At 35.4% G+C, this 144179-nt stretch overlaps 1 protein-coding gene across 1 annotated transcript; it reads right to left on the reverse strand.

Annotated features, from left to right (window-relative positions):
• Window positions 1–4765: 4765 nt before the first annotated feature.
• On the reverse strand, window positions 4766–54047 carry LOC131069696 (purple acid phosphatase 23). The gene is given in 9 exon segments (XM_058005222.2): window positions 4766–5268; window positions 5403–5684; window positions 27754–27944; window positions 28213–28430; window positions 43768–44104; window positions 52877–52972; window positions 52975–53067; window positions 53296–53642; window positions 53761–54047. Coding segments are annotated over 8 exon segments (1626 nt in total). The 5' UTR covers window positions 53549–53642; window positions 53761–54047; the 3' UTR covers window positions 4766–5112.
• Window positions 54048–144179: the final 90132 nt, after the last annotated feature.

The raw sequence follows: 144179 nt of genomic DNA on the forward strand, positions 1-144179 counted from the left end.
TTGATGTTTTGTTGCATCCATGTCCTTTTCCTTTTGCACAATATATCATTGAAGACCACTTTAGGAGATTAAAAAATAATTTGCGGTGATCTTACCAAGGTGTGGGAAAGAAGGGCATTTCACACGTGCAGGCCAATGTCATCAATACCTGTGGGATGTTTAAAGGAAAGTTGCAACCCATATACATATGCAGACAAGTGGGAGAAGGCTTAATACCATGCCAAGTCACCTACCAAGACCTACAAAGTATCTACCACCTAATGACAAACTAGTAATCACCATTTTCTTAGGAGGTTAAAATACACCATCTTTCCATGTGTTCTTAAGACTACAATCACCAAAAAAGTCTTTAGAGGAGAAGACTTTTAAGTCAGAGGAAAAGACTTTTAAGTCCCAGACTCTCATCAATAGCCTTGTTTTCTAGAGCATCTGCACATCCATTGGTTTTTGATGCCTTTGTCTACGTAGCACCCAGATTGTACTATTGACTCTATTTTTTAATTAATTAAATATTAAAATATTATCCGTTGTTGTTTTTCAATTAATTGTTAAATAGAGTCAATGGTACAATTTGGATGCTACGTACACATTGCTTGTTTCGATAGCAACACATAACTTGAAATTCATCAAATAATGTCAGGGGAGAATGAATATCATCTGAAAAATACTTATTCTTCAAAGAAGAGACTGAATTTTGTACCATTGAGTGAATTGTAACCATTGAATCACCCTCAATAAAAAGTTTTTTATAGTAATAATAACAAACCAAACCTGAGAACAGAAAATTTTACAACATTATTAGTATAGAGGGAAGAATCTTACATGTTGCTTTTAAGACCCCCAACCAAAGCATCCCTAAAAATGACTCTAGCCCCTAAAATACCTGGGTTTTCGTGAGATGCTCCATCAAATTTCAGTTTAACCCAGTTCTGAGAATGAAGCAACATAAAATCTTGTTGACTTTAAAATTGACTTTATCTTAAAATAAGAATAAAAAATTACATGAAAAATAAAATTTTAAAAATAGTAACTCTATATCAAATTTATTCCATATAATAATCCAAGGTAAGGTCGATTAATAGGTAATGATCATGGAAATGACTACTTCTAATCTTATCTTTTCCTAAGACATGCTCATATCCTTAATCTTGTTCCCATGAGGGTTGGCGTTAATATATAATGTTTGTATCATGGGAAAAGTTTCCCACCAAAGACTAAAGTTTTCATCTAGAACTTATAATCATCCTTATCATCCTTATAATTGGTTGTAGTAACTTCTTCTCAATAGTTTAAATTAGTTGCAAATTCAGCTAATTTATATAAACATAACAAGCTTCACATGGCTTGGGGTGTGACGAAGTTCCTTTATTGTGCTAATTGTCTTACATGAATCACAACAATTTGAAATCAATATAGCACTTTCAAATAGTACAAATGCAAGTTCGTATAAGAAATATTAAGTTGTTGGTCTCCCCCATAAAATGAATAAATGAACGATTTGAATGATGTCCATGAGACCAAGTAGTCTAAGGCATTGATAACCACAATCCTAAGTTATCTTCAAACTCCTTTCAATGTTGAATCTTCTAATATGGATCTTGACTAAGGAGTCTAGCAATTCATTAATCCTCACTTGTTCAAATATTTCATGCATGGTGTCAATTTTCAAGCTAGTATACTATGCATGAATATCCTCATAAGTTGTGCACTCCATGATAAAGTGTCATTTCATCTCCACTATCACATTACTGTAGAATATGCAAGTTTTGTCTTCTCAAACTTCCTTAGGTACATTCCATCTATTGGTCTCACATCAAATATGGTGCAATCCAATCCTCAACTATGTTCCAGGTTGTGTTAAATTGTTTGACATAGTATGTTTTTTCCACCCGATATGCTTTGTCCACATAGTAATACTGAATTTTTTTGTCACATTTTTTTTATTTCCTCATTAGTATTAGGAAATTCATGCAAATTGATGTCTCACTTGCTCAACCATTTGTTGATATCCTTCTTCCATGTTTTCTTCCTATAGCCTAATTCATCCTCCACCACTATTTTGGGCCAATGATGGGCATCCATGGTTTCAACCTTCTTTAAATAACTTAGTAGTCAAATTATTATTGATTTCTCCAACAGGAAAGTTCTTTCTTAGGCCAAAAGAACCTCATAAGGAATTATGGTTTTGACTTTGAGACAACTCATGATTAGATTCTTTTGGATTCTTTCTAATTTCCTCGTAAAATTTGCCATGCTACTTCCCCAAACTTTGTAGTCATAGAGAACAACCTATGTAACAAGTAAACTTTCCTACATTTTTTTTGAAGTGGGTAAGAAGCTTTTCATCCTCCCTGTATCCATTTTTCTCTATAAGACTCCCAAATGAGCTTGTAGTGAGAATTAATCCCAAGATACTTGTATTCTTTCACTATTTCCAATGGGCTACCTTCAAAGACAAAGTTAATTTGCTCGTTTTTTCTACTTAATGAAAAAGTCATGAATTTGGGCTTGCTAGTGATCACTTGCATCCCAACTCCTTGGGAAAATTGTTCCAAGGCCTTCAAATGCTCTATCAACTTACTAGTTGTTTTTGAAATTAGGATAAGATCATCAATGTATAAGAGTAGCTCCACCACATACCTTGCAAACTAATACCCTCTCATTTGTTTTGCTTAACTAATCTTCCATCTTGTCAATGTATAGTCCAAACAAAGTGGTGGATAGAGGGCATCCCTGTTTGACATAAAAGCCGCTACCAAAACATTTGGAAATTCATTTACTTGTTTTGATTTTAGCTCAAACCTATAGATAAAGTCTATGCTTTGTTGCTCTATACTCATCTAAGATACCTGATTCCTCCATTTTGATTTATGGTTTGTCTCTAGGCACCATGTTAAAGGCCTTTTTAAAGTCAACGAAGAAACAAAAAGCTTCCTCACCTTGCTTGTCCCATATTTTTTCAATCAAGTGTCTGAGGGCGATGTAATGATCAATGGTGAAATGTCTTGGTTTAAAACCTACTTGCCCCTTTGTTGTTTTTCCCTCAATTTCTACCTAGTTGTTGATTATTTGTTGTATCATGCTCCCAAAAATCTTTCCTAGAAGAGGATTGACCACTTTTATAGAGAGGGATGATGACACTAGTCATCCATTTTGTCAAAAAGTCATATTGAGTGATGTCATTGAACATTCTTTTGATGTAAGGGGCAAGGATCTCAACTCCACATTTTAAAATTCAACCTATAGCCCATCTATGTCATATTCTTTACTGCTTGCTAAATTATTTATTCTTTGTTTGATATCTTCCACCAAGAAGAGCTCCATTCATGTGTTAACTATGGGAGGAGAGTCTTTAGGTTGAATCCACTCATAAAGAAGCCTTGCATATTCTAACCATTAGGCATCAATGATATTGTTTTCAATATGTTTTCTCCTTTGTTGAAGTTCATTCCAAAAACCTTTCGGATTATGTTTTCCAAGAGAAATTAGCTCCTCCTTTCTTGCATTTACATACCCCTCTTTTTAATTACACCAAATTCACACATTTCTTCTCATTTTCTTTATTCATTTTGTTATCTTTCAATGATCTCCTGGCAATCTTACATCCTTCATCATACCACAAATCAAAGGAAAAAGTGTTTGCAGCCCCTTTCTTGAGGCAGGATCTTTTGCAAGCACTTAAGGCCTTGTGAATTACAAGAATCAACAAATTGTTGCAATAACCACCACTCACCTCATTGGTTGCCTTGTTCCCTGTTTTATTCTTTATAACACTAAAATGTTTCTCATGAGATACACTAAAGATTCCTCTATTTTCTTGATTCATGAAGATTTTACCTGTGAGAATGGTTTTATTTTGTATGTGGTGGGTTTGCTTGCCATGTTAATTGTTTCGGACAATGCCAAGCTTAATAGTTAGAGGTGCATGATCAAATTTCAACTCAATAGGGCATCCAATAATGAAATCCATCAATCTACAAATAAAATTCTGAGAGCAAATTACACAATCCACTACAATTTGGCTATTATAAGTTTAGCAAGTGATATTGAGCACTACAAGCTACAAAGCCCTAATAATTCTACCCCAAAGTGTGTCATACTCCCATTTCCACCTTGTGATGCTTTTTCCCAAGGTTAACCTTCTCCTTCTTCCAACCATAAAGGATTTTTATCCCCTCTTTCTTCAGTGCTCAACAAGAAAGATTGATTGCTAGCTATCCTTGCATTAAAGTCACCCATTGAAACTATTTCCCCCAACGTGTTGAACATATAAATGTTTTTCTTTAATAAGACATATGGGTCTTCACTATCCAAATTTTTTCTCTTAGATCTTTGAATTTTTCGAAGCAAAATAGCTAGCAGTCTATCTGAACATTACATCATTTTTTGTTATTTGCAGCCATATATATTGGTTATTTAGGTACACTTTTTCAACTTTTATGATTCTATAAAGATAAAGATATTACAATTTGGACAAAATCCATGAATTTCCAAATATCAATCAATTAAAAAAAAAATTGTAAGAGAAAAAATCAACCTAACCATGTGGACAAAGCAACTTGGAAGGAAGTAAAAATACTTCATTGTTGAAATGATGAGAAGAGAAAATGTCTACTTTAACCTCATGTGGTAGAGACATTTAAGCAAACTAATTGGACAGTCTATAGAGGATTTTAATGTCTACCCAGCTTTAAAGAAACAAAAATTGATAAAAAGAAACCCCTATTCAGAATTAACAATGACGATCAACCTCAGAGAATCGAACTCAAACTTCAACCTCCTTAATCTCCTCTTTCAACAATTTCTTCTTCAACAATCCTTTGTATTATTGGATCCCCATAAGATTGTTTTGGTCGAGGGAAAATTACTAAAATCTGTCTAACCATGCAACAAAAATGCGCTTTCCCATTGTAACTTCAGAAATCAATTACAAGAATGAATAATTGATTTGTTCATCCGCATTAAGAATATACAATGAACCATGATATTCACGGTTAGCGTTTACAGTTTATTGTTATGGTAATGATATTATTGAGGTATAAAGGAAACATATTCAAAGAAATGTGCCACAAAGTAGATGATAAGGTTGTAATATAAAATATTATTGGTGAGCTATTTGTCTCGTCTTCTTTGGATATTCAAATTCTGATGAGGCTGGCAGATTTCGGGCTGTCTCACAATGAATATTTGATCTCCAACAGCACCATCATTTTCGTATGCATCCTGATTTCTATGCCACGTCCACAAGGCATGTGTAGAATTAAACACCTACAAACACATGAGATCACCATGATAAAAAAAAATCTAATCAACACACAAAGCATAGTTTGAATTCCAAAAATATGGTCAAAGCTGCATGCATAAACAATTGTCAAATTTCACAGACAAGTTATATGACATACCTCAAGTATGCCATGTCCAAAGCTACTCTCTCTATATGCGCTCCATTCTGGTTGTTTGTCCCAACAGAATTTACCTTCTGCAGGACCCGAAGTGAAATTTATGTGGCATACACCTCCAAATTCAGGTTTGTTGTCCTCTTGGTTGGGGCACTTGCCTCGATCATCTGCAAAGTCTGTGTCAATACCCTCGATGTTCCCACCATCTCCTACTATGATATACAAGGGAGCACATGGATCCAAAGTATAGTTGTAGACTCTATTCATCCTTTCATATGCATGCACCTGCCACAATGGTGTCAGACTGCTCAAAACATGATAGCACATCAACAAAGACTATAGATCACATATCGATGTACCTAATTTTTTATCATTTTTTATTATATGCTTGAACATTAATTTCCATCATTCCCACATCTTGAGACACCATGTCCTGCTGTAGACCTGTAAGAATTAAAGCTGATAGAAATTCCACTATATTTGTGTGGCACGCTTTGCACAGAAATCATTCATTCTACTTGTGGGAACATTAAAAATACATAAATCTCTTAACACTGGATACATTCTATATGAGAGCAAATCATCTACCACTCTCCAAACAACCTGCACGGAGATGAACCACGTTAACTGCCAGAAATATTTACCTATATTTCTTCCAGTTTTCAGATAGGATTCAAAAGTAAAATTACAGAGTTCCAAGATGGTAGGAGTGTGAGGTGAGGCTCAAAGCGTGAGAATCAGCGAGAATGCCTATGGAATGAGGTAAGAGTAGGCAAGCTGGGGTAGGATATTTCACAGGCTAATTGAAACAGATTGAGACTGTAAATTTACTCCTACAAGTACAGAATGAGACTTCACCATTAATGAACCACAGTTTGCATGCTAATTATCTCCTTCCTGTGTAATGCGCTACATTTGTTCCGATCATGCCACATATTCTACTCATGGGATGACAAGGAACATAACCTCTCTCAAACAAATTATAAATTGTCGCAGTGAAAAAGTCTTGTAGTCACTATCAAAGGTGATCAAATTTAGCTCTGAAATGTATCAATTATATTTTCTCATCAAAAACCAGTTACATGCCCAGGTTACAGTTTCAAAACCTACCAGTATAAATGGAGTATTTACAGTTTGTCTCGTTACTGGTTGTGAACTATAAGTTGAGCTTCCATAGACTATTTAATGGCCTTCTATCTATTACACTGTTTATGGCTTAAAAGTTAAAACTGATAAAATAACAAAGCCAGATTTCATTAAATTTATAACATACTTAAGCACATCTTGCTTACATAATAGGGAATTGCATTTAATATCCTTTTTAAAATCAGAATTTTAACATAAAATACATATTCTATATATGCCTTAACATTGACACATAAAAATAAGGGTATTTTGTCTCCTTCTTCTTCTAAGAGAGCCCTCTTCACTCATCGGGCTTTATAGATGTCATTCATCCACTTTTTCCCAACGCATTTCCTTCACAATGCCTCATCAGACATTTAGCAAGATTATGGTCTGATTTGACAAAATCGTGATCTTATAGTCCAAGTCTTCAGATATGAATGAGGTACTTGAAACCAGTATTCCACAGGGATGCATCCCTCCCCGCTTCAAAAAAAGACCTCATGTTTCCACAAGGGGACGTCTCCAAGACATGGGAACTTGAGGGAGACGTCCCCCCGCAACCAATGTCATTGTCTCAAAAATGCCGTAGGGCTGCTAGGGGCGTCAAAACATCCTCAAGATGTCCAGGAACTCGTATGAGTCTCCTAACTGTCTCAAGTATGCCCAAGCATCTACCATGGCCAGACAACCAAAAGCATTTCAAAATAAAAAATCAAAGTTTTCTTTGAAATCCATACCCAAGGCCAAACCCTAATGGCCCCACTCAAACCCCACAAGCTCTATAAAACTACTTCCTATTCCTAATTAAAATCACAAAAACAAATCAACAAGCAGCTAATAGTGTGAGTGTGAGAGTAAGAGCTGCAAGTGTAAGGTGAAAGAGTGCAAGTGAAGAGCAAGAGGATTGAGGAAGAGCAAGAAGAGGAGTGATGCCAAGTTAATGTTTAGTTCAAAATTCAAATGTTTGAAACTAGTTTGTCAAATTTTCATTTGTAATTCTTATACATCTTGTTATAACTATATATTTCAGGTACTATATGTATTTCAGCATTGCTCCCCACTCCCCACCCCCAACTGCCGTCCCCAAACTTAGGCCCTAAGTCCCTGCATCCCAAAAACCCATCCTTGCATCCCATTGTTGGGAAACTCCATGGAACTATGCTTTAAACTCTACCATTGTTTCAATCTAGATCACAAAAGAAAAAATCACAAGCATGTTCTTTCAATGATAAAACAAAGAACATGTCGTGAGTTCTCAAGTGCACTCTAGTGCAAGGTGGTAATGCAAGAGTCCATTTGCAATTCACTTGTCTTTTTTTCTAAGAGTTTAAATAGCCAACAACATATTATTGCCAGCTTCTTGTATTTTCCCAACCTCAATGAGTATCAATTTGATTTCATTCTTAGAAGTACACAATCCCCAATTGCAGACTTTTATTTGGCAAATTCCCAGGCAATCTTTGGCTTAGAAACCATATACAAGGGGTATCTCGTGTCCAAGTCACCCAAAATCACACCTGGCCTTGTCCATCCAGGTACACATTATAGTTTGTTGGACGTGGCATTTTACCCAATTTCTACATTTATCATATCTACTGGGGTTAGACTGCATGGATCCACTGAGAGCCAATTTGCTTTAACCACTCAAGTCCATCACATTCAACAAACATTACTTCTCTTGCTATTTGCATAATAAATTTGGTAACAAAAAGATTTTTCCAAATTATTGAACTTCAGCCTTGTAAATAAAATATTGTTTTTAAAAAATTCCATGAAGCCCCACAATGTATTTTATGACAAGTATAAAATGGTTTGCCTCAGCCAGCTTCTTCACCACAACCACGATGCCATCACGTTTCCTCATTATCTTGGCAAAATGGTCATGGAAAGTTTATTATTTTAGAATTTTAACTTACTGAAGTAAAACAACACATCAAATAATTTTCTGTTAATCTATGACCAAAAGAAACACTTCATTCAAGGTTGAATGTTACTTTTGACAACCAAGATAGGGTATGAGTTGAGGTACAGATATGAGTAACAGGCTACAACCTATGCCTTCTAATCATGCAAATTTAAAAACTCAAGGAGAAATTTCGGACAAGATCAACTCTCAAATTGAATCTAGTAAATAATAGGGCAAATCGATATGGTTGTGGATGTATCTTATACAAAGCTGGAAATGGTGTGTGCTAGTATGTACCTTATTTGCAGTTGTCTACCTAGAGTGGATTTATCTAGTAAAAGAGGTCAACGAGATAAAGGCTAAATTAGGTCTTGATGACCAAAGAAAATCTATTAGGGAGACAGAAAGCTAAAGATTCATAATAACCAGGGGATGCTTGAAAGCTTAAGCAAATGACCAAACAAGCACCTTGTAAACCAAAGATGCAGCTGTATCCAAGTGAACACAATAAATAACTTGTCAGGTTGCTTGGAAAGAGATGAAGAAAAGAGATAGAAAGAAGCTGGGAGACACTTACGGCCAAGATTATTTGTTAAGGGGAAAGATGAAAAACGAAGAGAAGTGAGAGCACCACCAAGGTGAAGTTCTTTATCAGAAGCAAGACAGCCTAATAAATTCCTCAGTACTAGGAATTTTTTACATCTAGACAAAGAACTAGACTTTGCTAGTTAGTAATGTTTGTAATTATGTCCCATGATGGCCATAGAAGAGTGAAGACATGAAAAGGGTAAAAATGCCCACCAATCTAATGAAGAAGATAGAAAAAATGATGTTATCAAATCAATGTTATTTGTTGTGCATCAAATTGCTGTCCAAAGAGGAGATTGTTCTCTATTGGTACCAATATAGGCACCCTGTTGATGTGTTTTTTAGGCACATGCGAACACAGAATAAAATACCCAAAAGTATCTTATCCTCTTTTGAACAAAGTCTCTCAAATGCTATGCTTCGTGATCAAATGAGACAACTCCAAGGTTCCTGATACGTCGGGTCTCGACTTGTGGATAAGCACAGTTGGTTGTTGTGAATGTTGTTTCTTCAAGTGGCCTTACACTGAATAATTGAATGCTTGAATTGCTGGAACTTTGACTCTATCTACTTGCGAGGAGAATAAAAAAGGGCAAAAGGCATAGGGTTTAGGAAGACTACGCTACTCCTAAGAATGCAAGAGACAATGAACGATTAGACGAAATTCAACCAAGCTTTGCTTTGCTACCAATGAACTCCACGAAGCTAGTGCGATCTCCTGAGGTAGGCATGTGATGTTTAAATCAATGAAGCAATAGTCTACAAAAACCCGATTAATCCTGAACCTTGGAGGTAGCCGTTTTATTCCCCGAAAATATCCCGATTCATGAAAAAATCGTTGACCAAGCATTGACCCAATTTTCAAATATTTTTTGCACTTAAATCACGTTAAAATCATGTTAAAAACCCAAAAAATGGCAAAAAAGTGAAAAAAATCATTGTAAAAATTTGCAAAACCCTAGAAAAACGTGTGAAATTACTGAATTGCTTAGAAATAGGGTTGGTTTGAGACAAAATCAGAGTCAAAGTGGAATCAACATTGAAAAAGTTTGTTATTTTGTCCATTTTCAGGGGGTTCATCATTCCCCACACTTCACTTGTTCAAACCCACGAGCTCAATGACCCAACAAAGGTAGAAAGCCCACGAGCTCAATGGCCCAATAGGGGTTTGAACCTTGATGGCTACCTCACCAATGGATTTTTTCTACCACAACACTAAACATTCAAAGACATATTTAATATATGTAGATATAGATATATGATTTTTAATTTATAATTGATGGAGTTAATTTTTGCTCAAACAAAGACATACAATTCATTATGTGAGCAATATATCTAAAGTGCTCCACGAAATAAACCCGAATGACAACAAACAAGCTTACATAGTTGTAATAAAAGAGCCTCCAACACAATCATTATAACTCGTCTCTACGTAAAATAGTAGTTGCAAGCTAGGTATTGCCAAAACTAGTGGCTTGCTAATCTTTTACTTCAGCTAAACAAATGCCTTTTTGTTGAATACTACCCCATATTAAAGACTTAACAATTGCCATTAGGGAATATAAAGCATTGCAACTATGGAATATGATTTGATAATCTTTCTCAATATTGAACTACCCCTAGAAAACTCCTTGCCACAATCACAATGAAAGTCTTAGATCACTTCAAAATGGCTTCCACTTTTACTAAATTCCTAACGATTGTTGGATCTCTGTCTAATAAATTTTGATCTCAGCTACTTCATAGACTTAGCTAATCTTTGATCTCAAACTTAGACAACTATTTGGTGTATTTGGTGACTGCCCTTTTAAAAAGTTGAATGAATATTTGCCTATGTAATCAGCAATATGAATATAAACAACAAAAATCTATTTTCTACAATTCATGGGTTAAACTCCTTGTTTCAATCACAATGAAAGTCTTGGATCACTTCAAAATGGCTTCCACTTTTACTAAATTCCTAACAATAGATGGATCTTTGTCTGATAAATTTTGATCTCAGCTACTTCATAGACTTAGCTAATACCCCTAGAAAAATCCTTGCCTCAATCACAATGAAAGTCTTGAACCACCTCAAAATGGCTTCCACTTTTAATAAATTCCTAACAATAGTTGGCTCTCAGTCTGATAAATTTTGATCTTAGCTACTTCATAGACTTGGCTAATCTTTGATCTCAGACTTAGACAACTATTTAGTGTATTTGGTGACTGCCCTTTTAAAAAGTTAAATGAATATTTGCCTATGTAATCAGCAACATGAATATAAACAAAATCTTTTTTCTACAATTCATGGGTTAAACTCTATTTTATTTACTCTCTATATCTCTATGCTATGGAAATGCCCTTAAGTTTTAAATAAAAAAGTAGTTTGTGTCTATTTTTCTACAAATTTTTACAATTTTTTAAAATCCAATTACTTACCCATTTTTTTTTTAAATATTATACTTTTGGTTTGCCGATTTTTTCCCCAAGTGATTTTTGTTACTATGATATAAAGCACTGCAATTGTGGAACATGATTTGATAAGCTTTCTAAAATATTGAATTAACCCTACAAAACTTCTTGCCTCAATCACAATGAAATTCTTGGATCACTTCAAAATGGTTTTCACTTTTACTATTTGTCTGTTAACTTTTGATCTTCGTTACTTCATAGACTTGGTTAATATTTGATCCGACTTAGACAACTATTTGATGTATTTGGTAACTGCCCTTTTAAAAACTTAACTGATTATTTGCCCATGCAATCAGTAATATGAATATAAAGAAAAAAATATTTTCTGCAATTCACAGGTTAAACTCTATTTTATTTGCTCTTTATATCTCTATGCTATGGAATGCCCTGAAGTTATTTAAAAAAATAGTTTTTGTCTCTTTTTCTACAATTTTTTATGTTTTTTTTTTTTAAATCCGATTTTTCCCTAAACGATTTTTGCTACTATGGTTTAAATTACTATCAACAACAAAGAAATCATCAAGGCAATGCATATCCAAGTGTGAATAGCAATTGAAGTTAAGCTCATTGAGAATTCCAGTTGACCATGCAAGACGCACTTACAATCAGTAAGGGGCTAGTGGTGTGGATAAATGAATTTCATCATTAATTATTCACAACTCCTTTCATTCATCTAATTACTCATCATCTAACATGAAGATCCAACAAGAAACCATGCACTTGTAAAGAAACAACACATTCCACCATAACTTCAATGAAAAGGAAGTTTATTTACAACTTTGGCAACAATTTCTTCCTCTCCTCCTAGTCTACTCTAGCTGCTATTTGCTACTAAACTATTCTTGAACTGCTAACTATTTCTAAACTATCAACTATTAACTATTAACCTTTACAAATGAAGAGCTTGAGCTTTATATAGAGAGCTCATTACAATGAGTGGTCAGGATCAAACCCCATCAAAGGCCAAGATTTTACAATGAAACCCTAACTAGGTTTTGTTACAACAAACCTTATTCTGGCCAATGAGAAAATTGCATTTAGGTTTAATGCTAAATGTGAGCCAATAGAAAATGGGGGTAGGTACATTGGAGTTTGTGCCCTCATGGATGAGTCAAGTACATTGCATCTAGACATGCTAATGTGGAACCTTCTGATTGTTGGAATGGTGACAAGGATGCCACCTCAATTCGCACTTGTAGTTGGTAGATCATCATGAAGGGATGTTGAGCGATATCTCTTGATACTCAACATTAGTCACTTGCTCAAAGCTTGGTGTGATCATCAAGTTTGACCTTCTACGCTTGCTTGCCTATCTCGCCTTGAGGTGATTGTATGACCTCTCTTTTTATGAAAGCTTTTGAATATCCTGAATTCCTTTTAGCGCCAATCCTATTGATGTGTTTTTTAGACATAATCTAAAATAGACTAAAATACCCAAAAGTATCTTATCCTCTCTTGATCAAAATCTCTAAAATGTTGAAGATTCACACAAGAATCACTTGAGATAACTCCAAGGTTCTTACATACTTCTCAAGGGATGGATGCTAAACTTTCAAGGAATGGTTTTCAAATGATATGCAATGAAGTTCACTTACTACTACTACTAGATGTTTATCAAAAAAATTGCAAAAGATGACGGTTGAGAGAAACTAAGCTATGCCTAAGAATGCAAGAATGAAGGGTGACTTTAGTGAAACTCAACTGGTCTTAGTATTGCCATACAAGAACAACTCCACCAAGGCTAATGCAATCTTCTAAGGGTATTAGATGATTTTCAAACCATTACCAAACAAAGACACCATGAATCAAATGCATATCAATGATTGGGTAACAATTGAACTGAAGCGCTTTCAGTTCAATTAACCTTTACAAATGAAGAGCTTGAGCTTGAGCTTTATATAGAGAGCTCATTACAATGAGTGGTCAAGATCAAACCCCATCAAAGGCCAAGATTTTACAATGAAACCCTAACTAGGTATTGTTATAACAAACTTTATTCTGGCCAATGAGAAAATTGCATTTAGGTTTAATATGCTTCCTTTGTTAGATAAATTTGCTGTATTTATGATTGAATTCTCTGCTCATATGACTAGGTTCGCTTTCCTTATGATGAAATTTGCTGCTGATGTTGATCTGATTCGCTGCTTTGCCTTTTGTAGAGAAGAAATTCACTTTGAATTGAATGATCTAATGAACATTTTGAAAGCCCTTATATAGGTGCTTAAGGTAAAGGTTGTGCCTTAAACTAGGTTTTGCATGTCATGTTATTAAAAGTCAACTGAATTCCTTCCTCTCAAGTTGTAAAATTTTCTTGTCTTGGTCTAGTTTTTCAAATATCATTCTTGCAGGTTGTTCAAATTGAATCATGTCGAGCAAATGGCAAAGTAGTAGTGGAAGCTTGAATCTAAGACAAGGTTAACAAATAGCTAAATGATTACTTTGGCACTTGTTGATGTGTTTTTATGCACATGCAAACACAGAATAAAATACCAAGGTATCTTATCCTCTCTTGAACAAAGTCTCTCAAATGCTATGCTTCACAATCAAATGAGACAACTCCAAGGTTACGAAATGTCAAGTCTTGACGTGTGGATAAGTTCAATGGTTTGATGTGATAATGCTGGAATCACAAGGGGACTTACGTTGTAAATGAATAATCAATCTTATCATGGATTAGGATAGGTATGCCGATGACTTAGGATTTTGAACTGAAGTTCTTGATTCAATTCTAACAAGGATTTTTAAAAAAAAGGACAAAAAGAATAAGGTTTAGGAATTCTATTCTTTAGAATAGAATGCAAGAAATGATGAACAAATCCAATGGAATCCTACTAGGCACAAGGTCTCACCATCAAGTCGAACAATTTGACACAAGCTTAGTGCAATCATCTAAGGTATATTTCAAAGATCATTACCATCAAAAATTGATACCATTCAAGTTAATGCACAACAATGGACGTCTAACAATTGAAGTTATGCTCATAAAATTCTAGTTGACCACGCAGGGCGCATTTACAATCAGCAAGAGGCTAGTGGTATGGATAAATGGATTCCACACAAATACATTCACCAAATTTCTTCATTCAATCTAACCATACTTGAAAGCAAATTCTAATCTAATTTTCTAATCTAACTTGGAGGAATTGAGAACCTTGAATGCAAGACAACACTTCAACAAAAATCACCATCAATTCGAACAACGATTTGTATTCAAATCTACAACATATACCAACAATTCTCAAAAATATCTCTTACAAATTAGAGGCAATGGGGTATATATAGAGCCTCAAAAGGAATGAATTGCTCAGATTGATTCAAGATCAACGGCCAAGATTACAAGATAAACCCTAATTAGGGTTTGTTACAACCACCATTACATTGGCCAATGAGAAACGAGGGTAAGTAAAATAATATTTGATGTAGTGCCACATGTCACTTGTTCCCTCCTTGAATGAATGTTGACTTGGTACCCTTTGATTGAACAAATGGTGACTAGGATGCCACTTAAGCTTGCCTTATAGACTTGATCAATTTGCCTTGTACATTCTTCATCTTCATAATGTTTGGAATTCCTTATGATACTTTGCATTCTATCCTTACGTTAAGGAAATTCAATGAACTGTTCCCTCCTTATGTTTCAAAAATTTTCCCAATCTTGGAATCCTGAAATATTTCCTTCCTTGCCGCTCTTTGATACCGAAATCCCTTGATGTAGTTCCTCATTTCTTGATGTGGAATCTTTTGTTCTCATCTTTTGAACTTGCTTTACTTCATTTGTTCATCATCAAGGTGAAGTCTTCTTCATGATTGATCTAGTCCGCATCTTCACCTTCGGAAATCCCTGTCCCGAAATCCTCTTCCAATCTTTTAAGTGTTGATCTTCCTCATAATAGCCTTGCAAAACAAACAAGCATTGAATCAAACACCTATGGGATAAACTTGATTTCAACTTTGGTGGGAAATCCATCCACATACGGACGGATCAGTTCTCAAAACATCCACATTATCCCTATCCATTCTTTCACTTGGTAGAAATTTGATGCCTATCTGGACAAATTTGAATTGATTCATCCCTTGCGTTGTAATTTTGCCCTCAAATGGAAATCCGACCCTCATCCAGACTCATTGTCCTTGAAAATTTTGTGTTGATTTCATCATCATTTGATGGAGTGGAAATTAGAACCTCATAGGGACTTTGTTCCCAACATTTGTCCCAACTTGTCCAGATAATTCCGATTAGAAAATTGTAACACCAATTCTGGAAAATGTTAAGGTTTGGATGGAAATCTGGAAAATTTTCCTCAAGAAAACCTAACTTTCAGACTTAGGATAAGTCTGATTGCAATAAATAAGTCTGAAGACACCCCTGTAAACTCAGAAAATCAAGTATTTGGAGCCCAAAAATGAATGTCTGGGTCTGGAAATGTCACTTGGAGGTCTGAAAACAATCAGAAAGTGACCGATTTTTTATATCAAAGTTGTAATAAAAGTCTGATTTTCTGAGGACTGAGTCTGAATACGCCCTCCAATGTCTGAAAATACTCATAACATGGTCGAAGTCTGATTTTCTAATGTTGAAGTCTGAATACACCCTCTGAAAGTCTGAAAATGGCTCCAAAATGTTTGAAGACACTTTGAAAATGATCCAAATCAATGGATGGAAGTGGTTACAGCCATATCACATGCTTGCACTTGAATTATTTTGCCCCTCAAAACTCAGAAGTGGTCACATCTGGGCACAACTATGTGGCTGAGAAAGAAGTTTCAGTCTGAAGAAAACCTAGTATACTCAGAAAAATATCAAAATTAGTGCTAGGAAGTATACCACAATTCTGAAAATGCTTGGAAAAGGGTGTGGAAAAGTCCATTTTTTAGTTCTTGAAGTCTAAAGACACCCTTCCAAGGTCCAACAATGGCTGCCCAATGTCTGAAGACAACCTGCAACTTCAATAAATCAGTCATTTAAACTTGTCGCAATCATAGGAAACACATGTATTTGATGGGTTTTACCTTCCCAAAGTGAAGATAGTCAAATCTAGGCACAAACAAAGGGCTGGTAATGAATATCTAAGTCTAAAGACAAATCTGAAAGTGAAGTTTCAGACTTAGATCAGCAATGGAAGCTTCACCAAATGCCCAAAAAACTCATAAGGATGATGCACAAAAGAAATTTCCCAAGTGTAGAGGTGGCTGGAAATGAAGAATAAGTCTGAAGACAACCTCAAACTTCACACAAGCAATGGTGTACTCAAAAAATGCCTCCAAACCACTCTAAAATGACTTCCAAACAATATCGCCCAAGTGTGAAGATGGCTGGGAGTGAAAAGTTAAATCTGGAAATGCACACTTCAGCCAACAATGGTGCCCAGGTAAGTTCCAGCAATGGTGAAAAGCTCATGTCTAAGTGTAATGGCAGCCCCTTAGCATCAATAAAGCTCATAACTATCACCAAAAATCACCCCCAAAGTGAAGCAACCAGCTTCCCAAACAAAATAGTAGCTCCTCCAATGGTGGCACCACCTATCAAAATCACCCAATGTGGTATGAATAGCCACAAAACTTGTTGTGACCTCTTTCCAATGGCATCGCCCAGGTGTGTAAACCTTCCAATCTGCAACTCCAACTCAAAAAATGGTGTCAAAATGACACTTAGGCAAAATCACCTAGCTGGGAAACTTCCAAGCAGCCACTAAAATGTCTTCAATCTGCCACTTAGCTGTCACAATCAGCACTTACATTATTATTTTAATGTTGGGTAGGCATACTTATTCATGTTTTTACCTTGCAACTTCACCACACAAGCTATCTGGGATAAAACTTTGCCTTTATAGCCTGCCTGGGAAAATCGATTTGCATTAGACAAATAATTAATTATTAAATGATCATTGCAAATCATTCAATAATTGTTTTAAATAATTACATAATCATTCGAATGCAAAAACAATTAAATTTGGCCACTTGCATTAAACATATTTCAAATTTCGTTCAAATTTGGCTAGCTAGGGGAAAAACGTCCCATGTGTGGATAAAAATCCAAGTTGAAAATCATCACAAGGCATCACAATTGCCTTTTGGGGAAAAACAACCCCTATTTGGATAAAAATCCATATCATCATTTATCATAAATCATATTTGGGGAAATTCGCCATTCATCAGGGCAATCATCCTCATAAAAATCCATTAAAATTGATCAAATTTCATCCACATTAAAGTCATCTGCATTTGCAAGGGAAAAACATGGGCCATCAGGACAGATTTCCAATACTTAATCAAAATTTTGCCTTCCTGGTGGAAAATCGCCCTCCATCAGGAACTTGAATGGGGGAAAAATAGGGTCCATCAAAAATCTAGTGGAAATTCATATCCCATCAGGATTTCGAGTGGGGGAAAATCATGGGTCATCGGAAATGTGGGGGGAAAAGCACCTCCCATCAGGAATTTTGACTTTTTGACCCTTAGAACATGGATTTTCATTAGGAATTTAATGAATTTTCCACTCAAAATCACCTAGACACTTCAAATTTCATTAAAATGCATCGGGACTTAACCAAATTTATCAAAACTTGAGCGAGAAGATAAGGATTTCATTAGGAAAAAGTGCACATTTGACTTGAATAACTTCCTAGGAGCAAGAAAGTAACTCTTGAAAGACCTCTTTGACGTTCACGCACCAAATATCACTAACTTAGACATATCTAAACTCATTCACGCTCAAAAGTCTACGCACAAGGCAAATCAAGGATAAATCTTGGAAGAACTCATCTTCAAAATGGAAAAGAACTTGTTCAATTCTGCCAAGAAGGAAATCAAGCTGAAAATTCAAATTAAGCACAAGTTATAAATAGTAATACCACAAAGAAGCTAGGTTCCTAAGGCGGCAAGAGGAATGAAAATATGCCACAACTAAACTCACGCTACGTCACACTTTTCCAATGGTTGTGCTAGCACAAGATTGCAATGAGGATGGTGAAGATAGTGTAAACGCGCAACAAAAAGAAAATATATTCAACTTAGTAAGAAAGTCATACTTTGTAGCTAGATTCTCTTATATATATTCAACACAAGCAATCGCATTGGTCAAGCAATACGGAGCATGGTTTTATCCAGTTCCCCAGATTCTCTTATTCGAGAATTTTTGGATTCGAAGGCTCCCCATACAGGCTGCCCAAGTATCCCTCAGATAAGCTAATCCTCTTAGAGGTGAACAGATAAGTGGGCGTGGCAACGAAGGCACGGTGAGATAGAAAGGTTGCAGGGGTCTCTTATTTGATGATGATCGGACAAAGGGATGTTTACATGCAAACCTCTACCCAAGCAGAAAAGTCAGCAGATGAGTTACCCTGATATGGTGTGCAACAACCCACAAGCAAAAAAGGTTATGATCCTACTAGATTGGAATAAAGGGCATGCATGAGGCAATACAGGAATAAAGCTAATATAGAAGACTATTGGGCCTATTGCAATGATGAATTTGATGTTCGAAGAAGAGAATGCTCCTGATTGAGTCTTAATCAAACAAGGATATATGAATTTTCTTGGGCGCTTGATCAAGTTGATGATGATGAGAATTGCTTGCAACACCATGTGTATGAATCCGTCAAAGATCGGTCGCCAACCTCAATCGATTAGTCATAGGATCTTGTCACTAGCTTGGATGTGATAATGATGGGACCCAAGAAGCATACAAATGCATGGATACGTCAACGGACAGAAAGGATAATGCATGAAGGAATAAGACTTACGTATGACTTAATGGGAGACCTTGAATCGCATTCTTCAAAGAGCAATGAAGAAGCAAAGACTACAGCTCAAGAGGATGAAGGAGACGAGGACAGTGATGAAGAACTCCCATTGAGAAGGAAAAAGAAGAAAGTTGTGATAGAACGAAGACCCATAAAGAAGTCCAAGAAAAGGAAGGCCCCATCACCCGATGGTCATACTCATAAGAAGCTAAAGATAAGGACTTCAATTGCAACCACATCCCAAGAAGATTCTCTTGTTATCAAAAATACAATTAATAGAGAGTGTATGCCCACTCCTCCCATGCAGCAAATGGAAATAGTTTTCATAGAGGCAACCAATTCAAAAGAGTCGAATCTCCAACAAGAGGAAGTGCAAATTGTGGATCTAGAGGACCTTGCTAATGAGACCGAGGAAGGAGAAATCCCACCTGTAGGATGAAATAATAGAGGGGAAGAGATAAATAAAGAGACAAAGCAGCAAGAAACCAAGATGCACCGAGGGCTATTGAACACAGACGGTGAAAGTTTAACTGGAGAAAAAGATTAGTACACTGCCGAAAATCAGCCTTTCTCCATGGATAGCAAAGAGAATATAGACGCAGGATCAATTGCAGTCTCCTAGGAGCAAGGAAAAGAGATTCTGGTTACTACCAGACAATCTGCACACCTTACTTGGTTGTAGACCCAAATCAAAGAAAAAACAGTGGAAGGGATATCATCCCTGAGCCTTGATGCCTTGTTCATGAGGGTAGGACAACCCAAGACTAAAGAGAGAGAAACCCAAAACATATTCGCGAATAACCAGGGATGCAGAACAAAATTGGATTGTACACATAGCTGTTCCACATAGAGATAAGTCAGCTGAAGAGGTCACCCCTGCAGATTACAAAGTAGTATCATTTGGCATGGGGAAGGCAACAAGCGAACAATACTCAAGAGATTAAAGAAAGAAATGGAAGAAAAAGAGACGTACAAGGCCCGAGTTGAACAAGCTAAGAGAGATACATAGAACAAATGCTTAGGCCATTACAACAAGCAGAAGAATCCTACGTTCGTCCTGCCATACTTGCACAACAAACGACATCTGAATTTGAAAAGATGAGATCCAATGCCAAGGTAACAAAATCATAGTTCGAAAAATTAACTGCAAAAGGGAACAATGTGCTCAAAGGATTGATGGTACTGCAACTAGGAATGGATCAACACCTCCAGTCAATAAAAAAGTTTCAGAGATCATCTTGCCAACATCAACAAATCAATCAGCGGTGCACTTCCCCTTTTGACTGCTTTGGTTAAGACCTTCACAAGGATTCCTACTGGAAATTAGATTATAGAGCTGTATGAACTCAACACCATCAACGAATGGTATTAGGCATTAACATTTAAAAGAGACATTGTTGTTACTATTGACAACGAATGGGAAGGATGTGATGATGCCATTGAGTATGTTAAAGAAAGTTGTTCCATACTCTTGGAGAGTGATTGGTGATAGGAATCCAGAGACGAGCATTGACACACTGAGAACTGTCTGCAGTAATCAGTTGTTGCACAAAAGGGTCCCATTCTCTGAAGATGACATGGAAACTGCCAGTAGACTGTATTGCAATGCATGCATATGATACCAATAAAATAGATTGGAATAAGCAGATAATGAAGGTGGACAACAGAATAGAAGCAAATCGATACAAGTTAAACACCACTTCCGTACCTCCTAAGCAAGAACTGAGGGCAATTCTACTAAAGTTCCAGGAATATGTGCAGGCAAAGATATATGGAAAGATTATTTAAAAAATGAAGAAGAATTTTTATTGTAAAAAGAAATATCAATTTTTGGCTAAAATAAGATAAAAAATACAGAGCACAAGTTTAGTTATTTCTTTAGCTAGAAATTTTGTCTTTTTGTGTCTTAAGCCCAGTGAACTTTGTCTTTTAGTGGGTTTAGTTGGAAAGTAGTTGGAAGGTGGTTAGGGTTTGATGTAAATTCTTAAATGAAGTTGTTGCAGTCTCTAAGGGATGAATCTAGGCCATTGAAAAAGGGTTAATCTTGATCATTCACCCAAAACCTAAAAGCAATAAAATGGCATGCCCTCCTTCATTTTTGGCAAGAATTTTTAAGAAATTGTTGCAGAAACTCTAGTGAAATTGATACATAAGTCATTGAAGTGGTGATCTATGTGTTATTCTCTGTGAGCACATGGTTCATACTTCTTCAAGTTAATTATTTTTTATTTCAAAGCAAATTAGAATGAAATAATTTCTGAATCAATATTTGATGAAACCTTGTTCATACCATTGGGGATTAGCTGGCTGTTAATTTTTGTGCATGGTTAGTCTAAACGTTTTTTAAGCTTCAATTCAATTACCGAATGTATGTATTGTATTGCATTGTATTTTGGGTTCAATATATATATTGGTATTTTGGGTTCTATTTACTCCATTGAAGATTGCATCTATTGTTTTAGGAATTGTTTCATTTATATTAGATTAGCTTTATAAACCCGTCTTTTGATACTTCTTTTAAAATCAATCTCAGAAGTTGTTTATAAAGCATCGTGCATCTTGAAAATCAGATGTTTAAAAGGTCCTAAACCCAGAGAATTCGTCAATAGTTGCAATTGTAAAAAAACTTATCTAAAAGAAGACACATAGGTCCCCTCGTGATTAGAAAAAAATCACATAATCACTGAGGCTAGAAACCTTGAAGTTATCTTGTTTGGACAGTCAAAAGGCATACAAGAGTTCCTTATTCAAGAGATAATAGGATATACTCTATGTATTTTATTCGGTGTTTTTAGAAGTGCAAACTTCCCCATCAACAAGACATATCCTCCATGTTGTGATTGCATCATCGAGGTTGTGATGCCCTTCTCCTTGTTGAGTTCTTTTCATCAATCTTGAAAAAGAAAACACATTGAATCATGGTTGTGAAAGGAACCCTATTGATGCAGAGGAAGGACCTTTATAAAGACATCAACTCACAAATGACAATGTGTTTCTACAACTTCAACATAATTTGACTCATGGGCTTCCCAATAGGCCCTTGTCTTGGGAATCACTTTAGGACGCTTGGGCATTACTATACTTGACCTTTTCCCATGTCATGAACAAACTTTGAAATGTAGCCTAAGGGACAATGAACAACTTCACTGTGAAGACTTTCAGCAATACACCAACATTTAGGATTTACACCTATATTTGATTGCAACTAGGGATGACAACTTTTATGGAATTAGACCAAACCAAAAGACAAAATGTTTCAACCCTCAACCAATGACTTAAGGAGCCTTACACATCATATTTAAGTGATTTCATGGAGTATATGGTGGTGACACACAACAAACTATTGACTGGTCACTGGCTGGTCATCACTGTCCACACAGTCCTTTTACAACAGTCTTTATATTTTGACATATGGTTGCCACCCACGGCCACCCACACTTTGAGCATGTCTGTAGGACCTTCACACACACTCCCAACACCTTCTCTAATCACAAGAAGCCCAAACTATGCACTATTACATTCAAATCTGGCCTTCTCTGTCTTGACAGTCTGATATACTAGGAAAATCAGACAATCTGTCAATTGGAAGCACATGCAATCTTCATCATGGAAACCTGCAAACTTGGAGCATGATAGAATACATAATTACAGACCTCTCCACCTATTTTGAGGATTTTTCAACGGTGGAGAGTGAAGATATACATTTATTTTACTCACTAGTTACCCTAGCTAGGGTTTCGAGCAGTTTTTACAAAAAAATTGAATAACTTTCACAAATCTCAATGAAAATTAATGAGACCAGAAGCAAATGAAAGCAGATTCACATGCCAACCAAGCCCAATTGGTTTCAGATCATAATATGGACCGTACAGTCCGTACAAGAGGAAAGAGCAGTCAAAAACGTGAGAAATGCACTGAAAATGAGGTTTTCATTCATCAAACTTACAAAATCCAACTTCTCCAACCCCAAATGCGAGTTGGAGGGCTACATTTATAATTTGCCATCATACCAAAGCTGCTTGACAACTTTTGCAAAATAGGAGATATTTTCCACAGCAAGTCGAATTGTGATATTGCTATCAGGATTCAACTATGTAGTTTTTGAGTCAAACTCATTGACCCATGATTCATGAGCATTGGTTCACAAGAACCCATCTCTCATGAGAATGAATGGAACACTTAGCACTCATTGCATCTAGGTGATGCTCACAGAGGTGAAGGATTGGCTTAACCTTGGAGGAAACTCCATGGTTAAGCACGCTTGAGTTGGAGTAATACTAGGATGGGTAACCTCCCGAGAACTCCCAATGCTTCACCTCTGTGAGCATAACCTAGATGCAATGAGTGCAAAGTGTTCCATTCATTCTCATGAGAGATGGGTTCTTGTGAACCACTACTCATGAATCATGGGTCAATGATTTTGACTCAAAAACTACAAAGTTGAATCCTAATAGCAATATCACAACTTTTTGCAACTTTTACAATTTTTGACCAATGAACCTATAACTTTCCAAAATGGATCAACATGATCCCAAATGGTCATAAATGACCTTATTAGACTCAAAAACACCTATCCAACCTGCAAACCAAAAAGTGACAACAAAGCATGTTATGAGGCTCCCGATGCCCCTGCATCACCTATGTAAGTGCAAGAAGACCATAATAAAATGAGAATTCAAGATATTGCATTATTAATTCATGCTTGACGAATTATGAAAGAATTTTCATGACAATCAAGGTTATGAAACAGATTTAATCTTAAAATAACACAAGAATTCATTAAAAAATGTTTCATAAACCCTTCACAAATCTGGGAATGATGTCTCAGATCTGGAAAATGCTTGTAAATCAATGATTTTTCTTCAAAATCACTCTCGTTCTGCTCACAATAGCAACACTTCTTTTCTTGTTCTTTTAAAACATCAAGAACGTCCCTCCTCCACTCAATTATTGGTTTGAAATCTGACTTTTTTGCATTGAATTCACACAAATGTTATATGTTAAGGTTATATAATGTATAACTATATATACATAGATGAAACATGCATATATACATTATATTAATATGAAAACATAGATAAAGCATGTATATATAAATTATATAACCTTAACATATAACATGTGTGTTTAACTGATGCCCTTGTTTGACCACCAATATTGATAGTATTGATTAGTCTACACTAGCCGTTCCCATTGATGTTCATTTCCAGCCCAAGCATGTGAGTTGTGTGCCCCAATACAGGTTGTACCTCTTGCAGATCTCGCATGATCTGTGGGGTATGATTCCCTGCATTTCTCGGCCCCTTAGTTGCTGTTTGATGGTGTTGGTGGTGTATGTTGCTGCTGAGTAATGTTGGTAGGTGTTCTTTGATGTTTTGGGAAGGTGTTTGATGAATTTTGTAGCTGTTTTGACCTGCAATTAAGTTTGAGCTTTGCACAATGATTTCTAGACTTGACATTGATCACTCCAGCACTTGTTTGCAAGTAGTTCATTGTTTCTTTTTGGTTGGAGGATATTTTATTAGTATTCTATTACTGTTATGAACTACAACCGCTTCTTTATGCACTACCAGGTTCTGGGTGTTTGTAAAATCAATTACCAGGCTATTGTTCATATTTCTAAGTGCTTTTGGCTATTATTCAGACCTGTTTACCCTTCATATCAGTGAAGGGTCCAATGTTGCAGACCTGCAAACACTTTTTTACACACTACCAAGTTCTGAGTGTTTGTGAAATTTATTAACAGGCTTTTGTTCATTATTTGTAAGTGTTTTTGGCAGTGATTCAGACATGTTTATCACTCATATCAGTGAAAAGCCCAGCATTGTAGACCTATAATTGCTTTCATATGCATTACCAAGTTTCGGGTGTTTGTGAAATTGAGTTGTGCTTGCAGCACCTATCCTAGCATTTTCCAGACTCTGTTGTAGTTAGAACTGACATGTAGTTAAAATGTTAATTAAATTTATCAAACACTTATGCACTATTGCTGAGGTGTGGGGGCTCCAAAAAGAAATTAAAAAAATTGTTTTTTCAAAGCATTTGAGTCTTTTTTTATTTTTAAATGTGTTGGGAAAGCCATCCCTTGGACAGTTAGGGGACATCACAGGTGTCCCCAACTATCCCGGGGATGAGGGGATGGTCCCTCTAAGAATTGTTGTTGTCCCTGAATTTTCAAGATGTTTCCTAGAGAAACGCATTTTTTGGGTACGCGGGTGGTGATGTCCCTTGGTCGTCCCCATGTCTTCAAAATCTACCTGGGATGGGGATGGTGGATTTAAGCCTGGGGACATGTCCCCAAGTGACGTAGCATTGTACATTTTCACGTTTTCCTTTTCAGATGTTATAAATCTCCATAAAATTCCATTGTTATGCCTAACAAAATTTGACTCTATATGCTTTATGCAGTTTGTCCTAAGAGATCTTATCTACAAATACATCCTAAAACAATAAATAGCCACCCCTCTCAACATGGCTAGCAATGACTGCAACCAATGGATTCATCGTTCTACCCATTTGTGGCCCAAATGATGACAAGTGTCCTACACTGCCACACATCTTCAAAACCATCATTGATAACTTTTAGCAACTTTTGTCTCTCTAAATTTGGACTTGTTAGAGTGCCCATGAGTTTTGGCCTTGTATTATTTTTCTTGTGGACCTAAATTACAAAACTTATGTTATGACCCTCCTTTTCTCTTGAACATTTATTAATGTCTCATCACCATCAAACAAGTTTAGATCCTCAACCTGTCCTTTAACTTGGCAATTCATATGCTTCTCTGCTCACCATCAAGTTTCTGTCTTTGACGACTTCAATTTGTCTAGCCAGCTGCCAAAAAGTTCTTAGTAGAGCTTTGTCAATTTGTAGACTTTCAATGTGCTGAATGTTACTTTCATAGACAAATCTCCTTCTCTTGTGAGGAAGTCATTAGGCTCCATGTGGAGACAAACTTCGCTCCTAAGAAGGAGGCTTAGTCAACTCTTAGTTAGATTCTTCTATGACATCCTTCAACACCACCTAGTTGGCAAGATCCACACTTCCTCTGAAAAAGGTGATTGTCATGCAATCTCTATTTACCCCACATTCCTAAGGGGCATACACTTCAGTAGTTCTAACTAAACCTTTCCTTGGTGTGGACTCTAGTTCCAAGTTCTACTAATGTGCCAGCCTCAACTTTCACTTTACTTCGAAAAGAACTTTTAGAATTGGCCGCTGCTCAGAACCCTCAGTATTCCCTTCTTATTGCTCCACCAATACAAAAGACTGTCTGATTTCTAGGCAAACTTCCTAAAAGCATTGTCTTGTTTGGTGCTAGCTTCCAAATATTTCCTCTTCTTGCCAATAGCACATTTTCTCACAATGCCGAAAAATCATTTTTAATTGTGCTTTTCAGTGGCATTCAGAGTAGAGATATTGAAAGATAATGTACTGCATTACAAGAAGTCGCCTTACGAGGAATCTATACATTTTATTTAATGGTTTATTGAACTCTTCAGTTGCAGCCAAGTTACCCCAAATAGAATCTGCAAAAATTTGGCTTTTCAGATTCTTCTTGGATTCCTCATACAAAGAGATCTTGCAAATAATTGAAGTCTCAAGTCAGCCTCCTCCTTGTTTCTTGGCCTTGACTAGCTCTCGAACTTGTTGACACATTCACTCTTCAATATGGTTCCATCATTGTCATGTGCTGTCAATGATTATTGCTCACCAACTTCTGGTTCCACTTGATGTCTTCCTGATCTAACTTCTTAAAAACAACAATGCCAGAAACGTTGGCAACAATACGCTACTGTACCAAATAACTTTGCAAGCAAAAAGAAAATCACATAACATTAATGTAAACAGAAAAAACTCAAGGGGCAATAACTTTATTACATTAAGTAGTGTAGTTTAAAATGTTTGGCATACAGAGAAAATATTACATCAGCACCCTTACCCTAAAAACTGACTTACTATCGCCAATAGTGGCATGTTGTGATTGTTAAGTTGTTGTGTTGTTGTTCTTGCCATCAAGGTTCAAATCCCACCGGTTCATAGCTCCAGGTTAAAAGCATTTACCTCTTTAAAAAAAACTGACTTACTATCTATGAGACCAAGCAATTCTTTGATAAGACAAAACTGTTGGTCCAACCATCCAAAAATACAGAGTGACAAATTCCCTATTAAAGACAACAAAACAATATTTAACATAACTAAGCCATCTACAAAAACAATAACTTTATTCGGTAACAATGACTGACTCTGGAAACATTATTGAAGATCAGTAATGCGCTCACAATTTGCATTTTCAACCACATTGAGGCACACCATTTAGGAACATTCCATTATGTATATGTGCTTCACTATTTCCAACCTCGCTTGAAAGCAATCAAAAGCATATGGTGTAAGTCAATAAAAAACAACTTATATCTCAAGGCATTGGTTCTTTTCTTTTGAAATTTTCCTTCGTTATTTATTATCTTATAAAATGTAATTTGCTATACATCATAAGTTTTTGATGTTCCAGAGAATACAATACTTATGATCACTTACATGTCCAGAGAATACTATGTCCACACCAAACTCATACAAAAGGTGTTCCATTTCTTGCCTCATACACTCAAACTCTTGGTAATGTGAAGAATAACTATTATACCAAGGTGGATGCCATGATGCAACAAGCCATGGTGTAACTTGTCGATCTACATTTGCCAAATCTTTCTTTAGCCATTTATATTGCATTCCTATTTTCAGAAAAGTACCAAAAACATTAGATCTTTTTAAAATATATAATTTTTCACATCATTTCGACGATTCATACATTATATAGTAAAATAGAGTTCCAAAAATTCCTACAATGATTATTTAATAGTTAAAATTGATATTTTGAAGTTAAAAATTAAATTTTGAATGTTAAGTTGACAAACTTCACATATGTTGAAAACAACTAAAAATGGACTATTCAGCATACCGAGTTTTCCAGAATAATGTTAAAATTGGACATTATTTTACCAGTCTTGTTGTAGTCAACGTATGCTCCTAGCATGATGAAATGTATTCCGCCCATGTTGAAAGAATAATAGAAACTACTGATTGAGCCACATTCCCGAGACGGTACAGAAAATCGGGCCTTGTAAGAGGTAAAATTAGCTCCTTTTGCTTGAGGCTCTATTTCATGATTTCCTTCTATCACCATCATGGGCACCCTTGAGGTCAGTGGCTCCATAAACCTAAGCACGACGAGGCAATTGGTTAATTGGGAGGATAACAAAATCTTCCATTTGTTACAATAATATGATTTTCAATTGGCTCCTCTAAGTGAAATATACATAAAGCACGAGATAGTGAACTTTGTAATCAACATCAAAGGACACAATTAGGGTAGGAAAAAGTGGTCATCCCCCAATGATATTTAAGAAGAGCAGAAAAAGACAATAGAATATGTGAACTCTTACTTGGCTGAGCTGATATACCATCAATTTGTTGATAATATTGAAAATTGAAATATAGAATGTATGCTTTAAGTCTGCACATTCAGAGCTCAAGCATAGCTTGGTAATCACTGAATGAACTACTGTGAGTTTATCTATCAATTATGGGACGGCTAACATAGGCTGGAAATGCAGCTGAGGCAATTCGGGACACCCCTTTGATAGCTGGAACTGATACCATGGTTCATTTAACTCTTCTAAATCTGAATATCATTCAAATCTGCACTTTTTGCACAGTAAACTCTAGCTATAGCAGCAACTCCCCCTAATTCCTCCTCATAATGCCATGGCCCACTCTAAAAACAAAGAAAATTGTATATATATGTAGTGGCTAGGAAGTTAGGGTCTTAAACCTTTCCTTAAATGCATCAACTCCTTCAAACTCCCTTCCTACAGCCTCACGGCCCTATCTCTCCCTCCTGCAAGACCAACCATAATAAACTGTAAACTGCCTTCAACCTTCAATAAACTCTACACACCTTGAGTGCCAATATGTACAGCAAAATTATGTCCTTGGTATGGCCAGCTTGTAGGATTAACATTATAACTCCAAAATGGGCAGTTGGTATAATATAAGCTTGAAATGGAGTGGCCAGCTGAATTCTAACTTATTCCTTCACCAAAATTCTTTATTATTTTCTTTGTGTTGATGTGTTTTTAGGCACAATCAAACACAGAATAAGATACCAAAGTATCTTATCCTCTCTTGATCAAAATCTTCTCAAATGCTAAACTTTATGATCAAGTGGAAGACTCCAAGGTTTCTATCATCGGGTCTCGACTTATGGATAAGGACAATTGGTCGTTGTGATTGTTGTTACTCCAAGGGGCCTTACATACTTCGTAAGCCAGGGATGTCTAATTTTCAAGGAATGCTTCCTGAATAATATGCAATGGAGCTCTCTTACTTACTACTACTTCTAATTGTTTGATAAAGAAAATGCAAAAGATGAGGGTTGAGGAATGCTAAATTATGCCTAGGAATGCAAGAGGGAAATTAGATAATTTTCAAATTATTACCAAACATAGACACCATTAATTGAATGCATATCAATGATTGAATAACAATTGGATTTAAGCACATTCAAAGATTCTAGTTGACCACACAAGGCAAATTTGCAATCAACAAACTGCTAGTGGTATGGATTAGGAGTTTCACCTTAAATCGTACACAACATACTATCATTCAACTTAATGCTTGAACAAAATCTAAAGCTTGAGAAGATGAACAACCATGCAAGTGCTCTAAAGATTGAATAGAAAACACCACACTTCAATGTCTTTATTAATCTTAGCAGCAAAATAGCAACAATTCTTCAAGCCTCTCTCTAACCTTTTACAAATGAAAATGAATGGGTTTATATAGTGTTCCTGATTATGACGAATGGCCAAGATTGAATGGTGATCAAGGGCCAAGATTTTGCCACCTAAACCCCAATTAGGGTTTGATACAATCAAAACCTATCTAGATAAACATTATCCAATACATTAGCCATTTGGCACAAATTACAAGGAGGAAACCTCCAATAAGAAAATGAATCGCCACATAGGATCACAACAAGTTGTCATATAAGATTTTGTTCCCTTTTTAATTTTCTCTTTTGGCAAATTTAATGAACCTAGTCATCATGCATTCAATTTCAGTTGTTGGAGCTGCTGGCAGATTTTTTAAATGTTGTTCCAGATAAATAACTTTTTCAAAGGTTGAGACGAAAATATTTTCCCACCCAGGCTCGTAATCCCTTGTCTTGCTAACAAGTACCATGAGTGCATGTATATCATCTAGCTGCTTTTCTGTTATTGACCCACCAATTCAAAGGAAAATGACTCTTATTCTTTCTTCTCACTTGCTGGTATCTATGTGTGTTTCGGCGTCTATTCCTTTTCAAGAATGATTTGTACTACTTCCACAATCTTGGTAGAATCAGGTGGATTGCTTCATCAACTTGATTGCACCCATTATTGATATCTTCATAAATAACCTTTCTCATGCGAAGCAAGCTTCCCCAATGCAGAAAACCTGGTGACTGTCCATCCTTCAATATCCCTTCCTTCACCAAAATTTGCTTAGGTGTCTTTCTCATTTCTTGCAAGACAAGGATGGTGATGTCCCTAGTGTAGACCAAAGTATCAAATGCTGCCATGAGAGCTTGAGTTCTTCCAAGAACTTTTATAGCTCTATCAAATATCTTCATTCTGTCTCTCATGAATTTGCTAGCCTTCTTGAAGGATTTGTCTATCCAAGCATCCATTAGTTGTGCTGAATTCCTTATTTTCTCCGCATGATCCATTGGTTCTGGAGGAAGCAATGGTGGCGATGTAACCGATGGGTCATGTTGCCTTAATGGCTCCTTGAATTGCTGGAAGTAATTACTCCATGCACTTACTTCTCTTTCCAATTTCTTATTCTTTTGTACTTCCATCCTACGCATGTCGTGAACTATTTTCACTGAATCATTCATATCATCCAATGCTTGCTTAGTGGTAGGCAGACCCAAATCAATAGTTTCCACATCATACTCTTTTGTTGTGATGTCATCTTCAAATTTATCAACCATTGGAGTGGCGATTTGTATTTCCTGAGAGCCTGTATTATTTCTTTAGACATCTTTGTTGCTTTTTTCCTTTCAATGATTTCTCGAGTCCAATTTAGGAGACTATCCAAGTCAGCTAATGGTTCTTCATCCACTGCTATTACTTCTTTGGTGAGGCTCTCTTTAAGCCATGTCGGGATAGAGGATCTTCCTTCTCCTACTTGTGTTTCTTTGGGCGATTGTTCATCTCTAGGAGGGGAAGTTGTCTCATCATTATCTTCTCCTTCATCTTCGTTACTTGCTTGAATGTGGGGAGCGGGATCTTCTTGATCTTGTGATTGTTTTCCTTTGTCTTGCCTCACTTCTATCATTCTGGATTGTAGATTCCATTGCTTCATTCAACCCATGACTCAAAGTCTCCACCAAGTCACGGATTCTCATAACCTCCATCTCGATTCATCTCCACCTCGTGCTTGGAAGAGGTACTAGTGGAAGGATGGTTTGAGCTTGACTTATACCTCTTACGTGATGGTTCTCCTTCTTCATGATTCTCCTTTCTTTTGGAACCTTTGGAGTGGGTTGAACGGGTGGCACTTCCACTTGCACTTGTATCTTTCTCATTATCATCTGATAAGTCTACTTTCCCCAGTAGGTCAAATGTTAGTTGCAAATTTTGTTCTGTCAACTTATGATGCTGAATATCTACCCATTTGTGTGTGTAGGCCAAGACTGGCTTCATCAACTCTTTCAAATCTATGATTTCTAATTCAACCCAATTGACCTTTATTTCCTTGTCCTTCTCTTCTACATATGTAGGCTGGAGACATTGACCACTGTCTTGTGCTTGATCGGCAATATTGAAGATTTCACATCTTTGAATGATGTCAAAGGGCAATCTGGAATGCATTCTTCTTCTTACTTTGAAATCTTCTTGGGCATTCATCCAATAATCCTCCAATTGCCATTTATGTCTACGCTTCTTCCCATTTGCCTTTCTTATATTTCCATAAGGATCAAAATTATCTCTAAAAACATACTATGTAAGTGAGTAAGATGACAATTCTTCTTCGGCCTTGTCAGCTGCTTGTAGAGAGGGGCAAACTTCTATGGAAACTCCAAGTGTAATAGGAAAAGCAATGCCAGTCTTGTGTCTATCACTTTATCATACGCCACCAACTACCTTACCACTTCTAGTAGTATTGTCTTATCCGTAGGATAGCACGGCAACATGTAGGGAGGGGAAGAGCATGCTTGAATCCTTATAAATCGGAACTTCAGAAACTGAATGAACCAAGCACCAAATTTCTTGACTAATTCTTGTGCTTCTAGAGATGATAGTTGATGAATTCCATCTTGTAGGGTTCTTGTGATGTGCATAGTGAAGGCGTCATTGACTCTTCTATAATGTGATTTACTAAGATGTTGCAACTGTGTATATGATTCACGTGCTCTTATTTATCCAGGTCCTCTTCCAACTATAACTCTATACACCAATCCAACATACTCATAATTTATGGCAAGAGAGTATATGACATATGAGCTCATTGTATATCTAGGTTATTGTTGATGATCCTTGCCCAATTGATCATATCCTTCCCATTTGTGATTGTCTCCATGAAGAAGAACATCCAATTCTCGAAGTAGAATGCTTGAGGAGCACCTGTGACTCGGTTGAGCAAAGTGATTAAGTCACCAAATTCCTCCTTAAAATCAACCCTATGTAATCTACCGAGAAGTTTACTTTTGTCGGGTCGACTCTTCAATAGCCAATACTTATTGATGATTCCAAGGCATTTCTTAGGGTCAACTTCATAGAATGCTTTAGCTCCCTCCATGCTCTTGTAAATCATATTATTCGGCTCAGGTATGTGGAATGCTTTGCTAATGGCCGCTTCAAATAGATAGGCTAGCACTCTTCCATGGGGTGCCACTATTGTTCTTGTACGGTCATCATAGTGTTTAGCACACTCAGCCATCAATTCATAACATTGTATGGCCGGAGGAAAACCAGCTGACTTGATAATCCCACTTTCAATCATCTTCTTAGTTGTTCCTGAAGGTTTGCTTGTGCATAGTGAGCCACGAAATCTCCTTACATCAAATCACCCAAGATTAGTGTCTCCCACATTGCTCCAATGAGAAGTGATCTTTGTTTCCAGCATTTCGCCTTTCGAATCTTCTTTGATGAGGGATTGACGTGTGCTTGCTCCAGCCTTTGGTGCTGCCATACTTCACCTAAAAGAATTGTTTAAGTTAGGATTGTGGTGTGAAAAGCACCTAACTTATTAATTCAATGGCTATGAGGCATTAGAAACACCAATGGATGACTATATCATTGAATAAACCATAGTCTAAACTTCAGCAAATCTGAAAGAATTAATTAAATGCTATGAACTCTACACTTATCGGCAACTTCATTAAATTATGATGCTAAGTAAGGTCTAATTTCAATAAAATAATCAAAACTTTAACATGAATCAGACCTGCACCAACTTTTCCTCAATCTGAATATCAAACATACCTCTGAATTTGACGATTTTGACTCTATATAGATGCAACAAATCAAGGGTGATTGACTGGTAACACTCAGAAAATTCGCTATGTGCTGAAGATATATGGGTGAAATTGCTTTATTCTGATCAAATTCGCTGATCTGCTGCTTATGATGAAATTCACTTGCTAATGTTATGATCAAATGACAAGTTTGAATGCCTCTTTATAGGTGTCCAAGTATGAGGTGTGTTCTTTCATCCCTAAGGCCGACTTGATAGAGCTTTGAATAAAATTGTTTCTTAAGGGGCCGACCTGGTTGTATATTTGAACATTTCCTTCACAAATTCAAACCTTGGTGCTAATATTACCTATGATCATATAGAAGAATTTCGGACCTTTTGCCCAGCAAAGGAAATTTTCGTACTTATCAAATGCCACTGGAAGTACATCGGACTTTTTGAGTAGCACTGGAAGTGCATTGGACTTTTTGAGTAGCTTTGGAAGTGCATCGGACTTTTGAAGTGGCAATGGAAATGAAGGATTTCGGACTTCTTGAGTGGCACTGGAAGTGAAGAATTTTGGACTTTTTCAATGCCATTGGAAGTGAATTTGACCTCTTGAAGAGCAATAGAAACTTTGCACTTTTCAAATGCCAAAGGAAATTTCATACTTATTGAATGGCCTAGGAAAATTTCATACTTTTTTAATGCCAATGGAAGTAAGTCGGACTTTCCTAGTGCCAATGGAAGTGAATTTTGGAAACATTTTGCACTTTTTGAAGGGCATTGGAAGTACCATCAGACTTTTTCACCAGCACTGGAAGTCATTTCAAATCGTTATCTCCAGCTTGTTCTCATCAAATATTCATCAATTCAACCTTTGGTTTCAAAATTTTCTTATCAATCATCCATGGCAAGTGACCAAAGGAATAGTTGCATTTGTGGTGAGGCGTAAGAAATGCTCAAGGGTCTTACTTGATTTGCCCAAGCTCATCAATCTATCTTCAAAACAACTCCTTGAATCCAAATCAAACCTCTAAGATGTAAAAATGCACTCTAGGCCAGGTCAATGATTGGAAGACATCATTCAGCAAAGGAAATAACACGTGATCCATGAAGAGCAAAGGCAATATCGAACTTTTCAAGTGCCACTAGAAGTCATTTCGAACTTTCTAGGTGGAAATGGAAGAAAAAGAGACTTTTCCAAGGGCAAAGGAAGTGCAATCATACCTTAGAGAGGGCAAAGGAAGTGCCATTAAACTTTTGAAGTGGCACTAGAAGTTATCCTATACTTAGTCAAATTTCACTCAAGTAACTTACCTCTCATACTCCTTGCCTATCTTATTCAAATTGACACTACTTAACACCTCCTATTCAACCTCTAGCAACCTTAGGTTCTGATCAATTGGACCGATAGCCATCACACTAACCCCAGTCAGTCAAATTGCAAGAGATGAAATGCTAAAAACCTTGAAGCTTGATTGCAAAAAAGGGGGTCCCCATTTTGATGGGGTAATGTTGTGGAATGGTCACAACACTTTGCAAATGTATTTGATGAATTTCTCATGCCTCAACAGGATCTTGGAATGGAATTTTCAAGGATGCTTCACAAACCTCCTAACATTCAACACATCTGTGAATCTTGAATGAATCTACTAACAGATTGGCTAGGAGGATTTCTATCATCAAAACCAATCTTTGCCATAGGGTTTTCGTTTTGGGGGAAAAAGATGAACAATTGCTCAAACTCCAAAGTTAAAGTTTGAGCATAAAATATTAAGAATGAAATTCTTTCTCAAATTCTTGTTTTCATACCCCCTTTCAATATTTGAAATATTGTATTTCATTTCCCTCTCAAGGTGACTTTTGATATTTCTTTTTAATTTAGGTTAGCAGTTGGGCCCCCAAAAAGTCACTTTTTTTAATAAACTATAACTTCTTCTCACCAAGATATTGGATGTTGAAAGGGTAGTGAAACTCATACACAAAGAGGGAAAGACTAAGTGAATGGATTTGTACTCACAATACCTCTTATGTAATTGAAAATGCAAGCTAAATAAATGATTGAATAATGCAATTTTTCACTAAAATGATTGATTAACCAATGAAATGCACTAGAGAAATGATAGATATGATAAATAAATGCTTCTAAATCTGAAAATAGCATGCAAAAACAATCAGAACTGAGCATATAAATCAGAAATTATGCAACCCACAAATCAATTTTATCAAAAAATTTAGGGTTTTTGTGAATTAGACCTTTATTTTTATGTAATTTAAATACATAAATAATGTAATTCAGAAATGATTGCAAATGTAATTGAATTAAGGCTACAAATCAGATCAAAAATGAAAAATCAGAAATAATGCAAGCACTATGTCGAGTTCACCAAAATTAAATATAAGGAAAGTAGGGTTTATATGTTTAGCCATACAAACAAGACCTATTTTCCGTGTGTTACATTAAGGAGGAGATGAAATCAATAGATTCAATCTCCTTTGTGTGAAAAGGGTTGAATGCTGATTGACTGCAAGATCCCAACTGAATCTTTGCCTAATCTGATAGGTTTGGTTTGACTGATTAATCATGACCAATGTGAATTGCTTCAAGTTTTTGGTGTACTTTATGGTTTTGAAGTTGTTATGGTTTTTGCTTGAGAGTTTGCCAATAATGAATAGAACACATGCAATATAGGAAAGAATAATATTCTGAAATGAATTTTCAGATCTCTGATTTTAATAACAGCTACTTGCAAATCTAATTAAATCACAATCTTTGACATTCAAAGCCAGAGATGGCATACCAGGCAACTAAGGCTTGTCCAGATGAACCTCTTTATTTGATTGAAATTGAATGAATGCAGATGGATAATCCTCCACTATGCTTAAGCAGCTCCAATCATCTTTATTATGCCAAGAACGAATAACTAGAATAAATCTGAAGAAAGAGTGCAAGACAAATGCGAATTTGTATGGTGCCAGATGCAATTCTTCCAAATTAGGGTTCCTTTCCCCCAAATGAAACATTCGTTTTACTCTCATATGTGTGCAAACTTCTGAAATGATGATCCAAATGCTGTTATTATATCCTGACAATGATATCTGAACCAAATAGATAAATCAAAACCCTTGTAGTTATTTTTATGATTCCAAGGCAAGAAATGATGGTACGGCCCTGCCTGGAAGGATACGATCTGCAAATTAAGCGGCTAAACTAGCTGGTAATCCTCTGTAAACTGCTCAGAATTACTGTAGCAGACCTGACGTGGCTGAGAGAGGTGTATTTCTGCTGGTTACACCCCTTAATGATCTGATATTGATCATTCAATGCTGTCATAGTACTGTAGACTGCACAAATTCAACCCAAACAATATTTCAATTCCTGATTCGTTGATTCCAGTCTGAGAGCTCCTGAATTTGGCCCTCATGACCAGATTGGAGCAATTTCAGTGCTGCAATCTGTAATGGGATGACTAGGGTTTGGTATGCTGAAATAAAGAAAATTTAACCCACAACTATAGCTGCTGGAAGGGAATTAAATTAGCTTCAATTGGTGTTTGAAGTTTTTTTTCAATTTTCTCTTTCTGCCGCTAAAGTCTTGAGTAATTATTAAATAATTTAGTTCAATAGAAGATGGGGCCCACTTCAGTGCCTACGTAGACTAAGGAGGGAATGCAATAGCTTATTAAGTGGGGCCCATTTCAAGTCCCTTACCAATAATTTATTCAGTGACTTAGTTAATATTTTATTATTTGCTTTTATTTAATTAAATTAATTAATATTAAGTTACATTTTAATATTTCATTTTTTTTTATAACTTAATAAAAAATTAATTTAATTATTGTCACTTAAAAATTGGGAACATTACATTGACCTCTACTCCTCTTTGTCGAGGGGTATTGAATGGGATACCGAAAATATGAAGATGAATGCTAAGTCTAGGGCTAAAGATGGAAAACTAACCTAAATGCATATGAACATGCAATTGCAGATTAGATGTGAAGCTGTAATCATAGATCTGAGAAGAGGAAGATGAATGAACCTGTGACAAGAAATTGGGCCTGAAACTCGAGACAAAGTAGCTCCAAGCGAATCTGTCCTTGGAATGTAAGATGTTGACGAAATAAACTGTTCCGGAACCAAAATCCTGCTCAGAATCTACCCTAGAAGTTTCGCAGGAAATTCGTTTGACACTATAGCTCGGAGCAAATCTGTCCTCTTTTTGTGTCTACGAAAGTTGGATCTCATTTTCTCTGTCTATTGTCTAATTCTAGATTTACAGCTCTTGAACTTATCACCTGCACATAGAAAGAGAAGAAAGATGGTGAGAAGAGGGGTTTGCCTAAGTCAAACCTTGGGTTTGGAATTAACCTTATAATTGAAGTTGATTTGAGGACAGAGGCTAAATCTGAAATGAAATGCTGAAATCAAAATGTTTCACCTTGATAAGTCTTGCTTTGAAGTCTTCATGCAAGGTTGATGATGTCATGTAGGATATAGGATGCCTTCATAGAATCTTGATCATGAATGCTTGAATCTAAATACTTGACCTCTCCTTTAATGTCTTGAAAATGCTTGATTGCTTGCTCACTTGAATTTGAATCTTAGGCTTGAAAAATTGAATTGTGAACTTAGGGAGAGATATGTTCAAATGTGGGGGTGACACTTGCTTTTATACCCCACTAAATCAAACGTGTTTGAGATTTCAAGACAGGCCCACACAGAAGGGAAATTCCCACCCACATTTCATGACCGTTGTTGGGACCAACATTGGGCCCCTTTTGTCAGGACAAGGGTGCCCGAAGCGCCCTTGTCCAACCAATTAGGGTTGCACAAGAGTCCACAAACTAGGATGCAAGGTGATGTCTAGGAATAGAAAATGGTGTGAGCAGAATCAAACATGTTCAAGGCATGAAAGAGGCCAAAACGCTAAAGTGACGCCTAAGTGAGGATGAAAATTGTAAATGGATACAATTTGCAATGCTACACACACACACACATATTGCCATCCCCGAAAAATGGCCCTCAAACTACTATACCAAAAATGCATCCCTTGCCATGTCACCATCCCCATCCCTAAAATGATGTGGGACATAGATTTGCGGATATTCAATTGGTTACTTGCACCTTTTGTGGGTCTACTTCCGAATGATATGGCTCTAATTTTCCCAATTCATGCTATCATATTTCATTTCAAAGAATAGTTGAATGATAGTATGATAATTTCATAGGTTATGCTTGCATTTATGTGGAGGTTGTTATTACCTTTTCTATCCCTAGCAAACAAATTTCAATTGTAAAATGTGTATCCAAAATCCATGATTTTAGATCCAAATATAAGTACTAACAATCAAAACAGCAAAGCTTGATTAATTTTTTGTTTGGTACCAAAATATTGAAATTTGAAATGTCCCACCCCTTTTTACTTTTTTTTTGTGTGTTTTCTAAACATTTGCTTTTTTTTTGTATTTTTTGGAATGACTGAAATGAAATGCAGGAAACATAGGAGAAATACTGATAACAACTCCAAATACTAATAAATATTCAACTCCACAAAGCCAAGCAAGATGTAGGAATGATGGAAAAAGTATGGCTGCTAAATTAATTTTGTCCGGCCAGGACTGGGTCTGCAAAATCTGTAAATTACTGTCACTGCTTTGCTAGGAAACCCTTATCAAAATCTGCCCTTCAAATGCCCCAAAAATCTCACGCTAGACCCTCTAAAATAGTAGAGCCTGTACTAGAAATGGTACAGCTGGAGAAATGAATGGTGCTGCCTGCAATCTATGACTACGATCGCCTCAAATCTGCAACCATTCATTACTTTCAAAATCTGCTCTCAATTGCTCTGCAAAACTCTGTCAAATCTTCTCACAATTAATTCAAATAAGCTCTCCTGTAATCCTTGAAATGAGATCACCTCAAGAACACCTTGGAGAGATCTTTCACTCCCACAGGTATCCAACCCTGTGAAAGTTTTTGTCTCCACAGGCTGTTGGTTCAAACCCTTCCTTCAGCTCTTAAGCCAAACTCTCCAAAATGATTTTCCCGTGAATGAAAAGAATGTTGCAAGGTGTGCACCCTTGGTCTCCTTGTGTTGTGCAGTGCAGCACTTGGGTTTGTGACACGGCTTAACCACTTCCTATGGATTCTATAAGTCTAGTGGTTGTATCGGGCATTAGCATGTCGATCTTTTGGTGCAACGGGAACTGTACTTCTAACAAGTGGTATCAAAGCCAAGGCAACAGGTTCAAACCCCCTCACTTGCGCTTGGGGGATGGGGGGGATTGTTACAAGGTGTGCGCCCTTAGTCTCCTTGTGTTGTGCAGCGCAACGCTCGGGTTTGTGACATGCCTTAACCGCCTTCTATGGATTCTATAAGTCTAGTGGTTGTATCGGGCATTAATAGGTCGATCTTTTGGTGCAACGGCAACCAAAGAAATGAGTGCTCAAGCTCTATTTATTTCTTCTTTTCAAAAACCTCGCATAAAAAGGGTTATGCTTTAGCTTCATTACCTTTTAATATTTCACTTATAACTCCCTAAGTTAGGCACTCAATGTAATGTGCCCTTATCGAATGACTTATGGAAATAGGGACAATTAGCTTATAAGAATAAATTGCAAGAGACTTCTTTCCTCAATAAATCAAATAATGCTCAAGGTAATAATTATAGAAATCACTTGATTGCAAAATAATAATTTATGATATCACTTAATGTATGATTGTCCATATGAAATCTAACTGATACCACTTATATTCAGATATTATTGGTTATATGGTAAACAATGTCAGTGCCATTCCGGATGAGACTTGGATATATGCAAATGATCTTGAATACTATATATCTGATCTGCAACTATGATCGGATCAGATGCTGCTGTCCCTGATATAGCTTGGGAGTATATGAAAGTCTGTTATATCCAATCTGTAGAGATGAAGAGAGAGTGCTGCTTTTTCTGATGTGTAACGAAGTAATATATGCTTCAAGTCTCCTCCTGATGATTATAGCAATAATGCTATGAAGTTGTCTGATTTGGCAATGTAACTATGCTGATATTGATCCTCAATCACTAACAGTGATGTGAGATGTTTTCTCTCTGATTGTTACTTGAAACTCATGCAATAATGGTGTTTTTTCTGATATATCGCTGACTGAATTATGCACATGATATTGGGCCTTCGGCCTTGCTCACTACAAGCTCTTCCAAACTGGAATAAGAAATAAGATATAAAAACAATCGGCATCCTTCCTTCCATGAAATGATTGCAAATATATATTTACACAACCAATTGGTTGTCTATTGGTGGATAGAGACATGTTCATTTGTTAATTCATAATCGCACCACCTCAAGATATTAACCAATTATGTTAATTAATGTGATCCTTAAAGAATCGGTTTATCTCCTTAATCATACTTAATTTCTTTATTATATCAATATTGTAAAGGGATCAATAATTAATGGTTTGATGGTATTAAGGTTATCGGATTCTCCTTGTCTGATAGTTGGCGAGGATACATGCCTTAACCCGCATCATGATTGATCTGATTTCATTGGATTCTTTGATCATATAGTTAAAATGTCTTCAATCTGATTTGCATAAGGAGTCGGATGTTCATATGTGAAGTTTATCAGAGTCTAATTAGTAAAAAGTCATTCATATCTTCATGTAAGTATGGTCATCGACTTCATTGGGTATAGTTGGAACGGAGGATGGATTGGATGGCCATATGTTTGTCATCATGACGATTTGCTTCTTCTGTGGATGATCTGTTCATGACCTTATCATCTTATGCATTGTTCTTTCGGAATTCATGTATGGAATGGTATGATTGTGAGCAAGTGTGCAGAAGGTTGTGGTCATCATGCTTGGCAACTATAGAGAATGTGTATTTCCTCTTTTGATGGAAGATCAATTGCTTATTTCAAGGATGCTTGCAAGTCTTTATTATTTATGATATGATGCTAACTAATTCATTGCAGGTATATAATGAACCATCAGTGAAGCTCTTCTCCTTGCAGGTAATTAATCCTACAATCCCTGAGACACCTTGTACTCTGACCTACCTACTAGAAATCTTCTCTCAATTAATTCAAATATGCTATCCTACAATCCCTCGAATGAGATCACCTCAAGAACACCCTAGAGAGATCTTTCAGTTCCACAAGTATCCAATCATGTGATTGTTTTCATCTCCACAAGCTGCTAGTTCAAACCCTTGCTTTAGCTCTCAAGCCAAACTCTCCAAAATGTTTTTCCTGTGAATAAAAAGATTGAACAGTCAAACTCTATTTATTTCTTCTTTTCAAAAACCCCACATAAAATGAAATTATGCTTTAGCTTCATAATCTTTTAATATTTCACTTTATTAATTTCACTTATCACTCCCTACGTTAGGCACTCAACATGAAATTAAATAAAATATTAAAAAAAACACCTTATATCTCCCTTTTTGGTGCCCACCCATATAGCCTCTTTTAATAAATTAAAATAACATTAAAGTTACTCAAGCTTTTTTTTATATAATGTTATTCTAATATTAGTGCTTTGGGGCTAACATAACTACAAATAAATATCAATTCCAGCATCCAACCAACCTTCCAAAAACAGAAAGTCTCTCAACTGACCATGTCAGCAATCCTTCTGTGACTTACTAAAAATAGTAAGTATGGTTTTGTTACTTCTAAAAATAGTATGGATAAAACACATCTAAGTGCTCCTACAAACTTCCTACAAGGACATCCAATCTCTGAACGGGTTCCCTACCAACTCAATTAGCCTACGAGAAACAAGGTCTATAGGCTTATCATATAAATAATGATGATACTTAGGAAGGGGACATTACAAAATTGAGCAACGGAATTTTTAGGAAGTAGATTTTTGTAGTTCACAGTTATTTTGTACACCGTAAATATGTTTCCAACCATTGCATAGCTATGTCTAAAAGATCTGGACAATCCTTACTATCACTTGGGTTTCCTACTTCATCTTCCAATTATCATATGGAGGATGAAATGCTTCATAGGTATACAAACTCTTTAGGATTCACATAAAGGTCCTTAAAAGTTAACCAGTTACAGAACTGAAAGATGATCTGCAAATTATGTCTCGTGGAAGAGAGCCAAAAAAAACATCTTAAAATTTCTTTGTTTGAATGAAAAAACAAATATAAGATTGCTACCTACCCCCACCTTTCTACCACAACTATATTGCTATACTTATCTATTGTTCTCCTTGATAGCGATGATATGTCTTATTATTTTATCTTATTTTTCCATTGTTTAATTGAAAATTGGATTAGAAAGTTAAGATTTCACAATAATTATATTTTTCCTTTTCTTTAAACAATTTTAAAAGGATCTTGCAAGTTTCTGTAAATTTATTAAGGAGCGCATCTATGAGAATTTTAAGTAACCTAAATTTGACTAACTAGGAAATCAAACACACTAATATTTCAATCAAATTCTCAAACATTCTTAATTTTAAGATTCAAAAGCTAAAACAACAAATGTAAAATGGTAGCAAGTTTAGCGATTACTAAACAAAGAAAATATCAATGTTGTTAACGATAAGTCATCAGTAGGAATTTAAGCATGCATCAAGTGTCCAAATTGTTTTCTCGTCCATGGTTAATGATACTAAAGAAAAAATTTAATAAGAATGGATATCTGGAGAATCAAGGTCAAATTATATAACATGTTCTATAAGCTGCAAAATATTCATGAGTTCTACAGTTAAAGCAGTAGCAAGAAACTAATGTATAGATAGGAATTTACAAAAAAACAAAAAGCAATTACTAAAACTTGGAAATATTGTTCTTTCTTGAAATAATTAGCTCATCTAATGGCAATTTAGTGCTGCTAAATTATCAAAACAATATTTCATTTCAATTAAACTTAAAATTTTCAGGCATCATACAAATTGAGTTTGTAAAAGAAAATTAACAAAAGTAGCACAACGAAAGATTAGCTAAATTTCAGTATTAACAATCTACAAACTTTAAGGGATTTATGACTATAATGATAAAATGTTGAGATAGAACAATTACCTTCCCCATCCATCCCAATGAGGTTGATATGTTTCTCTAATAGGTGCATTTGGAAATGCACATGAAAAACATGATACCCCTTTAGTACCAGTGGTGATGTATTGGTCTGCATAACTCATGTCACCAACCATTAAGATCAATGAAGGGTCATTTTGATTCAGATGATCAATGGTAGTAGAAGAATTGCCCGTAAGACCCAAATCTCCAATTATTGCTATCCGATGAGGATAATTATGTGGGCTTGGCAAAGGTGGTGTCATAAATGCATGCTCTTCACTCATAGCCAACAAAGAACTGTCCCCACATTTGTAGTAGTACTTTGTATTTGAAGAGAGCCCTGGACCAATTGTAAATTGTAAGGCTTTTCTTTGATCTATGAAATTAAACAGTGACTTCTTGTGTTCCCTACAATTCATCATCATTCAGATTACATAAAGAAAAAATGAGACATTGTTTAAAAGAAAAAAGATTGAATATGTTCAAACCAATTTGAAAAGAATTGTCATGTCAGACATTGGTTTTAGTCATGGTAATATACATTTGGCAACATCCAAATTACACAGTACTTCCTCCAATAAAACAAAAAGCATCCAATGTAATGTTCTTTTTGGATATATACATCTTTATGAAAAACATATCATATATAATATCAAATATATTCTTATATGTATCTAATATATACATATATATTACATATATAATATAAATATATGTATCTATATATGTATGTGCATGTGTTTGTGTATATGTGTGTGTGTCAATCCACTTCTAGACGAACCCCTTTTACGGCCAAGGATATGTCATTCCTAAACATGGATAAACCAACTCATCAGCAAAAAGTGAGTGATAACAGACCAATTGCGAAGAGTGGCTAATCTCTCCTTCACTTTAGGTTCAACTAGACCCAACAAGGTGTTCCTAGAGGTAATATTTAACAAGATTTAATCAAAACTAAATTAGAAAAGAAAATTGTAGTAGTATTCAAATGTATTCTTTGACCCCAGATTCTATCACTAGATAAACGACTAATGCACTACTATAACCTAAGTCACCAGGTTCGAATTCGAATTCGAAGTTCGACAACTTTGACATTCGAATGAAGTTCGATGAGGGAAAAATTCTAAATGTATAAAATTCGAATTAAGTTCGCCATATGTATAAATATGCCAAATATATTCTATAAAACAACCAATCTTTCATATGGGGGATGGTTCCATATGAATTGCTAATAAGGTTTATTGTAAGTAACATCTTTATCTCATCTTATGAGAATAACAGAATCACCAAATACTGGAATACTTCACTGATTGGGTAATAAATTATCATCTTCAGCATTTTTTTTCTCATCCTAATTGAGGGTTCTAATAGACATAAATATCCTGAAGAAAGAACGGGTTAATGGGTTTTAATTAAAAAAAAAAAGATGGGTTTAAAAAATAATAACAGAAGAAGGAGGCCAAATATTTATTAAAAAAAAAATTATTTATTTTTTTTTATTTTTTAGTTCGGCGAATTTCAACGATTTTTTTTTTTTTTTGAAGTTCGACAAATTTCGAACTTCAAGGATGAAATTCGGCCGAACCTAGTGACTTAGACTATAACCTCTATTAAACTAATAAAGAAATCACTGCAAGAGTCCAAGATGTGGGTATGCAAAACATGATTCCCTTAAGGTAGAAATCCTTTAAGGCTTGTTTGAGATGTTTCCCTAGTTAAATATTGAACAATGAAATGCATACAAACTACTTCCCACTCCTACACTACTGATTAAAATCATTTTCAGTTTAAAACTTTAAAGTACATGGAGACTCAAACACTTTTAGGACTAGTGCCTTAAATTGGGCTACGGATTCACAATAAACCAAAAGAAATAGAACATAAAAATAACAAAGGAGATATGCAATTTAATTAAAGGAACTAAAAGAATTAAAAAAGGGAAACTGAAGGGGTGGCATGGTAATTTTTACAAATGGCCTTTAAAAAATGCAAGTGTTTTATGGTAGCAATACTTTTTGTTAGATATGGTAGAGATGATGGTGAGTGAGATAATAGCTAGGGCTTGGGGAGACAAGGAAATCCTAGCAGTAGTGTGGCAACAGTTCATGCTTCATGACAGCAAAGGTTTAGCATCTAGTGAAGGAAATGACTCATTTACAGCTGCTAACAGTGATAGAAAAGGGAATCATCTTTCCTCATTTTGTCCTTGGCAGTGTGGCATTAAGGTGGCAAAGCATGGCAATTGGTTAAAATTTACTTGACAAAATTTGTTGGATCGAGAGTGCTTGGTGGCAATCAAAAGGCAGCTTCAATTCTCATCGTTTCTTTGCCTTAGCTGTTGGAACCTCTCTCAATGCTTTCTGTTGATGATGTGGTCTTGCAAATTGTAGAGCAACGATAAGACAATGAACTACTCTGGGTGCAAAAATGCGTCTAACATGTTTCATGTGTGCAGTGACTTTGTAAAGTTCTACTTCCAGTAGTTAAGGGCAGTCATCCTCCCACTTTGGTTCAAGTTTCAGCAGTTGAATATATCAGGAATATGAGGGATGTTAATATTGGGGCTTGCAGACCTAGGTAGAGAGGTGTTGCATGGTTCTCCAACCAATGTAATGTCCCCAATTCTCTAGTTGCTATCCAGATGCTTAAAATTCACCTGTCACCCATCTCCACAAGTGAAGTTCAATGTTGGGAGATCATGGGTTAGCCAAAGGGGGACCTATACTGAGACAAATTTTACTTTGGTAGGCCATTTTAATAAAACTTTATAATATTAAGTTATAAAGTTACTTTTTCTAAATTTAGAAAAAGTAAATAAAAGTGACTTATAAGTTACTTCATCTTTTAATAAATGACTTTATATTTAAAAGTCCCTTGCACACTTTCCTAGGAGAGTTTAATAATTAAAAAGCAGTTCAATTTTCATGATGAAGACCCCCCTCAAGATGGCACCACTTTCTAGCTTATGTACGGCAACATTGGGACTAGCAATTGGGCATTAGAAGTGATAATCAGCAAGTGAAATGACATTTGCAGCCTTGGCAGGTTTGATTCTACATATCTGAGCAGTTTCCAGACATTTTCCAGCAGGTTGTGGCATCCAAAGTTCAAAATTACATCATCCAGGGCCAGCCATACCATTAATCCTTGCCTGGGATTCATTAAAAATAATTTGGAGGGTTTACAGTTGGTTCTTTTGCATAAAATTCATTGTCAGCATTAGGAATAAAGAAATAAATCATTCTTTCAAGCTTATGACAACTTTGGAGAGAGATATGAGCAAATTAGTGGGGAAAATTGACCAATTTCAGTGAAGTCTCCTGGGAGCCTGAGGGAAATAGCAGCAGTTTCATTTATTTATGCAAGATTTGTTTTTGATAATTATTATTTAGGAGAATAAAACTTCAAGGAGCAGTTAGAACACCTTGGAAGCTCATGTAGCAGCATCTGGATTCATTTAAGTCAATAAAGAAGCCCTCCAGGCAAGGCGTTGGACCCCTGGTAGGGCAATTTTAGCATATCATCGTTGAATTCTATTATTTATTGGCATTTGTTAATTGTTGTTAGAAAATCAGTCAATCTGAAATTTTATTTCCAGTCAATAGCTTATGTTTTATCAATGTTATTCAATTGCATTGTCAAATTCTCAAAGCATATATATTACAAAAACACAAAAAAGCATAAAACCTCAAAAACAAACATATAAAACCAAATTCCCCTACCGCTGGCCAAAGAAATCAGAATCAGAAAATTAAATCAGATTGCTTCAATTAGAACTTGGCATCTTTCAACCAAAGATCCTAGGGATTCTCTTGTGGCAATGGCTTACTGGGGAGGAAGATAAGTGGTAGGGGCTCAGACCCAAGAAATATCTCTTCTTTAGAGGATCGTGGGTGCCTGCCTTCTCTAATTTTGGGGGACTTTCCTCTTAAGATTGATGCTTGTCCCTCAAATAATTCTTCCTTACAAGTGTATTGTTGTTGCAACTAAAAAGATTGGAGATTGTTCGTTCATTTGTCATTTTATGATCTAAAAGTTGTGGAGATGAAATTTTCAAGGGAACTGAGCTTTCTTGGCCTCATCTTGAGATACTTTCCCTCCCTCCTTTTTCTAAAGGTTTTATTTCCTCTTCAATTCTTTTTGAATGAAGATAGGAATTTTTTTGGAGTAATGGCCCATGATTCCAAGGGAAGTCTAGTTTGTATACATGTTCTTGACAGGTTTTCTTTGATCTTGAAGATGTGTCTTTCTCAAGGGTTCCTTTTTGGATCCATCTTTATAATCGTCCTCTGGTTTTTCAATCTGCCAATTTGATTTGAAAGCTATCTGGAAAGATTGGGGTCGTTGTCATATATTGTGTAGCCGAGAGACGCATCTCCGACCCCCTAGGAGGTGTCTTGAACACTGAGACACGTCTCCAGTACCGGAGACCTTGCCTAAGACGTCTCTAGTCATTGGAGACTTTCAACTGCAGTCTCTTGAAGACTCCCGCTGTCTCCCACATAAATAAAGCAACAGAACCTAAAACAAAAAACGCCAAGAAGCTGGAAAATGAACACGCCATGGAAGGAAAAACAGGGGCCAAGGCAAGGCAAGAACCAACACTAGCTGACAGGACCACAAGTATTTGCCATTTGGCTATTTGCAATTTGATTCAAAACTCAAAAGTTTCATATTTTCTATATTCTTGCTATTGTTCTTTTAATTCCTTTATGCAAACTTTGCGGTATACAGTATACACAATGGGGGTGAATTCTAATAGATTGTTGGGAATCAAGAATGTCTGTGATAATACAATTTCTTTCTTCATCCTTGTGAGTATGTCTATATTCATATTCTCATATATATACTCACACAGAATAGCAAAAGGATTTGCAATGTTGAAAGATTCAACTTGTTGGCTTGGGCCCTTGCCTTTAGTTTTCTTGTACACTTTGTCAAATTTGATTGATTCCTATTAAGTTTCCTTTGCTTTTGATGGATGTTTCGGTTCTAGATGAACTCTTTGCTCCTTTATCCTATACATCTGGATTGTTGTTGTGTAGTTGGTGCTTCCTTTTCCTTCTAAATGTTTGTCATTGCCTGTTTAGTATTTGGGCTACCCTTGCCAAAGAATTTGCAGTGTTGAAAATTCAATGTCATGATGTTTTCTATAAATTATTAAATTATATTAAAAAAATGGTGTCTCCAAGTACTACCATCTCCTATTTTCAAAAATAGATGTACCAGTACCAGCACTAGTACCAACACTAGTCTCCTAGCAACCTTGGTCATATATGACCCTAATTTAGATAGATATATCAATAGCTTTGCCAAGGTCTATGTGAATGTTGACCTTTCTAGCCCTATCATTCAATCCATTCACATTCTTTCTTCTTACTGCACCTAGCTTCAGTTTGTGGATTTTAAAGGTCCGCCTTTTAGGTGTTTTGCCCACAATCAGATTAAACACCAGAAGTTTGAAGGAACGTCCTCCAAGAAGTCTCAACAGAGTTCATTAAAGTTGGAAATGTGTATTGAAAAGTAATAAAATAGTGTTGTAATATGATATAATGGTCATCTTAGTCATTTAGTTAGTATTTAGAAACTTTTGTTTATGTCTTTCATCTTTAGTTAGTTTTAGGAAGTTTCCATGCTGTCTTTCGTGTTTCTATTCTCGATCATTTCCGTTATAGAAAGATTGTCTTGTAATTTTCTATATAAGGAGTATTCCTCTCCTTAATTAAAAACAACATCGAATTATCATTTCATGGTATCATAGCAGAGGTTGCTCTAAGTTTTCTAGCGAATTTAAATAAAAACAAATTGTGGCTTCTACCTTTCGTCTAAATTATTTTGAATCGTTTTTTTTATGAAAAACGCAATTCAGTATTGGACATCACAAAAGGGTTCGTTCGCGCGAGGGTTTTCGGCAAGGAAATATTCGAGGGTTTTTTGTTAATGGGTTTCCACTATTTGTTGGCTGGTTCAAATTTTTTGATTAATGGAAGGTTTTTTTATTTTTTCCAAAAAAATCATGGAAGGGTTTTCACATGATTTTTTCCATTAAAATCATGGAGGGTTTTTTGAAGGTCGTGTTTTGTTTGCGGCTACAACCTGTTTTCCTTGTGATGTGTTTTTTTTGTTTTACCACGTGATGAAGGGCTTTGGCCACAAAGCAAGGATTTCTATGTTTTCTGGTGTTTTGCATGATTTTTTGAAAAACCATGGGTTTTTTCTCTGTTGGAGGGCTTTCTGATTTTTTCCACAAAAAATCATGACTAGTGTTGCTGTTTTTTGGATTTTTTACATTTTTTTCCAAAAAAAGTCATGATGGGTTTTTTGTGTGGTTTTGAGAAGCTAATCTCAATGTCTCTGATAGAAGGAGGGATGACTTTTATTACCCAACATCATGTTGGAAGGATTGTAGTAGAAGGATTATGGTAAACTTGGTCATATCTAGAACTTTTGCAGAACTAGGGAGACTCTTAGCAATAGGCTCATGTCACAAAGCATACTGAGAAGGGGGCAGCCTTATATGCATTTGTGACCAAATGACATGCAGATTATGTCAAGTTCTTTGTAAGGTAGTTAGTAGAATGACCATTACAGGAGGGTATTAAAATAATATTGTAATATTATTGATATAATGGTCATCTTAGTCATTTAGTTAGTATTTAGAAACTTTTGCTTATGTCTTTCGTCTTTAGTTAGTTTTAGGATGTTTCCTTTCTGTCTTTCGTGTTTCTATTCTCAATCATTTCCATTATAGAAAGATCATCTTATATTTTCTATATAAGGAGTATTCCTCTCCTTAATTAAAAACAACATTGAATTATCAATTCAAAAAGGGGCAGCCTAATGAAGACATTGTGTGGCAGAACCATGGTTTATTTTTGGCTTCTTGGAAATGGAAGTCTGTGAGTATACCTATTCGGGAACATCAAGATCCCCCTTCAATTTGTGCAGTGGATCAGGTTCAGGTGATTGTTTCAGATGGAGGTGCAGATAAGGACAGACAGGATAATTTGGTTCTTTGAGACTTTCCTTCAGAAGTTCAGAGTCGGATGTTTTAGATTGCTTGGGAGGAATTGCCTCAGTGGAGAGGTCGCATGCCGTGGATAAATCCAAGAAGCAGCAAGGTCAGAAATTGAGCATTGGAGGCCCAGGAAGTGATTGATGAGGGTTCCCAATAGACTATGGAGAAATCTCCTCACCCATAGGAGCAGGAGAGGGTGATTCTTGCAAACACATGAGGGTGTTTGCTTTTTGGGGTTTTGAGGGTTTGTTGGCTCTAAGCTTTTCAGACTTTGCTTTGGGCATTGCCTATGGATGGGGTCGATAGAGATTCCATCAATGGTTGTGCTCACTTTGCCCCTTCCCTTCCCTTCCCTTCAAACAGATGCCGCTTAAGGACTGAAGTTGTGGAATACTTCATCTTGTAAGTGTTAGTGAAGCAGATTCATGTAATGTATATGTCACAATCCCTTTTGATACTAATGGAACATGGGGCCCACTCATCTAATCCGTAGCATTGAGTTTGTGGCTAGCAGCATAGGAATGGCAAATAGATAGGTTGCAGTTACTTCAGTTTAAAGTTAACTAATGAAATAGGCAGTTGAGTTGAAGTGAGCTTTTCTTGCTGCAACTGCTAGTTAGCTAGGTCAGATTTAGTTATCTCAGACTTATCAATTAACTAGATTGCCTATGATTGAGGAATGAATCAGATTTGGTTATCTCAAACTTGTCCGTTGACTGATTGGGATTGCCTATGATTGAGGAATGAAAAAAAAAAGAATGGAATACAAGAAGCATTGGGGGAAAACAGAAGCGAATACTCAGATTCAAAATAAAAAAAATTACTCTTGGGAGTGTGATGACTGTGCACAGCAGCTTGTGGTGTTTGGAGATGGAAATCCTCCAGGAATAGATCCAGTTTCAGAATGTCACCAGGATTATCAAAGGTGTTATCAGATTCATATGTAAAGTGTGCCTAGTAATTTGTTAAAGAATGGTAAATTTTACTTTGCATGTGTGTTGCTTGAAGAAAATATAAAAAATGCAAAACAATGTTTATTGCTGGAGTATTTCTGGGTTTATCATTTGTGCATTTAGTTGAGGTTTCTGTAGTATATTGTAAGTAGCTTAACGCCAAAGGATGTAATCTTGTAACTTGTAAGATAGATCGTTGAAAAAGTGTTGGTGGAAAATCTATCAATGTAATGTAATCTTTATAATGTACAACAAACAGAAATCAGGTTCCTTTAGTATGTATGTTACAGACATTAGAAGAAAGGTTGAAAATAGCAATCCGTATTTCTAGAGAGATCCTAGAAGTCCCATCACGACATGATCAAGTAGATTGGTGCTAAAACAGCTCATTGTACCAACCGTCACTATCAACGTTGGTGTTTGGCAAAGGCCACAACTGGAGCTAAAGCTAATGTTTGGTTAGGACTGCAACCTGAGCCAATATCAGGGTTATTGGCTTAGGACCATAAACTGAGTGTGGTGTGATTAAGAGGATTGATGGATAGCGTAAGTTGCGTTCCTCCTTTCTAGACAGAAGTTGAAATTTCCATCATAAAATGGGCAAGCAGCTTATGATTAGGAGGATTAAATGTGTCGTGATTAAGAGGATTGATGGATAGCGTAAGTTGCGTTCCATCTTTCTAGGCAGAAGCTGAAATTTCCATCATAAAATGGGCAAGCAGCTTATTGGTAGAGCAGCTCGCTAGCTGGAAGAGGTTCTGATTTTCAATTCCCGACTGACCAAAATTCTAAGTTCAAATCCTAGGGTGTCAAAAAATTTAACTAGACTTGACTCTCAACCAGTGAGCTGCTTTACCAGGGGTTTAGTTGCTCTTTAGATGATTCTCTCTACTGACAAAATGAATCCAACTATCTTGTTTATATGAAATTCATAGCCAACAACCTTGTATACTTTTCTCTATCCGGCATTAGGATTCGTCATAGAACAAAGAAACAAATGCACAGGACTGGAGCTTGATACCCAATTCACCACTTTGCCAAATCCATTATGAAGAAAAATATGAAACAAGGAAAATTGGGCATTGCGAGTAGAGCACAAATCGTCTGCATGCAAAATAATTGGCAACAAACAAATTCGTACCTTCAAGACGAACATGATGAATGATGCCAGAAGTGTAATTGAGAAGGCCCTCAAAAGGATATATCTGGCTGTAGACAGACGAGCTCCCCGCTGAACAGATGTGAGGTTGCCACTATGTGTACCGTAATATACCTCACTTCCAACACTGGAAGGATCCAGAGGGGTAACTTTGGGCCCTATTTGAGCGTCCCCTGAAACCCATCACACAAAATTATGCCTATGCATTTGTCTGAAAAAATGAATAATTATGATGATAAAAGTTAGAGGTATTTCTTCACAAACTGTGTTCTTATCAGAATTCACCTGTATAATTTTTGAGTCAAATTCATTCACTTATATGAACTCATGAAGTATAGGTTAATAAGTTAGACTCGAAAACTAACCGATGAAATAACATAATTATGATAACAATTAATTACCTGTAATCCAAGAAACCCAGATGGAATGAGGGGTGGAAAGTGCAAGAGCAATTTGTTCTGGAAAAATGGAGGGAACTTTTTTCACCAATCTGGGATGGTGCAGGGGAAGGTCATCGCTTCTTGTGCGTAGAGATGGATCGAAACGTCTTGTTACAGGGCTGAATGGCCCATCCGCAGTTGATGGGATTGACACTCCATTGCCCACTAATAACATCAATTCTACCAATAACAACAGTGATGGATTTGCCCTCATTTCGCCTTACTGCATCCAAATTGCTTATTAGACTCGGCATAGTCGATCGAAGATATAACGCATCTCATTGCTCTTGGAGTTGGTAGAGCATATTCTGCGGATATCACAAACAGACAATGATACGGATTTTAAACCGAGCAATCTTTATCCCAAATATTGGATGCAGATTTGACCATAAATAAAATTAACTATAATTCAGGAATAGAAATTACCTCGAGCCGGTAGAAGTTCTATGAAAGTAGGTACTCTGTTTTCTTTTTCATTTGGATAGCTTTATATTTCTGAGTGAAATGATGTTGACCTAAGCGAAATGGGCCCTGAAACTACCCATGATTTCCTTGTCCCGCTGTAATGTTTATACAATTCAATCGGGTTTGTGGGTTCCAGAATGCAATTTAGCTAATAAGATGGACGGACAAATTTTCGAACAATAATTATATTTTAAAGATCCAGTTACAGACGGATTGTTTGAAAAGTTGTCGATAAATTATGGTGGTACCCGCTTCATTACAAAAGAAGTTCTTTGTTCAAATCGAATTCAAAATTTTATTATATAAACTTTAACATGTAGGCGCGGGACCTTTGATAGTTTTTCCGGATTGATCTATGTCTCTTTCATTATTTATAATATCTATTCTATTAGAAATATATTTATAATTTAGTACTTTTTAGAAACTAAACTAGCAATTGGATTAATAGGAAAAATGATACAAAATGTATGGACATTATTCATTCTAATTATAATTTTAGACAATTTAATTGTAAACAATGGTTGAAATAGAATTCAATATTACAAAAGTGGTAATGTTTGTTTTTTTATGTTTTCATATCCATCACAATTAAGTGATTTTTTTCTTATGTTTTAAATAACCATAATAAGTTCAAAATAGAACAAAGGGGAAGTCACATCTTTTCATAGTTGACTAGTTAAATATATAATAGTTGAATAGATAAATGCACATCTAGTAAACATGATATATTGTCATCTTTTTGAATTGATAAGTAAAATCATTACAACATGCTAAAGTTCTAAAGGGCAATAAAAAAAAATGAATATGCATTATTAACATATAAACCATCTACATATTTGTGAATGTTGTCTTCAATCTTTCTTATGATCACAGATCCAGTCTATCAAGGAGTTTGACCTAGGAGGGCTTGTTAACCTATCAAGGAGTTTGACCTAGGAGGGCATGTTAACCTGACCAATTTACAAGCTCCTTGACAGTGTCTCTAAACACTAGCTTGACTTGTCATATATCCAACATGTTGAGGCATTGTCAAATCATTCTCCTATGTCATAGAACATGTTGCTTACATCTACTGGACTCCTCCTTCAATGCCCCCCACCTGCATCAATAGACAAAATTCAAGAATAAGAAAATTCACATGAAAAATGATAAAGAAATCATATCAACAATATTGATCATGCTTGTCAAAGTAGTGTAACCACTAATCAAAACTACTTAAAACTATGTTACATGGCATTTTTGGGATGGTAATGGTAGTGAATACATTTTATGAACGATAATTCAAAAGCCATTATGTACATATGTACGTATGTGTGTATGTATGTATGTGTGTGTGTAAAGAGAGACTAAAATTTCTACAAATTAATGGACAATAAATAGTATATTAGTAGCAATATAACATGACAATGTTAAAATGATGTTGGACAAAGCCTATTGAAGATTGCATGTGAATCACATTCCCAAAGGAAATTCTTTTTAGATACAACTTCTTATACGATATGCCAATGCATCTTTAATATCTTTGCAACTGACTTTGATACCATATTAAAAAAAAATTGAAGTTTGAGACTTAGAGTTTAAAGTTTGAGTAATGAAATGAGAACTACAAATTATTGTTATTAGTGGTAAATATTATATATTATATATTATATGGCTTATATCATCAACTATGAATATGAATCACGATATATTTAATGTTGAATATAATGTTGTCATGATTAAAGTTAATATTGTTAAACATTGATGTCATTATATATGTCGTGTTGTTATAATGTCAAACTAAATGGCAGTGGCGGTGGTTCCCCTCTTGCCATTATGGAAGCAGCTATATACAGGGCAAGTCAGCTCCCAACCAGGAGGGTCCATCCTTCTGTCAACCATAGGAGGACTTACTGGAATAGTCCTAGCGAATTCTGGGCTAGACATTTCTACTGCGTAGGGATCCGTATCTGGTCGGGATGCCGCTGTTAGTGATGCTAGTGCTTCTAGGTAAACTAATGTTAATGTCATGTGTTATATTGTTGTTACAATGTTGTCATGTTATATTTAATAGTCTTTTTTTACTTCATAAAATGATTTTATTTTTTTAAACATAATAAAAAATTGTCTTTCTATCGAGGATGTTTGATCATCCATATGACAATCTTAGAGGCCTTCAACCATCTCAAGAATTGTAGGGACCTGTTTGTCCTAACCCTAGTTAAACCAAACTTAAACTCACTATTTTAATTAAAAATTAAATTAACCATTATTGCACATGCAAAAGCAATAATTATCAACATGCAAGTAATAGATAAGTAACTGAACAGCCATGCAACTGATAAATAACATGTAGAAATTAAATGTGCATGCGAAAAATAACAAACTAAAATTATGCATGAGGATCGAATAGAATGCAAACCATAATTAGTTACGATGTCGAGTTATGTGTGTGCATGAGTAGCGTAAATCGTATGCATGAAATTATTACGAATTAAATTAACATGCAAAAACTCATAATTAAATAATCTACGAGATAATTAAATATGACCATGCATGCATGCGTAAATGAAAACTAATCTAAGAAAGTAAATCATGCATGTTAGTGGGTTAGTATGTTAGTAGCCTTTTTTCTTCTTTTTTTCTTTGTTAGTTACATTGCATGGCGACTTCTTGTCGCTTTACATCATGTGACCTTACAGGTCCTTTTTTTCATAACTTCTACATGCGACCATTCTGGTCTTTACAATGAAATAAAATATACATCTTCAATTATTACATAAAATTTTATCTAAAATCTCTGACTTTCTTTGTCTTCGGATGTGTCGCCTCTGTTTGACCTGGATAACCTCCTCTCGCAAACCGGATGATGGACATATGACCCAGGCGTTTTATCCGCCCAACCAAATGAAGCATAAGCTTCCCGGTGCTCTTGATAAGCTCTCGTCCCTCATGACGAAGTATCCTAGCAAGCCGGTACCAACTGGTAGTAAAGGAATCCTATGCAATCATGTAGAACTAACAACCCATCCTGGTTGAACTAACTACATGTGTTATGGCAGGGAGAAAAATAAATAAATAAATATGATGGCCATCATTACCCTATTAGGGAGGTGAAGAAAATCCCCCTTCCCTGGTTAGCCCATAAACAAGCACTCTCGTCCATAATCATCCCTCATAGACAAAAAAATAATTAACCCTTCGCGGATTAATGTCAGAATAATATTATTATATGTTTTTTTTATAAATTTTTATAAATTTTCCCTTTATAATATAATTTCCTCAAATCAAAATTTAATTTTAATATTTTCAATAATTTTAAATTAAGAATCTCTATTTAAGTTAATATAATCTTTAAAATCATTTCCTACTATATATCTATATATATATATTAAATATTTTTATTGCTTTTATTCTTTTCTTAAAAATTCTTAAATCAATCTTGAAGTTAGAATTTACCACTATTAAGATTTTCCAAATACAGTCGTAATGTTTTAGTCGTTTCTTAAAAACCCAGATCCCAATTTCTCTGAAATTTTCACAGTAATTAGAAATATTTGAGACACAAAAATCTAGTAAATTTCCTTAAAACCCAGTTTCTACTTTTTAAGATACATTGAGAAGATGGCATTGACAACACAACTGACACATCAAACAAACTAGCATTAAATCCACAATATCCAATTTTTAAAGAAAAAGATCAAATTAAGACTCAAATTAAATATGTAAAATAAATGAACCTGGCTGTAAGAAAGAAGAATCGCAGGCATTTTCCCAAATTTCAGACAATCTCTTCAATCTACCTTGTCGACTTCATAGCAATCACACGAATCAAAAAGCTCAAAAAGAATTGGAATCATCAAATAACAGGTTTATTCCTATATTTATAAACATTGAATTCTCTAAAAATAAAATTTTATTGTTTGCATGATTAAATTCTTAAAATAAAACTAATTATTAAAATTAGAACTCACAAAATAATTAATTGATTTTATTAAATTACAATTTGTTAAATATCTAGTTTTTAAGAAAATAATTAATTATTAGTCTCTCACATCATGTCTATATTTTTAGTACATAATTTTACTCCAACATTGTATTTTTGCATGCCTTGATCATTTATTTAAATTTATTAACTAATATTTTAATTAATTTCTTGAATTAATCATATTCTTTATTTTAATTAGTCCTCTAATTTTAGTATTTATTTATATCTTACATAGCTTTTTATGTTTTATATATTAATTATCAATACATTTTATTTTTAATTACTCAACTAATTAATTTATTTACTCTCTTTTAAATAATTATATTATATTATAAATAAATTTCTAGCTTGATTTAATAATTTATCCTTTTATTATAATTTTATTTTATTTTATCAATTTATATTAGACTCCATAATTTAATTTATTAATTGCTTATCTAACTGGGTACTTTGCATAGGGTTCCAATACTTAGGTTGCTACTGGCGAGCTAGAAAAACCCCTCCTCGGTCATATGTCCGCCTTCGACGGTTACCCTGCAACTTATACTTGACAAAAATTCATCAGATCCCATTACATAAAAAAATCTAGCAAAATATTAACATCATTAAATATCATAACAATATTATTCATGATTATTAAATAACGACATCATATCAACAAAACATCATTATTAAGTATTATTAATCATAACAGTAAAGTAACATCATAAAATAACTAACCATCATCATTGTCACTAAACCACACAATATCATCCATCATTATTAAAAGTTAATCAAAAGGTATCCGACATAATAAATAAATCTAACTGAGGTCTAATTCGAGTCGTGACAAGAATGGTCAAATTTTCCCACAACTTTTCCTTTTTTATAACATGTTTTCGACATATTTCAAATATATAAATTTTTTGGAGGGTAGTCAAGGGATGTCCCTTACCATCTTATAAAACCTAGAACACCATTTGAAATGGTCAAAAGGGTTTGAAGTTTAGGGATGCATCCTCATAGAACACAAAATTAAACACATTAATAAGTAGAACAAAATTTAAGACAATAGTATAATGATGGTATGAAGATTTCAAGAGCAAGACTTCAACATTAAACAAAAAGACAATAAAATAGAAATGTGACATGAAGTCTAATATATGTAAAACACTACAATTAATAATTAAACATACCATTTTTCATTTGAAAAACAAAACTTATATCCCATATTTATCATTTTATCCTTTTGCATATACTTTTAAACATGCATGTTGCATTGTCTTCCAAATGTAAAGATACATTTTGGTTTTAAAATAAAATAATTAAAATTAAATATGACCATAATCCTTGAAAAAATTGACAATTTGCCCTTTAATGACCATGAATGATGTAAGAAGTAATTTTATAAAGGTGAATCAATCTCATTGGCTTCAAAATGTGGTTTCAAAATCATTGTCAAATGTCAAAAAAAACTCTTATAAACCCCTCAAACTTCCAACAACTAAGTTAAACGAGTGCTCATTTCAAATAGAATTACAATCAAATTGGCGGGAATCCACATGTGCCAACATCAAAGACACCATTGACACTCTCACGAAGCTCAAAGACAGAATGTAAATGACATAAGGCCAATGTAAACCACAAAAATGGAATTTTAGCAAATGATTATAAGAGAAAATTGTAGAGCACGTATAGAAGGTAATGCAACAAGGATTTTGAAGATGGTGCAGAATTAAAAGCTTCTCAAATATAAAGGTACATAGTCACTTATTGCTCTCATAGCTTGTGCTATAAGAAATTTTACTTTGTTAAAGTCAATTTCATTAAAATGTCCCTAGATCATAAAATTTCCCAGTCAAATTAAGGGTTTCTCTATAAAATTTTACTTTGACATCCTTTATAATTTGGTTTTGGGAAAAATAAAAAAAATAAACATCAAATATGAGAATATGTTAAGTTTAAAAATCATTTTGTTCAAAATTAGAGACACAAAATTAGTATATATTAATCGTGATGATTTTTGGAGAAGAATGGGTGACAAAAATAGCTCTCCAATCACATGAAATTTAATAGATAATGGGATATTAGAAGAAGCTCAATTTCCTATGGATGTGAAATACACAAACCTAGTTCTCGAGTGTACCAATCATTATGACCCTCAGACCCAAGAGGTGAAAACAATAAATAACCAAGTAATTTCTAAATTAGATGGGAAATCTTTTAGCACATTTTTCAAGCTACCCCAAAGGGAAGTCTTTACAAAGATAGACAATGGAGGAAGTCTTTAGAAACCACCACAATAGCATGCCACTTCACTAAGAAGAAAACTGCCTATTGCAACATGATTGTGAGACATTGGTTGGCAGTCCCCAAGAAAGGGAAGTTAGAAATACCATATTTTCACAATTCACAAATGATATCTCAGACATCATTGTGCTCCTCCTCATGTTAGCTTGGAAAGAGGATGCCCACATTTTTTAAGAATGGATGCATTTGTTTATTATTGTCATCATTCATGTGGAACAATTCATAAATTGGGATGGCATAATCACTGATTAAATTCAAAAGTAAATCATCCAATCCTTTTATATGTCTTTGTATTTGTTCAATGCTATCGTTAGTATGATATCTTGGCAAGGATTGGTCCCTATAAGTAATTTTGATGAAATAGCTCAAATTTATGATCATTAACCATAGCTCCAATTGGAGCATAGCTACAAAAGTTCCAAGAGAGTGAATGAGACATTCACAAAGTATGTGGTCAGAGAATTCAAGGGTGATATGAGTATAATAATATCCTCAAAAGCTACCTAGTTGATCAACGCATGTAGGAGCTACTTCATCAAAGTTTAAAGGTTCACTTGCATCAACATTGGAGGTTTTAATGGGTTTCCATATAAACTTCCAATGTATGTGAGCAAAAAATTCATCCTAATTGAACTATGTAGACAAATAGGTGAATTGAGTAAAAGATGTAAAGAAAGGAAGAAGATAGTAGTTCCTTTTCCTATCAAGTTATCTCATCATCACTGCAAAACATTGTTTGTTGCACTAAATATAGAAGGAGCCTTGATAAAATACACATGTATTTCGTTTTCATGATATTACAATTTGATAGTAAGGACAATGTCAAAAACAACTTAAAAATCAAAGGGTCATCCCACAAAAATGATTCCCAAAACTTAGCACACCAAAAATTTGCAAGCAAGGGGAAAAGTATTTTGAATTCACCTTCATTTGAAGGTTTACCTTCAAACCAAGGTTCTTAAAGGGCCTTTGTACAAAGGTCCTAAGTGTGAGAACATTCAAAGGTCTTTGCAACATCACCTTCAAACGAAGGCTACTCTTGAGTATTTTTTATGAATAAAAAAAGCCTTTGAGCAAAGGTTTTTTTTTTGCTTTTTGATAAAATATATGTATCAAAAATTACAAAGTAACTATAAGTTGCTTTGTCATTTTCACAAGTCTAGTAGCACAACTTATTCTAAGTCCAAGGTGGAAGGATTGTGGGCAGTTGGCCATATTTTTTTGCCACCTAGGTTCACTTGAACCCTGCAAGATTAGCATCATTTTCCACATTGGCAAACCCACCTCAACATTTTGGTACAAATATGCCCCTTTGTGCACTATAAAACCCTAACTTCTCTATTACATGTGCATGAAATTTCAAGTTTTAAATAGATTGATAAAGTATTTTTATATTTCCTCGTAAGTTTCCATTTCATTGCTCAACTCTTTGACTTCCATTGTTCATCTTTTTGATATTCATTGTCTTACTTTGTCTTCTAATTAAATATGTCTTCTTCTATTATATGCTAATGAAGTGTGTGAAGATCTTTGAAAGCTCTTCTTAAGTGACTTTGTCATGGCCAAAACACACAAATTAATAAGTATTATAATATTTTATAAAAAAAGCATAGATTATGGTTATGCAAACAAATATCCTACATGTCACCAAAAATCTTGTAATCTTGAAGAGACTTGCTACTTTAATATCGATTGAGCCATATATTGACCATAAACTACACCTGGGTAAAAATTAGTAGTTGAATTTTTTTATAGGTGACACCTATATCACTAACCCTGCATAAGAGAGAAGAAAGAGCATACATGAATTTCAAGTCAAAGTTCCAACATAATGGGGAAGAAATAGAGAGGGGTTTATAGAGGAAATTGATTGGCCTTTACTCAAAATAATTTGAAATTTCTGTTTTATAAAGAATGACACATCAACAGAGAGGCATGAAACACGTTCAAATTTAAGAAGCAAGTAGGAAACCTTAACACAGGCAAAATTTGCAAAGAGGATTGTAAAATTGATCTCTTTTACATAGTGGACAAAGACATCTTTGCATTCAAACACACCGCAATCATTGGCTGAATTATTAAGAAGAACAAGTGTCAAGAAGAAATCTAAATTGGAAGAACTTGAAAGAAAACTATTTTATGGCTAGGCAGTTCTTTATGGTAGAGTTCGAAAGTGAAACAAAGCATAATGAAATCTTGGCAAAGGGGTCATGGTGTATTGGAAAATTTTATGTTTACACACAAAGGTGGGTACCAAATTGTGATCCTACCATCCTAAGTACATGGGAGAAACTATTATGGTTTCACTTCTACAACCTTTTATTTGAATTCTAGAGTGAGGACGATTTAAGAAAGACTGGTGATAATATTGGTGAAACATTAGAAATAGACATGGGCACTGATGATCAAATTTTGTATGTAGAAATGAAGGTGTTGACAATTTTCCCTCTCCCAAAGAATTTAAAATTGAACACAACGGTCAAAAGTTGGTTGCGAAAAATAGAAGTGGAAGATGAAAAGTTCTTCTGTACCAAGTTTAGGAGACAAAATCACAACGAAGAAAATTATAAAATTCCTCCAAAAACGGAATGGAAACTGAAACCCCTTCAAACAGATCTTCAAATTATAGGAGAACTCAATCTCTTTCGGAATTGTTGATTCCCACATCTCCCAAAAATGAAAGGGTTGTAATAGAATTGGAAAAAGAATTGACAAAGAAGATTGCTCAAGAAGAACCACAAATTAAAGAATGTGAGAAAGGTGAATGCTCACATATGATAAATGAATTGGAGAGTCAAGTAAATGAAATGGAGCTGGCAACACCAGTTGTCACTGAAAAATGAGAGAACACAGTAAATGTCAAAAATCCTCAAATGATATCCCAAACGAAAAGGGTGATGAATTGGATATAATGGAGAAGAGAACCATAAGCCAAACTATGACTAAAACCTAGAAAAAAGGAACTTCTAAGACCTAAAACTAGGAGGAAAACAAATAGAAAGAAGTGGGCTAAGGATGGAATATTTTTGAAACAAACATCAATCAAAACCTACGTGACTAGGTCCAAGGGATATGATTTCTCCCTCAGGAAATAATGAAAGTTCTCACATGGAATCTTATGAGCCTCAACACTTCTAACAAAAGGTGCATGATCAAGCACCAATTAGAAACCCAATTCATTGAATTAGTGTTATTACAGAAAACCAAACTACCAAGAGAAGAGATAGTTAAGTTTGTCAAGCATTGTCATAGATGGTCTAGGGAGGCTACAGATGAAAATAGAAGAGCGTTGAGGGGTCTATTTATCATGTGGAGATCAAACAAAGTCAAGGAAATAGAAGAGCGTTGAGGGGTCTATTTATCATGTGGAGATCAAACAAAGTCAAGGCACAGTTAATAAGTTCGGATCAGAATTGGATGAAATTTGGGGTGTGTATTTTAATTTTCAGGCTTCAATTCATTCTATATAATATCTATCATTCGGTCAAAACAGGTGAAAAGTTAGCGTTGTGGGAGAGAAAACACCAAATCACAATGAGAAGTGTAAAGCGGAAAATCGCGATCGAACCCTAGCTGCTCTACCCTCTTCCAACTCCGAGGAGAGAGAAGGGAGAGTCTCTAGGGTTGATGGTTTTCACTTAGGGGAGAGACTTTACATTCAAAAGAGGGGTTGAAACCCACAAGATCCAATCCCACACAATGCAAGATTGGATGCTAAATGTGTTTCAAGGGTTAAGAAAGCAAGGCTACCCTCTTTTGTAAAGAATGTTGATAGAAGAATTAAGCTAGGAATGCATGGAAAGTGACAAAGATTCGCTTATAAACTAAGATAGGGATATAGGATGAAGCTGCGGACCTGGAATTAGCTGTAAAATGTCGATACGGCGTTGTCCTGCAAATTTGAGCAAAAGTTGTCGGGACGATGGCGCCCGACGTGCACACGGTCCTCCGAAAAATCCGCGAAACAAAGGGGGATCTATTCGTCTCTGCACAAGGATTCCAGATCTTCAATTTCAGCCGCGTACCTGCAACCTACACACAGAAAAGCGAAGACGATTGGGGGGTTAGGGATTAGGGGTTTGCCTTTAGGTCAAACCCCGGTTTTGGAATTAACCAAGAAATGAGAAATTGTTGTAAATGTAAATGTATGTAATGTAAAACAAGTACTAATACCTTGTTGTAAGGATGTTTGTATCCTTATGTGCGAAGGTATAGATGTTGCTGTTTGTTGTGTGTTGTATGTTGTATGTAGCATGTAGTATGTGATCTCCTCTTCAATGGTTGAATCCTTGTCTTGAATGCAACACTTAGCCTTGAATGGAGACTTAGAATGATCAATTACTTGAAGGAATGCTTGAATGCTTGAGTATAGTTTCCACGCTTGTACACATATGTCCTTCTTACCCAAATGGGAGAGGCAAGTGTAGTTTATATACTTGTCATTTAGGGCTGATAGACTAATTTTCCCGACCTTAGGCCGACCAGGAAAGTTAATTTTCCAATTTGCAAACATAAAGACCCGAAGTCCCATAGGAGACCGGGCCCAAAATAGGACCCAGGGACCAGGGCGCTGGGCGCCATGGTCCTGAAGGACCAGGGCGCTGGGCGCTCTGGTCCCACCTCCCGGGACAGCAGGGTGCAAAGGAGGTTCAGGCCAGGGTGCAAGAAAATGCAGTTTTTGGTGTCATAATCAGGTTTCGGGGTCTCCATTCAGGTTGCGTGTTGCGTCGCCATCATGAAGACCGAAATGCAGTCGAAATTGCAAGTGTCACAATTTTAGGATGCTACATTTAGCCCCCACTTTAGCGGGAGTATAAGCGTACGCTCATACTTCCGGTAAAGTACAAGGAAACAACATTGAAAGACTTTCACCACGTCAAGGAGGCAAGATACACCAAGCCCCCAGTGGACTAAGGATCTTACGACTTCGATTGACAAAGTAAAAGGGAAGATCACGAGGGAGAACCATGACTGTCAGTAGTAAGGTTCCCTCACTATGAGTCATGCAAGAAAGATATCAAAAATTTTCAAGGCAAGGCTAAATTTGCCAAGAAGTTTTCAAGTATCTTGAAAAGATATGAATGGGATGTATGCCCCCCTACGTTAAAGCGATCGCACACGCCTCACCGGGGGTGATTGCTTTAAGGTAGTGATACATATAAGAATGAGAAAGGAAAGGAGCACGTTATCGCAAGGATTTAGCCCCCAAGTGTGAGATAAGCCCAAGGATAATAAACACAAAACACAAAGCACAAGGTGACTTCGCTTTCCTTGGGGTCAGTATGCTGTATGATAATTCATGTATATCATATGTATGTATGCATAATTGTTCTTCATTACCCAATCAAGGAAGGTCACCTAGAAGAAGGGAACACATGTGTCTTTTGAGTCAACATGAGAGAGATCCAGAGATCTCAATGCTTTGCATCGTCCTCAAGTAGACAACACTAAGGACAACAAATAGAAGAATAAGAGTAACACATAGAGGAAGTAACAAAAGAGAGGGGGAGAGAATCTGCTATGCTAATGAAACTAGTCTAGCATGTCATCTACCCCCCGATCTTGCTGATCAATGTTTCGGGAAGGTAGGGAACACGCTAGAGGAGGAACATCCAACACAGCAGATGGAGCTATCACAAGATCCAAACAAGGGCTATGTTCATATTCCGAGCCACGTTGTTCTTGTCTAGGAGCTAGGATAAGTGCTTTAGAAAATTCGTTAGATAGATGTTTATCAATATCAACAAGTTCATATTCACTATCAGAATGAACAGGAGAAGCATTTTCATCATGAATAACATTTTCATCCATATCATCATCAAGATTTATAAAAATAGGATCTTTAACTCGCACAGGATCAAGACCATCATGCATCTTATGTTTAGGAGATTTCGGCTCAATCGTCGGCTGAGGAGAAAATGGAATAATGCTTGTTGAAGGTGTTTTTGGGGATTGCGAAGTTTGAGAAGCAGCTGCCTGAGCTCTAAGACGACGCTTTCGTCGGCGTTCACGTGCAGAACAATTTTGTCTAGTCTTAGTAGGAAGATTAGGAGATTGAGGAGGAGGAATGTTCTCATCCTTAACACTTGGGTGTTTAGGTTGTGGTCTCTTAGGTTGAATAATAGGAGAAGAGGAAGGTCTCTTCTCTCTATAAAAGGAAGGAGGAGGAACTGCTCCATATAAGGGAGGAATATTTGGTTTAGGAAGAAGACCAAGTCCATCATGACGAGGAGGTATAGGTCTACTCTTAGGAAGTTTATTAGATATAGGCATAGTCACATCCATAGGAATGGGTTGGGAATCTTCTTGAGGAAAGACATTAGTTTTATCTTTCAAAGGAAGAACTTCCTTCTCAAGAATGATAGGAATGTCAAGTTTCGGTGTTCTAGGTTCACTTAGAGATAGGATCATATCTTTTTTCCACTTTTGATAAGATTTAAAAAGATGATCACTTCGCGGAGGAAGAGATTGGAATTGTTTAGGCCAAAAGTAATCAATAGGAACGCTAGAAGTTCTTTCAGCTGGTTTAAAGAGACTATGATTGACAGTAACAACTTCACCATTATGGGGAAATTTCAAACACTTGTGAATAGGAGAAGCAATAGCTTTCATGGAAGATAGCCAAGGATAGCCAAGCTTCACACGAAATTGTTCGGAAGATGGAATAATAGCAAAGTCCACATCAAGGGATTTGTTATGGACCTCAATAGGTAATGTAATAGAACCAATTGCAGGAGAAGAAAATGCATCAAATAATTTCACAATCACATCTGTTTTGTCATAGATAACTTGATTCAATTGCAAAGTAAAAAGAAATTCTTTAGTAATGACATTAACCATGCACGAAGAATCAATAAGCACTCCACGACAAGGTGTATTCTTGACTTTTGCAACTATATATAAAGGACCATCAGGTGCCCTGATAGTTTCACTGGAATCAAATGTGATGGAAGGTTCTTTAGGGATTTTCTGCTGCTCCACAAAGTTAATCACATTCGGAGTCATAAACACAAGATCATCAGGTGAGACAGAGGAATCAGTAGTATCAATCGCATTAGAGGTATGAGAAGGTAATGGATCAATAAAAATCTGAAGATTTTGGTTAGGAGGAGCTACAGATTTGTTGCCTTTATCATTCACTCCAGAAACAGAGATAGTATTATTATCAATCAAATCTTGAATTTTCCCCTTTAAAGCAAAACATTTTTCAGTATCATGCCCAGGTTGACGATGAAATTGACAAAAAGATTTGTTATCAAAATAAGGTGAAGTAATCTTTGTAGGATCAATTTGCCTTATAGGAGGAAGAGTAAGCACATTTTGTTCCAATAACTTATTCATAATACTATGCAATGATTCATTCAAAGGAGTAAACTTTCTTTCTTTCTTGAAAAACTTAGAAATAGGAGACACACCTGATGCTGCATTCACATTGTTGTTGATGATGTTTTCATTGAATTTAATGGACTCTTTGTTCGGTTTAAACTTCCCAAATGGTTGTTGACTACTATCACCCTTATCACTCAGAGCCATAGGATGTGATTGTTCTATTTGACTCACAGTCAGTTGATAATTGTGAAGAGTTGCGCACAACTGTTGGAAAGAAGTAAACTCAGAAAACAGGAGTTTTTCTCTAATGTCTTTTTGTAAATTAGAAATAAAGATTCTTTGAATATCATTGTCAGGCACTGGAAAAGAAATTTGAGCATACAAATGCTTATATCTACCAATGAAATCAGTCACTTTTTCTTTAACACCTTGTTTACAATGCATTAAATCAATCAAAGTAACTTTAGGACTTATATTGTTTTGAAATTGTTGAATGAAAGCATTTGCAAGTTGTTCGAAAGAAGTAATAGAATAGGAAGACAACGAGCAATACCATTGTAGGGCTTTGTCTCTTAATGTTCTAGTAAACAGTTTTGCAAGCAACCTTTGGTCATAAGCAAAATCAGTACATATTGTTTGAAAGGTCTTAACATGTGTTAGAGGATCACCCTTACCATTATAAAGCTCCAAATGCGGAATTTCAACATGTTTAGGGGGAATAGCTCGAACAATGTCAAGAGAAAGTGGGCTCGCAACATCAAAGGTGGGCACACTAAACTTAGATTGGTTCATAGAGGCAATTTGTTGCTGTAAAGAAGAGACAGTTTGTGCAAGATTGTTAATGGTCGCTTCAGTCGAAGAGTTCATATTAGACATGTTAGATTGAGATGGATGTGCTATGTTATTGAAAGAAGGTAGAGAGTAAGGTGGTGGGACACTATGATAGTTAGTCATAGGAGATGATTGGACAGGAGGAACACTACAAGGAGGAATGGAAGGGTTAAATGAATTGCCCCCTTGTGTCATGTTCATTTGTGGAGATATAAGAGGAACACTCACTAAAGGAATGAATGAAGAAGTTGGATTGAATGAAGGAAGAGGGTTAATTGAAGAAGAAGGATTGCCCCCATGACTAGTGATCATAGGAGGAATGTCTTGTGTTGAAGTAGTCATTATGTTTGATGTAAAAGTAGGTATACTAGCAATAGGAGTCGTCAAAGGAATAGAATGATTGTCTTGAGTAGGAGGTTGTGTATAACCTAAAGTTTCGGCACAACTCTTCATAGGCATCACATTTGAATCCACAATGTGTGCAATACCACACAAAATATCAATTCCATTCTTATCACTTTGAAGCATACGTTTAGACCCTCAATTAAAGGAAGAGCTTGACTATCAGGGTATTCTTGAGACATCCATTGTCGAAAATCGTCAAATTGGTTATCCAATTTTGAAAGTTGTTCTACAGAAACCTCATGGAGAGCTTCTTCATCATTAAGAGGATTAGAGGAATTACCCATGTCCTCGTTAAAAAGGCCATTCAAATTAGGTTCCATCTCCTCAGTAATTAAACCTTGGAAGGACTTAATTTTAAGGCTTCGTCTAACGGGAATAGTGTAGGTAGGGCTTATTGTTGTAAAACTCATGCACTAGAAAGAAAGAGAAGATTTTGAATTTTAGAGGTAGCAAATTTCAGTAAAGCCAGCCAATCTTCCAGATTTAAGTTGTTAAATACAATCAGGACAATCTCCCGAAATTTCGGAAAAAATGTCCGAGACCGTGGCGCTCGGAGTGCACACGGTCCTCGCAACTTTTTTCGAAATTTGCAGGGATGAAAGTTATGATGATTTTAAAGCTAATCTGAAAAAATTGAGTGATTTTACGATCTGTAGATAGGCCAAATTAAAGTTGCAATTTCAAAATTGAACCCTACCGAGATTGTCGAAAAATGCAAAATTTGAATTTTGAAAAAGAGAGGGAAACTGAAATTTTGAATTTTATGATTTTAGAGGGAATACCAAAAGAAATGCAAGTTTTGGATTTTAAAAATTGACTTAATTTCACGCAAAATTCGATTTTGAAAGCGGAAATCAAAGTTGTTGTAATTAAGCACTTAATTTCAAAAGTCACAAATTGCAAAAATTTGAATAAAGCATTGAAATTTCGAATGAATGCTAACACACTTTTCAGATTTAGGACTGTAAGAAACACAATTTTGACACAAATTTCAATTTCAACAATTTTTGAATGATTAGAAGTCTTAATCCAAGCAATCGCTAGACCAACTTTGACTGTAATTTTGAAGGTGTTAAAATTAATAAAATCAGCCAAAATTCTGGATTTTAGCAAAAAAATGCAGTAAGATCTCGCTCCCGAAATTTCGAAAAAAATGTCGGGGACGATGGCGCTCGGAGTGCACATGGTCCTCGCAACTTTTTTCCAAATTTTCAGGGATGAAAGATATTGTGATTTTAGTGCAGAATCCAAAGTTATAGCCGATTTGGAGATGTTTTGATCAGTCAAATTATCAATCAAAGGTTGAATCAAGAAGGTTTCAAAAATTAGGGTTTTGACACTTAACCACTTAATTTTCAAAATCAAAGCACAAATATGAATTGATAATTTGTAATAGAAGGGTAGATCTGAAACAAGCATCAACAATTAAACATTTCACAAGTTTAATTACTTAAAAAGAAAATTTAGGGTTTTTATGCAATTAACCTCTAAAATTTTGTAAAAGATCAAACATGGAAATGTAATCAAGGAATCCAATTTTCAGATCTAACTATGAATAATCAAAAAGGATGTTCACGTCGGGTTCACCAAAATGTAAAGCGGAAAATCGCGATCGAACCCTAGTTGCTCTCCCCTCTTCCAACTCCGAGGAGAGAGAAGGGAGAGTCTCTAGGGTTGATGGTTTTCACTTAGGGGAGAGACTTTACATTCAAAAGAGGGGTTGAAACCCACAAGATCCAATCCCACACAATGCAAGATTGGATGCTAAATGTGTTTCAAGGGTTAAGAAAGCAAGGCTACCCTCTTTTGTAAAGAATGTTGATAGAAGAATTAAGCTAGGAATGCATGGAAAGTGACAAAGATTCGCTTATAAACTAAGATAGGGATATAGGATGAAGCTGCGGACCTGGAATTAGCTGTAAAATGTTGATACGGCGTTGTCCTGCAAATTTGAGCAAAAGTTGTCGAGACGATGGCGCCCTGCGTGCACACGGTCCTCCGAAAAATCCGCGAAACGAAGGGGGATCTGTTCGTCTCTGCACAAGGATTCCAGATCTTCAATTTCAGCCGCGTACCTGCAACCTACACACAGAAAAGCGAAGATGATTGGGGGGTTAGGGATTAGGGGTTTGCCTTTAGGTCAAACCCCGGTTTTGGAATTAACCAAGAAATGAGAAATTGCTGTAAATGTAAATGTATGTAATGTAAAACAAGTACTAATACGTTGTTGTAAGGATGTTTGTATCCTTATGTGCGAAGGTATAGATGTTGTTGTTTGTTGTGTGTTGTATGTTGTATGTAGCATGTAGTATGTGATCTCCTCTTCAATGGTTGAATCCTTGTCTTGAATGCAACACTTAGCCTTGAATGGAGACTTAGAATGATCAATTACTTGAAGGAATGCTTGAATGCTTGAGTATAGTTTCCACGCTTGTACACATATGTCCTTCTTACCCAAATGGGAGAGGCAAATGTAGTTTATATACTTGTCATTTAGGGCTGATAGACTGATTTTCCCGACCTTAGGCCGACCAGGAAAGTTAATTTTCCAATTTGCAAACATAAAGACCCGAAGTCCCATAGGAGACCGGGCCCAAAATAGGACCCAGGGACCAGGGCGCTGGGCGCCATGGTCCTGGGGACCAGGGCGCTGGGCGCTCTGGTCCCACCTCCCGGGACAGCAGGGTGCAAAGGAGGTTCAGGCCAGGGTGCAAGAAAATGCAGTTTTTGGTGTCATAATCAGGTTTTGGGGTCTCCATTCAGGTTGCGTGTTGCGTCGCCATCGTGAACACCGAAATGCAGTCAAAATTGCAAGTGTCACAATTTTAGGACGCTACAAGAAGATAATCCTCAGAGGAGACTTCAATGTGATTCTTTATCTGAGCGATAAAATAGGAAGTCTTGGAAGAATGGGACAAGCACAAGCAAATTTTATAAACTTTGTGAGGAGTTGTGGTTTGTCTGATATAATTCCATCAAATGGTAAGTATACTTGGACAAACAAAAGAAGAGGACATTCTAATATAGCCGAAAGATTGTACTGCTTTCTTATCTCATATGTATGGGCTAATACAAATATACAACCGAGCACAATCATCAAAGAAATCCTTATTTTTTATCACTATCCAATGAAATTAAATCTAATAGCGCCATATAAAGTATCAATTCAAGTTTGAAAAGATGTGGTTTCGATGGCATGGGTTAATAGAGACAATGGAGGACTGGTGGGATAAACCAAGGTATATAAAAGGCACAAGAATGTTTATTTTTTTGCAAAAGGTTGCGAGCACTAAAAGAGAAAGTGAAGGACTGAAACAAAGACGTCTTTAAAAATATTTTCAAAGCGAAAAGTAGGATAAAAGAAGAGTTGGAGCAACCAAGTGAATTCATAATAAGGAATGACATGTCACAAATTGAATCCTTTAAAGAAAAGGAATTATTGACAAAATATGATGAAATATTGGCTTGAGAGGAGGGTTATTGGAGATCAAAGTAGAGAGTAAATTCCAATGAAAGAGGGATATTGCAATACTAATTTTTTTTCACAATTCAACAAAAATGAGAAGTTTGAATAGGGTTAATCAAATTCAAGATAAAGACTGGAAGATACTAACTGAAGTGGTTGATATTGAGAAATATGGAGTTAATATCTTCAACAACCTCTTAGTCGAGGAAGGAAAATTTGACAAAGTAAATTGTGACTTCATCAATGACATTCCACAATTGGTTAATATAGGATGAAAATATACTTTTTATATCACCAATCACATTGGAAGAAGTGAAATCGACTACTTTTTAGCTTGGGTCGGACAAGGCCTTGAGTCCTAATAGAATCATGACTCTTATGTTTCAAAATTGTTGGGAATTTATGGAATTAGACATTTTGGGGGTGGTGGAAGAATGGATGAAAAAAGGACTGGTCTTGAAAGAAACGAGCACCACAAACATGGGATTGATTCCTAGAAAGAAAAAACTTCACTACCTTTGTGGACTTTGGCCCAATCTCTTTATGCAACACTATATACAAAATCATAATAAAGGTAATGGCAAATAGGTTGAAGCTACTACTACCAAAATTGATCTCATTGGAGAAAATAAGTTTTGTACCAAATAGGAACATTGTAGATAGGATAATAATAGCCCACGAAGTCATGCATTCAATCAAAAAGGACAACTACAAAGGTATGATTCTCAAACTAGATGTATGCAAGGCTTATGATTATGTGCAATGGAGATTATTACTACCAATTTTAAAGAAGTATTGATTTTGTAAAAAATGGAATGGTTGGATTTGGGGATGTATATCCTCACCCTGTTATGTGATTCTAGCAAATGGGGTGCCATGTGGTTTCCTCCAAGGTGCACAAAGGCTACGACAAGGAGACCCCCTATCTCCCTTCCTATTTGTTCTGATGGAAGATTCACTCAATTGAAGGATAAAGGCCATGACAGATAATGGTATGTGGAATAGAATCAAAGCTATCCCCTCAATACAACCCTTCACTCATCAACTCTTTGCAGATGATACACTATTGTATGGTCAATCTTCAATTTTGAAAGCTTCAAATATTAGGCAACTATTAGATAGTTAATGTTTGGCTTCTATGCAAAGATTTAATAAAGATAAGTCCAACATCTTTTTCTTTAATATAGGGCCCTTAATACAAAGAAGAATTGTTGCTATATTGGGCTTCATAGTAAGTAAAATTCCCTCAACCTGTCTTGGGGTTTCACTGTTCAATGAAACAATAAGAAACAAATTATGGAATGAGACAATAGAAAAATTTGGCAATAAGTCTGAGAATTGGAAAGGGTGATTGTTAATGATGGTTAGATGGTTAACAATGATAAAATATGTCCTTTCTACTATTCACACCTACCTACTCTCTACAATGGAAATAACCAAAGGTTGACGTAGGAGATCACAAGTTTGTAGCGGAAGTTTCTATGGGACAAGGCCAATGAAAAGCACAAAATTCCCTTCATAGAATGGGATATAGTGAAGCAACCTAAGGAGGTAGGTGGGGTAGGAATTATAGACATTTTGATTCAAAACAAATCTCTAGGTGAAAAGTTGATATGAAGGATGTTTAAGGAACCAAAGGCAATGTAGTGTAAAGTGCTAAGAAATAAATATTTAGACAAGAACTCCTTGGAGAGAATATTAACTATAGAAAATCCCCCAATTGGTTTGACCATTTGGAATTTCATGATGAAGTGTGGAGATATGATAATAGATCATATTTCATGAAAAACAAGAAATAGGAGAAGAGTGGCCTTATGAATGGATTCATGGAATATGTAGAAACATTTATTAGATATTCCTAAAATAGCAAGTGCTAAAGAAATCACAACTCAAGAGTATGGGGAATGAATCCATGATTATCTGGAACTGCAACACAATGGTGATGGGACGGATTTCAAATGGAAAGATTTCAATATACTAGATCCTTTAAGCAAATAGATCCTGATAAGAGAATTGGAGCAACATCACATTGTATTGGGAAATGGTAATGACCAAATAACCTAGTGTGTGGCTAAGTTTGGTAACTATTCCCCAAAACATGGCTATGATCACTTGATATAGGAGATAAAACGATGTTCATGAAAATGGGAAATGTGTTGGAATTCAAATATACTTATGAAGGCTAATGCCTTTGCCTAGTTAGCAATGCAAAATAAAATCTTGACAAGTGACAAATTGATGAAAGTGGGCTTTATGGGCCCATTCAAATGCCCATTATGTTCTACCATTGGTTCACTTCCTATGATGATTATATAACAAATGTATTGCCCTAGTTGATTCCTCCTAAATGGGACAACATCCAAAATAATAATGCTCGAGTAGAGGCAAAGTAGTCACTTCCACCAAAAAGCCATTTGAAATTGAACTTTGATGGTGTCTCTAGAAGCAACCTTGTGTCGTCTGGTGCCGATTTTATCATCAGGAATGACACAAGATAGTTGTATGGGGGGATTGATTAAACTACCTGGTATCACCAATAATGACATCGAATATGCTACTCTTCTTAGCAGCTTGAAACTATGTAAGGAGAAGAACCTTTCAAAAATTGATATTGAGGAGGATTCTCTCAATGTAATAAGAGAAAATATTTCAAATCACACTCCAAGTTGGAAATTAACAATGTGGTTGAGTGGGATTTATGAGATTCTTGAAGGAGTGGAAGATTATATGATCATGCATATATTTTGTGAAGCAATTACGGAAGTAGACTACCTATCAAACCATGTATATAATTTGTGGTCCATAATGCTGAAGTGAACACTGGATCTTGATCTAATATAATCTGACGAGGAATACCATGGAACTTCACGAAATCTTCCATGAAAGCTTGATCCATTGTCATTGTTGTGTAGGAATATTGGATTGAAGAGAAGTGTGCCAACTTGGTCAACCTATCAACGGTGACCATGATAGCATCATGACAACAAGAAGACATCAACAATCCAACAATGAAGTCCATAAAAACGATCAAATTTCCATTCTAGAACCAAGTTCGATTGCAACAAACATGTTGGATGCTAATGCTTGACCTTCACACACTAACACTCCAAACATCAAGTCACAAAATTCACTATATCACGCCTAATCCCAGACCAATAATATAACTGTCGAAGATCTATGTGCATATTATTGACACTTGGATGTGCCGAGTAAGGTGCACGATGTGCCTCTATCAAGATTAAAACATGAATTCCATCTAAAGGTGGAGCATAAATACATCCCAAATGTCAAATAAGACCATTTAAATCCAATGAATAACATGTAAATATCCCCTCTAGGTCTCTCCCTAAAGCAATCTTCACACTATCCTTCTAGTACCAAGCATCCGAAGGAAGCATACTAAGAATTCAACTTCTCAAATAGATGTTGAGGGTCATCACTAATAACTCATGCCTCCTATGACTTGACACATCTACCATGACATTCTCCTTCCCCTGAATGTATTTCACCTCAAAATCATACTCACAAAGAAACTCCATCCATCATCATTGCCTGACATTCAATTTCGCATGAGTGAAGATATACTACAAACTACGATGATTGCTATGCAACTCAAACCGATGCCTAAGAAGAAAATGCCTCCATCTTAGAAAAGCATGAACAACTACCACTAACTCCAAATCATGAGTGAGATAATTAAAATCATGGTCGTTGAGTTTGAGTGACTCATAGGCAATGACATGACCATCCTGCATAAGAACTACTCCCAAACCCTCCAAAGAAGCATCCATACACAAAAAAACATTCCTACTAGATTTGGCACTGCTAAGATAGGTGTACTAGTTAAACGCTCCTTAAGGATCTAGAAACTTGTCTCGCACTACTTTGACCAAACAAACTTCTTCCCTTTCCTCTAGATAGAAGTGATGGGATGAGCTATCCTCGAAAACCCCTGAACAAGCCAATGATAATATCCTGCAAGGCCCATAAAACTGCAAACTTCGTCCACATTAGTAGGTGTTGGCCAATCTACAATTTCATGAATCTTAGATGGATCCACTCTGATACCCTTTCCTAAAATAACAAGGCCTAAATACTTCACCTTGATCTAGAAGAACTCACACTTATCCAAATTGACATACAATTAGCTCTCACGAAGACACTGCAATATTTGCCACATGTGCTCCTCATGCTCCTCTAGAGTCCTTTAATATATCAATACATCATCAAGAAATAAAAGAACAAATCTATCAAGGTAAGTCCTGAACACTCCATTCATCAAACTCATGAAGACCGATGACGAATTAGTAATCCCAAAAGGAACTATTGTGAAATCATAATGTCCATAATGAGCGTGGAAAATTGTTTGATGAATATCTGCCTCATGTATCTGCAATTGATGATACCTTGACTTGAGATATAGATCTTTGATAAGACATTAGCATCCTTAATCTGATAAAAAATATCATCAATCCTCAACAAAGGATAATGATTCTTTACAATCACCTTATTCAACTATCGGTAATCTATGTGCAATCGAAGAGATCCATCCTTCTTCTTAACAAACAAAATTGGTTCTCCCCAAGGAGAAACACAAGTTCAAATGAATCCCTTAGCCAACAAATCCTACAAATGCAACCATAATTCACTCAAATCCTAAGTAATCATCTGACAAGGTGCCTTATAAATCAGCTCTGCTCTGGGAACTAAATCTATCCGAAAATCAATGTCACAGTTAGGTGGCATTCTCGAAATATCGCTAGGAAATACATCTAAAAACTCTTGAAGAATAGGATGATGACAAAAGAGATTATCTCGACTCTCTCCCTCATCCAAATCACTTAATGTCACTGCAAACAATTGACATCCTTGTCGCACACATCGCTTCAACTGCATTATGAAAATCACGCAATGAGAAATAGGTCGTTGCACACCCACAATATCCACTCTCTCACCACCATCATCAAGACACTACACCCTCTTACCATGGCATTAAATCTTGCCCTAATGGGCCTCAAACCAATCCATAACAAATGAAACACCGTAGAATCCCAAATAAAGGACACAAAGATCCATAGTGGTAGGACACACTCCTAAATTCAATATACAATCATAAACAAGAGCATCCACTACCACCTTGGAACCCGTAGCTAACTCAACCTGCCACTTATCATCTTGCTTTGCCATTGAGAGCCCACATCTCTCTACTAAATATGGATAAATAAAAGAATTTGAAGCACCAAAATAAAATAACATGGAGCAAAAAATACCACATATCTCACCTATGGTCTCCACAACTATACCCTAATTCTCAGCCTGACAGTTATCAACCACCACAAAGACTCGGTGAGATCTCCCTGCATCTCCTACAGTAGGCTTTGAAGCTGCTATCCTCTGACTTGACATCTGTGATGACCTTTGAGGATAATGCACTACTATATGACCCTGCTAGTCAGAAGTGAAGCAACCTCCCCTGCTAAAACCTCTGCTCACTAAAGGTGCATTGGACTATTGGAAGCCGCCTCTATTGGAGTTCTACTGAGAACTCATTGTTGACTAAGAAGCATGGATACTTAATACACTGCCTATTGTGTTCCCTATCTTCCTGAGATCTACCACCATGAGAAACGTTCCAACTCTAAAAAAAATTCTTCTGTTGAAACCGTCCACCCTTTAATGATGAAGGTCACTCCTAGTAAATATTGATGCCTGCGACTACGTGCCTCTTGCATTTGATCTTGAAATTAGAGTACTACCACTCTGCACTCTTGTCTACCCTCCTAAAACCATATCTAAATTCTCCTCAACCAATCGTTCCTTCTCCATGGCTAACTCCATAGACTTGGGTTCAAAGACCCAAACACCTCTACTAATATGAGCATTAAGGCCCCTAACAAAATATTACACGAGCATGGAATCATCATCCACTATCCCTATATACTACTTAAGTTCAAATAACCTATGCTCATACTGCTCAACTATCATATTCAACTGCCTCAGGTTGAGGAACTCATTTGCCTTCCTTTGCCTCCAAAGATCTGATAAAAAATGAGCATGAAACTACTTTAGGAACATCTCCCAAGATACTGATGCAATATCCAAAGGAAGCTTCAACTCCTCAATACCCCACTAGGTGGAAGCAAATCATCAAAGATGCATAATAGTGCACCTATCCTTGGTGTTGCTGCTGCTATACAAATGCATAGAAAAACACCTACCCAAATTCAAGAGCCAAGTCTCTGCTTATGTCCCACTGCTAGATCCATCGAAAGTAGGAGGTTGAGACCTAAGAATATCCATCATATGACCTACTAATATCGCATCATGATCCAATGTTGCATCATCTCTCCTCCGAGGTGAATGCTCTCTCTCGCTCCTAATACTCAACTCTATCCCGATGACCAGAATGATAGGATTCCTCTTGTTGATTCTCCTCCTGCCTCAGTCCCAAATGTACAAGAAGCTCCTGAATAACATTAACCAATTGAGGTACTACATCATTACCTTGTCGATCCTCACCATGGGCTTCCTCTTCCTTCTTGTCAAGCTATTGCTCCTCCTGACAAGCCTTTTCAGAATCCTTTGGACAGGGGTTTCATTGAGTACCCACACAATTACCTCACCCACGACCTCTACCCCTATGAGCCATCTTGTCTAACCAAGATGCAAAACAACTATAAGAATAAATTCTAGGGCTACTACCACAAAGAAAACAACTAGTAGGGATAACCTCAAGGTTAACTCAAGCTACCATACTACTATGCACAATGGGCTTAACATGAAACCAGAGTACCTAGTGTATGAACATGGGCTCTGATACTAGATGTAATACTCACTAAAATACCCTAGAGAAACTAACCAATATAACAAGGAAATAGAGATTAAAAAATTTAGATCTAATTACAACACATCTAACTCAAGATAACATTTACATTTATTAAAACATGATCATAAGAACATAATTATGTAAGCAGAAATAAACTCACATCACATAGATTGACTTTCTCTAGGGAATCTCAACACCATTACTTAACATGACATTTTAACATATACAACATCATAAAACCTTACAAATTATTTTCTGCATTAATTCCCAACATCCTTTGCACATAGAGTTTAAGCATAGAGTTTAAGCATAGAGTACAACTTATATGAAAGGTTCTTTTTATAGCTTCAAATCCAAATATTCCTACTCAATGATCCCAACCATAAGGCATTCATAATATTTATAAGCATTATAATTAACCAAGTTCCCACATAGATCTTATGCAACACAACTCATATTACAGTTAATGCATATACTCCAAGCACATCGACAAGATCCATATTCCTTAATTAAAAGAATAATAATCTTCTAGGATACAAAGCATGTCCTACAAGAGTACCTTGACCTATATACAACATCTACTATGATGATAAATCATGCTCTCAAGCTGCAATATCAACATTCCATTTACATATCCTATTTTATACATGAGGATCATCGCTCCATTACCACATTTGCTTTTATAACAAGGAATCATAGTTCATGCTTCAATTACAATTATCCAAGGCTCATGATTACAATGATATATCCAAACACAAAGATTACATTATAAGATAACTACTCCAAGAATCCAAGCTCAAGCTGAAGGAATAAGAAATCCACATCATGGACACGAGCATTTAATGAAGAGATAAATCCCAATTGAAGAAGGCATCAAACCACCCGACCATGTGGAATCGATGAGGTCCAATCCCCGTGCTTTGGAGAATGACATGAAGTCCCACACACGCTCTCTAAACCTAGGTTGACACCCAAAAATGAAAGGTCATAACATAATTGACGACCAACCACAAAGATGATACCAAAACCACAACATAGGGCTCAACCACATGGCACAAGACAACAAGATAACAAGACTCTATAGGCTGAAAACAAGTCAATTCATAAGAAACTAGGACACATATAGGGAAGAGTACCATCGCATGCAATCGCCTCAAAAAGGGATTATCCTGGTGGTCTCTTGCCCCGACACTCATGATACCCATGTGGAATCGTCTCAACCTTTGAGAGAATCAAGGAAGTTTGGTTGCCTCTCCAAGGCCTTCCCAAATCTCATTTGGATCTTGTACTAGCACTCTAGGCCATGAGTGGGGCACCACGAATCAATTCATTATCTTATTACTGTGAAATCCTATTACCCTTCCCATCTAGGTTAATTTATTATTTATAGTTATCACTTGCTTACACATAGGAAAATTTCAATGAGATTTCCTAGTAGTCTAGACCTCGATACCCATCTCAATTCATCTCTAGGCAGCCTATCTCTCATGACCTCGACACTCACTTGAAAGCCACTCTCTCTATCATGCTCCTAAACATAGGGTATAAACATATCATATTATTGTAAATTAGGCTCTTCCAAAATAATATCACAAAATAGATCCACCAAATGATTCATATCCAATTAGATTCATAAACACAATTGATTCATAATTTCCATAATGGAGAGTCATATACCAATATACAACCAAGATCCAATACCCTTAAACACGATACAAAGCCAACATCGAATTTGAATAAATCATTGCAACCATAACAGTCTTAACCAATAACCAAATGTGTCATAAATCTAATCTTAGATTAAATAAAATAAAATTGGGAACAACAAGAGATCACAAACAACTTAGAAAAAATCAAGCAAGTCTTTGGTCTGACAAAATCAACTCAGAAAACTAAATACAACAGAATGATACAATCAGAGACTGAACTCGTGCATACAAAACATTCTCTAGCACCTTCGTCAACCAGAATGATGCATTTTTAAATAATATTACAACACATTTATAAAATAGTTTAGCACTTATGGAAAATATAATAACACATACGAACAACTAAATGGTACATATTAACAATAGAACAACATCTTTAACATTTAGACTCCACCATATTCAACGCCCAATCTAGCACATACATTAGTTAGAGCAACACATATGATAAATACTATAGCACATATACACAATACAATAGTGCTTTCAACAAAAAATTCTAGTGCCTTCACGATAGGCAGTAAAAAATGACTTAGACACGAATAAAATAATATGAATGTCTAGAAAATGATACGAAGCCAAATACGACATCAAATAAAGGCTCACAAGGGCATAAAGAATCCAATAATAATATATATACATCATGAAATGAACAGATATAAAACCAAATTAAGGAATACATTTCCTGACACTACACAAAGCCACTTCCAACCTCATACACGAAACTCACTCCCGACAATCCAAACACCAAAGGCCATAATACACAATACTCTACACTAAAACAATGGCCATGATATGAAGAGAGCAATCCTTTCTTCTTACAATAATAACAAAGTCCAAAATAAGAATCTCCTCAAAACAATCACAACAAATAGAATCAAAATCTTTGAATCTCAAAATAACCAAGAACAATACCACAACAAATGCAATTAGCTCATGGCCAACTTTTCAACACGCAACAATCGCATAAGCTTTCCACAAACACAATGAAGACAATATTTCAAATACACAAGGAGGGAAACAAAATCCACCAACTTAGAAACACAACAAAGGCAAGAGAAAATTTGCAGAGTGACACAACCAAGCCAATCCCTAGCCAACGCAACTCAACTTCAAACCAAGTTCCAAACTTCAAATCCAACTTCAATCCTCAATATTAATAGATAACCCATTGAAAACCAAAATTTCAAATAAAATCTCCAGCCAAGCAACCTCCCAAAAATATCAAAACTCCATATAAATAATAATAAACCAAAAACCATAACTCATCACAACCAATAAAAAATAATGAAAAATATATTAAACATTACCAACCATAGCAAAAATTGAGGTAAAATATAATAAAATAATATTAACCTCCAAATCACACTTCCAAAGCCAATAAGAAGAGAGGGTAGGTAGATTAAATAATAAATCAAATAAGAATAATATAAATAACAAAAAGCCATAGAATTAAATATATTAAAAGCACAAATAAATACATATACTTAGTTAAATATAAACCATAAAATAAACATTAATATATGATAAACCCTCAACAATTAAATACACATTTATTTAATATTCTTACCAACCATAAATTTGATTTAATATTAATAAATCACCTATCTCAATTAATTAATAATTGATTAATAACCTCAACACCACAAAACAACCCAACCTAGGGTAAAATAAAATACCACACGATTCTTAACAAGGAAAATCTAGCCACAATGCCAAAACTAAGAAGGAACCAACTAAGCCTAGAGTATGTGATAGGGTCTCATGTCACCTCCGATCAACTTGCCATTGGGATTAGAGACACGCTCAAACCTATGAACCCAGGTGGAGTCGATGTCTAGAACCTGCATTCCTGTACAATACCAATGTCTATAGAACCACATATATATTCCGTACAATATGAAGTAACCAAACAAGTGAAAGAGAGTTGCAACATTACACCTAACTCACAAATGAGTGGTATAATATCATCCCTTTCATGATCGTGATAGAAGAAGAATCAAGACAACATAACATCATCAAAAGCCTCATCTTAGCCAATATAAGCATGGAGTAATATTAGCACTTAGCACCATAACATCACAAGTAAACATAAAGCTCATCATGCATATAGAGAGTGCATATAGATAACCAACACATATCCATCATCATAATAGTCATGAATATATCATCATCCACAATAACCATAATGTATACAATGTCGAGCATCAACTATAAGCATCTGAAATATAGATAAAGCCATAAGCATCCATCAACACATCATATAAGAGTCTATACGAGGTCAATAAATGCATAAAAAGAAGGATGAATCAAAGAGGGGCACTACATGAATTGATACATTCCACATAGAGTGTTCAAGAGATATCAAGTATATATTATTTGAAAAAAATTATACACGACTTGTTTTCTTTTTTAATTTTTATAACAAGTAAATTTATTTATTTTAGTTTATATGTGTGTGTGTGTACATACATACATACATACATGTTGGATGTATGGAGATATTGTTGGTTGAGTGCTGCAAATATGTGCTTATGAGATATTTGAGGATGATTGACAGACATGGTGTCATTGATGTCAACATATTTTCTTTGTCTGGTGCTGGGATGCAATGGTATTCTGTTAGTTGGTTTGTGTTGTGTATTGATGATCAGTGATTGTAGATTAAAGGCTCTGTAGATGATTATCTCTAATTAATTCAGTGCAAGTTTTAGAGGTCCACATGAAGACTTGAGTGAGATTTGAGTATATGTGTTGTGCCCAGTTGTTTAGTGTTGCCAATGTGTTAGTATTTTGATCTGCATTGCTCTGCATAGTAATATCTTGATCTACAGATTTGGAGATATGCTTGGGACGTTGATGTGTGTCCTCAATTCAAGTGGTTCATGATTTTGGAGGTCTACAAGTGAATCTTTCAATTTGACAGTTAATTTAGTTGGTGTTGTTGAGGTCTGATATGATGATAACATTGATTCTAGTAATTTGAGTTGATAATTCAGACTACTTGTGGATGTTTCTAGATCATGTGTCATTCGTGTTGGTGGTTTGTATTGATTGTTGTGCATATTCTTGATGAATTTCTTCGGTTCGGTGGTGTTATTCATGTTCTTGGGTGACATGATGATTGTAGCATGTTGCAGATGTTTGAGGCATAATTATTGGAGGTGTATCGTGTTCGAGGTGATGATTTAGGTCAATGTTATGTCTTAGCTAACATTGTTTTGGTTTGCATATGTTATTGTACCGTGTATGGTTATTTTCTTGTAATTAGGTGATATGTGTTGAGCCGACCTTGGATAGATCAATCGATTGATGTCGTGTATAATAAATGTAATAATATTGTGTGAGATATCATGTATGTGATTGAATAATGTATTAATCATTCGGTAGCATAGTGGAAGTGTGAAGGAAAAATTGAAAGATGTTTTGTGCTTAACCAAAACTATATCCAGGCATTGGAGATGCTATTTCTTTGTCCATGATTTTCCAGAAGTGATTTGAATATGTTTGTAAGGAAGCAAGCCTTCCCAAGGGTTGTAGCCCTCCTTGTTCTTTGTTTTGAGTAGTGATCTCTAGGCAATGTGCTTGAATGCATGTGCATTGTCCATTGTAAAATTTCATATACTTCTAATAGAGTATCAGGTCCGGTGGTGTTCTTCATGTTCTTGGTTGACATGATGATTCTAGCATGTTTTAGATGTTTGAGGCATAATTCTTGGAGGTGTTTTGTGTTCGAGGTGATGATTTAGGTCCATGCTATGTATTAGCCAACATTGTTTTTGTCCGCATATGATATTGTACCGTGCATGGTTATTTTATTATAATTAGGTCATATGTGTTGAACCAACCTTGGATAGATCAATCTGTTGATGTCGTGTATAAATAAATGTAATAATCTTGTGTGAGATATCATGTATGTGAGCAAATAATGTATTAATCATTCGGTAGCAAAGCAGAAGTGTGAACGAGAAAGTGAAAGATGTTTTGTGCTTAACCGGAACTGTATCCAGGCATGGGAGATGCTATTTCTTAGTTCATGATTTTTCGGAAGTGGTCCAGATATATTTGTAAGCAAATGAGCCTTCTCAAGGGTTGTTGTCCTCCTTGTTCTTTGTTTTGAGTAGTGAGCTCTAGGTAGTGTGCCTGAATGCATGTGCATTCCCCATTGTAATATTTCATTACTTCTAACAGAGTATCATCATATTGTGGGTAGGTTCTCACCATGGTTTTTCCCTTGATTGGGTTTTCCACATTGAAAATCTTGGTGTTGTGTGTGTTCATATTGTGTTGTTGATTCACGCTTTCATTGTTAATTATCATATCTGTAATTAAAGTAAGTTGTTGCAAGTTTTGGTGACAACTGATTCACTCCCTCTCTCAATTGTTTGCCCTATTTTTATCAATACATACATACATACATACACATACACATATACGTATATACATATACATATATATATATATATATATATATATATATATATATATATATATATATATATATATATATATATATATATATATATATATATATATATATATATATATATATATATATATATATATATATATATATATATGTATATGTATATGTATATGTGTATGCATGAATGTATGTATGTATGTAAACACACACACACACGTGTGTGTATGTATATATGTGTATATATGTATGTATGCATATCTATATATACTTATGTATGCATGTATGTATGTAAATACATGTTTGTATGTATATATGTACATACATACATATGATGGTATGATGAAAGAATAAGTATCAGATAGAATACTGAGATGGGGGGTGAATCAATATACTGAAAAACTGATACAAACTCCCAAACTCAAATTCAAACTCACAAAGTAAATTTTCACTATCAAGATCAATACTCAACATCAACCAACATCAACAATGCTTAATCAAATATCAACATATTCATCTCTCAATGCTTCTAGTTATCATGTCATATCAGAATAGTTAATTAGTTAATCAAATCAATAAATAAGATCATAACCACAAAAGAATTCACACTTGACACAAATATTTATATGTGAAAAACCCAAATAGGTAAAAACCACAATGAGATGAGACTCACAAGGATAGCTATTTGAACTCTTCTGAAGTTTGCCCTGTTAGGAGCCAAGCCTGTTAAAACTTTACAATAAGTCCTGTTAAGAACTAATTCCAAGTAGGAATCACCCGGTTAGAGGATTTACAAATATGCCTTGATGAAAAGCACAATACCCTGTTAGGAGTAACCTCACTGGAGGATTTAAGAATCCAAACTAAAGGACCACCTTGTTAGAGGATTTAACAAGTAACAAAGTTTGTTAGAGCTTACCCGATTAAGGGATTTCTATTTTGCTGTAATTGTTAGAAAACAACAGTTTTTCTTGATATGTCTAAATAGCACTACATCTTCTTGATCACATCCTTCTTAATCTTCAATCTACCTTTACTCAAATTGCAGATCCATCCACCAGTTTGGCAACCACACACTCAACTGGTTTTCTCCAATCTTGTCAACTTTGCCAACACTTTTACAAACAACTTCATCGACCTTAAATACAAATCAATTAGGTCGATAATATAACAAAAACCTAATTCTCATCATCAAGATTACAAACAAGTCGATACAATCTTGATCGTTAGAAATCATAACAATCTCTTCACATTCTTCAAGAAAATTCCAACTGCTCCATGATCACCACTTCATCAAACTTGTAACTCATCACACGCTATGAATTTGATACAATCCACTTTGCTCCTTTCCAATATAACAAACAAACACGCCAAAAAAATCTGAACTTATCCTCATACAATGATCACACATGTCTCCATCATTACCACTCAATATTAGATCTTAAACCAACAAACTTGATCGGTTAGGGTTTAACAACAAACAAACGGTAGGGTATACCGGTTTACAAAGCATAGAAAGGTTTAACCCTTTACACTGATTCAACATACAAACTACTATATACTGGTTCACAACATCTTTCACAGAGTTTATCATACTAGTTACAAGACAATAACTATAACAACAATAACATCAGCAATATCATGAATATCATTCACTGGTTCAACTAACATCAATGACAACATATCATTAATGCAATCTATATACAAAATTCCAATAATCTAAAAATGCCAACAACATACATATATATAAAATATGTCAAGACATATCTAGGTGTTTAATTTTTTCAATTTAATAATTTATATATTAAAGTTGAATGGTGAAAACAAAAAATGCCTCAATATATCTCGATGTATTTTATATAGATTAAATTTAAGATATATATGCTAGTATTAGTCATGCCACAACATGTAAGATGATAAATATAATACTAATAGTATTAAACCTTAACCTTAATTGAATCCTCATCCTAACCCTAACCATACATAAACTCTATCCCTAGCCTTATTTGAACTCTTATTCATATTAAACCCTAATTGTACCCTAAGCATGACTGAACACATGACCTTATTAAACTTTTAACTCTAATTATAACTAAACCCTAACCTTAATAAAATTCTCACCCTAATCCTAAATTAAACTATAACCCTAATCATAATCTTGAAATTATGTTAAGGTTAGGGTCAGGAATAGGGTTGGCATTAAAAATAAAAATAAGGTTAGGGTTTGAATAATAGTAAGGGTTAATTTTATGATTAGGGTTAGGATTAGGTTTAGTGTTATAGTTATAGATAGAGTTGTTGCAAGGATAGAAATAGGGTTAGGGTTAGAATCATGCATAGGGTTTGTGTAAGGGTAAGGGTTAGAGATAGAATTAAGGTTTCAATTAACTTTGTCAAAGAACCCTAACCTAAATTTGAACCCTAATTTTTTGGAACCTAATTGAATACTAATTGTAACACCCCACAAACAAATCCTAGAGGATTAAACTAATCTAACTCGAAAAGAGGTGAAATGTTTAAAAAAAAACATTTAATGTGTAACATAATGCAATGTTTCAACTAAAAACAACTTTAAAACTCAATTTTCACAAACGGAAGAAATAAATCTAGGCTATCCTCTAAGGTTCCTCAACGATGTTACTTTAACAACCCATAAAAATATAAAGGAAACTAAATCTTTAATCATAGATAACATTTTAATCCATTCATTAAGCATTAATAAGAGAACTAACATAATTAAAGTTTCATACACATTTAACTTTACTAAATTGAGAAATTGATTGCAATCAATAAACTAGGTTCATTTTTATACCCAATTCCAAATGTTCCTACAATCCATAAAATGATAAATGATAACCATAAAACATCACAATTATTAACATTAATCCTACAAAATCCTATCACATAAATTACATCATAGTTTCACCATCATTACATCATAATTACATTATCCGCCTGAAGGCATGTCCATAATTCAATTACATTTGATACAAGCATAACAACAATGTAGAAGAATGAGTAAATCTTCACTTAATCCATTAAGTTGATCATATCTAGGAGAAGAAACTGAAGAATGAAGAATTGCCAAACCACACAATGAATAGGTCCAAATACCCAATGGGAGTAGGCAACAACCACCCGACCATGTGGAAGGATAAAACAATACAAGGTCACAACTCACTTCCATAGGATAAGGACAAACAATAAATTACACGAGGATGAAACACATAACAAGGATAACTCCGCAAGACAACTCCACATGGCAACTCTAGAGAACTTACATATTACAACACAAGAGTAACACACTAGTGCTCAAAAGGGAAGAGTGTCATCACATGGCCTCTTCTAGGGTACATTTGTAGTATCGACAACCTTTCATGAGGACAAGGTAATTGACTATGCTAGCTCCAAATGTTCTATGGATGAACACACAATGTTAGCTACAACATCACATAGATAGACAATCATCTTCTCAAACCCTTCCAAAGCCTATGCGAGCACTCAGGACATGGGTGAGGAAAACTTAATCATGTTGATTAATGTGTAATATTACCCAAACCCCTACATTCATTAATTAAGGCTATCACTTATTAAATCAACTCCCTCAATGGGTTATCTTGATGATCACTTAGGATCTCGATCCCCATGGAGAGCCACTCTCCCTTATGACACTATGCCTATCCAACCCAATCATAGCATAAGAAGGAAACATGAATCATCGTCAAATGAATAACATAGTATGATTCCATTAAGTGTCACAGCAAAGATCTGAAACATTATCACATCCATTAAATTTCAAATACAATAGATTACGTCAAGGTCACAACAAGACTCAATCCCATAAGGAAAACAATGAGATAACACCATGAAACTGATAAGCCACCATAAACATCCATAAATAAATCCCATACAAAATCTGAACATGATATTGTTGGCAATCAGGACTTAAGATCATAGCCCAACCTCTAGAGCCCCCAAAAGACACCCGAGCCAAAACAACTAAAATATGCAAAACCTTGACACCTATTGGTTCATCCTACTTTAAAATTATTGGATAAGGGTTCGAGTTTTAGTTTACGACAATGAAGAAACAATTTTAATATCAATTACATTAGCATTATAGACTTAAGAAATACATTTAAATAACAAACTTAAGGAAACAATTTAAATAAAATAATTTTTATTAAATTACATATAAGGTTTCGATTATAGGAACATAAATAAAACATAGGTCCAAACAAGTCTTGAAACAATAATGCAACCTGACCACATAACAACTGTATCCCCACGAAGGCACATAGGGTCACATTGATAAACATAACTCAAACCTATTTCCATTACAATAACTTTGGTTGCAAGATGGAATAAACTTCAAATTTAACTAACTAAATTACAAATACACACACACACACACACACACACACACACACACACACACACACACACACACACACATATAAACATTATTAATTATAAAATAATAACACACAGATAAACATTATTAATTTAATATTAAAGGATTAATTAATTATCTCCACTTTCAAAATATTGATATATATTTAATTAAATTTTATTTCATTAACTTTTCATTTCAAACATAATAAGAAACATAACCCCAAAAATAAATAATTAAATAAATAGCTAGTTAGTATAACACAACCACAATGATATAATAAATGGTATAAATTATAATCCAAAACTTATTTCTCAAAAATATTTCCCCAAGTAAATACACAGTTAATTAAATGTTCTCCTAACATAATAATTAAATTATTCGCAGGCCTACTAATGGGCTTTTAAGGGTTAATCCTCTTAGGAAGGGCGACAAAAGCCAGGAGTGGGTTCCGCCAGAAAAGGGTTGGACCAAGATCAACTTTAATCGGGCTTCTAGGGGGAATCCTGGGATCTCCAGGGTAGGGGTCATAGCCCGTGATGAGTGTGGGAGTATTCTTACTTTTGGAGCTAAGAGATTGGTGGATGGTATGAACAATGAAGCCGAGTGTCAGGTGGCAATTGAAGCCATTCTTTTGGATAAGAAATTGGAGGTGAAAAAACTCCATCTTGATTGCTAAGGGACGGATGGAGGCCTCGCGACTGAACAAACATATCAGAAGGATGAGTTACCTTCTGAGTGGGTTTGATGATTTTAAGGTATCGCATGTTCTCAGGGAAGCGAACGTTGAGGTTGACAAGCTTTCAAATGTTGGTGCTAATGGTTCTTTGGCTGACCATTTTAATTTATTTGAGGACCTATGGAATGTGTTTCCTCTTGAGTTTGGTTGATAGTGCTTAGGAAGTGAAAGGAGAACTTGAGATGTGGTGAAGAGTTTTGTGTGATTTGTGTTTGACACACTTGATGAAGGGGAAGGGAAGAATCATGTGGTTAGTGATCTTTGATCAGGTTGCAAGTTGAAACGCTGGCATAGGTATGATGATGTTAGCGATTGGCGGCCTGTTCAGTTGATGATGTATGGTTTGAGGTGTTGCGTGTGAAGTAATTATTTCTTGGAGTGGCTATGGTTATTTTAGGGCCTACTCTCTTTGTGTTTTGGCATTTCACAATGGACGGTTTCGTCTTTTTGTGAGTGCAAGTTTCAATTGTGAGTGTGGGGAAGGATGGAAGCCAACTTCTCGCTATCTACAGATGACCAAATGCCTGCATTTTGTGGTTCAATTTCAAGTAATCGACTGTTGAACATTTTTCGGGTTGATGAGGAAGTTTTTTGGAGGGATGTGCGCTTGATGTTTGGGGAAGAATTTTTGGTCTCAGACTATCACCCGCGTACAAATCTGGATATCTCGTCTTTTTTTATGGCATTGGCCCTGATGGTGGGAGGTTCGACAGATGAGGTGTTGCGGGTGACGTCCCTTGTGCTAAGACCTAAATGGTTAGGTGGGTTGGTAGAGGTGGTGGCTCGTGCGGAGATTGGCAAGGGTCTGAGAGTGGTACCAAGGCCGTGGTGGTGTCTCGGTGTGGAAATGGGAGCTGTGCAGCCGTTGGTTGTGTGGTCATCTTCTCACACTATGGATGCGCAGATGGAGGACGCAAGAAATGGGTGGAGGGACGTCATGAAGTTTGTGTGGGAACTGGGACCAACGGTAAGAGCAAAAATGTGTGGCAAGCAGACTTCGGTGAAGTCAGAGGCTCCAATGGATGAAGATGGGCGGCCACTGGTGCGCCATCAAATCCCTTGGAAGAGTGCGAAGGTGGTGGAGCGCAATTTGCTTTGAGATGGCAGATCAGGAACCTTGCCAGGTGGAGGGATGGAGATACCTGAGGCAGGTCCTAGTCAGGGCATTCCTAATTTCTCTAGAGAGGAGGCCCTTGGTTGGTTTCGACAGGCTGCTCCCATGGGGGTTGTCGGGTTTTGGGTGGGGAAGCTTTTTTGTATTGTTTGCATCTGGGGTGGTAGGCTATGTAGGTGTGGTGCTAGTCTCAGGTTCTTTTGGTTTTGTAGGGGTGAGACCCCATTTTGTGGAATGTTGGTGAACAACTTTAAGCATGTAATCTTTCCTTTTTAAGCAATATAAATCTAACTTGGTTATCGATAAAAAAAATAAAAAATAAAATTATTCGATATACAATTACTACTCCAATTCACAACATAACTATACAAGGAAGTGGATATTCTAAATAAATTAATAACTTATAAACCAATTCCCTTTTCATTGGAATATAATAGGGAGGTCTACTGAGTAATCTATAAAATAAGATTATTTACTTTGAGAATGATAAAATTCTAAAATGCAAAACATAAAACATAACAAATTCAAATATTTAATTATAATACCCAAAATCCTAATGTCTAACATCTAAAACCATAAACTATAATTATAATAAGCCATAGGATATACCCTAATATTTAAGACACACACCACAAACATTACCAAATATCTATGTATTAAAAGAAATCACTAACCTCAAAAGCATTTTATCTAGATACATTATATCACAATAATAAATGCACAAAACATAGAATCTATAGCAAAACCATAAGGTTCAAGAGAAAACATCTACTCAAATATTGCACAAGAAGTATTTACTCACAGGAAACCCTAACATCAAATATCAAAACTTAAACATTGCATAATAACCAAACTCTAAACCAAATACCATAATCTGGTTGGCTAGCAACTTATCTTCTTGACTGGGTGAAATCCATTGCAAAATATATACCTATAATTGAAACCCTAAAATCTCATACTTGGCATGGACAATAATATAATATTATAAAATTTTAGCCACTACCCAAAATTTATTGGTTGAAAGTCAGGACAAAAGGCTAAGCGAGGAGAGAGAGGTTGGAAACAAACCATGCAAGGTGGGGAAAGCGTGGGTGATCCTCCCCATATTGTGGGAGAGGAACCTCCCCATGACTATGGGCATAGGCCACCCCACATATGTGGGAGAGGGAATCCCCACAGCTATGGGTAGAGGCCTCCCCACGACTATTGGTAGAGGCCTCCCCACGACTGTGGGTTGAGGTCTCCCCAGCCTCCCTCCAAAATGTGAATCCAAAACACATAAAAAGAACAACTAGAGCCGACCAACAATAAGGGAGGGATAAATGGAGAAGCTAGGAATTTGAATATTCCTCAATCTGAAAATAAAAATAGTATTATGCATAGTTTAAATTAGATAATCAACTTGAAACATAATCATGTTGGCCTTGATGGAAAATCACATAGATAAATCTAAGCATATTGTAAACATAGGCTTAGATTATATTTCAATAATCTGAACAATCACAGAGACACTATAATCCACAATCATGCTTAGGAGAAACAATAAAGAACCAACCTGGCAACACAAAATCCAAAATGAAGACATGCTCCACAAACTTTAATCGAGATCAACAAACCTCGCTTTGATCTCCTCTCCCTTTTCCCAATTTTTTTCCATACCAAGAAAGCCCCCCCACTCAAAATGTTTTCCAGCAAGATAAAATCCTTCCTCAACCATTCAAAACCAACTATCTCGAGAATGGTAAATCCATTAATAAATTAATTAACCTCTAAACTATTATTTAGGATATTTATCTATTTAGTGATTTAAATTAATTAATTATAACTTGGTTAAATTATTAATAATTAAGTTATAAAGTTTATAAATAATTATTTGCATTTATATATTATATTATTACTAATTAAATAAAACCTTAGGATCAATGTTTATTTAGTTAATACTAAATGCAAAAGACAACAAATAATCTCTCACACAAACACACACAAACCTAAACTGGATTATCGGATTTTGCCTCAATGGCGAACTGATCAGGTTGACACAAGACTTAGATCATTGCTCTGACTTCGAGCGAAGGTTTAGGGTTGGGATTATCAGGCCAATATGCTATCTCCCACAACCTTCATTAGGATTATATAGGCATGCTCAAACTTGTGGAGCCAGGTGGATTCGATGCCCTATACCTGCAACCCTGCATCAAAGATGAACACATATGCAAATATAATATATATAACACATACATCCACATCAGTGAAGGAAATTCATGGCATCCTATGTCTCTTCTAAGAGAGTGATAGGACATCATCCCCTTGCACCACAATTAGGAACTAACACATCATTCATGTATGCAATCTCAAAACATATCTAAATTATCACGATCAATCACATCTCATAATCTAGCTAGATCTATTAGTGCATAGGTTAGTATCCATAAATGATATGCATCACCTAATAATCCCTTATTCATAATAAGACATAATCATAATCCAAATGAATGCTTTAACATGGCTTACATCAATATAAAGATTGAGACAAAATGCAAGGGATGCCAGAAGCCTAAACAAACCTATAAAACCCAACATGTCCAATCACAAAGGACAAATCAAGGAGGAGAATTACACTAAAGATAATCCTAACTCTAGATCTAGTTTTTATTAAACCCCGACCCTTATTAAATCCTCATCCCAATAGTTAATCTAATTAAACTCTAACTATAACCTTAATTAAACCCTAACCCTAATTGTAATTGACCATTGATTAAACTTAGCAAAAAATTAAGCCCTAAACCTAATCAGTACTCTTACCCAAATTGGATCCCAACCCTAATTAACCATAATCCTAGTCAAACCCTATTTCAATCATAATCCTAACCTAAATTAAATACTATTTAAATCCTAATCCTAACCCTATTTGGATCCTAATCTTAATTAATTCCTATTTATATCCTAACCCTAATCCTAATTAAATATGATTTAATGTTAGTGTTTGTTATGGTTTAATGTTAAGGTTAGCATATAATGTAGTATCATTTTCAATACATATTGTAAAGGAGAAATTTTGATTTGACAATTTGCAACATAGAAGGAGAAATCACCAAATCAATTTTCGCTTTTAGGGAAGAATTCCTTTACATTCAAAAGAGGGGAGAAATCCACTAGATTTAGTCACAAGTCAGATAAGGACTGAATACCAAGTAGATTGATTGTTTATGATGTGTTTTTCCCTTTTTTGTAAGTTGAAATGTTGATTTAGGGTAAAGTGCAGGAATTGAAGACAAAAATAAAAAATAATGAGCTACAAGTTCGGGATTTTGTCATGCACCTAGATCTGAGTAATATGAGTTGATTCGGATCTACCCTGCAAAATGCCCTAAAAAAGTAGGGATCATGATGCGACCTCTTGGTCCTCTAAAATTTATGAATACCAAAAAGGGTTTTTCTGTCTCTATGTCTGAAGCTTATTTCCATGAGTACAACTGTGCACCTATTTCTTGCACACAGAAAGAAGAGGGAAAAGGTTGGGAATAGGGGTGTGCCTAAGTCAAACCCCGATTTGGAATCAACCTTGAATGAAATATTACAAATAATTGAAATAAATAATTGAAAGGTATACCTGAGATCTGCAATGAATGATAATGATGCTTTGCTTCTTGAATGGAATCACATATGTTGTATGAAATGGAATGAACTTGATAAAACTCTAACATGAACACATTCTTGCAAATGAATGATGTAATGTTGCTCCATAATGGATAGATGAAGAATATGCAGCCTTGGAGACCTCTAGAAATGCTTGATGATGAATACTTGAATGCTTGAATGCTTGACTTATTGAATGTAGTTCTCCCAATTTCACCATATATTTGCCTTATTTTTCACCTCCTACCAAATGACAGGGGGAGACCTTATATAATTGTTTGTCATCAAACATGTTAATTTTTCTATATAGGCCGACATGGAGCAAGGTTTCCCGCTCAAATTTGAGATGGGGACTAGGGTTCAAATTAGGTCCCAATTAGAGAGGACCATGGCATGGCACCATGGTCCCAGTGAGGATCAAGGCACCATGCCCTGGTCCTACCCCAAATTGGGCCAGGGTTAAGGGGTCCCAACAAGGTAAAATGTGACAATATGACACACCTTGGTCGTACCCCAATTTGGGCTAGGGTTAAGGGGTCCCAACAAGGTAAAATATGATAATATAATATTTATTTCATGAGGGAAGCATAAATAGGTCCAGATCAAGCATCAAAATGAGAACATTAAAGTGAGGGCCCCAGATACAGTCAAAATTACAAAGGGTGAAATTTTAGGATGCTACATTTGGCCCCCACTTTAGCAGGAGTATAAGCTTACACAAACACTCATGGTAAAGTAGAAGAAAGAGAGATGAAGAAGAGAAGGGATGAGAAGAAAAATCACAAGGAGTATAAGATGTTGCTAATTTCAAGGAACCGAGCCCCCAATCTTAGGATCTCAACTCACTCAATCATATACAAGGGAACACAAAAACAAGACAAAAACAAAGAAGGCAATCAAAGACAAAAAGGAAAACAATGGAAAAAGACACAAGAAACAAAAGCTAAAAACTAAAAACAAGACCTCAAGTCCACTAGCCGAAGAGACCTCGATATCAAAATGTCTCAACAACTAATATCATTCTTGAAAAAAATTGCCATCCCACGAACACAAGTGATCACACAAAATAGAAAAGTAAGCATCATCCATGAACTATCAATAAAAAAGCTATGAGTTCATGAGAGGAAAAAGAGAGAGCATGAATGGACACTAGATGTGTTTATCTAGGTGATCCCTGAGAATAATGAAGAGAAAGGGCATGGACTAATCACCCCTAGATGTATTTATCTAGGTGATCCATGTTGGGGAGGAGAGTAGGAATAGTCTAGCCCTATTCAACTAGTTCCATTCATCCTCACGCATGTATGTAAGTGATGTCTAGTTTCAAGTGCATAACACCTTGTATAAGAGTTTCTTTCCTCTGGTTTTGAGTATACTTCAACCTATTTAAGACATGTAGTGATGCATAAAATAAGGATGAAGCATGAGGATGCAACAATCCCATGAATTATGGATAAAATGAGGATTAAGCATGAGAATTCCATAATCCCATATTGATAAATTAAATGAGGATTATGCATGAAGATACAACAATCCCATAAATAATGGACAAAATAGGGATGAAATATGAGTATGCAATAATCCCATATTGATAATTGATAGTTGAAATGCAACTAGGAGGCTGCATGTATGCCACCCCCCCCCGCCTTAAGATGTCAACATAGTCTTATGTTGATATCTTAAGGAAGATAGAAACCCACATTCAACACCAACCTGAGATATCCACTAATCAATAATACATGCATTCCAAGCTAGAAAGAAAGACTCCTGAATAGGCTTCATTTCTTTAAGCAAGGAAGATATAATTGTAAAAGATATATCTTGCAACAAGTGTAAAGGGATCCTTTTGAGGAATGTATCATTAAAAAAGGATGAAGAGATATTTTCATAAAGATATCTACCTCCAAGAGTAGAGGAGATCCTTAATAAAGATGACATTTTGAAAGGATAAGAAGACTAAGAATACACACCTTCTCCAAAGTGGATTCTTAGGATTGTACATTTTCATTAAGGAGATATTATTCATAAAATATGTACCATTTCAAATAAGAAATATATACACACTTATAAGAAATGACATCAAATTATGAAAGATGCAACTCAACAAAGGAAGAAGGCAATCTTGAGAGAGAGAGAGAGAGAGAGTTGAAACATTATTCTTTCCCCCCAAGCTGGAGACAAGGACACCAAAGGGACATCATTTATAAAAGAAACACTTCTAAAATAAGTAAAACATCCTCAGCAGGGATGCAGATCACAATGTAGAAGTATTCATTATAAAAGATACAACTCAATAAAGAGAATAATTTGATGAATGATTATAGAATTTCAACACTAAGTAAGAGATACAATTAAGGATATTCACTTATAAGACTATGATAAGATACTCATCAAGGATACTTGTTCCAATAAGAGGAAGGAGATCCATAATAGGGATATACACCTCCACAATCATGAAGTGATCCTTAATAAAGACCCTAATTCACAAAGGGAAAGTTAGAAAGGATGATTGAAAGGCTATTCTTGCCACCCAAGCATAGAGACAAGAATAAAAATACTATTATGTTGGTACCAAAGTATGATTTCACTTAAATTGTACCACCGTGAATGACAATGAGCCCCCAATAATAAAGCTTCCAATGTCATATAATGAGGAGCAACATAATAGGGACCTAAATGTTATATGAAAAAAAAAATATGAGAGTCCAACTCATTGTAATCTAGTATTTGAATGGTACCAGTTACAAGAAGTTGAATTTTATCTACTAAATCATGACATTCATTAGTGGCATGGCCAAGGATTTTTATTCTATTTCAAAAAGAAGAATTGTGTTGATTTTCTTACAATTATTTATTTGATTCTTTAAAAGGAGAGTAATCAAGTTGGATTTAAGAAGCTTGTACAAGATACTCTCTTGTTGTGATGAGAAGTTACAAGAAGACATAGATGTATTAAATAATGGGGAAGGGGATGTTGAAAAAGGAGGAATTTGGAAACCTAGATCTTCTTGGGAAAAGTGTGTAGATTTCTCATGACTATAAAAAATTTGTTGCATACATCCTAAACCAAGTCCATTGTATCCATGTGTAGATATATGTGTTGAAATATCTTGAGGAGAGGATTCATTCCTAGTGTTAAAGTCTAGAGTCCCCATCATCATCAATACATTTGTTGGAAGGAGAGTTGGGAATTGATTTAGAGAAAGTTTGGATAAATGACATGCAAGGCTCCTTCAAGGCTTCCTTTTTAGATTGAGGGATTTTATACTCATTGATGGAAGGCATAAAGTATAATGTACCCCAATTATTTTCTAAGTAAGAATCATTAATAGGAGATTGTGTTATTGAAGGAGTCATATTATTAAATGGAGAGATGAATCCTACTTCATCATGAACAACATTGTAAGGATTAGGATCATCCTTGATTCTGTGAAGTTAATTTTTATATATGAATTTGATTATGCGATGAAGAGTAGAAGGGACCACTTTCATAGTGTAAATCCATGGTCTACCTAGAAGAAGATTATAATTAAGATGGTTGGGAATGACATGAATAAGAGTAGGTAAAGTCATGGTTCCTACTTTGATAGGTAATATGACTATACTAAGTGTCTCTCGAGGAACATTATCAAAGCCACAAAAACAAATAGGATTGGGTTGAATAAAAAAATGATCCCAATTTATCTTGTCTAATAAGTCAACATGACAAATGCTAAGTGTTGACCCATTATCAATTAAGGTACCTCTTATGGTGTGTTCATAAAAGCAAGGAGTAATCATAAGGGGGTCATCTCTATTTCTAACCTCTATAGAAGGTAATTCATCTTGTGATAATGTGATATCATTTGGTTTATAATAAGGATGAGGAACCACTTTATGAAAGGCTTATTGGATCAACCTATGGTATGAAGTGGAAGTTTGAATCAATTCCCAAAGGGATATATTTGCTAAGATACCATGGAGTTTCTCAACAACATCCTTATCAATGTCCTTCTTAGTTTGAGAGGGGGAAGAAAGAGAAGTGAGAAGAATATTAGGATCTTTCTTTTTGACATAAGCATTAAATGATTTATGTATTTCAGAACCATATTTTGGTTCTATTTTTCTTTCCATAACATCTCTTTCACATATGTATTTTGCAACTTTTAGGATATTGAGAGGTTCCTTGGGTTTAGGCTTCTCATAACTAGAAACATGAATGGTATTGACTTGATTGATCTCTTTGATCTCCAATGATACATCTTTAGATGAGAAATAATTAAGGAAATTGCTAATGATTTCATCCTCTTTTGCCAAATTATCCTCATGGGGTAGGTACATTTTAAGATAAACATAATTCTTCAAAGATTCATCTTTAGGAGGGAGATCTTTGAAAGAAGTGCTCATAACCTTTTCTTTCACCAATGTGCCTTCATTGGAAGGATCAAATTTGGGAGAGGGTAAGTCAATGTCCATCAACACTTCTTCTGTGGGAGAGATATGATGTATAGAATGTAAAGTGACATCAAGGAAGGTGCTTATAATATCATCCTCTTGCTCTAAGGTATTATTATAGGAAAGACACTTTTAAGGAGAAAGATCAACATCAATTTTCAAAACTTAATCCTTAAGAGGAAGAGTTATAAAAGGAGTGTTAATAATATTTTCTTTCACCAAAGTATCCTCATGAACAAGAGAAGATTTAGGAGAGAAATTATCATGGTTCATTAGGGTATCATCTCGAAAAGGTAAAGCTTGATAATGAGGATTGTCAACCACATCAACTTATTTTAGCACAAAAGATTCTTCATAATTCTTCATAAATAGGAGTGATAGAAGGTAAAGTTTCATAAAGCGGATTGTCATGCATGACAATATTATTGTGAATTGTTGGAGTTTTAGAGGATGATTTAGAGGGAAGAATGAACTCATCAAGAGTTTCATCCATCATCTCAAAGTCATCACTACTAAATGGATTACACATTATGTTGATTAAATTTTGGTAAAATGATGGTTTAGAAGGCTTAGGATAAAGGAAACGATCAAGAGCCTCCTCAAGTTCTTCTATACTATATACTTCTTCAAAATGATAAACATTATAAGCAAATGGGTTGTCAAAGACATGATAATATTGCAAAGAGTAATTTGACATTTTGAAAAGAAATACTAACTATTGCAATGAAATGAACTAAAGCATGCAAACATACAAAATGAATAAAACAAGATTTTATTTTATTTTAATTAATTTTTTTAATATTTTTAAATTTTTTTGAAAAATATGAAATGAAATTTGAAACTTGCAAAATAATTGTAAAATGCAAATTTTAGAAAAATAATTATTCAATTAAATAAGCAAATTAATCAAAACAATACTGAGCAATAATTTAATCTCCTAGGAAATTTAAAATTAAAATTAAGATTATGAAAAAATAATCTCTTAATTTAAATTTAAAATTATCCAATACAGATTTAAAATTTAAAATTAGGGCCTTGTAAAAATAACCTCTTAATTTTAAAATTTAAATTTGAAATGTTGAAATTTGGGAATTGAAATAATCAGTTTAAATATAAAGCAACACGAAACATTGATGTTATGTATAAAACCAGTAGTTACGAAACACGCCCCCCAGAACGTTGAGCTATAACTTTTCCTAGCATGTTACGTATAGAATCCCCTACCCCTACAAAACATGGTTTAAAGATGGGAAGCAATTCATTCTGAATAGTTTGGAATCCATTCTATTCCCACCAAGAAGCATGTGATGTATAGATGTGATGATGAGATAGTCATCAATCAACTAATATACGTCTTTCTGTAGTGATTGGAGAGAGAAATTGTATACAGATATAGAACATATAATGGAGGGTAGGAAAGACTATATAACACACTTCTTTCTTACTGATACACCACACTTCTAGGAGTAGAGAGAGAAACACCCTTACCCTTTATAACGAGTAGAGAGAGACACCCTTACCCTTATAGTGAGTAGAGAGAGACAAACCATTCTAGCAAGTCAAGTAGGCCCCTGCACTTCCCCCACGCTTCCCTCAGACCAGTTCACTCCCCTTTAGATAGACTAACTGAATCTCTATGTTGTTCGGACTTGATTGGACGACTTGGTATACTAGATTGCTATCGCTTCAATGGGTCTATCACTCACTCGGGCACCGCTTTGCTTACTAATTCTACTTACTTGACTATAGCGACTTACTCTATTTACTTATTGACATACACGACCCACCTTCTTAGAAAGGGGGGCCAACTAATCAATCATCTTGTTCATTCAGGCGAGTCACAACTTACCTTTTTAGATAAATAGGGACCTTAGCTTGACTAGGGTAGGAGTGTCATCGTGAACGGTGGTGGAACACAATATAAATTGATTTGTTCGATCAATAAGGGTGGGCGTAGTGTAGATTAGTCAGTGACTTGGTTGGGACATTCTTGTGGGTCATCCCGGTAAGGAAGAATGGTTGAATTTTTTCGAGGTATCTTGGAGAGATTGAAGTAATCTACTACTACGTGTGGGTAGATACATAATTATGCCAATTAACTACAGGTAAGGGAAATGACAAGGGAGGGAGTAGATAAAAAACACCAACACTTGGTAACACCTATGCTATTGAGTTGAACCATATCTAGAACTAAAATGGGGGTGGCTTATAAGTCATAGAAACAAGGTGGGAGAGGTGACGAACAAGGTGGAAGTTATAGAGGTGGTCAGACTGGTGGAAGGACGAGACCAATCAGATGCTATAATTGCGATGAAGTAGACCATATTTCTCGAGAATGTCCTCTCCCTAAACAACCTTGGTGCACTCATTGTAGGACCGATGAACATGCTGCAAAAGAATGTCTAGATCTTCTTTCAAAATGGGAGGCATGGGCAAGACAATGAGCGACAAACTTGGTCAATTCTTAACCTAGACTGAATAATGGAGATACAAGACCCACTATTAATGTTGTAACTAGAGGAGGAACTGAGATTGGAGTGGATGCTATTGGTGTGGTTCGTGTAAAAATGACAAAAGTTGGAGTAGGCTAAATTTGAGGCTTTACAACAAAAAGCCTTTTTGTGGGATGTTATTTATATGTTCAGAAATATGTTTGTACCTACAACACCTAGAATTGTGCAATAATAGGAGGACCATGTGTCAGGATCTATTGAGCACAGTCCAAGTTGCGGAAGAATGCAAAAAGGAGGCTACCAAGGGAATTCTATCAATATTATTGACAATTGGTTTAAGTAATTTAATTGTGAAATTTGATTTGTAGATGACAATTGAATTTTAAAATTTAAAAAGTACTCAAATATGAAATAATTTATCCAAATTAAACAAATCACAAGCTCAATTTTGAATTTAAAAATTAGGGTTTTAGTGAAATTAACCTCTAAATTTTTTAAGTTTGCAAGGAAATCAAACTTGTAAATGAAAATTTTAATTTTAATTTGCATACACTCAAAACTCAAAACTAAAATCAGAATTAACGGTGTAAGGAGTCGGGTTCACCAAAATGTAAAGGGGAAAATTTGATTTGGCAATTGGCAACATAGAAGGAGAAATCACCAAATCAATTTTCTCTTTTAGAGAAGAATTCCTTTACATTCAAAAGAGGGGAGGAATCCACTAGATTTAGTCAGAAATTAGATAAAGACTGAATACTAAGTGGATTTATTGTTTATGATGTGTTTTTCCCTGTTTTGTAACTTGAAATGTTGATTTAGGGTAAAGTGCAGGAATTGAAGACAAAACTGAGAAAATAATGAGCTACAGGTTCGGGATTTTGTTATGCACCTAGATTTGAATAATATGAGCTGATTTAGATCTGCCCTGCGATAATGCCTCAAAAAAGAAGGGACCATGGCATAGCCTTTTGGTCTTCTGGAATTTTCGAACACCAAAAATGGTTTTTCCGTCCCTGTGTCTGAAGCTTATTTCCAAAAGTATAGTTGCATACCTATTTCCTGCACACAGAAAGAAGGGGAAAAAGGTTGGAAATAGGGGTTTGCCTAAGTCAAACCTTGGTTTGGAATCAACCTTCAATGAAATATTGCAAATCCTTGAATAATAATGTAAAGGTATACCTCATACCTGCAATGAATGATAATGATGCTTTGCTTCTTGAATGTAATCACATATGTTGTATGAAATGACATGAACATGACATAACCTTAACACACACATGCTTGCAAATGAATGATGTAATGTTGCTCCACAATGGATAGATGAAAAATATGCAGCCTTAAAGACCTCTAAAAATGCTTGATGATAAATACTTAAATGCTTGAATACTTGATTTCTTAAATGTAGTGCTCCTAGTTTCTCCATACATTCGCCTTATTTTTCACCTCCTACTACATGAGAGGGGAAGGCCTCCTTATATACTTGCTTGTCGTCAAACATATTAATTTTCTGATAGAGGTCGTCATGGAGCAAGGTTTCTCACTCAAATTTGAGATGGGGAGTAGGGTTCAAATTAGGTGCCAATTAGCAAGGACTATGGCATGACTCCATGCTCCCAGTGAGGATCAAGGCATTGTATCCTGGTCCTACCCCAAATTGAGCCAGGGTTAAGGGGTCCCAACAAGATAAAATATGATAATATGACATTTATTGCATGGGGAAGCATAAATAGGTCTAGATCAAGTAGAGGGATGAGAACACTAAAGCAAGGGCCCCAAATGTCATCAAAATTACAAAGATTGCAATTTTAAGATGCTACACATATCAACATAGATCACAATGATAGTGACTCTAAAAATTTATCCAACATGGGAGTAGATTTTGGAAAGTCAAATACTCTAAATTAGAGTAGATAAACTTGAGTATGATGGTTTTGAGATTTAGGGTTTGATTTGGATTAGTGTTAGGCTTAGCATTAGGGTTTAATTTTGTTAGGTTTTGGGTCACATTTAGGGTTTAATATTGTTTAATATTTTGGTTCAATTTGGTTTAGGGTCATGGTTTGATTTAGTTTAGTGTTATAGTTATAGTTCAATGTGGTTTAGGATTTGGATTCAATTTGGCTTATGCTTAGGGTTTGATTTGTTTTAGTGTTAGGTTTATGGTTCAATTTGATTTAAATTTAAAATTTTATCTCATTTAAGCCAACAGTTTATTTTGGTTTAATATTAGAGTTAGAGTTCAAATTGGTTTAATATTTAAATAGGCTTCGAGAGGAATTAGCTCAAGGTTAGTGTTAAGTTTGAATTTGGTACAGGGTTAGGGTTGAATTTGGTATAGGATTAGGGTTAAATTGCATCTATAGTTACCATTAATTTGGTTTACTATTGGGATTCAATTTGGTTTAGGGTTCTAAAGTGTTTACTTTATTTTGTTGTTAGGGGTAGAGTTCAAATGGTTTAGATTAGAATTAGGTTTAGGTTTAGGGTTTGGTTTTGTTTAGAGTTGGGGTTATGGTTCGATTTTGATTAGGGTTCAATTAAGTTTACAAGTAGCATTCTATTTGGTTTACTATTGGGTTTGAATTTGGTATAACAGGCTTTATTTTATTTTAGTGTTAAGGGTAGAGGTCAATTTGGTTGAGGGTTTGGTTTGATTTGATTTAGTTTTAAGGTTATGATACAATTTTATTTACAGGTAGGGTAAGGGTTTGAATTTCATTTAGTGTTAGGGTTTAATTTGGTTTAGTATTAGGGTTAAGATTTGACTTGGTTTATGATTCAGATTTAGTTTGGTTTAGGGTTAGTGTTCACTTTCATTTAGTGTTAGTTTGGTTTAGTGTTAGGGTTCACTTTGGTTTAGATTTGATTTGGTTTTTATTACATACAAACATAGAGACATAAATTTTTATTCATGAATTATAACCCAGAGAAAAGACTAATTTTTATTTTTACTCAAATTTCCTCTTTTTACCTCAACTTTTAATTTCTTAAATGCCACTTTAATATTTCTAGGTGCTTCATTTTTCAATCTACTAAAAATTAAAACACAACTAACATATATTTGAAATAAAATCAATGACACAAAAGTAAAATGTAAATATAAAAATTAACATTGTTTACGTAAAAGTCAAGCTCTTCAACCTTTTTTACCTAAAGAAAAGTTACATCAATTTTTTTATTTTGATTATTTTTAATGATTTATTGTATTATTGTTGATTAAACTATAAATATCTCTGTTCAAATTATACGATTTTTTTTTTTAAATTAAAATTTGAAATTGATAATTATTTACATTAATACCCCACAAAAAGATAATGAATTAAACACAAGAAATTAAATTAATAAAAATATTTTTAAAATAATGTTAAAGTAAAATTATGAAAAGTCTATGAAAAGAAAGTTCAGAGATATTATTCTAGTGCTTACTCTTGTTTAATAAAAAAATCAATAGAATCTATTTTATGTTTATATTAAATTATTAAAAAAATAGGCTAGTAAATATTATATGTTCAAATGTAATTCATTATTTTATTTATAAATATAAAATATATTTAAAATTATTTTGTACCGAATGTTTTATTATTTTTGAAAAAGTGAATTTTAAGTTTGCTTTCGTATCTATCTCAAGAATTCTTGATAATCTAAAGAGGGAAGATAATATCAAAATGTTGTGAAGGAAGAATTTAATTTTTTTAGACAAGCATTATTGCACAATTATGTGCATTTTTGTTTTTGAAGTTATGATATAAGTGTTTTTTAATAATAATTATACTGTAAAATTTTGTGTATCAATCCATTAATAAGCATTTACACAACATTCAATGAAACATTGTATGAGAGAATAAAACAAATAAGCAAATTAAACAACTCCCTCAAATTGTCTCATTTCTCTCTATTCTTAAGGACCTTGCATGTTTATGTGTTGGCTCTTAGATGCATGATTGCAAGATGACTACCTATGAAATGAGAATGAAACAATGCAATTCTAAGATCTAGATGATATGCAATTCTAAATTATCATGAACAATGCAATGAGTGCCATTATGGAGAATGATATAATTGATATACTAATTATGATGATAAAGCTAATAAGAATGTTGCTGCTAATGATGCTAAGATTTTCTATAATTGCTAAGATTGCTAAGAGGATTCTCATGGCTGAAAATAGAGCTATTTATAGATTTCCAAAGCAAGAGATGAGGTGGCATGAATCAACGGCAAGGATTCGATCTAGAGATATTAACGGTCTAAAGTGAAGAAGTTAGGGAGGAGGTTGAGAGATAGGACACTTGTCATTTGTAGTGTCCCTCCTAGACTTGCATTTTGATTTATGCATCGATAGACTTATTAGACATGTGATTGATGTTTTGATGATTACTTATGACTCTATTTCTATCTTTGATGATATTGATGATGCTAGATACTTTATGTGGACATATGTTATTTGATGACTTATGTGGATGATCGATACATCTTAGATTATATTGATGATAGATCTATATTTGATGGTTTATATGTGCTCATTATTCATGATGGATCATATTGCTTAGGAGATTTTGATGATTTTTTGATTATGCTAACTCTATTCTATGATTATGATGATTAATTTGATGCTATGGTGAATGTGATTGTCTTCTAGTGTATTCATGATTAGAGACGATGTTATACCACTTATTGCGAGCATGATATGACGTTGCGATTCTCTATCACTTGTCTAATTATTTATGATGTATATGTATCATATATATTCCATGTTGTGTTTAGTGGTGGATGAAGGATTGTAGGTACTAGAAATCGACTCTACCTGGTCTCGTAGGTCCGAGCGTGTCTTTATCCCATTGGCAAGTTGTTGGAGATGGCACATGTTTCCCTCTAACACTCTAGGCTTAGGTTGTTCACCTTGTCAGTTGTGTTGTGGCCCAATTTGGTGGTTAGAGTCTTGCATTGATGTTCGACCTTATGTTGGGTTGTCTTGTGGTGTTGTGAGTATGTGATTAATATTTAATTAGTGTTTGATTAATATAGTATTAATACCATAGTTGATTTATGTGATAGTTTGATTATTATCTAGATGATTATTGAATATTTAATGTAGTGGCTTGATTGAGGATTAATTGAGCTTGATTTATTTAATTAATTGATTTATTGTTTATTGGCTATTATTAATTATTAATTGTTTATTAATTATGATCGATTGAGTTTATATTTCATTGGTTTGATGATTTATTGTTTAATTGATTCTTTATTATTTATTTAATATTTTTTTTGGGCAAAAGTGGCAGCTATATATATATATATAAGATAATTGATTGAAGAGCTGAACATGGAAAGAACCAGGAAGAAAACCATATATCCTTGCTCAAATACAATGAACAAAGAGAAATCAGAGCTATAAGAAGAAACCCCCCAAAGATCCTAAGAAAAAGATGAGTTCTGCTCATATACAAACCTCATAGAGGCCAAAATTGAGACTAGAGGATCTAGATAAATCCAAAAGAACTCTTAAAAACTGCCCCCACAACCGGTTATCATTATACTTGAGAAACAAAATTCTGGATGTCGGTACACTGTAGAGCTACCACAACCGGTTACTGGTTAACCCGTGCACAAGAGAGCCTTCATTATTGGTACTACAATGCTAATTTACAAATATCTCCACTACCGATTCTTTTATACCGGTTGGATTAACCAAAGAGACTAACACTCGTTACCAGTGAGCAGATGTGAATACCAGTACATTGAAATTACCAGTGAGCAAATGTGTACACCGATCCATTGATTTATTATTTATTTATTGATTACTTGTGATTTTGATTTATTTGGTTTAATTAATGTGGAGTTTATTTATATAGTTTCATTTGATTTATTATTTATCCCTTGGATATTATATTTATTATCTACCCTATTTTCCTATTGGGTTTGATTTATTATTAATTTACTAATGATTATAATACTATTGTTATTAATTATATATTAACCTTTGTTATTATATGGTTACTGGATATATTATATAATCTACATACTCTTTTACCTTTTTGGTTGAGTTGTGAGAGGTAAGTAAATAATATTATTAAATATTATTTACCTCAAAATCAAGCATGGTAGGTATAATATATAGTTTAATAAAATATTTTGATTGGTTGGTCCATTTCTATAGTTTTTGTTTAATTTTTTCTATTTAATGATTTTTGTCGGGCGTTGTTGGGTTTAGCATCTCTGCAAATTTTTTATTGAGGACTTTGGTTTCTTGGTTGATTGATCTTGGATTTAGATTGCTAGAGTTTTGGATAGGTTTATTGCACTTCTTCGATTGCCTTGGCCATCACTTCATTTTCTCCAGGTTGGAGTTGAGCCTTTATTCTTAAGATTTTGATTGGCAAAATTAAATTGTCTTCTCTATGTCTTCTCAAAGAATGCTTCCAATGTGATTGTTTAAATATTGTTTTGGAAAAGGTTTCAATATTTTTAGTTGGTAGTTTTGATTTGGGAAAATTATTTTATGTATATAAATTTATATGTGAAACCTAAGAAAATGGATATTGTTGGGAATATCTTTGTTGTATAATTCTTTATGAATCTTGGAGTTCTTCCCTTCTTTGTGGTCTTGATAACCTTTAGAATGCCTTTGCATTGCTTTTTTATTCCTCATTGTGTTCCTTTATATCTCTTTGAGTTGCTGAGTGAGTATGAAGTAATTTTATGTTGTTTGAGATCATTTTTGTGTAAAAGGTGCAGAGAATTGGTGCCAAATTCCTTATGTTTTCTTTGATTTCCTTGTTTCTTTATTGCATTGGATTTATTTTTTCCTCTCGTACCTCTTGGGAGTGTCATATGTTCGTCCAGAGAGCCTATGTTCAAGATTGTGCAATTTCATCACTTTATTCTTTCGTTTCATGTCATTTTTTCTCTCTAAACCCAAAACGCTAAAATATGGCACTATTACGCTAATTTGGATGCCAGATGCGCTAGACTGGCCTTTTGTTGTGCTATTCTACCCTGCTTGTTAGTATTTGTTCAAATTGGCTATTTTTTTGGATTTTGTGGTTTTACTAGGGGCTCCGTGTGAATGTTTTGGATTCTTAGTGGGGTCATTTGATGTTGTATGATCATTTCATAGTTCATTATAGCTCCATTTATATGTTTTGGTTCTTAACCATTGAGACTTGTGCATAAATGTTAATTTAGCTCCAACATGATAGATGTGATCTATTTTTTAGGGTTTGATGTTATTATGATGCTGTTGTGATTTATATTTTACTCTAAGGTATTGGTCCATGGTCAGAGGGAGTGGGCTCTTATATGTGTAGGACCAGGATCATGAGCAATAGACCTCTAGGAAGGGGACTAGATCAGATGGAAGCACATGAAGAGTTTTCCTTTGTAATTGCAAGTGATAACCACAATAATTGATTAGTGGGATGGGTAATTAGGATTCACCTAATCAAGATAATGAATAGTTATGGGCCCCGATGATTAGTACTAGGGAGGATGCTTTAGGATAAACTTGGGAAGACCGTGTAGACGATAAGCCAAACTCCCTTTATTGCTCATTGGTTGAGATGGCCCCACATGTCTATCAGGGGTGTGGGTGGAGATCTCAATATTTATATGTTATGCCCTTCTTTATGAGGATGGCATGTGATGACACTCTTCCCTACATGTGTCCATGATCCTTATGCCTTTATTGTTGATTATGCTTCTGGGAGTATTAATTTATGATTAGCTGTGTTTTGTATTTTGGTTCATTGTTCTTTATTGTTACCTTTGTAGATGTCATGTTGAGTCCCTTGGTTGTTAGGTGCCACCCTAGGTCTCGAGTGAAAGTTGGAACCCCATGACATTTCCTAGCATGAGGGGTGGTTCCTATTTGGTTCCACATGGTCAGGTGGTTTGATACCTTCTTCTATTGGGATGTTCGTCTCTAGATGCTAGCATGTGTGGCTATGTATTCTATGATTCTCCATTACGCAGATGGTTGAGCAACTGATTTCTATGTAATGAGATAGTATATTACACCATGATGACATTGTAATATAAAAGAGACTATGTACTTGTACCATGTATTCATATGTAATAGGAAATAATGATGTAGTAGTTGAGACTATGATCTTGTAAATGGCTGTATTTATGGTATAGTTCATGTTGTAAGAGTTTTCATTAGATAGAAAAGAGATAGATATCCATATTGGAATCATGTATATTGTATCATAAGAAAGATGTGAATATAAAGATGATTATGTAGCTAGTACCTTGTGAACATGCAATATGACTTGTAGTAGGTTGAGTTCTTGATGAGTTGTGAGGAATTATGTTTGTTATAGCTAGATATTCATTATGTATGTAATTCTAGATTGGGAAGGAAAGTAAATGATTGAGCATTGTTAATAGATTATCCTATGTGCATCTATGATTGTGGTGAAAGTGTTAAATGAATATGTTGGTAATAGGAAGTGTGTTCTTAATGGTTTTCTTTAGAATGTGGATAAGAATGGGTAGCTTGTAGGTTATATGGTTACTCTTAATGGAAATGAACTGGATGTTCTTAAGTGATATTTTATGTGAAAATAAGATGATAAATGGTTTATAGGGATTAGTAACATTTTATTGGTGCTTTAAAATCAACTTAAGCAGTTAATGGGAATATGTTAGGTTATACATTAATAGTTAATGATTCTCATAAGAAGATAGTGTTAGACACAATGCACCACTGAGAGGGGGTGAATCAGTGGCTCTCAAACTTTTCCCTTTAACTGATTTGTTTGTGTATACTGGTTATGGGATCTAACATAATGAAGACTTACCGGTTAGTGAGGAGACCAACAAAAATGCAATCACACACAAAGAGCCATCACATAACACTAGCATGTACGAGGAAAACCCAAGATGGGAAAAACCTCAGTGAGTAATGTTGCTGGAGTCTACTGCTCCAATCCAACCTCACAATCAAAACTATGTTACAATGTTTAGGGCATCAACTCAAGGAGCTACAACCCCTGATTTAGGGCACCAACCCAAGGAGCACCAACCCCTAACTTGTTTATGGGCTACAACCTAAAGGAGCTACAACCCTTGCACTGAGCTACAACTCAGTGTTCATGAAGATAACTTCAAATACAAAAATTAATACTACTGTTATAAGTGAATCTTGTAACCATTTCATATACCTCTCTCTATCAGTGAGACACCTTCTCAACTATACCGGCTCATTCTTATAATACTCTCATCCGCTGCTTCCTTGCCGGTAAACTCTTTCAGTTCACCTCTCCTCTCTACTCTGCACTTTACCGATACTATACTCTTCCAGTTTTGTGTCTGCCTTCTCTACAGCTTCCTTCACCTCTGCTCTGTCAGTATGGACTCTATCGGTTCTGCACTGATAGTGGTTGAACACTTCAACCTCGTTCTCCCTCACACTGCTCTGCTCTGCTCTCACATGCAGAAGTAACACTTAATCCCTTTGCAACAACACTTTCTTCCTTTCTTCAACAACAACACACTCTCAACAGCAACGACAACTCACTCATTGGCAACAACCATTTCTGATTTTGGCTTGCATATTTATAGCATGATTTTCCTGCCAAAAATAAATTCAAACATTGGGCGGTTAGGGTTTCCCCATCAACCTCGAGGAAAACCAAATCAAATCTGATCTTGTCTGATCTAATTTATAGGACAACCAACTGTTCATCTCCACCATGATCACGCCTTCCATCACACATTTTCCAAGTATAGAAAACTCAATTCTTCATCCCGACCTGCTTCTGTCAAACAACCATTAATACCTCTACTATTTCCTCCAAGAAGTCTTCTCACGGACTGACTTTCTTTCTTTGATCCAAGCGCCAACCACTTTCTGAATTGTCTCAGTCGCTCATTCTTCGTCGAGCCGCACTCTTCTGATCGGATCCACAAATCACGCGATTCATAATGAATGCTCAACAGTAGAGACACCTACCTCTACATGGCACTTCCACCAACCTCTGCATGTTTTCCACTTCATCTCCTCGTGGCATCCAAGTTGACCAACTATCAACTTGGATTAGTGTGTCAGTTCAGGAATCACCGACCAAACACTCAACCGATTCTTCTCTTCTATCGGTTTACTAACCCTGCCAATTAAACCCTCAAACCAGTCTATCATCCACCTTGCACTCTGCTTCTCTTTCGGTGGACTGCTCAATCAATCAACACACTTGCTAACTTTCCTTATGCACAACTTCATCAGATGGGGAGTCTTCTGCATTTGTACCTTGTCCATATTACCAGTGAACATTCATATCGATAAAACCCTCTTGATGACAACATGTCATCAATCTTCGGCAACATTCATCTTTAGTCAGGCAATTCTCCTCTGACTGCATCTGTTCAGCCTTTCCTTCTCCCTGATAAGCTCTGACTGTGTCTCAACCGGTTTGTCAAAGTGACAAACTCATCACTCTTAATCTATACTGACATCTTAACATGCCTTCTCAGGCAGTCCAATGCATAACACTAATTTCATACACTCAAGGCATTCCTTTGATTTACTGGTAGATCCAGTGTGAGCCTTCAAACACCTACCTTCACTTCATCTACCATATCTCATGGAACTATGATGCACACTATTCATACTAGGAGAAAAGTTCCACTTACCGGTGAGAGTGAATCTTTGTAATCTACATCTTGCAGTGCACTCATGTGGCTTCTCATGATGACTGCATCTTCATCTGATGGGAATCCTACTATTCTGTAACCTCACAACATATTGATGACCTGTTCATCCTTCTCGTCCCGTGTTGATGTGATTTTGATAGCATTATGCCTCTTTATCACAAACAACCGCTCAAGCACCTTCCCCAACCTACTTGTGCACTGGTCATCATCTTGTCGGTTGACAACCACTCACTTGGTTGATCTGACTACTCCATGTCAACACATCACTTACTAGTTGACATCCTTTCCTTACCGGTGATACACTGTATGGATAACCTGTCATCTCATCTACCGGTAACCTTGGTGACCATTCCTCTAAGTGGGATGCTCTATCTTACCTTATCGGTGTCTTACCTTATCTCAACCTGTCCTATACGCCTCCTTGACAGTGTTGCACATAACCTGTTCCTCTCATACCAGTAGTCATCCCATATCGGTTGACATCAATGACAACCCAATGCCAACAATCTCCCCCTTTGGCATTGATGTCAACTCATGTAGTATCCAGTATACTACATACTTCTTCTCTCCCTTTCTCTAATCCATGGATTCTTAACACATGTAGTATGTAGTATACTACAAAATACTTCTCCCCCTTTGACAACAATGGCAAAGGGCACTATAGCCTGACACCAAATATTCCTCCTCTGATACGGGTTGTTATATCTACTCAAGTCACAACACTTGAGATGGAGGAATCAACCATCATCTGACACCAATTGAGCATGCAAGTTTTATACAATTTGTTAAAAATACTCAATTGTAGAGGGATGTGTCAGTGAACACTACTCATCTGCCGATCAAACTGCATTACCTCCTGTTTAATCCCAAATTTATTTAGGAATCAAATGTGATTGTACTACCAATATAACCAACCAATTTTTTCAAGTTCAAGCATGTTGGCCTTGCATCACAACCACTTGAACTCCCCCTGAGTCATACATCTTAGGTTCTGAACTCCGATGAGGTCTAATACTGGGGACTCCAATCATCTCCATGTACCAGTTGAGATGTGCATATGTGATCATCTGATGATCTTTAGCTCCACCATAGCTTATGACATGATCTTGAATGCATGCAATGCCATACAATGACATCACCATGCCACAAATTAAACCAGTCAGCCCAAAGACATGCATACCTGTATGATCAACCACCGGGCCAACATATGTCATTCAGGTCTTTTCCTATACCACCTGAGACATACTTTCCATATTTCGTGCTACTAGGGTAATTCCAATGATCTCCACCCTTATTGTCTTACATAGCCTACAACTACCTGTTAGCATTCATGCCAGTAACATTTTGCACATACTGGTTTCATGTACCGGTCCATCATCACTATCGAAGCACCTTCATGTGACTCCTAAACTTTGTGTCACTTTGTATCTGATTTTAACTATTATCTCATCATACTTTGACACAACAATAGTGATCCATCACTCAACTGTAGGTGTGTAGTCATGGCAGCCTCTGCACACACTTATCTCCTTGTTTTCTTCCTTCATACCAGTAGCAACATGTCCTTCCATGTGTCCTTCTTCACTCAGGGGATAAAAGATAAATTCAATGTGTATTACTCCCCCTGAGGTCCTACATCTCCCTTAAGCCTTAGGAGATATCACCCATGTTTTGAATGCACAATGCCGATTCAAGGTCTTCTTCCTCCACACCTACTTAGTCTCATTCTTCTTCCCATTTTTCAGTCTTGGGAGCAGGTCTTTTCTTCTTCTACTGATGGGTCCTTCTATTTCTGGATTCTGCATCACAACTGGAAGTGGTGCTATAATAGCACACAAGATTCATCTTGACGTCATGATTGGGAAATCTCTTGGCATGCTGGTTTGACCTTCTTCTTTTTATCATGTTGTTGTGACTAGCAACTGAAACCGGTGGGCCTCTTGCTCCTGCAGGGACATTTCTCCTTTGGCTCCATGTAGGTATTTGACTTCCACATGCTCTATATCCATTTTTTCTACAGAGCATAGTTGCTATATCGACCTCCATGTGACTACAGGTGCCTCTTCCTACATTCAAACTCTCTATGGTCAGATCCATTGCAATTATGACAAACAATATTTGCATAACTAGGAGAGGGAACATGGATGTATCTAAACCTGGATACATTTTGTTTATATGCATGATGTCTATGAGATCCTAGATTATTCCTTCTGGATCTCTTTCTGCATTCTTCTTCCCTATGGCCATAAGCATTACATGCAAAGTAATAACCGGTAAAAGATGGCACATGACTTACAAATTTGTTCTTCCATGCATGGGTAGATCTTACCAGTTTAGCATCTCCACTTCTCCTTCCTTGAGAATGGATCATGGGTTGTCCATTCTGTGCAACCCTTCCTTTTGGTCTTTTTTCTACCACACTTGCTTTTCCCTGTGGGTGGTAGCATTTCTTTGTTCTCTGCCGGTAGGAGGTCTTCTTTTCTATCTTCTCATGTTCTTGCTTTCAGAGAAGCTGTCTTCTCCCACCATTCCTTTACCTTTGGGATTTGCATTGTTCCTCCTTCTTGGAACATCGATCTTCAGTCTTGTCTGCAATGCTTCACCGGTTGTATTTAGATCAACCTTCTTCCGGGGAGCATTTCTTACTGAGAAGGTTTGGCCCTTGTTTTCTCCATTTGAGGAGACAAACAAAATGTCATTGTGGGGGACATTCTTGCTGGTGGAACAATCACCAACACCACTACCTAAACCTTCAATGTCCTTGGCATGCTTTTGCTTCTTCAAAATTTTGTCCAAGGCATCACTACTGCCATCAAATTGGATTCTTACCTTGAGTTCATCCTGACATTTCTCAAGGTCATTTCAGAGAACCTCCATTTCTCTAGGCAGCTGCTAATATTTTTCATTTTTAACTTCTAGCTTAGAAGCTAGAGCTTCACACCGACACTCCTTGGTGCCTTTTTCTTGAGTCCTCAACTCTGAGATACATTTCTTAGATTCTTCAAGGCATTTTGTCAGCTGATATTGCTCCACTATAGCAACATTCTTGAATAGCTTGTATTCTTTTCTTACTTTGTTAAGTTCTTCAAGTGCATTTACAATCTCTCCTTCAAGATCAACTTCTGCTTCATCTTCTTCTTCACCTTCACTATCAAATAGATCTTGATGGATAGATCTATCTGCCTTGTCTCCTTCTTCTTCACCATCACTACTAAACACATCTTGTTGGTAGGAGTGATCAGCATGATCGGTCTCAGATGTGTGCCTCTCATCTTCTGATTCTTGAGCCATGAAGAGGTGGGTTCCTTCTTCATCATTGTTGTGACTGCTAGCAAATCTATCTTCATCATCCTCATATAAATGAGATGTCTTTCTCATTTTTTCTTCACAACCCAATTCTGCAGTAGTAGGCTCATTTCCATAGAGCTTCTTCAATCTGTCCCATAGGCTTTTTGCCAATTTACACTTATCCACCTATGAGGAGACATCATCGGTGAGTCCATTGAATATAGCCTTCATGGCTTTTTCATTGCACATGAATCTTCTTTCTTCTTCAGATTTGGTGGGAGGACTAACATTCCTAGGGAGACCATTAACAATTGATATCCATACATAACACCCTAGAGAGGATAGGTGGACTTCCATTCTACAACTCCAAATAGAATAGTTTGAACCATCAAACACAAGAGCATGGATTGACACTAAACGAACCATGGTATCCTTGAGCCAAAATCTACCCAAGAAACAGGGTACCTAGGCTTTGATACTAATTGTTAGACATAATGCACCACTTAGAGGGGGGGGTGAATTAGTGGTTCTCAAACTTTCCCCTTTAACTGACTTGTGTGTGTATATCAGTTATGGGATATAACACAATGCAGACTTACCGGTTAGTGAGGAGACCAAGAAAAATGCAATCACACACAAAGGGCCATCACATAATGCTAGCATGTACGAGGAAAACCCAAGATGGGAAAAATCTTGGTGAGTAATGTTGTTGGAGTCTATTGCTCCAATCCAGCCTCACAATCAAAACTCTGTTACAATGTTTAGGGCACCAACCCAAGGAGCTACAACCCTTGATTTAGGGCACAAACCCAAGGAGCACCAACCCCTAACTTATTTATGGGCTACAACCCAAAGGAGCTACAACCCCTGCACCAAGCTACAACTTAGTGTTCATGAAGACAACTTCAAATACAAAAATTAATAGTATTGTTACAAGTGAATCTTGTAACCATTTCATATACCTCTATTTGTCAGTGAGACACCTTCTCAGCTATACCGACTCATTCTTCTGCTATTATCATCTGCAGCTTCCTTGTCGATAAATTCTACTAGTTCACCTCTCCTCTTCGCTCTACAATTTACTGGTACTATACTCTGCCAGTTCTGTGTCTGCCTTCTCTGCAACTTCCTTCACCTTTTCTCTGTTGGTATGGACTCTACCAATTCTGCACTAATATCGGTTGAATACTTCAACCTGGTTCTCCCTCACACTACACTTCTTTTCTCTCACATGCAGAAGTAACACTTAATCACTTCACAACAACACTTTCTTCCTTTCTTCAGCAACAACACACTCTCATCAGCAACAACATCTCACTCATTAGCAACAACCGTTTCTGATTTTGGCTTGCATATTTATAACGTGGTTGTCCCGCCAAAAACCAATTCAAACATTGGGCGGTTAGGGTTTCCTCATCAACCTCGAGACAAACCAAATCAAATTAGATCATGTCTTATCTGATTTCGAGAACAACCAACTATTCATCTCTGCCATGGTCATGCCTTCCATCACATGTTTTCCAAGTATAGAAAACTTGCTTCTTCATCTCGACCTGCTTATGTCAAACAACCATTAATACCTTTGTTGTTTCCTCCAAGAAGTCTTCTCATAGACTGAGTTTCTTGCTTTGATCTAGGTGCCAACCACTTCCTAAATTGTCTTGGTCACTCGTTCTTCCTCAAGCCACACTCTTATGATCCGATCCATAAATCATCGGATTCATATTGAATGCTCAACAATAGAGACACCTATCTCTACATGACACTTCCACCGACCTTTGTATGTTTTCCACTTCATCTCCTCATGGCATCTAAGTCAACCAACTGCCAGCTTGGATCGGTGTGTCGGTTCAGGAATCACCAACCAAACACTCAACCAGTTCTTCTCTTCTACCGATTTACTAACCTTGCCAATTAAACCCTCAAACTAGTCTATCATCCACCTTGCACTTTGCTTCTCTTCTGATGGACTGTTCAATCGGTCAACACACTTGCTAACCTGCCTTATGCATAACTTCATTAGATGGGGAGTCTTCTGCATCTGTACCTTGTCCATATTACCGATGAATATTCATACTGGTAAAACCCTCTTGATGACACCATATCATCAATCTTCAACATTATTCATCTTTAGTCCGACCATTCTCCTTTGACTGCATCTGTTCAGCCTTGCCTTCTCCCTGATCAGCTCTGACCATGTCTCAACTGGTTTGTCAAAGTGACAAACTCATCACTCATCATCTGTACCGACATCTTACCATGCCTTCTCAAATAGTCCAATGCATAACATTGATTTCATGCACTCAAGGCATTCCTTTGATTTACCGGTAGATCTGGTGTGAGCCTTCAAACACCTGCCTTCACTTCATCTACCTTATCTCATGGAACTATGATGCACACTATGCATACTAGGAGACAAGTTCCACTTACCGGTGAGAGTGAATCTTTGTAATCTACATCCTGGAGTGCACTCATGTGGCTTCTCATTATGACTGCATCTTCATCCGATGGGAGTCCTGCTATTTTGCAACCTCACAACATACTGATGACCTGTTCATCCTTCTCCTCTTATGTTGATGTGATTTTGATAGCATTCTACCTCTTCATCACAAACAACCGCTCAAGCACCTTCCCCAACCTGCTTGTGCACTGGTCATCATCTTGTCGGTTGACAAGCACTCACTTGGTTGGTCTGACTACTCTATGTCAACACATCACTTACCAGTTGACATCCTTTCCTTACTGGTGATACATTGTACCGACAACCTGCTCATCTCATCTACTGGTAACCTCAGTGATCATTCCTCTAAGTGGGATGCTCTGTCTTACCTTACTGGTGTCTTACCTTATCTCAACCTGTCTTGTACTCCTCCTTGACAGTGTTGCACATAACTTGTTCCTCTCATATCGATAGTCATCCCATACCGGTTGACATCAATGATAACCCAATGCCAACAGATATTATTTAGTTGGGAATAAATATTAATAGTATCATGGTATATTGATATGTTTATGGGTTAATGTTAGTTAACTAATAACGTTGAGACACCCTAGGGAATTGATAGATGTGTAATGTTATTTCACTTGCGTACTATGTTGATGAGAATATGATTATGTTTAAATTGTTATGCATTCATGTTACATTATAGTTAATGCATATGAGTAATGGTTGACTAATGCGTTGCATTTGTAGATAACTTAATTTTTTTACCTCAATTTGTATGCTAGATATGTTTATTTCTCTTAAGGTATTTTGGCGGGCATTATATCATCCCTAAGGGGACAAGTGCAAAGGAATCTCCATCAAGTGCCAACTAGAAGGGAAGTGGCAAGGAGATGAAGGACATGTGGCAAAGATGCTATGTGTCCTAAAGAGAGGATGAACAACCCATAAGAGGTTAGGATGAGGAAGTTGGAGAAGATAGGATTGTTAGGATTTCAAGCAGATCCGAAGCAAATATGAACTAACAATTATATGCAGATTTAAATACAAAAGATAAAGAAAATAAAGCAGGACACAGATAACACATAGATTTAACGTGGTTCACCCAGAATGGGTTACGTCCACCATACACAGGCGTCCAATCTTTCTTATTATCCAGCAAAAACAGTACATCAATCTTACAATGCCTTAAGCATCCCAGCCGCTTATAACATGCGTTTTTAGGGCAACAACAAAGTCGGCCTTTTTAGGGTTTTATTACAATGTTGGTTTTCATCAACAAAAAAGTTACCCCCAAAAAAAATTTCTCGAGGGCTCCTGCTCCCAAATCCCTACCTAGGGCCCGGCCCGGCCCCAGACCCCAGCAAGGATACGTGCTGAGTGTACAGTACTTTTCTGATCAGTCACCACATTTCAACAAGGATTAGCTAACCCATGGTTAGATTAGTGGGGTAGGTTAGAGAGAGGTTAGGTTAGGAGGTGGTTAAGGGTTAGGACATGTGTCCAAATTTGAATTAAAAATTCAAATTTAATGAGGATGAATAATTAAATAAACAAATTAATCAAATTTGTGTATTTATTTAGGAAAATAGAAGAAATGAATTAAGGTGGGATGAATTAAGAATAATGAACTTTATGAATAAATTATTAAATTCATTTATATAGTAGAGGAATAAAAGGCTTTAATTAATTAAATAATTTAATATTTAATCAATTATCTCCGGACCAAATTTTAGTGTATACAATAATATTAATAACAAGATTTAGATTTTTGTACTAAACTATATCTCAAAGTTTATAATAAACATAATATTTGACAAACATATTCAATTTTAAAAAATATATAATTTTATTATTGTTCTACTCAAAATAAACATACAAGTAAATTTTACTTATAAAATTTAATTCAAATGTTTTGAATGATAATTTTTTTATAGAATAATTGTTTATTTAATAATTTTTTAATTAAATCTTCCAAATTTATAAGGAAATTATTAAAATAATTGATTAAATCTTCGAACTATGTATCTCTAATAGCCTACTCAAAGTGGCCTATTATATTTTTTTAAATCCAACCTTATTTTTATTTCAAAATCTATTTTCTATTATTTTTCTACAATATGCAACTTTAAAGGTAGGTCAAATCTATAAGTTCACGTATTATTATGCAAAACAATATAAAAGCAAAAGACCATTGCAATTAACAACAAATTTAAGCAATCTAAAACTTAACAAATATGAAATCGAGAAACCAATGAAACTTAAATTTTTTTTTCATATTAAAGGTTTTAGAACACTTAGAGATAAAGTAGCATTTAAATTTTTGGGGAAAATAAACTTATAGTTGAACAACATAATCTACAAATCAGTTCACTTTGAAATAGATTACCTTTTTCTTTTAAAGAAAATACATAAATAAAGTGAGTTTTTTTTCAAGTTTGATAATAGAACTTCGATAATATTAGTAGGTTGAAAATTTTGATCTCTGTCAACAAATTTTTATTTATTTTTACATAAAGCATTTAAATCTATTTTACTTTTTGATATAAATTATTGATTATCAATTAAGATTTTTGCAATAAAAAATAAATAATAGTTTGAAAGTAACAATTGTGGTATTGAAATAGAACAAAAGCTTTATAATTTATTTAAAAAGAAAAACTACCATAAACTTGATCCTATATTTAGAATGTTTGATTAACATAAACAAATCATTTTTATAGCAAAAAGAAGGGAAAAATCTTAGGCATGCCTACTGGGCACAATATTTGACATTTGGTAGTTCTCTCTTGGTTATGGGCGGTTTTGCAATTCACTCATCAAAAGATGAGTTGTTGTTTTTATGTTTATTTTAAATACAAAAGGAAGACATTGATAGTGGCAAACTTTAATCCTTAGACTAAATAGAGACTGAAAAATTAACAAAAAATTAACATTTGATTATATAAACAAATATAAATATGAGGTATCACATTTTTTAGTTGTCCAAAATAGAGCTTAAAAACCACATAGAGCTTATTTTTTAGATAGGGTTTATTTTTTTGTCCAAAATACAGCTTGAAAACCACATAATTGAGCCTTGAGAAGTAAATGATGTTGCCAATGAACCTAATATACAAGTTGCAAATATGAAGGGTACAAACTATTATACAATATAAAGAGGTTAAAGAAACCTAATAATGAATGTAGTTGTTTTATGGCAGATTGATTTGTATAGGCATGATTCAATAACAAAAATTAACAAGTTTGGAAATCCCAATAACTATGTTATTGGTTGTCCCACCTTTCTCTTTGATGATTACAACTTTCTATGTCTCTATGTATGCAAATAGACAGAGGAAAGCGTATCTGATGCTGTTGTGGATCTAGACAAAACACATTGTGCCTTAGAATAGTTCTATGAATAATTGGTCAAGTCACTCACAAATGGTAAACATAACGAGAAGAAGCAAAGGATCACAAATTGTTAAAAATAATAAATGTATAATATAAAAATTTCATCATTACATGTTTTAATCCTTGCCTCTTTTGAAAGTGAAATTCCTGGTGCTTTGAAATGCCTCCATTGGAAATGAAATGCTTTTGTTTTTGATAAAAAAAAGCCAAAACTAAGGGGTTGACCCAGAGTACAGAGCAAGTCTCAAAGAGAGCATTAACAACACAATAATAGAAACCAAATGGTAGAGCATTAGCCAATCCCTATCTTAACTATCAAAAACATATTCCACCTACTACTATACAAAATCAGAAGATGGATGGCAATCCTCTCCATATAAAGTCTGAAAAAGAAGATATCCACAAAGAAACTAACATTAAACCAATTAACCCTAGTAATAAGCATATTGTTCTTACGACAATACTTGGAAAAAATAAAAGGAGTCTTAATAAGCCACTCAAGGCTGATGATGAAATTAAACAAAACCAGGATCCATCAAATCCAGCAACGAAACCATAAGCAAAAATGGAAAAAAGCACCCATTTTTCATTTTTTCCAGTCTCCATGTGTTGGGAAAGTAGCAATCTAGTCCAATCATCTGCAAGAAATTCGAAAAGATCCTTCGTGGTGTCACCTCCCAAACCTCCCTGGTTCTCTTTATCCTGGTGCAGAAGACACAAAGTAGTGGCCGAGGAATGCATGACCTTCATGGCAAATTTTGTAATTCTGTTGAAGTGCTTATCCAGAGTATCAAGCTTCTTTTTCACATTGTTCAGATCCTCGAAAATGGCTTTACAACCCACACATTAAATAGCTTCCGCCTTTTCACCTCCATCAGCAACAGTTTGAATGCCCTCAGACTTCCTCCCATCTTCCTTACAGATCTGTTTACCTTTATCATTTTTTTTTTTTTGGGGGGGGGGGGGTAGCAGATAAAGGGGAGTTGTTCTTACTTTCTTCCTGCAAAGTCCTAGAGTTAGGAGCATTGGTGTCCAACTTAGAAGACCCTGAAACCTTTGTGGCCTCCTTGTCATCCTCGGTCTTATCACTGTCCTCCTCTGGGTCTTCCATATCATATTTGACACAGTTTTTTCTCACTACAAGTTATTTCATGTTGGGTTTAGCAGCGATTCTATGGGACCTACGAGGGGTCTCACCATCCTCCACGTAAGACTAAACTAAAAGCACCTTGGGATCATTTCTGGGTTTTTTTAAGGCGACTTTGGCAGCAGATGGGTTACCATTTTTTCCCCCCAATTTTAGGAGGGAAAATGAGGGGGTGTGGCTAGGGGATTGACAGAGGGTATTGGGCTTTTTAGAGATCTTCTTATTGCCCTTTTTAACACCAGCAGGACCACTAGAGGGGCTCGGGTAGGAGGGGGCAAGCTAGATAGAGATAGGTTTGGGTAGATAGAGGGCCCGATGGAAATTGTAAAAAGGAAACATTAAGCCCTGGTGAAGGATAGTGAAGTTTCTATCTTGACTCATACATTGTCGAACATCCTTAACAATGGACTCCAACGCATGCAGTAAAAAGAAGGGAAAGGAAATAATATCATGGTTACGGAAATGATTAAGCAAGGAGAAGTGGTAGTAATAGAAAACCCCATATCTACCTTCAAGGGTAAAATACTTCATGACAGTTTTACACACCTAGTCCCACGGATAAGGAAGACAATCTTTGTTGAATCCCCCCGTAGCTTGATTGACTCCTCACCCATTTTGAAGAATCTATTAATGTTGGTTTCGTCAGTGACCCTGCTAGTCTTCTTCCATTTCCTTCCCTCGGCAGACAGTCCTGTAGCCTAGGCTATCTTCATTAATTTTTAAAGAGATATCACCCATGATGACTCTCCCATCGTTCCAACTATTAATAAACTACATGGAAAGACTTTCGTCGAACCCATTCATGGTTTCCATGAATGAAACAATGCCCCCTTCCTTGATATACATCCACACACAAGGGTCATTGTGAATGCTTTCATTAATAATGTCCAGCTTGACCTAGACTAAATACCCCCCCCCCCCCCCCAATATTTGTTTCTTCCAGAGTGATGTTGATAAGCAGCACTGAACATATTATGGACTTGTAGAGAGAGAAACCAATGCGAAGGGCAAGAATGGCCAACATAATTTTAGATGAAGTGTGATAAAACCGATAATAATTATCAGTTGTGGTGCTTCCCAAGGCAAGTACCTGCCATATACGATAAGCATGCAAAAGAACACCTCTTATCTCCTCTGCCAACTTGCATAAAGCTTCATTTTGGAAAATTCTCGAACTCTAGTTTACACAATAATTATTGTACTTGTTAGGGCCTATCATATTAATGATTAAAGGGTGCAATTGCAAACTGTCAGCATCACTTGTATAGGTGGGAAATCACGTCATCACCAGGTCAAAGCGGTGCTGAGTATGGAGACCACCATTGGCCACCTTCGCAAAATCCGACCAAATCAAATTTGAATTTCCTGCTTTCATCATGGTCCCCCAGATAGACCAGTATATCCACCCGTAAACTAAACCATAGCAATTCATTGGTCGGTAAGGTACTTTTGATCTCTCCCTATGAGGGATTTTTGTCTATCAAAAATGAGGCCAAGTGTCTCCAGCACCTCATACCCTTCATCTCAAGGCCCACTGCAACCATGGAGTCCGCCACCATATTGCCCTCTCTATAAATGTGTCGAATGTGAAATTCCTCCAGCCAAATAATCATAGACCATATGTCCTTGAGAATGTTGAGAATCATCCAGCTAATCCCAGAAACACCTTTAGTTCCTCAATGATCATCTTAGAATCTCCTTCAATGACCAATCTTTTAGAGTCAATAGCGAGAGCCAATTTAAGACCCCAGAAGAGTGCTAAGGCTCCAACCATGTTACTCGAGGCTGAACAAACATTGCCAACATAGGCCAAAACTGAATTACCCAAACTGTCTCTTATAATTCCACCTCCCGCCGCAAACCCACTGCGAGCGACGCCATCAAAGTTGAGTTTAAACCATGAGGGGGAAGGGGTTGACCATCTAGTGTTGAATCTCTCCAACCTTTTAGAATTGTCATATTGGAGGAAGTTGTCAGGCAAATACCATTTCCTAACCCAATTGCAATCCATCTCCAAAGGGGTGTATTGTGGGTTTTTCCATTTGTAGACCAGAGCATTTTCCCTAAGAAGCTTCTCCGTTATGACGATCACAATGTCCACAGAGTTGTTGGTATCAAGAAAGATCTGATTATTCCTTTCTTTCCAAATGTTCCAATAGATATGAGGAGGGATAAGTTTCCAAAACCGTCTGATCGGGGGGTGAGATGATGGGCACTCCCAGTTGATGACAAATTGCTGTAAGTCTTCTAAGAAGGTCCAGGTAATGTTGATTTTCTATAAAACTTTGTACCAGACCATGGAGGTGAAGGGACAATGAATGAAGAGATGATTGATACTTTCCTTAGCACTATTACACAACACACACCAATTGGCCATCAGAAAGTCTCTCCTCTTAAGGTTATCAATGGTTAGGATCTTCCCATGGAGAGTCGTCCACCAGAATTTTTTTTTTTTGGAATAAGTTGCGAATTCCAAACTTTCCTCCAGTTGTAGCAATCATTGGTAGGAGTGATGAGAAGATTGTAGGCCTACTTGACATTGAAGGACCCAAAGGAATTATTTGCCCAAAAAAACTTGTTAGCATGGGGGGATAGGGGAATCTCGACCTCCTCAAGAATCAACTAAAGATCCTCTGCCAAATGACCTAAATGAGTGTTATTCCATAGGCCATCAACAAGTCTCTTCCATCAGCGAAGGGGGAATATTTAATTCACCATGAGAGGACCAAGTGATTCCTTGAGACTCCCCATGAGGCAGCTGAAGTGAGTAAAGTCCAGGGGTCTATCCCTAATCCAGTTATCCTCCCAAAATCTAATCTTCTCACCATTTCCCATCTGCCATTTTAGGCCTTCCTTAAGCAGTTTTTGGCTTTTGACAATGTTGTTCCAAATTTTAGAGCCTGAAGGTCATGAGAGGATAAAAGGGAAGAGAAGGGGGTGTGGTTGAAGTACTTAGCCTGCATAATCTTACACCAGTCAGCACTGCCCATCACCAAATTCCATACAATTTTAGTCAGCAAGGCCTTATTCAGGTCCGAAATTTTTCTAATCCCTAGGCCTCCCATGTACTTGGGTTTGCACACCACCTCCCAATTGACAAGATTGAGTCTAGATTTTTCCTCCATACCAGTCCATAAAAAGATTCTTTGGATTTTTTCAAGTTTCTTAGCCATAGTAATAGAGATCTTAAATAAAGAGAAAATAGACAGGGACACCTTGAAGAGAAGCCAACAGAAGCTGAAGTTTGCCAACACTGCTCAGAGTTTTGCATCCATCCAACAAGTTTCTTTTGCATTCTTTCCAGAATAGAATCCTAGAACTAGGGGGTGACCTCCTTAATCGTTAACAACAAGAAGAGGTTTGATTCGGTTAACAACAACTATCAAGAAGAGGTTTCATTCGGTTAACAACAACTTTAGAAAAGATCTTGTAATCCGTATTGCACAAACTGATAGGATGGAAATCAGTTATAAGCTTAGGATCAATCACTTTGGGAACCAAGACAATAAAAGTATTATATAATTTCTTCACAAGGTTCCCTATTTGAATGAAGTCCCTAGTGGATTTGATCAAATCATACTACACAATCTCCCAAAACACCTGAAAGAAGGCCGGGGGGAAGCCATCAAGGCTTGGGGCCTTATAGGCAGCCATAGCAAAAACTGCCTCTTTAACTTCCTCTTCGGTGACTTGACACATTAGCAGCTCATTGTTAGCATCATTCAAGACATGAGGAATAAGATTGAGTATCTTATCACTTAATTCTATAGGTTCTCTCACCATGTCGTTAATGTAAGCATTAATGAAGAAATGTGAGGCCCATTGCCCAATCTTGTTAGTCCCCACCAATTATTCATTCCTATCATTGAATAAGGAACATATAGTGTTTCTCCTCTTATAATTCAAAGCTGACCTATGAAAGAAGGAGGTGTTCCTATCCCCCTTAGTTAGCCACTGGATTTTGGATCTTTGCTTCCAGTAAATCTCTTCAAGGCCCATGATGTCTTTCCATTTTTTCCTCCAACGTTCCTCCTATTTGTGGATATCCATGGAGGTGTCCCCCTCAGCAATGACTCTCTGGAGTTGGTCTAGTTTAGTTTCAATCTCCTTCTTTCTCTTAAAGATATCTCCAAAAGAAGATCTATTCCAAGCTCTGACCTCCCTTTTAATTATTTCCAGCTTTTTAGAAATTCTAAACATAGTAGAACCATGAACAAGGGAGTTCCACCAATTTTGGATGCACTGTTTAAACTCTAGGTGAGAGTGCCAAATAATCTCATACCTAAAGGGTATATGGCTTGAGATTGGCCTATCAACCCAAGAAAGGAGGATTGGGGAATGGTCAGAAATAGTGCGAGGGAGGTTCGAGAGAGAGGAATTGTTGCCGAGGTCCCACTTAGCTGAGACCACAAATCTATCCAGCCTGACCTAAATAGGATTAGAGATTTTTCTGTTATTAGACCGGGTGAAGGGATTCCCTTGAAGATCTAGATCTAACAGGTCATTTTTCCTAACGAAGTCAACAAAGTCAAGCATGCTATCACTATAATCAGTTAGACCACCCAACTTCTCTGAGGGATAAAGATGAGTGTTGAACTCACCGACAAACATGAACATTGCCTCTTTATTATCAACCATGAAGATAGAGATTTCCTCCCAGACTAGAGCCCAACCATTTCTAGTATTGGGAGCATAAATATTGAAAAAGTACCAGGAAAAGTTATTCAAAGTAAACCTTATAGCAAGAAAGTTGTGAGAAAAGGCAATATCATTCCCATCCAACTTACTTTTGTTCCAGAGAGTTGCCACACCACCCAAAGTGCCTTTCGCCTCACTATAATAGAAGGCAACACCAGGCCACAAACTGTCCACAAGATATGCAGGTCATTATTGAAATGGAAAATGCTCTATCATTTGTAGCTGTAAAACAAAATTATGTAACTCTAGCACTTGAATATTTGCTCTTCCAATCATGTTAGTTATGCTACCAAATGTTGTGTGAGTGTATATAGATCATGTTTGAATCATCATCACTTACAAAATACCAGAACTACATGAATATAGTGTCAAATCAGCAAGATGTACAACAACTATATGACACGATGCTTATTTATTAGAAAGAGTTTATGGTGACTCTTCATCTCATCAGGTTTTTTATTTGTAACTGTCAGGAATACTAATAATTTCTTTTTGTTTACATAGATTTTCTGACCTCCTATTGCTATCATTGTACGATTATGTTATATATTAAATTTGTATTTTTCTTGTATATATTACTATGATTGAACATGTGTGTATATGTATATATGTATATATATATGTGTGTGTTTGTGTGTATATATGTGTGTGTGTGTGTGTGTATACATATATATTTAAATGTATATATGTATGTGTACATATACATATACGTGTCTATGTATGTGTATGTGTATGTGTATGTGTGTGTGCATGTGCATGTGCATGTGCATGTGTATGTGTATGTGTATGTGTATGTGTATGTGTATGCATATGTGTATGTATGTATATGTGTATATATCTACATACATATATATGTATGTGTGTGTGTATATATATGTATATGTATATATATGTATATATACATACATATATATATATATACATATACATATACATATACATATACATACATACATACATACATACATACATATATATATATATATATGTACATATATACATATACATATGTATATGTATACACACACATATACATATATACATACATACACATAAATACACACACACACATATACATATACACATGCATATGTGTGTGTAATAAATAGGGTTTACTTTAGTGGCGAATATTTCATGTCGGCAACATGGAAAATGACAAATATATTGTACCAACTGGGGGTGGCCATGTCGCCAAGAATTTATAAGTATTCGTCAAATGCACAACCTAATCACCCATTGTTTTATGTAATTAATTGTATCTATGTGAATATTTCACCAATAGAATCCACGTTTTCTACATGATAAATTCAATTTTTTCACCTACACTCTCCGAGGTTGCCTTAATAGATGACCATAATTTCCCAATAGCCATATAAAGATTTATTTGCCAGGAGGACCAAATTCACCTAGAATTTTGTGGATGCGTGTCTCACTTCACTCAAATTTTTGCCAACTCTATTATGTTTGCCAATTAACTGGTCGACAAATATCATGGTGAAAATCAGGAAGGTACATCATCACAAGTACAAGTACAAGTTCACAACCTTCACCGCACATTGAAGAAGGTGGAGAGCTTGATATCTCAGATCACGATGAACTTGAAGAAGATTTTCTGGTAGATACCCAGGTTAGCCAAAATGATATATTCGAATTGGGTGATAATGCCACAGATGATAATGCACAGAAGGGGAAAAGAAAATCCATATAAAAAAAGGATCAACCCAAATCAAAAAAGGATCAACCAAAATAAAGAAAAGAATCGGGAGTGGGATATGTCAATGAGGAATTTTCAAATTAATTGGGTGTCAAAGTATCCATTCCTTGAATCAATGGAGAATCCAATTGAAGGTGAGCCTCTAATAGAATGTAGATGTAAGATTTGCATTTGGAAACATAAGAAGGAAAAGAGGTTGCAGCTAAAAATTGACACCATAGAATAGCATATGGGTAAAGTTTAGCAAAAAAAAAAATGATAGACGCGGTTGAAAAATTAGTGATAAGATGGAAAACAAAGGAGGAATGTAATCATGTGAGGAATGCCAAAGAATTTTATTTCCGTGAGAAAATACAGACAAAGCCTACTGAAGTTAAAGGTTCTATTGGAGCTATTCTTGGAAAAGCAATGCAAATAGAATACTTGGGAAAAGTTGTTCAGTTAAGTGTTATTTTTTTATATTTTGAGTAGAGGGTGTGCTATGATAGACTACCCATCAATGAGTGGTTTATTAAACTTTTTGAAAGTTCCTAACTATCCTAATAGTCACTGGCCAGTAAACAGTGGATGGGAATGGGCAAGTTGTCTTGCTGAGGTTGAAAAAGAAGATGTCAAGGAAAAAATAAGAGAGTCAAACTTTATTGCATTGTCTTTAGGCGAAGTTACTGCAGTAGATAATACTTCGTGGGTATGCATGCATGTTTATACTGTACATAATGATCCTCTCCAACCTCATCTGCTATCTATTGCTAAAATGAAGGATAGTGTGACAACGGAAAATTTATTTCAACTAGTAAAGAGTTGTTTAATTGAATATGGAGGTATGGATGACATGACGATTGCCAAAAATTTGGTGTGTGTTGGAGCAGATGGATCTTTAGTAATGCAAGGTCACATGAATGGTCTTTGCACAAAGATGTAAAATTCTTATGCACCCTACATTACTGACATTCACTACATGGCCCATAGAATGAATCTATCTTTTGGAATTATGAGCATGTATGCTCCGGTAAAAATAATTGAACATTTAGTCAGAGAGATCTACTCACACTTTTGTCAAAGTCCCAAACAATTTATGGAATTTCAACACTTTGTTGATGGAATAATCGATGAGAACAAGCTTATTAAGGATAATGATACTAGATGGATCTCTTTGAATAGGCCAATGCATTGAGTTTTTTCAAAATATCCATCCTTGATTGGATTATTTCACACAATTTGTGACGAATCAAAGCAACCAAAATTTCCTGACCTGCTTTGGAGGTTAAGTAATATAGAGACACTCTTAACTTTAGAATCTCTTCTCTCCATGCTAGAGGAAATCAAAGATATTATGAAACAAGCCCAACAAAGAGATATGTATATTGCAGAATATGCTAAGCTACGTAAGATGACATACCTCTCCCTCGATAATCTCTATCGATCTCAACCAACATTATCTGATGAAAAATTAACTAAGTGGCAAACACTCAGATTTGAACAATCCTGATAAACTTTTACACATTAGTGAAAACGGGGAGATATGTTCCAGTGTATGCAGAGTTGAGAAATCAATGCACTTCTTTGTCACGGTCGAGCCCGAGGAATCAGGAAAGTGCCCCAAGAAGCAACTAGCAAGAGTTGCAAGGGAAGATTTTAGCAAGATTGTTGAGTCTATAACTGATTTTGTGAAGAAAATTGCCTATGATCTTTCCTCACAGATCAGAACTAGATTCCCTCCTGATAAACTACTTGAGGCCATGTCTATTATGTTTCCTCAATATTGGAACTTCAATAGTACACTTGATTTTCGAGCTAAGCTACTGACTTTGATAAATCAATTTTGCAGCTCCATAGAATTCAATGGAGTAACTATAAATGGAATTTTAAATGAAACTCTTCTTAGAGATAATCATCTCATTTTTCATACACTATGAGGGAACAATGTGACAGAATGGAGAACCCCTACGAAGAGGGATTGATAACAAGGCTTTGGACAGATCTAGGTAAGAACAAAGTGTTGTATGATTCAATATCAAAATATTTCAAGCTTGTTGATTTATGTCATACCATAATATTGGGTTCAGTGGAGGATGAGAAAGTTTTTAGTGCTTTGGGGTTCCTAAAATCAAAGATAAGAAACAAACTAGATAAGAATTTAGAAAATTGCTTGAGGCTCTATACATCTAGGTATGATGTCCATACTTTTCCTTATGATAGGGCACTAAAAATATGGAGGTCAAAATGTGAAAGAAGAGGTTTGGGAAACACTTCAAACCAAAGTTCCAGTGGGACAATTGAATCATATATTGGATCTACTGGTAGCATTGAGATGTATTTCAATGGAGGTATGTAGACTCGGAGTGAAGAAAACACAGACAAGGATCAAGGATGCTCTGATTTTAATGAGGAGGAATGACAACTGAAAGAGATTTAGGACTACTAGTTCATAGGTATTTATTAATCTTATTACTATATCTCATCATTCACATTAGAAAAACATACTATTGTGGTTGATAACTTGATGATATTTTATGTGTCTATCAACTTTTTGCAATTAAAATTTAATATTGAATTGCAATTGCATTTTTCAACTTTCTATTTTCATATAGAAAATAACAGAATAAAAAAGCGTAATTTGTTTATCGATAGAGAGATGTTTATTTAGACATGTTGAGATTTCCATTGATTCTTTTAAAATATAGCCATAAGATACAATTCATTCAATACACAACTCTGTGTGATTCTCTCTGCAAAAGTCAATACACAATTTTAGAACCCTTTACAAATGACCCTGAATTCCCTTTTATAGAAACAAGGGAGTAACAACAACTTTAGGTTGGTTTGCAACATGTGAAGACTCAATGTCAAAATGAATTACCAAGGCACAAAATCTATTGTCCCATCAGTATCAAAAACTCAATACAATTTTACAAGGCTGAAGGTATCTATGACCATCATAGGCCAGATAAGCAATTTAGCAACTGCTACATGTCTCCTGAGTATTGTTCAAAAAATAGAGTTCAAACTTAAAACTTAATTCAAACCATGACAAATTAAATATACAGAATAGTTGTGCACAAAACTAGAAATCAAAAATAGAGAAATGCAGAAAAGTTAAACCTGAGAGAAATTAAGAATATAAATTTACAAGGTTGAAAGTGTGCATCATAGGCTGCATTAGTAATAGTGAGTGTTGCATTTTTCCCGTTCATAAAAAAGAGTTATTTCAAGCAATGCCAAAACAAGAAAACCTTGAAATGAAGAGTAAAAGCAGAAAACTATGCAATGCATACTATGATTCATGAGATCTTTGTGCCAGTTTTTGTAGGGTGCTCCAATCTTCGTCTGATGGAAGTCTAATTTCTTTTAAAGTCTAGTAAGTCAACTGCAACTTCATCAACAATCCATATTTGGAAGAGTCACTTGACTCCACTATTTCACCCAATACCACATTCAAAGTTGTCAATGGTTTGATGAAATCTAGGAAGATGTGAGGAGTTGTGTCCTTAGGAAGCAAGTCTAAATCAGACTTCATTTTGTCCTCCATCCGTTTTTTGAAAGCTTCTTTTCCAATGAATTTATTTGATGTGTCAACACTCTTCGGTAAACCAAGATTTAACAAATGGCTATCTTTTGTTGTAGCTTGAATAACTTTTCCCATCTTTATCCAAAATTTCTTATGCTTTCCTTAGTTTCTGGCATCTTTGAATGATAGATGATGCCTTAACTGAGGCATCAATGTGGCTCTTAATTCCCTTGGATGCCAAATAGTTGTCACTGTTACCGTAGACTTCTTGCAAAATTTGTTTTGCAATATTCTCTTTTGAATTAACATTTCTGATCTTCTCAATGTGCTCTTTGAGCTTCCAAAAAAATACTCCCAGACTTTCATCCAATTTCAACCATTCACACAACTTGTCACTCCTCTGTATTATTTGCCCCCAAATGTTTTATTTTATATACTTCACTATATTTTTCATATTCTCCTTCAATCTGTCTTCCGAAGTTTTAATTTTATTATTTACATTCTGCAACTCTTCTTTCATTTGTGCACATTTTTTTCTTTCTTCCTTTGCTTCCTCTTCCAAATGTTTTTCTTTTTCCGTTTCATGCTCCAATTGGTTTTGTAAATTTTTGTTTAAGTCAAGAACATACTCCAAGTTTTTGTATAATTTTGCTATAGTGGCTCTTTCATCATCAAAATTTTTAATGCTTTCATCGAATTTTTCCCTTAGCTCTTTCAGTTCTGCCTCCATTTGTTTCTACACTGTAATTGTTGAGGTAGAGGCCAATTTTTTTTATCATTTTCTATAATTCATTGCACTTTTTATCTACTGCTTTCCTCTTTGATTTTTCATTTGCCAAGTTTGCCTATAGCTTTTTTCATTTGTTTCACCACCTTATTTTTCTCTCTTCATCTTTAGCAGTGAAGTGTAGATCACTTCATCGGTCTTTTTTGACACACTAATTTTGTCCACATTTTGAACTTTGGAAAAATACATTTAAAGGATGCTAATGTGAAATTTAGAGGGATATATACGACTTGGTAGTGGATTTATATCTTTATTTGGGGGTATAACAACCATGAACTCCATCATATCTTTGTTTGGGTCATATGTGGGAAATACCCTGTTCGATGCAGGTTGTTCCTCTAAAGCTATAGTAAGTGCACCCATCTTCAATGTCTTCTTTTTTTCTTTATTCATATTTTTTGTTTGTGCAAATTTATTAAAGAAATCATTGTAATGAAAATATGGGTTTGCTGAAGCAATTGAATGTTTGAAAGGTAAAATAGCACTTGCAGTGATATATGAGGCTCCACCTATGCTTGTGGTTCTAACTAATACATTTTGAGGAGTACTAAAAGCCATTCCAAATCTTGTCCCACCTTCACTTGCAAGTGTAGTTTGTATACTCTTTTGAGGGGTTTGTTCTGAAGGTGTTTTTGTACTCACCTTTGTTTTTCATAAACTTTTTCTTCTTCACATTTCTTTGATCACTAGGATTCTGTATAGTATCTACTACTATTGTCCTCTTGTGAGAGATATCTTGTTGTTGCACTTGATCAAGACAACTATTATTAGTACCCATGTCATCCCCACCAGTGGCAGTGGCACTTGATTGAATACTAATAGGAATGCTATCCCAAGATTCTCCACCAATGGCAGTGGCACTTGATTTACCACCAATATGAATAACATGTTGTGGTAGTCATTGTGATTGAATCTGAGTGTCTGTACAAGGTGGATTTGAAGCTCTAACCAATTGAAATGGAGATGCAAGGTAATGAGTAGTACCTTTCTGTGATGAATTTGATGAATCAAGTCCAATGATTGGTACCTTAGGATGTTTTGATTTTGAATTTGATGGAAGTGGTACCTCAAGTGGAAACCAAGGGCCTTCTCCTCTGTTACCTAGACTACCACCTTCAAAACCCTTTTTTTCCACAATGTTTGCCCCTTTGCTATATTTTTCTTTCATGGAAGCATCAACTCCACTCAATTTTGTAGAGACTATAGTAGCTTTTGGTGTGACCTAAACCTCATACTCAGTTTCATCATCACTTTTGTCATATCCTACTGTGGGATGCTCCATATTCCATAATTTGCTAAACTTGATATCCTCATTGTAACAAAGTCTGTACTGGTCTTTGGTTCACCAAGATTCTTCCTCATAGTCCAAAAATCATTTATTTTCATTTGAGTCCAATATCTGTCTTTACATTCTTGCAGTATTTTTTTGGGAATAGCTTTGTTAGATGGATCAGCAACTTTTTTGGTAGAAATTGTAGGACCTCCTATTTAATTTTGATTTTGGATACCCTGCTTTGTTGTTTTTTGTGTGTGCAATGCCATAATTTGTGATGACAATTCTTTTGTTGAAATTTTTAAATTGTCAGTGACAATTTTCTCCATCTCTTTTTTTACCTCATCCTAGGAGTCCATGTTTATAAGCTTTTCTAGCAATGGTTTACTTTCATGTTGACATAACCTTTTAGAGTTCCCATTTTTCTTAAGCCTTGTTTAAATGATGCTGAGTGGATCATACTGCCAGTGACCCTCAACACCAAATCTAAAAAAGTGTCAAAAAAACATGTGCCACTTTGAATGATTTTCTATCAAATGTGAACCCTCCACATGAGAAATGAAAGGAAGGAAATAGGATCTTCTTTTGCTGATCGTGAAAGAGTACATATGTTCTCTCTAACTATCATACATATTCCAATGCAAAAACCCTCTTTGTCACATGTATTGGAAGTTTGTGGAGCTCTACTGATGATTCGTAAAATCTTAACACAATGTATTCTTCCATGAAGAACCAATCGACCAATTATATTTGACTTCCAAGTTGGATGCAATGTCTACAAGACATAGGCAATCTAGGCATTAGAGTTCTTGTAATTTCATTATGCATTGTGCCAAAATGAAGTCTACAAAATGGTTGTAGTTCTTTCTATTATCATTCATCCTTATCTTAGGTGTCCATTCATATATTGGACACTCTATTCTGTTCAGAGTCTTCTCATCAATCTTATAGAACTCAATGTGAAGCTTGTTGGTCTTGAATATTGCACGATACTTTGATAGAAGAAGATAGCACAAGTAGGATGTGAACCTAAATGTCTTACTAGAACCTATTTTAATCATTAGTAATTGTGTTTGCATGGATTGAACAACGCGCTCAACAAAATTAAATCTTACTAGTTCTGCTACGCAATGGATATTAAAAATCATTTCAAGAAGGCTGGGACCCACTTCCCTATCATTTTTCTATCCCAAGCAAAATGTTAGCAAGGAAATAGTATCCTGAACCCATGGCACAAAAATATTATAATCATAAGGAGGCTTATGATTTCGATCCAATTGAGTACCACACTGTTAGACCTTTGATAAATGAATCTTTACAATTTACATAGATTTTGTCATATTGCTCTACCAGCTTTCCTAGGTCAATGTGGACGTTTGAGTTTTGTGCTTCAAACCCTAGGTTCAACAAACAAGCAAATTCTCCCTCGGTTATGGACAAAATTTTCTCTTGAGTATTTTTATTAACAATTGCTTTTCTATCTTCATCATAAATTTGGGCACAGACCATGACAATTTCTGGGCAAGGGAATACTGAGGGTAACACCATTTTGGGAAGTACAAAATACCATGATGCAATTTTATTTGTCCTTGCATTTAACATTTTGTTAAAGACAATATATTTTGCCCTGTTTGGATCTCTCACCTTAGTAGACAATGCATATCTAATTTCTATGATTCACTTTTTACCATGGATAACAAGGTCATAAATATCATGGTATTCATTAGTGAAACCTGTTGTTTTAACCAGTTCGGTTAAGTCTATTTTTTTATTCACCTAGGTTTTAGTTGTACTATCTATTTTCCCCATCACGGGTACTATTAATGGTTCAAAATAATGCTAACCCTCAAGTTGAACCCCTAATTCTAGTTCTACAATTTAAACAATAAACCACGAGATTAAAAAATAAAAAACGCATGATGTAGGTGTTCTAGATTTTACTCGGAATTTCTATTTGAGTAGAATGGCGCAGGCAGACTCTGTTTCATTCCTCAATGTAGTATCCATTTATGAATCTCCCTGGATTTACTGGTTTGTCCAAGAATCAAAATACCAATATGAGTCCCTTAGTTTGAAAACCCTCAAAAGTTCAAAAGTAAAACCTAAAGGGCAAATTTTCTAGAATCGTGTTGTAATTTTATAAATTATTATTAATAACTATTCTGAGGACTGATAGTTTGACACGTCACACGAGTTAATTTTTGGGAATGTTTTTTAAGACTTTTTAATCCTTTACAACTTCTACCCGAAATAGAGCTTATTACACTTAATTAAATATACTATTACAAATTTAGAATTTAACTATGCTTAATTAAATGTTTATCGTTTATGGAATACTTCTGGTAGAAATTCACAAAAAATGTTTATCGTTCCCACATTCAACCCGAAATACGCCTTACATTGTTGATTTGTGCTCATACAACGAACGATGATATCCTTTGTTAGTTGTCGTGGGTCCCATTATACATAGGATTTTTGTCACCCAAATGCCACGCCACCTAACACTTCATCCTCCCATGGGCCATAACCTTTCTTTCTTGTCAATGTTCAATGACACGTGTTTCCGGTGGAAATTTGTAAAACAATTTAGAGATCCCAAATTCGGCTCGAAATATACCTTAAGTCATTGATCCGTGCTCATCCAAAAAATGATGGTATCCGTTGTCACTTGTCGTCCATCCCATTATCAATAAGATTTAAAAATGAATTAAATGAATTAAATATATAATAAATTAAATATATATTATAAATATGTAATTTCAAAACTTGCATGATATTTCATTTTTTTTTATCAATAATTTTTTGTATTGTATTACTTGAAAATAAAATATTATAAATATGCAAGTATAGGTGGTATATTAAAACCACTAGAGTTCTGCCACCATAAAAAAAATCCCCAAAACCACCATTCCCAACAAAAAATAAAACCCTACTACATGCAAAATCCCCAGAATTCTAATTCGGCGTGCCAAAATTGTTAGCAGATATCCCCTCGTACATACAAAGTTGGGGAGAAAATGGACATGGAACAAAAAGATACACAGACAACACCAAACATCACTGATCATAGTAGGATTAACCCAAAAATGACCTATACTCTGTGTCATCATAGAATTCTGAGAGCCACTTCATTTCTTGCATAGTCTTGGGTCTCAGCCGCAACTCTTGACCCACCTTTGCTCGTGCCACTTCATGAAGGACCCTTAAAACCTCATTAGACTGCATCAACCTTGTGAACATTTTGAAGGCTTGCCACCCATGCTAAGCAAGAGCTCTACATATTGCCTTCAAATCATCATCAACCTATCGAATGAGTGGTAGCAACGCCATCAGACCAGCCACCCCTGCCTTAGGAATAATGCCCACCTTTGGGACCACACGAGCACACACACTATCTAGATTTAACAAGTAATTTGGTACAATAACAACTCTTAGGGCATTTTTTACCTTGTCTACCTCATCCTAAAACTGGAAACCTCAAGTGGCAATCAATGAATATGCCTCCATGTTCGTCTTGTAATGATGACCTACATGGACAATTTCCTCTCCCAGCAGCATTTTAACACTCTTGTGCAACTGCTCATCCTTAAACAAGAACAAACCTTTCAACCTCCTATCCATAAATCATTCGAGAAATGAGACTAATTTCTTATCAGTATGGAAGGAGAAATTGGCTTCCATGCTACTTAAGAAACCCAAGATAACACTACAAGTGCAGACAATATGATACCAAGAAAATGACAATCCAACTACACTTCATGACCTTTCAAATTCCAATCCACCCAAGCTTTAAACACCTCACACTCAATTCTAATTTCTGACATCCAATGATGATGATCATTGGCATTAATGACAAACTCTACGATCATTCCTCCGCACGTACTAGTTTAGCTGCACAATTCATCTACGCAAGTCAGCATTAAAGCCGCCTAAAGGCTAAACATTAACCATTCACTTTTAGTGGCATGTGTACCATAAGGCAATATCACTGCATATATGTTGTCAGTTCTTGTGGGTCCCATTATACATAGGATTTTTGCCACCCAAACGCCACGTCACCTGACACTTCATCATCCAATGGGCTATAGCCTTTCTTTCATGTTGGTGTTCAATGACACATGTTTTCGGTAGAAGTTTGTAAAAAAAATTATTGTTCCCACATTTGGCGCAAAATACACCTTACGTTGATCTACGCTCATCCAACGAATGACAGTATCCGTGCCCAAAATTATATATGAAGAATAATAGTATTGAACATGTTAATAAATAGTTTTAAAATTATATTGATTATATTTTATTTTTTAATATGTTGAAAATTATAATGATAATAAATAGTTAAAAGTATTCCCAATATTTATAAATTTATAATAGTCATATTCAAAGTAGTGACTAGAAATTAATATGTTTAAACAAAAACAAATTAAAAAGATTTAGAATAAATCAATATACTTTAAAATAAATATAAAATAAATTAATATATTTATTTATTTATCATTAATTAAATTAATTATAATTATAGTTATAAATTACAAGCATCATATGATATAAATATTTTAAACGCATTTATGTATAAGATATTAAATACATTTTTTATCTTTAAAATCTTACGTTTAATAAAATTTTAACTTTTATTTAACAAAATATTTTATTTTATTTAAGAAGTGTATTAGTTAATTCTAGATATTTATTAATGTATAACATTTATATTAAAATTAAAAAAATTAAATTAAAATATGTAAATTAAATTTCTATAATCTTTAACTTTTTTAACTTTTTTTTTTTTTTTTAATTCTGCAATTCAAAGACTACAAAAAATTGTCCCCAAACTTCAACAGGTAAGCTCTCTACCTACAAAGTAGAGGTAAACAACCAGCGAAAATAGAAGCAAACAAAATAAACACAAATCTAGCATGATAGTTATGACAGAATTGCATCAGTCAACTCTTTATGGTTGAAAAATTCAGTATCACTTACACCTAAATACTAACATAACTTAAATTTAATCTTCATCCTCTGCCTCGTTCTCAGCAATGTTGAAATAACGTAGCTCATAGACATTATGCTTTTTCAAATACTTCTTTGTCAATCACTTCAAATATCTTTTAGAAAAGGCCTTCTCATAAGTGACATTGAGTTGTTCTTTAACTTTAGACAAGAAATTAGAATAGACCTGCTATGTTCGACACTATCTTGCCTCCTTTAATTACTATCCCATATATGAAATCTTCTAATTCCAACTTGTGTTCAAAATGGAATTTCCCTTTCTATCTACTCAAGATTTAATTTAATGAGATTTGACATTTGTTTAAAATTTTATATTTGAAAATTAAATTTTATATCCACACAAATTAATAGCTATTTAAGCTATTTCAGAACATAATGATTATGCTAAGTATCCTACCATGAAAGGAACTAATAATACAATGAAATAGATTTTATTTTAAAATCCATTAAAGGCAAACTGAAATGAACTAGAATTTATAAAATTTTCATTAATATGTTGTGCAAATTTATAATTTTCAACTGTCGGAGTCCCTGTCCCTCCAAAACTTTAAAGCCAAAATGAGAGAGGTTAAGGGGAAATAGCCAAAAAAAAACTACTAGGAGCTATGGCACTGGCACTGGACGGTGGACCAGTGGTATCCAAAAAACAAGAAAAAAAACTGAAACCCTTCATGGGTAACCCTAAGGATCTTGCCCTCCATCTAAGTATAATTCTTTAGAGATGAGAAACTCTGAGAATTCTTCAAGCCATCTGTAGTCTTGAAATTCATCCAGGAGAAACCATTTCCGGAGTAAACCCCTACCAATCCACGCCCATTTCCTATGTCGTGTGAATTGCTCAACATTCAGGTTCAAAAGAAAAGGTTGCTTGGCCACATTTTGGTTAGGGAGGAGAAGCTTGGGTAAATCAATTGCCCAAGGGATCCCCATCCCTACTTCTGCAAAGATGACAACAATAACATCATCCCCAAGGAGTTCTTCTTTGAACACTCTCCTTAGCAGCATCAACATATCCAATTTTTCTCCTCCGAGGTCCAGAAGAGACACCAAGAACTGGGGTGTAATGTTTGTGTTAACACAATATCTATTATCATTTCTCAAAAACTCTCGGTCCAACACCATCCTCACAACCATGTTAGTGAACATCCCAACCTCCTTAAAAACTGATTGGAGGGTTGGGTCTTTGACGTAGCCCAAAAAGGCCCTCTGGACCTCCTCAAATGTGCTTCTCAACCGGATAGGAGTGTCCATCTTAAAAAAATTGAATACCAAATTATACAGCCTAAAGACCTAAACTAGAGGTAGAATTTCAACTACTATCAGCTCTGACAATTTATCTACCAAAGGCAAATTGAAGAAGAAAGAAGCAAAGATCGTCTATAAATAGCTCTTGATACTAGAAACTCCTTCACCAACCATATTAATTCCTTTGTCCTTTAAATTTTTATAAATCTTTTGTATCTCTCAGTAAATATTTCTCATAAATGCACGAGTGTGCGAAATTGGAAACAGCTGTAAACCACTACCAATTACCAGATTGAAAGTTGTGCGTATTGAGTGGATTGCAGTTAGAGAATGTCAGTGACAAGACATTAATAAATTGCCGATACTTGATTAGATTTGATACGTGTCTACCGTCTCGAATTCCATTTCAAAGACTTTATGGAGAACTACGTTCTCTTAAGAAATTTGGGCCTAAATAAAACTTCAACCATTGATCTACAATCATCGAATGATTTTAAATCATTGATGGATTTTAGGTACGTGTGATGTGTCAATGAGGTCGCACTTATCAATACATCATGCAGAGTTCGGACTCGATGTAATGTTGCATTAATTAGATGACAAAATAGCTATTAATAGATAAGGAAAATGGCAATGAATTTATGAAATCGCCAATAAAATAATAATTTTTTCATAAATAATGAAATATTAGCCAATAAAATTAAATAATTTTCAAATGGTAGATAAAAATCGCCTATACACTTAATTTTTTTTCCCTTGTGAGTATAACTTTTCGCCCATACACTTATATTTTTTTTCCTTTAAACGAAAAACATTCGCCTCCAACATTATATTTTCCCTACACAGTAATGAATTATTCGCTAGGATTTTATATTTTCATACCCTAAAAAAAAATCGCCAACACAATTTTTTTTTTTTTCCAAATTTGAAAAACATGTTGCCACCAATATGAAAGTTTCCCCTCGAAAATAATGTTTGATTCACCACGATTTTACACTTTTGCCCGAGAGGTGGTTTCTTAAAGCTATCCCTAGAAAATAATGTCCGATTCACCACGATTTTACACTTCTACCTGAGAGGTGGTTTCTTAAAGCTATCCTTAGTTTTATATATATGTGTGTGTGTATGTATGTATGTATGTCCAAAGAATCGTGTGCTTTAAATGGATACCTTTCTTTCATTATATATATATGGACTTGCATGTCTATGATAATAGTGTGTACCTTAATTCAGATTTTCATACATACATTCATAATCCTTTATGAATGTCTCATTGTATCATACCCTACATTACAAATAAACATTATATTGTGAGTAGATTAGTCAATAAATTTTACATGATGATTATGACAGTTTTGCATATACTTCTTTGCATGCATGTGAATCCATTTCTACTTTTTATTTACATGAATGCTTAGACAGATCCTCCTCCTTAAGTCCTTGAATGTTGGCGTCCACTTTGGTATTCATTAAGACTATTAAGTTGTTTCCATTTATAGAGGAGGTCGTGATATAGAGATGATCTTTTGAAGTCTACGTGCATTTTGAAAGATTATTTTCTCAAAGAAACTTTCATTTAATTAATAAAGTATAATTGTCAGGCTTGTTTGAGAAACTAACTTCCGTTGACTCCTTTCACCAACACGCAATGAAAAACATAGTTTTTTAAAGGTTTTGTCTTGCATCTAGCAGGAAAGTATAATGATGGCTAAGATTAAGGGGAGGTGATTGAGCAACTTTAGCTTCATAAGGGGGGAGGAGATCTCTTGGGGGCATTTCCATTTGATCATTTTTCCTTCTTGCGCATGGAAGCACATAATCCCCTCATGATGTGGAGCTACTTACTATACCAACAAACACTAAAGCTATTAATATTATTTTGGGTATCTCATCATTTGAGAGCTTGATTGAAAATGAGGAAGAGGATATTTAGTAGTTGAGCCTCCACTTTTTTGGTCATTTGAGGACCTAAAGTATTTTATTGGCAGTCCAATGAAGGAAGTTGTGTTAGAAAGGAGTGCAAGGATTTAGGAGGTAATATGGAGAGCATGATGTTGTTTGCTTTATGGTTGGATCTTTGTTTAAGCAATATTCATACGATATATCCATTAAGACATTTCTATTTGAAATTTTCAAGAAAGCAATTGTTGCAGTTCAATCATGTGTTGAACATTAAGAGAATACTAATTTAGCATGAAAGTTTTCTTTGGTTCTTCTGGGGCCGCCCCTTTTAGCTTACAAGAGTAGTCGTAAGGCAATGTTTAAAGTTCTGATTGACGTTGTTCAATTGGAAGTAGACCATTCATACAAGTCAGAAGAGTCAATTGTTGTTTGTTGTAGCCCTCAGCCAAATAAAAGATTATTGTTGAACTATGATTTTGTGGATGAGGATAACCACTATGACCCCATTGTGGTTCATGTATCACTTGATACAAAAGATCCCCCTTTATAAGAGGAAATGAATTATAGCACAAATAAATGGCAAGCTATCCATTCAATTATTTAATATATATATTGGAAGGGAAAAAGAAGTTGCCTTAGATATGCTCCCTATTTGCAACTAGCCTATTTATTTGATCCTTCATAGATGCAATAAATTATTTCCCCACAAGGTCCTATCTACCCTGCAAAATTATGTACAAAAATATCAATATTAAAGTAGTTAATGAAATTATCGATCAATTATATGATCTTATTCTAGCTCCATGTCCAAGCCCTTATAGTGCAACTTTGAAATGAATATTTCATTTGGGATCTAGGTTGGAAGATTTCTAGGTTGGAAGATTTTTTCTTGATCGAGGAAATTCCATTTGATAAATCTTTTAGATATTGGGTTTGAAGAATATATATTTTAATTGACATGTAGATTCATGTTTTAGGCAACATTATGTAGTGGATTTAATTCTATAATTTCATCATAAATGTTGGTGATTAGATAGTTTCCTATGTACAAGTTTGGTTTTTAACTTGCACACTGAATTTCATGGAAATATGTCAAGATGCGGTGGCACTTCTTTAAAGCCTGAAATTGCTAGCATGTGAAAGAAATAATTGATGGTGACTATACATTGAAATATTGAAGTGCAAACAATATCAAAATCAATAGTATAGTAGACTATGAAAAAAGAGAAAATGGTAGGATTTTTGAATTTTGTATCTCATTGCCAAGATTTATTACTTCTTGTATTTTTTCATTTTTCTTTTCTTTTCTTT

The sequence above is a fragment of the Cryptomeria japonica genome, chromosome 11, assembly GCF_030272615.1.
Source record: "Cryptomeria japonica chromosome 11, Sugi_1.0, whole genome shotgun sequence".
Classification (NCBI taxonomy): Eukaryota; Viridiplantae; Streptophyta; class Pinopsida; order Cupressales; family Cupressaceae; genus Cryptomeria; species Cryptomeria japonica.